At 43.6% G+C, this 144179-nt stretch overlaps 2 protein-coding genes across 5 annotated transcripts in view; one reads left to right on the plus strand and one right to left on the minus strand.

The window, feature by feature from the left end:
- The first annotated feature begins 10766 nt into the window (after positions 1 to 10766).
- Positions 10767 to 98930, plus strand: LOC147417605 (uncharacterized). Of its 2 annotated transcripts, none has more exons than XM_086507011.1 (11): positions 10767 to 10946; positions 51773 to 51837; positions 52272 to 52340; positions 52419 to 52565; positions 95471 to 95597; positions 95680 to 95726; positions 97018 to 97095; positions 97284 to 97388; positions 97529 to 97666; positions 98063 to 98172; positions 98260 to 98930. In XM_086507011.1, exons 2-11 carry the CDS (start codon positions 51784 to 51786, stop codon positions 98345 to 98347), a joined length of 963 nt encoding a protein of 320 aa, XP_086363137.1. In that variant the 5' UTR covers positions 10767 to 10946; positions 51773 to 51783; the 3' UTR covers positions 98348 to 98930. The 2 variants fall into 2 exon arrangements, with proteins under 2 accessions (XP_086363137.1, XP_086363138.1); XM_086507012.1 differs by lacking the exon at positions 10767 to 10946 and adding an exon at positions 11088 to 11108.
- Positions 98931 to 123621: 24691 nt separating this feature from the next.
- The window catches only part of EMB3012 (embryo defective 3012), a 244472-nt gene continuing 223914 nt past the window's right edge, over positions 123622 to 144179 (minus strand). For 2 of the 3 annotated variants that reach the window (XM_086507191.1, XM_086507190.1), the window contains 7 exons: positions 125248 to 125389; positions 125037 to 125120; positions 124704 to 124950; positions 124567 to 124621; positions 124384 to 124484; positions 124204 to 124267; positions 123622 to 124110 (listed from right to left, as the gene is read on the minus strand). In XM_086507191.1, the coding sequence (XP_086363317.1) occupies positions 123710 to 124110; positions 124204 to 124267; positions 124384 to 124484; positions 124567 to 124621; positions 124704 to 124950; positions 125037 to 125120; positions 125248 to 125389 (1094 nt within the window). In that variant the 3' untranslated portion in view covers positions 123622 to 123709. Of the gene's footprint in view, positions 124111 to 124203; positions 124268 to 124383; positions 124485 to 124566; positions 124622 to 124703; positions 124951 to 125036; positions 125121 to 125247; positions 125390 to 143708; positions 143903 to 144179 lie in introns of those variants that run through there. The other variant, XR_015187309.1, reaches the window with a different exon arrangement.

A 144179-nucleotide genomic window follows, 5' to 3' on the forward strand; every position in this document is an offset into this window, starting at 1 on the left:
GATTTGAATACTACTTTCAAGATGAAAGATTTGGGAATGTTGCATCATTACTTGGGCATAGAGTTTAAGCAGTGTGATGGTGGTATTGCCTTGTGTCAGACAAGTTAGATAGAGACATTGCTATATAAGTTTGGACTTGAGGATTGCAAACCTATTGCCACTCCCATGGAAATAGGTTTGAAATTGAGTCTTCATGGTGCTGGTGATCCTCTCAATGTCACTCTTTAGCAAACTCCTGTTGGCTGCCTTATTTATGTATGAAACACGAGGCCGGATATTCAGTTTGCAGTCTCACAGGTCAGCAAATTCATGCATAGCCGAGGATCTAACCATTGGAAATTTGTCAAGAGGATTTTTTGCTACTTGAGTGAAACTTTGCATCTTGGATTGTTTTATCCCAAGGGGGGATCATTGCCGCCAAACTCACATGCTTTCTCGGACTCAAATTGGATTGGTTGTTTTAACATGCGACTGTCCACAAGTGGTTTTTGTTTCATGCTCAACAGTTCATGTATCTCATGGTTGAGCAAGAAGCAACCTATTGTGGCCACTTCTAGTTGTGAGGCTAAGTACAGGGCAGTCTTCACAACTATCATTGAGTGTGTATGGCTGAGACGCCTTATGACTGATTTGGGTGTTGGATAGGACACTGCCAACACTATCTACACTGACTGTCAGAGTGCATTGGCAGGTGCGAGGAACCAAGTTTTTCATGCTCGCACAAAGCACATTGAGGTGCATTACCACTATGTTAGGGAGAGGCTCTCAGCATGAGAGATTAGTTGGGCTTATGTGCCAACACAAGACAACCTTGCAGATCTTTTCACAAAGGAATTGTCTCGTGAGAAGTTTAAAGATTTCTACAAAGCTTTGGGCTTACTCCCCTTTGTGGAATGATCATGTCCTCAGGGCATGGCACTTCCCTATACTCTACGTGTCAGCTCTTGTTCACCGCATCACTCCCAGGGGGGATTGTTACCATATACATGTGGTATTGATGTATGTGAACACACTTAGGACCGTTGGGGCATTTTTTCCCTCAGTAGGAGGTTTTTCCCCCCGTGCATTGTATATATGCCCATCACTCTATGGCTAAACTATCTTTCAATTGCACACTAAGTAATACACTCTCTGCTTTATGCCTTGAGTTTCCTTTGTCTTCTCCAAGCTGTGTGTGTTTTCTTGCAACCCTAATTCTAACAGATAGCACAGGTGTTTTACCCATTACGCTCCAACTATCCCAATTGTAGTTAACCACATACAACAGGAGGGTGCCCAGTCTTGTAACATCCCTCCCTCCAGGGATAGCAAATGTCCTCAGTTGCTCAATAGAGAATCAAATGAATCGTGAGTGATGAAATGTGTGGAGAAGGTTTGGGAAGTTTCAAAAAAAAGTTCAGGCATCCATTTAGCATCTTCTTTAGGGTGGCCTTTGAAAGTCAAAAGATAACGATTATTAACCATGTCAGTGCGCGTAGTGGTGGTTTCATGATCAATTATTTGTTTAGGGACAAGTCGCTCTTCTTGATCTACAAGTGTGGGTGGTTCTTCATATATATGATGTGTAGGTAATGTGAAATGCATTGTGAATGTGCCAATGAGATTCAAGATGGAATGCAGAAGTGAAATCAAGTGTAGTGCCAAGATTTTCAAAAATTATAGTCCAAAAAGCACTATAAAATTTTGAATCTCTATCAGATATGTTCACTTTTGGCAAACCATGATGAGAAAAAAAATCTTTTGAAGAGAGAAGTGCAACTTGATGTGCAGTGAGAGTTTTCTTGCATGGCATGAAATTTGCTTGTTAAAAAAAACGACTAATAACAGTCTCATGTCATACTTGTGAAAAGTGAGTGGAAAACCAGTAACAAAGTCCATAGAAATGTGCTCCTAAGTTCTAGAATAGGGAGAGGGTGTACCAAACCTAATTTCTTACATGTTGCTGCTTTAATCAAGATGGTTTATGAAGCTTTTCAATGAGCAAAACTCAAAACGGTTTTGTGACACACAACTTCTGTTTGAAGTAAAGGAAATTTTATTGTATAGTGTATTAAGAAAAGGTGTGCACTGAATTTTCAAGCATATGCAACCAAGTGGTTTTAAAGTCATCGTCTTGTGCATAAGTATTAGGCATAGTATCAAACAAAGTTCCCATAATAATCGATAAATTGTTAAGATAGGGTCTTCGACTCAAAGCATTAGCCACAATGTTTTCTTTAGGAGGTAGGTATTAAATGTTGGACTGAAAAGTTTAAATGAAGGCAGCCCACTTAATATGCCTATCATCTATAAAGGGTTGAAATAACAAGTACTTGATACTTTGATGATCAGTTTTAATTATTAAGTCAGCACCCATTAAATAGTGTTTCTAAATTTTCAAAGCATGCACTACAACAGTCAACTCTTTGTCATATGTAGTAAATTTAGATTTGGATGGTTTAAATTTATGACTTTCAAATGCAAGTGGATGGTTATCTTGCATAAGAACTGCACCGATACCTTTTCCATTGGCATCAGTGACTACCACAAAGAATGGTCGATCAAAATCAGGCAATTGTAACATAGGTACATTGGTCAAAGAATTCTTAAGTGCAGTGAGTGAGCTTTCTTGTAGATGAATCCATACATATGGGGTGTTTTTCTTTAACAGGAGAGTCAAATAGTGTGATTCGTAGGCAAAATTACAAACAAACTTCTTGTAATAACTGCATAGACCAATGAAAGATTGTAGCTCATGCAAATTTTTGGGTCTAGGACACGATTGTATCATGCATTCCCTTACCCAATACAATATGTCCCAAATATTCTATTTCAGATTGGAAAAATTAACTCTTTTCATGATTCAAGTATAGATGGTTTTGAGAAAGAAGGTCAAAGACATGTGTTAAATGCTCCTTATGTTCTTGCTCAGATTTACAAAATACCAGAATATCATTAAAACATACAATGAAAAATTCTTGATGGTCAATGAAAATTTGATTCATCATGCGAGTGAAGGTAGCTGGTGCATTTGTCAAGCCAAATGGCATGACAAGAAGTTCATAGTGCCCCGTTTATGTTTTGAATGCAGTTTTGTAGACATCTTGCTCAAAGATTTTAACTTGGTGATACCTTGATTTAAGGTCGATTTTGCTAAAGATGTTTGCCCCTTTGAGTTTGTCCAGAAGATCGTCCACTCTAGGAATAGGAAATCTATTCTTAATGGTGAGCTTGTTTAGAGCCCTATAATCAATGCACATACAAAAAGTTCCATTTTTTTTCTTGACAAAAAGTACGAGAGCTTTGTATGGTGAACTACTAGGTCTTAGAAGGCATCGATCAAGTAAGTCTGTGATTTGGTTTAGTATTTCCTTGTGTGCGGTGGGGTTTACATGGTATGGTGTTGTGCAGGGAGGCTCACTGCCCAAGATAATTTCAATTTTATGGTCTTCAGGACGTGAAGGTGATATTCCAAGAGGCAAATCATGCATGAAACAATGTTTAAATTGCGAGAGAAATTCATAGTGTGAAGAGTCTTGAGAAGTGTCGTTTTAAGTAGAAAGTTGGTTTACAAGCACTAGATAGGTTTTCCCTTGCTTTCGAATTGCTCGTTTGGCCTGAGTGTGTGAGAAAGTAGTGGAAATTTTTGGTGTTCTAGGATTGCTTGGATGGAGTGGGTTTTGTTTTCATGGGTGAGTTAAAGTGTGTGTTTTGTAATTGATCGGTGGGTTAAATTCATGTCAAAAAGGCATCCCCAAAATCATGTCAATCAAATGTACATGTATGAGAGAATTTACCAATACAAACTTCAACAGTGACTTGAGTTTTACAGTTAAAACGTTGATTCTTAAAAACAATTTTCACTTTGTGAGGTGAAGAGAGTTGTGAAAGAGATAGTTGTGCCAATCGTGTAAAGATGCAATCATGGCTACTACCATCATCTAAAAGAATTGTGATATCTTCACCTTTAACTATGCCTTTCACTTTGAGAAGAGTGTGTGGGTATATAGGAATGAGGACTCCATGAAGCCCTCATCTCCAAAGGCCGCATCAAATTGCTAGATGAAGGCCAATACTTTGCCAGTGGCATAAAAGGTACCATCATAGGTGAGAAAAGAGATACTCTTTCCTCCCTCTTCAAACTTCTTAAGCTTTTGTGACCTTTGCCATGCACGGTATGATTTGCGATGTCCTCCCCTCTTGTATTCTCTAGGAGAACAGCCATAGATTTCGTCGGAAGAGGATGAAGGTGAAGAAGAACGATAAGAGGGTGACCTCTTTCTTGCCATTTTCTTCCTTTGTTTCCTCTCTTCTCTTTCGGAGTGACGAGGAGAAGGACTGTGGGTTGAATGTTTCCTCTTTGGAGGAGTTGGCGATCGTTTAGATCGCCGTCTTTGTGGAGCCACATCTTCAAAGGAATTTAATGTTTCATTACTTTCTTGCTCTTTGTATTCCTCCTCTCGTATGGAGAGAGTCTTTTTTTAGGGGTCTCTTCAAGAGGCCTCCTAAGCTCTCTCTCCTCTTTGAGAGGAAGGGAAATTCCATACGCACAAAGTTGTTGAGTAACTTCGGCTTGCAAAGTAGGGTTGCCCATAGCTTGCTGCAACCTAGTAACAAGATAATTGACAAACATGGGGGCATCGTCATTAGCATCTTCATGTGCACAATCAAAGCTATCAATGTGCATTCTACTCTCTTGGTTATTGTCAGCTATATTAACAGAATTTGAGTACTTACTTAGTGTATGCTTTGGCAATTCAAAACCTTAGTTGTTACTCCTCTTAGCCTTTGAAAATCGGCACATAAGTATCTACACCCACGGCTCGAATTGGTTAATTATAGAGAGTAGTGAAGTGGGTCTAATGTTGCAAAGTTACCGAGGGATAGCTCCTTTTATACTTTTTATGGCTCAATAATGGTAAAGTCGTAGACAAGTCTAAAAAGACTCCATTATTAAGACCAAAGCTCCCAAGGTGTGTACCATATCCCACATAGTGAACTCAACAAAAACGATAATAGATCCCAGTCTCACTTAGCCTAATATACTTAACAAAATCAACCATTAATAGGCTACTTAAGGACCTCTCTTCTTAAGCAAGAAAAGAGAAACCAAATGCTCTGATACCAATGTAATGGAAATGGCCTATGAACTTTGAGATAGCGAATTAGGAAATTAGATAAAACACTTTTGTGAGATTACTTTGTGAGCATAGAAAGTGAACTTAACATAAACATAGTATTTAGTTAGCTTGCCATGAACAATACTTTTGCAAGAGAGAGAGTTTAGAGAACATGACAACAGTCGAGGACCGGATTTATGTGGAGCCGGGGTGCCCCCTCCAATAGGCATTTGTATTATAATTTCTCCCATCAAAAGAGACTTGGTACAATACAATCTTTGTGTTCCTTGTGACCCAGGTGATGCAATGAAGATGGAAAGCTTCATGCATCATGAGCATAACATAAAATTTTCAAAAAGCATTAACTATCCTAAGCCTCAGTCCCAAGGCCTCAAACACCTTCGAAGGTGGAGAGAGCTAGCACGGAATGAGGGTAGGGAAGATAAAGAAGAAACATTCTGTAGGAGAAAGAAGTAGTTCCTCACTTATCATCACTCTTCTTGCTAGCATACACAATAGCATAGTATTGAAGATGGAGAAGATGGCAAACTTAAGCATTGAAGCATGGCTCTTGGTTGGATTTGCATTCCATAGCCAAGAGTGTTGGTGTATGCTCTCAACTTCTCTACTAGCTTGGAGAAGGAGATGGAGCTCTTGCACTTTGCACTTCACACAATGAGAGTGTGTGTGGGAGAGTATACCCCCAAGCTAGTTCCCCCCCCCCCCCCCCCCCCCCCCCCCCCCCCCCCCCCCCCCCCCCCTTGTAGCTCAAACTTGAAGCTCAATGGACCCCTGCAAGACTGGCCAATCACATGCAGGATGCATTACAAGCAACAAGGGTAGTCTTGGGACAAGTGTCCCCCTTTCCCCTTTGAGAGAGAGGACTTGATAAATGCTAAAACAAATAATTAAATTAACTAATTTATCATTGGACCCCTTGGGAGACTAACCAATAGGCTTTAGGCACACCATGTGGGCAGCATGAGGAGGAACTTGACAAGTGTCTTATATGCTTTCTTTGTACCAAGCTTGCCTTGTGCGAGTGTGTGTGTGTTCTCTCTCATCCCCCTAGCTTTAGGGCTCACCCGCTCTCTTGTAGGGATGGGATTTGACTTTTGCACACCTTACCCTCAAGCACCTTAGTTAGAAAGCACCTCAAGCACCTTAGTCATCAAGCATGACAAGCATCTCAAGCATCTTAGTCATCAAGCACCTCAAACTTGGGCCGGGTTCCAACCTCAAGCTCAGCCCTAACTTACCTAAGGTCAAAGGAATTTCTAACACTAACCTTTGGAGGTCTTCAATGAAGCTAATCCTAAGGTCTTTTAAGCTCCATTGGGTAGCCTTGCTTTTTGATAGACAGTTTCTCATTTGGACCCCTTTACCATTGGCCCCATGGTGAGATAGATATGTAAGCACATGTCTATATTCTAACCCTTGTTCCTATTTATTCTCCCACATTAAATGATCAGTTTAATATGAGAAAATCATTTAGGTTGGTTAGATATTAGATTTTATGACATCAAATGCCCTCGCTTTGCATCCGAAGAAACAACACAGAGCTTCCTGGCCCTGTCCTTGTTGTAAATATCCCACAATCAATGCATTCAAAGAAATGTCATACTGGACATCCCTTGACTAACAATACCAACGTGAGTTCTTTAGCCCATGTCTTCCAAATTGCCATATGTCTTCAAGATGCAAACATAGGTAATTGCATTTTTAGAGACGTGCTCGCTTCACATCAGCTGAAAATAAATCTCTGGTCCTGTCCTTGTTGAGCATATCCCACTATCAATGCATTCCAAGAGACGAGATTCCGAACAGAAAACTCCTCAAGCATACCACATATAGAATACATGTCGATCAAGGCAAGGCCAAGCACACAACCCCTGTGTAATTCAAGATGTAAGCATAGCCGTCAAGACCAAAGCATAAGTGCTTTCATTCAGAGAGACACTCTCACTTTGCATCTGCTCAAAACAGGCCATAGCTTCTTAGTCATGTCTTGTTCCCAATCAGTGCGTTCCAAGAGTTGACATCTTGTACAAGAAGCTTCTTAAAAAATTTTTGTGCCCTCTAAAGTACACCATATTTTGCATACCTGCCAACCAAGGCAATGCCAAGCACAACTTCTTCTTTCAACAAACGATACCATCGTGAATTTTGTTGCACATATCAACGTCTTACATAATGCCCATATCAACGAGGGGCAGGTCCTCTAAAGCTTTCATTTATTGTCGCCCTTCTGAGGCTCCTGGCTATTCGATTTTGTTGGAGGCCAATGTGTGAAATCATCCCAAACGGCAACATGTGGGTCTTGCACGGGGCACAAGCCTTCAAGGTGCAACCATAGGCAATTACATTCGGCGAAAGAAATTTGATACGCATGTAGTTAAAACAACATAAAGCTTCCTTCCCACAACCATGTTGGGGGTATGCAACAATCGACGCATTCCAAAAGATACATTTTGAAAAAAAAACATATCAAGAACTTTATGTGCGTTTGTAACGGCACCACATTTGATATACATATTTCCCAAAGCATTGCCAAGCACATCATGTTCCTCCAACAGCCCTTGATCTCATCGTGCATTCTCTTACCCGTGTGATGGTCGTAAGGCCACATGTCTTCAAGGTGCAAGCATATGTGATTGTATATGGCAAAATGACCGCTTTGCATTCGGTTGAAAAAGACCAAAGCTGCCTTCCCACAGCCATGCTGGGCATATCATGCAATTGACCTGTTCCTTTTGAAGAGACATCTCATCAAGAACTCTATATGCTTTCATGAGGGCACCACATTTGATATACATATTCATGAAAGCATTGCCACATTGCAAACATAGCATGTTTGTCCCATTACATCAAGTATCTTGTCATCCATGTAAGGGTTTTGCATACGGCATGCCTTCAAGCATATGTGATTGCATTTGGAAAAAATTCTTTCCTTTCCATTAGGTTAAAAATAGCTCAAAGCTTCCTTCCCACCACAACCCTGTTCGACATATCCTGCAATTGATGCATTCTCATCAACAACTTTATGTGCTTTAAGGGTTTTGCATAAGGCCGCATGCCTTCAAGCTTCAAGCATAGGTGATTGCATTTGGCCAAATTATTTCCTTTCCATTAGGTTAAAAATAGAGCAAAGCTTCCTTCCCACAGCCATGTTCGGCATATCTTGCAATTGATGCGTTCTCATCAACAACTTTACGTGCTTTTGTATGGGCACCTCATTTTGATATACATATCGACCAAAGCATTGGGCTTGTTCTCCAGCAACCCCTGATCTCAATATGAATTTTGTGTCATAATAACTAATATCTAATTCTCCTAAATGATTTTCTCATGTTAAACTGATCATTTAATATGGGGAAGTACCACTGGAGAAAAAGCTAGAATATTGGTTAGGCTAGCAGACCGCTCATAGTAGGGATCCAAAGGAGAGAAAATAGGGATCCAAAGGGGGGGCCATCTGCAAAAGAGCAATGTGCATCAATGGGCTTCAAAGACCCTAAGGTTCAGTCCATTAAGACTTCCAAAATGCTAAGGTTCCAAAATTCAAAGGCTATGTCCAATGGTCAAGCTTAGGGTAAATTGAATGCTGTGGGAAGACTCAAAAGTCTTCCCACATCCCTATCCTCAAGGGGGCGAGCCCTTCTAGTAGGGGATGAGAGAGAAACACGCACACACACACACACACTCTTGCAATCTCCCTTTACACAAAGGACATAGTGGACACATGTCAGCTCCCTAGCCCATTTGCCCCCAAGGTGCATTCAAATCTTATTGGATGGCCATAGAGGTGGACCAATGAGAATTAGGCTAGAGTAAATCTAGTTTAATTCATTTAAAAACACTTGATAAAAGAACCAATAGAAATTAAGATCTCTAGAAAACTATTGGACAGTCTCCCAAGGGGTCCAATGAGCATTCATCAGCCCAATGGCTTGCCTGATTCCTATTGGCCAGAAGACTAAGGGGTCCAATGAGAGTTTAATTGCATTATTTAAATACCTAAAGCTCTCAGAAAAGGGGAAAGGGGGACACATGTCACAAGGCTATCATTTATGCTTCTTAATTGTCATTGGCTAAGCTTTGCAGGGGCCAATAGGATACCAACATGAGTAAAAAGCAAGAGGGGTCGACCAAGAGAGAGAGGGGGGACTGATTTTGGCAAGGCATTATCTCACACACACACACACACACACACACACACACACACACACACACACTCACACAAGCTCATGTGTGAAGTAAAGAAGACTATCTCTCCTTCTCAAGCTTTAATGGAAAGTTCATCATCTACTCCAAGCTTGTGAGAAGGGAGGCCTACACCAACAACTCTTCGCTTTGTGATGCAAATCCAACGAAGAGCCAAGCTCCAATGCATGCTCATCTCCTTTATCATGCTAATTATTAAGCTATGCTAAGCTATTATGAGTGATTATGTGAGGAGACATACTTCTTTCTCGTAAGAATACTCCTTCTTCCCTCGATCTACTCTCATACCCCGCTAGCTCTCATCATCTTCGAAGGTGTGTGAGGTCTTGGGTCTGAGACCGTGAGGGAATTGATGTTGTGTTTTCAAGTGTAAGCTTGGTGCTTGAATCTTCCATCTTCATTGCACCAACAAGTTATTGAAGGAACACAAAGTATGTGTTGTAAAATGTCTCCCTTGATGGGAAACCTATAATACAAAGCCTTTTGGAGTGGGGACCGTCTCCATGTAAATCTGGTCCTTAACTGTTGTCAATAGCCTAATTTCTCTCTCTTTTTGAAGTATTGTTCATGCCTATCTAACTAGGTGTTATTGCTTTTGTTGCTCTCTCCATTCAAGCACTCTTGCTATGCTCATTAGGAATCTATTCTAATGAAATGCTCACTATGTCTATGTTATTTTCCGCTACACACAAGTTACTAGACCATTAAATGTTCAATTTTGTCACCCATGTGAGGGTGTTGCATAAGGCGACATGCCTTCAAAATGCAAGCATAGGTGATTGCATTTGGGGAAAGGCCTTTCCTTCACATATGGTGAAAATAGCCCTAGAGCTTTCTTCCCACAATATGCTGGGTGTATCTTGCAAATGATGCATTTCCAAGCACAACATGTTTCTCTAGCAGCCCCGTTCTCATCCCGCAAATTATGCCATATCAACCAAAGAACCACCAAGCATGACATCTATCTCCACCAACAGCCCCTGACTAGCAATCTCATCGTAACTTCTCTTACCCATGTCAACGCGTTGAATAAGGCCACAATTACATTTGCAGAGAGGCCTTTCCTTTGCATCCGATGTGCTTCCTGGCGAGAGCCATGCTGAGCTTATCTCGCACTCATCAATGTACTCCTTCTCTCTGCACTTATGTCCTCTGCTGCCTTGCAAGCTATCTATGGCGATACAACTTCTCCCTTTTCGGTTTCTGTAGGATGATGAAGTAGCAACCTGCACGTAGACATCTAAAGAAGTCATCTCGGGGCCTTTTGCAACATACAATGTTGCTTTTTGTTGTTGAAAAGAGTGTGCAGGATAATAATTTTTAAACTCAAGCGCCACTTGGTGGCTTGTGGGTTCAAATTGCTGAAAAAGAGCTTTGGCCCACCAAGTACAAAAAGAAAGTTCTCACCCTATTCAAGTTTGCAAATTCAAACAGCGTCGTCACCTGAGTATATACTCGGTAGATAGTACATGAATTCATCCCCACGATGTGGGTGCTCTAGGCCTAATACTTCTAATCAAACTCTCAGACGAGCACTCGGCTGTAAAACTATATTTCAGTAATTCTACACTCAGCTATAGGCTAGGTTGTGCTATTTCGATTTCAACCAGCAGGGCCTGTCAGGCGAGTGTTAACTTTATTGCGTTCTTCTATGGGTTGTTTTGATGCTAAGAAGTACATTGTTCTGCATTGGTGGATCGATGCAACCCCTATGTTTAAGGATCTGACCACTAGCCATCAGCAAAGAACTCCAGGCCTCATTGCCTGCCGTCAGCTTGCATTAGTGTAATGTCTGACTTCATACTTTGTCGTGCCATTGCTGCCTAATTAGAAGCGCAAGGGAGACGGTCGCAAGAGGGAGGGAGACATAATCAATCAAGCAATGTAGACTTGATTAGCGGAAAGACATGTTAGGTCCGAGTAGCAAGTCCCCAAAACAAACGATGGTCCGCTTTAAAGGGATCACACAGCCTTTTCCTCAACAACAGTTGAGGGCTCACTCTAGCTCTTTTGGATTGATACCCCATCATGGAGCTGAGAGGGGGTGTTAGAGTTTGTCATTTCCCATTTGTACGAAGTGTCACCGATTGCTGACGAGACAGGGAGTTGGTATGCTGAATGAACTGGTCTGGACTAATAGTTTGACGTTGAAGTGTTACAAAATTCTATGCAAAGTCGAAATTAACACACTATCTTTAAAAGTTCTACACATCTGTTGTTTTTCTTAACTTAGAGATAAGTGACTTGAGTAGTTGCTTTCTAAAGCAACCCATAATTTTCAGTAACAGCCTTTGTACCTGTTCATGGAGTGACAACAATAGAGACGTAATGTCAGGGGTCTATTTGAGGAGAAGTCTGCCCCTCTTTTCAAATTTGCGTAGGTGGTTACAAGTGTTTTGAAGGTGTTTGCAGATTCGAGGTCTCTACAGAATAACCAGCTGGTTCAATGTTTTAAGAAACTAGGTGATTGCTCTTATGTGGGCAAATCTATCGAGACTTCTACAACAACTACAAGCACCACGAAGAATGTGTAGGAAACAATGAGATGGAAATACGAAGAGGTGGAAGTTGAAGAAGAGGTTGAGGTGGAAGTTTTGTCAGAAGTAGCAGCCGAAGATGGACAGATATGGTTGAAAACTGCAGCAACATCTCATATCCGATGGTGGACAGCAGCAACCTTCGAATGTGGAACCTCCGAGAGCCACCCTATCGCGGTGATCTCCCATAACACGGCAAGGGTGAGTCACCTAGGGTAGGAGAGGGCACAAAAGGAGAGGGATTTGCACAAAAACGCAAGGGATGTAGAGAGAGAATGGACGATCTAGGAAAATATGGCACAGAGAGAAAAAACGCTAGAAATGCTAGAGAGAGAAAGATGTTGGAGAGAAATTGGAGAGAGAGAGAGAGAGACCCAACATGCTGGCTAACTCTGTTGATGTAACAAACTTGGACACCCCAAGTCAAGATTCTACCGCGACACATCAGAGATTCACTTCAAAACAGTTCACAAAGACGACATGGCCCGGTGTAGTTCTGTGCCAAGAGGTATTGGCCCCAAAGATTGGCGCCCCTTTCGGTATTTGTTTTTATATTAATCTGTGTGCAAAGTACAAGAGAGTCTGCGGGTACTCACTCTCAGACTCTGCGTCCAGACGCTCTGAGAAGTGAGTCCCAAAGGACTTATTTATTCTTACAAGGGATGCCCAAAAGCAGAGCCCCAAAATCTTGTAAGTTTCAAAAGCAAAGTTCCCAAAAGCAACGGATCTTCCAAAAGTTGCTAAAACAAAGCCAGCATAATTTTCGGAAATCCGTACATGTTGCCACGTCAGCAAGTGAGCACATTTTGCGGAAATCTGCCACGTCAGTAGCCAGCGCAAATTTTGGGTGTCCGTACACCTTGCAATGTCAGCCTATCGGCGCATTTCACGGGACTCTACCACGTCAGGAGGGTGTGTGTGGGCTTGCCACGTCACCAGTTTGTGACATACCCCCCTCTTGAAAGAATTGTAATCGCCCTCGATTACGCCTGCAAAACAGACAGAGGCCATAAATTGTCTTAATAGACACTGACTGTTAGTACCGATGCACTAGACACGAGACATCTAGCACTTGTACAAGACGACAGTCACATTAGCGGACATAAAAGGACATCACTTGATATCACAAGACATCACATGACAAATCACATAGACATTCATTCCAAATCTTAGACCATGACCATCGGCAACGTATTTAGTAATCGCATCTAGATCCATTCTGGACCTCACAGATGCCGGATTAACTAATCCTTATTGCAATCATGTCTATAGAGATTAATGAGATTGAAATGCTGCAGTCATTTCGTCTTTCATTTCCTGCACTCAAACAAGTCAAGTACAAATCAATCAATTTCATTTTCGGGAATTCCAGTTATAAAGTCATACAACAGAATAGTACTCAGCCCTTTAGTGTCCTTGAAACCCGAAGGGGACATGAGTGACTATTCAAAATCGGGGTAATCCATTGACAAAGGAGCGGAGTGACTCCCCTCTTGTGCAAACCTGCTGCACTAGATTCGCCCTCGTTGAAGTTGGGGTTCTATCGGTGTCACAAACTGATGACGTGGCAATGCCCACGTACATGGACACACACTGCTAACATGGAGAGGTCCGGATTATGTACCAACAGGTTGACACGTGGTATTGTACGGACTTTCAGATTTTACGGTGCAGATTGCGTTGAGAGTGGTGACGTGACATTTTTGTACGGATTTGCGTAAAAAGCGCTGGCTGATTTTTATGGCAGCTTTTGGGCCTATTGCTTTTGAGTTAAAAGCTTTTTAAGTTAATGATTTTGGGGCTCTGCTTTTGGGCATCCCTTGTACCAATAGATAAGTTGGTTGGGCCTCACTTCTCAAAGCATCTGGATGCAGAGTTTGAGAGTGAGCACCCGCCAACTCTCTCGTACTTTGAATACAGATTAATATAAAAAGAAATACCGAAAGGGGCACCGGTTTTTGGGGCCAGTACCTCTGGGCACGGAACTAAGCCGGGCCGTGTCAACTTTGTGAGCTGTTGTGTTGCGGTAGAATCTTGACTTCGGGTGTCCAAGTTTGTCACAGTGGTATCTGAGCGCGGTCGATTTCTCTTCTACCGGGAGATCTGATCCTTTTCTCACGGCACTTATGGATTCTAACAAGAATCAATTGACTTCTTCTGCATCTGCGAATGCGGAGGAGATCACGAAGAAGATTCTCATGAGCAAACAGAGGAAGAGTATGGCCCACCTTGGCCTACTTAGTTCGAGATTGGAGAGATGGAACGTCGACAATTGGTTGAGGAGGCAACAAAGCAGATGATTATAATTGCGAAGGATCCGAAATTTGCAGATTTTTTGTCTTAGCAATCCATCGCAGAAGTACACTGGCAGATTGCTATAGAACCACCCATCAAACTGGCAATCAAGAAACCTCCTTCTCTGAGGACGTTTACAGAGCAAGAATTACAAGAGGTGGTTTAGACACAGATTAGCCGTCTTTTGGACACAAACAACAAATCCAAAAAGCACGATAAAAAGCACAAGAAAGGGACTGATTTCCCGGGTTATTTTGGTCGTCAATCTTCTTTTGCATCGGCGAGAAAGCAGAAGAAGCGTGTACGATTTGAAGGACTACCCAGTTCTTCTTCTTCTTCTTGTTCTGGCAATTCTTCTAGCTCTTCTGACTTAAGTGAAGAAGATTGAAAAGGCAAAAAGCGAAGCAAAAAGCAAAGCTTCGGAAAGGGCAAGAAAAAGGCAAAGAAGCCTAGATTTTGCCCAATTTTTGGCACTGAAAAGGCAAAAAGCGAAGCAAAAAGCAAAGCTTCGGAAAGGGCAAGAAAAAGGCAAAGAAGCCTAGATTTCGCCCAATTTCTGACAGTTCTACAGAGGAGTCATCCTCAGACAATTCAGACTCCGATGATCACATGTTTTATGCAAAGGAGAAGCATTTTTACAAAGCCAACCAATATGACTTCCTCGAAGATAAGAGCAAGAAAGTAAAAGAATTCAGAGAAGTTGGACAATCAATTAAGTGTGATTCTTTTTGTGGATTCCGAGATGCTACGAGGGCTTTGGCCTTCATACAGTAGTTTGACATAGCTTTCTCTGGAGGGCATTACTCAGAGCACTCCAAGATTAGGAGGGCTACATCTTTCTTCAAGGGAAATGCTCGAACATGGTTGTCCACCCTTCTTTTGAGGAAGGAAGCTCCAGTTAAATGGTTGAAATTCAAAAGGCTTTTTATTTCTTCTTGGCTTCCGGGAGTACGAACGAGATATACGAACTGCTTGGAATCATCTTCGGATGACCAAGGGAGATTCTCCGTACGCTTATTGCGAGAGATTTTGGAACTCTTTTCTACGTGCCTCTTCATTAAAGAAGGTCTCGTCTAAAGAACAGATTAAGCGGTTTTGTTCCAGACTTCCTACAGAGATCCGAGATTACTGCCTGGAACAAAAGTCAAATTCTATTCAAGAATTGATGGGTCATGCGAAACGGGGTTTTGCGATACATTCGGGCATTTTGACTTACCCCACTGATGAGATCTTAACTCAGAGAACCCAACAGACTTCTAACAATGAAAGTAGAAAGAGAAAGAGTTCCCAAGAAAAGAAAGACAAGGATACACGACCCCGGCTCACTCCTCGAGAGAGGGCCAATTACATAAAAGAAGCAAGGTGGTATTGTATGTACTGTACGCTGCGTATATGTACGTACTGTATGTTGTTTGGTACAGGAAAAAGTTTTATGTACGTGAAAATACGTACTCTTGTAAAAAAAACGGCAAAGTACTAAGTTTCTAGGACATTTCTAGTACTAAACCTGCTGTTTCTCTGCAGTGCACCTTGGTTACACACATCTACAAATTGTGGCTAAAAAACTGCTCACAAAGTTTGGGCAAAACCCTCAGCTACGCAATAGAGTCGGCCAATTCTTAAAAAAAAAAACTGCAACGTACGGACCGTTCCGTACGGTACGGATCCGTACACAACGTCCGTATGGTACGGATACGTTCTGTACATACGTTTTGATCCTACCTTGCAAAGAAGGGAAGTGTTTTGGATGCGGGGAACATGGGCACGTCTCCGCGAAGTGCTCTAAAAAGGCACAACAAGGACAGAATGAAGAGAGGCCAGAGAGTTCGAGAGCAGTTGAGGAACATGGCAGAAAAGGCAAGATGAAAGCAGGATTGGTTCTAGATTGCATGTGTACTGACCCAAGCACGATTGATGAAAGTACATAACTTTGCCGAGCTTGGGGCAAAGTGAAAGATCAAGAAGCCCTGATTTTCATTGATGAAGGAGCCAAGGCCAACTTCATTTCACCTGAATTGGCGGCGCCGCTCGAGATTACACGCGATCGGATGGGACCACAAGAAGAGGCAATTCTCGCGGCACTCGGACGGGACATAGCCATTACACTTGTCATTGGCAAACTTCGGTTGCATTGTCAGGGGTATTTGGGGCACGAGGACTTTTACATAACACAACACACACGCCCCTGGCTGGCAGCAGATTGGGCTTCCTGAAATTAAGGGTCGAATATTGATGTGGCACTGCCTGCTGTACGGACGCCCGACTGATGACGTGGCTTGATGTAGGGACGTCCGCGTTTTGCGGCAGCAGCTGTATGGAAAAAAAAGCAGCGCCAGCTTTTTGGGCTACTGCTTTATTCTACGCAAGAGGAAGAAAGAGAGAGCTTTACTTTTTTTAAAAGCTCTGCTTTATTTACTGAAGAGAGAGCTTGTGAGAGACAGAGAGCTTTTGCTTTTTTTTTAAAGGCTTATGATTTTGAAGCTTCCGGGCTCTGCTCTTAGCATCCCTTGTAAATCTATATAATAGTGGTTTGGGCTCTCACTTCTCAGAGCATCTGGATGCAGAGTCTGACTGTGAGTCCCGACCACTCACTTGTACTTTGAGTTGCAGATTAATACAAAAAGAAATACCGAAAGGGTCGCGAGTCTTTGGGGCCAATATCTCTAGGCACGGAACTCCGCCGGGCCAGTGTCGTATCAATTGTGAACTGTGAACTGAAGTGAATTCTTGTGGTGTCGCGGTAGAATCTCGACTTGGAGTGTCCAAGTCTGTTACAGTGGTATCAGAGCACGGTCGATTTCTCTTCTTCCGGGAAATCCGATCCTTTTTACGCGGCACTTATGGCTTCAGACAGAGATCAGTTGACTTTCTCTACATCCGGAGATGCGGGAAGAGATCACGAAGAGGATTCACACGAGGAGTATGACCCGCCTTAGCCTACTGAGGCGGACCTCGAAGAGATGGAGTGTCGACGATTGATCGACAATGCAACAAAGATGATGCTAAATTTTGTGAAGGACCCGAAATTTGCGAAATTTATGAGCCAGACCTCCTTCGACGAGGTGCACTCACATTGGCGTCAAACCACAGAACCACCCCTCAAACCGGCACCGAAGAAACCTCCTACTCCCAGGATGTTTACAGAGCAAGAATTAGAAGAGGTGGTTGATGCACGAATTTCTCAGCTTTTTGACGTGTAGAATAAAGCAGAAAAGCACGACAAAAAGCAGAAGAAAGGAATTGACTTCCTGGGTTATTTGGTTCAGTCTACTTTTGCATCGGCAAGAAAGCAGAAGAAGCGTATCTCCGTGAAGTGCCCTAACCAGGCACTGAATGAACAGGATGAAGAAAGGCCAGAAAGTTCCAAAGCAGCTGAGGGACGTGGCAGAAAAGGCAGATTAAAAAAGAAAAGAAGAAAAAAAAGAACTGGTACCACATTGCATGGGGCCCGAACCGAATCAAATGAATGAAAGTACAAACTTTGCCGTTTTTAGGGCAAAGGGAAAGATCAGGAAGCTCTTTTGAAGGAGCCAAGGCCAACTTCTTTTCACTTGAATTGGCGGCTCGATTTGGAATTACGCCCGACAGGCTAAGGCCATAGGAGGAGGTAGTTCTAGCGGCACCCGGACGGGATGTTGCCATTACACCAATCATTGGCAAACTTCGTTTGCAATGACAGGGGTGTTTAGGGCACGAGGATTTCTGCGTAATTTTCTTGGGAGGTTGTGACGTCCTACTTGAAATCCCTTGGTACCACAAGAACAATACCGTGGTTGACTACCGGGCCGAGAAAGCGACTTTGACAAAAGAAGGGCTCAGAGATTGTACTTGATGAACTTTAGTTTCTTTACTCACTTTTTTGGAGAGAATTGAACGATGAATGAAGGCCGAAAATGTTTTGACCTGAACAAAGAACACAAAGATTTTCTCCACACTCATGCCGATTGCTTTTCAGAGGGCCTGCCAGGCGAGTTGCCACCAGCTCGGCTTAAGGATCATACCATTGATCTGATACTTGGAATCACACCACCGAACCGGCCACCTTACCGTATGAGCTGAGCCCAGAGATACACCTGTTTGGGACACATTGTCTCAGCAGCAGGAGTGCAGATGGACCTAGCCAAGATAGACATTATCCGTGATTGGCGCGATTTGAAGAATGTCCATGAAGTTAGAAGCTTCTTGGGCTTGTGTTCGTACTACAAGCGGTTCATCAGAAAGTTTGCAGAGGTTGCTTCCCCTTTGCATATCTTGACACAGAAAGGAGTCCCTTTCTCGTGGGGACCCACAGAGGTGACTGCCTTTCAGAAATTGAAAGAGAAATTGACTACAGGACCAGTTTTGACTTTGCCGGACTTGCAAAAGTCATTTGAAGTATATTGTGATGCTTGTGGTCGTAGTCTGGGTGTGGTCTTAATGCAAGAAGGCCATGTCACTGCCTACGAGAGCCGATTGTTCTCAAGGCCGGAATTGACAACACAGATTTATGAGAAATAGCTTTTGGTGGTTATCCATGCTCTTACTCAGTGGCGACATTACCTACTCGGAGCAGATTCTTCTGTCTTTATAGACCATCAGAGTTTACGCTACTTCTTGTCACAGAAGCAGCCATCGGAAAAGCAGATGCGGTGGGCGAACATCTTGTCACAGTTTCACTTCCAGATTGTCCATGTTCAGGGACAGGCGAATTTGGTGGCAGATACTTTGTCTCGGAAACCGTTGGTTCTGGCTATTTCTGCGATACATCATAGGAGCTTCGAGGATATGGTCGACCAGTATGCCACAGATACAGATTTTGCTGACATTTTTCACACGGATACGGGATGGGGAGATTGTAGCAGGATATTCCATTCGGGATGGCTACTTGAGGAAAACCATGTTGTGTGTTACACAACCGTTGAGGAAAAATGTTATGACCGAATGCCACTGTCCACCTTTTATGGGTCACCGCGGCATTACTACCACCTTGAGAGGGGTAGAGAAATACTTCTTTGGCCGAGACTCAAGAAGGATGTGGACGAGTTTGTGCACAGTTGCTTGGTATGCTAGAAGGTCAAGTTTGACAGGCATAAAGCACAGGAATTGTTAGAGCCTTTGCCCATATCTACCCGCCCCTGGGAAAGTATTGCAATGGATTTCATTTTTGATCGCCCGAGAACATAGAGTGGTCACGATGGTATCTGGACCGTTATTGACAGATTTAGCAAGCAAGCTCATTTCATTCCAGTGAAGAAAACAGTCAAGCCGGATCACTTAGCGAGACTGTTTGTGCCATGTGGCCCAGATCTTCAGATTACATGGCATGCCCGAGACGATGGTCTCCGACAGGGACCCCAGATTCACGAGTTTGTTTTGGAAGGCTAGTTGGGAGAACATTGGCACGCGGTTGCAGTTCTCATCATCTTTTCACCCGCAGACTGACGGGTAATCTGAGATTGCCAATTCAGTGGTTTTAGATTTATTGAAGTCTTACATCTCGGATCAGAAGACTCAATGGGAAAAGTATTTACCTTTGGTGGAATTTGCCTACAACAACATGATACACTCTTTGACGGGGAAGGCGCCATTTGAAATTATTGAAGGTGCTGTGAAGGTTCCACCCTTCCTAAGCATGAAAGATAAGATTTTTGAAGCCGATGAGTACATGCGCGACTTGGGACACGGCTTTTGCCTAGGTCCACCAGGCTTTGCAGAAATCTCAAGAAAGACAGAAAAAGGCAGTAGATCGCCATCATCGCGATTTGAAATTGAAGGAGAACGATTGGGTGCTCTTACAGTTTGGGAAGGCACGCTCGAGAAAGAAAAAGGAAAAGGAGCCGTGAAACCGGCCTATTCAATCCAAAAAGGGCGGTAGACTTTAAACTTAAACCTTATTTGCTTTCACCCATTTAATTTGTCGTCCACTTTACCTGTACTTTCAAGACACAACAAAGGGGAGAGGGATACAGGCTGCTAGATTGCACCTGTATGAGTAGACCGACACCAGATTGGCCCCTAACTTAGGCGCCCCTTTCGGTATTTCTTTATTGTTCAAAAGAGGGAATAAACGCTGTGGTTCCCTACAAGCTGCCCCGCACAAACTTGGCTGAATTTCAACTGTTCCGGCCCGATTTCGGCAGCATAACTGTACTAGGACCCTTCACAGTCAGTATTCCCACGCATTGATTGACTTTCCCGACGCATACGGGCACTTTGCAAAACCTGGCGAGAATCTGCAGCACGCTGAATTCTCTGTTTTCAGCCCCGAAAATGCGCCAGATCACCTGTACAGCGGCCCCCTCGCGTCCCCGAACCTCCTGGGGTAATTAGGGACCGTTTAGGGCCAAAACCCTAAACCTGCAAAAATACACAGCAGGCTGTAATTTACTGTTTCGGGCTCCGTTTCGCGTGCCGGTCCCATCCGTAGCAAGTCCTCGAGCTCCCGCACTTGTAGGGCTACTTGCCCTTTGAATCGGACGAGATTTCTGGTGTGAAACCTCTCCGAATTCACCTGTACCTGCGGGGAATTAGCCGCTAGCTAATCCAGTACCTGTGCAAGAGGCTCTTGCCTTGGCAATCGCGCATGAACCCACACAACTGTACATTGGTCAAATGAAAAGCCCACTAGAGGGGCATAACATACTGCCATAGGGGGGAGAGAGGGCAGTGCGTAGCGTGTAGGGCATCACTCCTGGCACCGCACTGTACATAGGAGGGAAAGCAAGCACTCCATAGCTCTTAACCTGTGACAAAATCTGAAAATGAGCCTCTCCCAACTTAAAATTCAGCGCCACCTTCTCTTGCATGAGGAAAGTGCACGAGAATGTGCCACTTGGCGCATTTACAAGCATTTTCCCGTTTCGGGGTTGCCGCCTAAAAATCTCCCAACCGGTTGTCCAGTTGACTTCACGGCAGAGTAAGAAAATGTTCTCCTTGTCATTCCGGAGGTAATGACGCAAACACATTTTCAGGTCCCAAAATAGCAGTTCCCTAAATTTTAGGAGATGCTGCCATTGTATCTTTCTAGGTCATCTGACCCCCTTTGTACATTGTAGCCACACCCAGAATTGAAATGTAGCCTCTGTAGCAAAGGATTCCACTCTGGCTAGTCAGTGACCCCACTTTGGCTAACCATAGTCCTTGTTCAACCTTAGTGCTCTCTTGCCCTCAGGCCTGGACTCCCTCTGGACAGTTCCACACTAGCTATGCAATGCAGGGCAGTTAGATTTCCCGAGGGGTGTTTCCAAAAAGTGAAAGTAAATAAATAGTAAGAAAGAAATCAACAAAAAGGATAGATAGTAGTCACACGTTGGTGACAAGTCGCTTTCTTGAAAGCTTAGCATGTGATAGTGTGGACCTTTCCAGATTTTTCAACAAGATAAATGATGCCTCCTTTGGACTGAAGCTGCCCGATACTTGAAGGATTCACAATGTTGTTCATGTGAGTCTCTTGAAGCCTTTTGAAGGCGATGTGCCCGATGATAAGCAACCCAAAATGGAAGAAAACGAGAAGACCCTTGTTCCAGATCAGATTTTGGCACATAAAGAAAGAAAGACCAAGGGTAAAGCGAAGAGGTGGTTCTTGGTTAAATTCAAGAACTATCCTGCATTGGATGCGAAGTGGATGGAGGAAGAGGACATAGCAGATACTCCTCAGATTGTGAATCTTTACCTTGAAACTTTTGGTTTAACATAGTCTATTCCAAATGGAACCCCGAATTCAGCTTGGCCGGATATCTTGTACAATGGGTATGCACAAGAGGGGAGTTACTCCGCTCCTTTGTCAACAGATGCCTCGATTTTTGATACTAGAGTCACCGATGTCTCTTTGAGCTTCAGGGATACTGAGAGCTGACAATATTCTGTTGTATGACTTTATGAACTGGAATTCCGGAACATGATACTGACTTGTTCTTGACTTGTCTAAGTGCAGGAACTCCTAGACGAAATGACTGCAGCATTTCGGTCTGAATGATCTCGATAGACATGGTTGCAATACGGATTAGTCAATCGGGCATCTACAAGGTCCTGAGTGGATCCAGATGCGATTGCTAATTGCATTGCCGATAAATCATGTCACAAACTGGTGACGTGGCTGTTGGTTGCTGGCTAGTACACACACACACACTCCTTCAAGCATGGACAGTCCCACGCAGTACGACATAATTGATGACATGGCTGTTGTGTACGGACAGGCCCGCAAAAAGCGACACATTTTGCGGAAAGTTGACGTGGCAGCAGCGTACGGTAAAGCATGGCGTGGGCTTTTTTTAAAAAAATCTACCAAGAGAGAGAGCTTTTTGGCTACGTAAAGTTTGAGCCTTGCTTTAATATCATAAGAAGGTTTGTGAGAGGCAAATTGAAAGGGTTTTATTTTTGGCCAGCTTTTGGAATAGCTTTTGGGGCTCTGCTTTTGGCATCCCTTGTAACCTCTTTATAAGAGTCTCTGGGCTCTCACTTCTCAGAGCATCTGGACGCAGAGTCTGAGAGTGAGTCCTGAAGGCTCGCTTGTACTTTGAGTTGCAGATTAATATAAAAAGAAATATCGAAAGGGGCGCCAGTCTTTGGGGCCCATATCTCTAGGCACGGAACTCCGCCGGGCCAGTGTCGAATCAATTGTGAACTGTGAAATGTTTTGAAGTATTTATTTGTGGTGTTGCGGTAGATTCTCGACTTGGAGTGTCCAAGTTTGTTACAGTGGTCTCAGAGCACGGCAAATTTCTCTTCTACGGAAAATCTGATTCCTTTTTTTTTCCCGCGGCACCTATGGCTTCAGGTAGAGATCAGTCGACTTCCTCTGCATCCGGAGATGCGGGAAGAGACCACAACGAAGATTCACGCGAGGAGTATGGCCCGCCTTGGCCTACTCAGGCGGAGCTCCAAGAGATGGAGCGTCAACGATTGATCGGCAACAAAGATGATGCTCAATTCTGCGAAGGACCCTAAATTTGCAAAGTATATGAGCGGAGACCTCTTTCGATGAGGTGCATACATAGTGGCAGCAGACCACAGAGCCACCCCTCAAATCGGCTCTCAAGAAACCTCCTATGCTCAGGATGTACATAGAGCAAGAATTAGAAAAGATGGTTGATGCACGAATTGCACAGCTTTTTGACGCACAGAACAAAGCTAAAAAGCACGACAAAAAGCAGAAGAAAGGCACTGACTTCCCGGGTTATTTGGGTCGTCAGTCTACTTTTGAAAAGGTAAGAAAGCAGAAGAAGCGTGTTCAATTCGAAGGTGTACCCAGTTCTTCTTCTACTTCTTCTTCTAGCTCCTCTGACTCGAGTGAAGAAGACAAAAAAGGCAAAAAGCGAAGCAAAAAGCAATGCTTTGGAAAGGGCACGAAGAAGGCAAAGAAGTCTAAATCTCACACCCTAGTTGACAATTCTACAGAGGACTCGTCTTTGGACAGTTCGGACTCTGATGACAGCAGCTTTTATGCAAAGAAGAAGAAATTTTATAAAGCCAACCAGTATGACTTTCTCGAAGATAAAAGCAAGAAAGTCTGAGAGTTTAAGGAAGGTGGACAGTCAATTAAATTTGACACGTTTTCTGGCTATAGAGATGCTTCGAAGGCTTTGTCTTTTATACAGCAGTTTGACATTGCTTTCTCTGGAGGGCGTTACTCAGAGCACTCTAAGATTCGGAGAGCTGCCTCTTACTTTAAGGGGAATGCTCGAACTTAGTGGCCCACGCTTCTATTAAACAAGACAGTGCCAGTTAAATGGCTGAAATTCAAGAGGCTTTTGATTTCTTCTTGGCTGACTCGAGAGTATGAACGCGACATACGAACTGCTTGGAACCATCTTTGGATGACCAAGAAAGATACAGTGGATGCTTATTGCAAGAGATTCTGGAGCTCTTTTCTATCCGCCTCTTCATTTAAGAAGATGTCGTTCAAGGAACAGATTGAGCGGTTCACCTCGGGTCTTCCTAGAGAGATCCGAGATCACTGTTTAGAACAAACGTCAGCTTCCATTCAGGAGTTGATGTGTCATGCGAATTGGGGTTTTGCCATTCACTCTGGGAGTTTGACCTATCCCACAGATGAGATCATGACGCAAAGAGCCGAACAGACTTCGACAAATGAAAGAGAAAGAGGAAGAGCAATCCGGAAAAGAAAGAAAAGGATGCACGACCCAAGCTTACTCCTCAAGAGAGGGCTTGCTTCATCAAGGAGGGGAAGTGCTTTGGATGCGGGGAAACTGGGCATATCTCCGCGAAGTGCCCTAAGAAGGCACAGAAAGAACATAACGACAAGGACGACGAAAGGTTTGAGAGTTCGAGAGCAGCTGAGCACCATCGAAAAGAAGGCAAGATGAAAATAGGACTAGTTCCAGATTGCGTGGGTATTGATCCTAGCACGATAGACGAGAGTACAGAACTTTGCCGAGCTTGGGGCAAAGTGAAAGACCAAGAAGCCTTGATCTTATTTAATGGAGGAGCCAAGGCCAACTTCATTTCACCGGAATTGGCGGCGCGGCTGGAGGTCACTCCCGATTGGATGGGACCACTTGCAGAGGCAGTTCCAGCGGCACCCGGCAGGGACGTAGCCATTACGCCTGTCATTGGCAAACTTTGGTTGCATTGCCAGGGGTATTTGGGACGTGAGGACGTTAACATAATGCCTTTGGAAGGTTGTCATGTTCACTTGGGAATTCCCTGGTACGACATGAACAACGCCGTGGTTGACTATCGGGCGAGGAAAGCGACATTGACCACAGAGAAGGGCAAAACCATTGTACTCGATGTAAAACTTAAGGGCGAGTCTGTCCCTATTGTATCGGCTTCGGCCATTTCAAAATTAATGAAATCCAGTTTGTTTGTTTACTCGATCTTTTTCAAAGAGTTGAGTGATAAGGATAGGACAAATATGTCTGAACTTGATAAGGAATGCCAAGATTTTCTCCACGCTCATGCCGATTGTTTTTCAGAGGGCCTACCAGGCGAGTTACCACCTGCTCGTCTTGAAGATCATACCATTGATCTGATATCTGGAAGCACACCACCGAACCGGCCACCTTATCGTGTGAGCCGAGCCCAGAACGAAGAGATTATGAACCAAGTGAAAGACCTCTTGGAAAAGGGTCTTGTCCAGCCTAGTACTTCCCTGTACTGCTCTCCTGTGTTGTTGGTTTTGAAGAAAGATGGATCTTGGAGAATGTGCATCGATTATAGAGCTCTCAACAAAATCACCATCAAGAACAGATTTCCGATTCCTAGAATCGATGATATACTTGACTGACTTCAAGGATCCTCGTGCTTTAGCAGGATTGACTTCAAAAGTGGATATCATCAGATCCGAATCGCGTCGGGAGACGTCTACAAGACAACCTTTCGGACGACTTTTGTGTTATTTGAGTTTTTGGTGATGCCTTTTGGCCTAACCAATGCTCTTGCGACATTTAACCGGATGATGGACATGATTTTTCGAGAGTACAGACTATTTGTTGGCACTTTCTTTGACGACATCATTGTTTTCTCCAAGGATGAGGCAGAACATAGAGATCATCTGCTTCAAGTCTTTCAGGCATTACGAGATCACAAGTTGGTGATTATTGCAAAGAAAAGTGAATTTTTCCTCCCAGAGATACACTTTTTGGGACACATTGTGTCAACAGCAGCAGGAGTGTAGATGGATGCGGCCAAGATAGAGACTATCCGTGATTGGCCCGATTTGAAGATTGTCCATGAAGTTAGAAGCTTCTTGGGATTGTGTTCGTACTACAGGCAGTTCATTAGAAAGTTTGCAGAGGTTGCTTCCGCTTTGCATATGTTGACACATAAAGGAGTCCCTTTCTCATGGGGACCCACAGAGGTGACTGCCTTTCAGACACTGAAAGAAAAATTGACTACGGGACCATTTTTGACTTTGCCGGACTTGCAGAAGTCATTTGAAGTATATTGTGATGCTAGTGGTCGTAGTCTGGGTGCAATCTTAATGCAAGAAGGCCATGTCATTGCTTACGAGAGCCGATTGTTCTCAAGGTCGGAATTGGCAGCACAGATTTATGAGAAGGAGCTTTTGGCGGTTATCCATGCTCTTACTCAGTGGCGACACTACCTACTCGGAGCGGATTTTACTGTCTTTACAGACCATCAGAGTTTACGCTATTTCTTGTCACAAAGCAGCTATCGAAAAAGCAGATGTAGTGGGCGAACACCTTGTCACAATTTCACTTCCAGATTGTCCATGTTCAGGGACAGAAGAATTTGGTGGCATATGACATTTTCACACGGATACAGGATGGGGAGACAGTAGCGGGATATTCCATTCGGGATGGCTACTTGATGAAGAAGACCATGTTGTGCGTTACACAGCCGTTGAGGGAAAAGATTATGACTGAATACCACTATCCGCCTTTTACGGGTCACCGCGGCATTGCTACCACCTTGAAAGGGGTAGAGAGATACTTCTTTTGGCAGAGACTCAAGAAGGATGTGGACGAGTTTGTGCGCAGTTGCTTGGTATGCCAGAAGGTCAAGTTTGACAGGCATAAAGCACAGGGATTGTTAGAGCCTTTGCCCATACCCACCCACCCCTGGGAAAGTATTGCAATGGATTTCATTTTTGATCTCACGAGAACACAGAGTGGACACGATGGTATCTGGATTGTTATTGACAGATTTAGCAAGCAAGCTCATTTCATTCCAGTGAAGAAAACAGTCAAGCGGGATCACTTAGCGAGTTTGTTTTGGAAGGCAATTTGGGAGAACATTGGCACGCGGTTGCAGTTCTCGTCATCTTTCCACCAGCAGACTGACGGGCAATCTGAGATTGCCAATTCAATGGTTTTAGATTTATTGAAGTCTTACATCTCGGATGAGAAGATTCAATGGGAAAACTATCTACATTTGGTGGAATTTGCCTACAACAATACGATACACTCTTCGACGGGGAAGGCGCCATTTGAGATTATCGAAGGTGCTGTGAAGGTTCCACCCTTCGTCACAAACTGATGACGTGGCTGTTGGCTGCTTCCAGATTACACACACACACTCCTTCAAGCATGGACAATTCCGTGCAGTACGACAGAATTGATGACGTGTCTGCTGTGTACGGACAGGCCCGCAAAAAGAGGCGCATTTTGCGGAAAGCTGAGGTGGCAGCAGCGTACGGAAAAGCATGGCGTGGGTTGTTTTTTTTTTAAAATCTACGCAGAGAGAGAGCTTTTTCGCTACGTAAAGTTTGAGCCTTGCTTCAATATCAGAAGGTTTGTGAGAGGCAAATTGAAAGGGCTTTATTTTTGGCCAGCTTTTGGAATAGGTTTTGGGGCTCTGCTTTCGGCATCCCTTGTAACCTCTTTATAAGAGTCTCTGCGTTCTCACTTCTCAGAGCATTTGGACGTAGAGTTTGAGAGTGAGTCCCGAAGGCTCGCTTGTACTTTTGAGTTGCAGATTAATATAAAAAGAAATATGGAGAGGGGCGCCAGTCTCTGGGGCCGATATCTCTAGGCACGGAACTGTGCCGGGCTAATGTCGAATCAATAGTGAACTGTGAACTGTTTTAAAGTAATTATTTGTGGTGTCGCGGTAGATTCTCGACTTGGAGTGTCCAAGTCTGTTACAGTGGTATCAGATCACGGCAGATTTTTCTTCTACGGGAAACCTGATTCCTTTTTTCTTTTCCGCGGCACTTATGGCTTGAGGCAGAGATCAGTCGACTTCCTCTGCATCCGAAGATGCGGAAAGAGACCACAACGAAGATTCACGCGAGGAGTATGGTCCGCCTCGGCCTACTCGGGTGTGCTCGAAGAGATCGAGCGTCAACGATTGATCGGCGACGCAACAAAGATGATGCTCAATTTTGCGAAGGACCCTAAATTTGCGAAGTATATGAGTGAGACCTCTTTCGATGAGGTGCATACACAGTGGCAGCAGACCACAAAGCCACCCCTCAAATCGACTCTCAAGAAACCTCCTACGCCCAGGATGTACACAGAGCAAGAATTAGAAGAGGTGGTTGATGCACGACTTGCACAGCTTTTTGATGCTGAGAAAAAAGCTAAAAAGCACGACAAAAAGCAGAAGAAAGGCGTTGACTTCCCGGGTTATTTGGGTTGTTAGTCTACTTTTGAAAAGGCAAGAAAGAAGAAGAAGCGTGTTTAATTTGAAGGAGTACCCAGTTCTTCTTCTTCTTCTTCTTTTGCTTCGAGTTCTTCTAGCTCCTTTGACTCGAGCGAAGAAGACAAAAAAGGCATAAGTGAAGCAAAAAGCAACGCTTTGGAAAGGGCAAGAAAAAGGCAAAGAAGTCTAAATCTCGCCCCGTGGTTGACAATTCTACAGAGGACTCGTCTTGAGACAGTTCGGACTCTGATGACAGCAGCTTTTATGCAAAGAAGAAGAATTTTTATAAAGCCAACCAATATGACTTTTTGGAAGACAAAAGCAAGAAAGTCCGAGAGTTTAAGGAAGGTGGACAATCAATTAAATTTGACACGTTTTCTGGCTATAGAGATGCTTCGAAGGCTTTGTCTTTTATACAGCAGTTTGACATTGATTTCTCTGGGGGGCGTTACTCAGAGCACTCTAAGATTCGGAGAGCTGCCTCTTACTTTAAGGGGAATGCTCGAACTTGGTGGCCCACGCTTCTATTAAACAAGACAGCGCCAGTTAAATGGCTGAAATTCAAGAGGCTTTTGATTTCTTCTTGGCTGACTCGAGAGTATAAACGCGACATACGAACTGCTTGGAACCATCTTTGGATGACCAAGAAAGATACAGTGGACGCTTATTGCAAGAGATTGTGGAGCTCTTTTCTATCCGCCTCTTCATTTAAGAAGATGTCGTTCAAGGAACAGATTGAGCGGTTTACCTTGGGTCTTCCTAGAGAGATCCGAGATCATTGCTTAGAACAAACGTCAGCTTCCATTCAGGAGTTGATGTGTCATGCGAATTGGGGTTTTGCCATTTACTCTGGGAGTTTGACCTATCCCACAGATGAGATCATGACGCAAAGAGCCAAACAGACTTCGACAAATGAAAGAGAAAGAGGAAGAGCAATCCGGAAAAGAAAGAAAAGGATGAACGACCCAAGCTTACTCCTCAAGAGAGGGCTTGCTTCATCAAGGAGGGGAAGTGCTTTGGATGCGGGGAAACTGGGCATATCTCCGCGAAGTGCCCTAAGAAGGCACAGAAAGAACATAACGACAAGGACGACGAAAGGTTTGAGAGTTCGAGAGCAGCTGAGCACCATCGAAAAGAAGGCAAGATGAAAATAGGACTAGTTCCAGATTGCGTGGGTATTGATCCTAGCACGATAGACGAGAGTACAGAACTTTGCCGAGCTTGGGGCAAAGTGAAAGACCAAGAAGCCTTGATCTTATTTAATGGAGGAGCCAAGGCCAACTTCATTTCACCGGAATTGGCGGCGCGGCTGGAGGTCACTCCCGATTGGATGGGACCACTTGCAGAGGCAGTTCCAGCGGCACCCGGCAGGGACGTAGCCATTACGCCTGTCATTGGCAAACTTTGGTTGCATTGCCAGGGGTATTTGGGACGTGAGGACGTTAACATAATGCCTTTGGAAGGTTGTCATGTTCACTTGGGAATTCCCTGGTACGACATGAACAACGCCGTGGTTGACTATCGGGCGAGGAAAGCGACATTGACCACAGAGAAGGGCAAAACCATTGTACTCGATGTAAAACTTAAGGGCGAGTCTGTCCCTATTGTATCGGCTTCGGCCATTTCAAAATTAATGAAATCCAGTTTGTTTGTTTACTCGATCTTTTTCAAAGAGTTGAGTGATAAGGATAGGACAAATATGTCTGAACTTGATAAGGAATGCCAAGATTTTCTCCACGCTCATGCCGATTGTTTTTCAGAGGGCCTACCAGGCGAGTTACCACCTGCTCGTCTTGAAGATCATACCATTGATCTGATATCTGGAAGCACACCACCGAACCGGCCACCTTATCGTGTGAGCCGAGCCCAGAACGAAGAGATTATGAACCAAGTGAAAGACCTCTTGGAAAAGGGTCTTGTCCAGCCTAGTACTTCCCTGTACTGCTCTCCTGTGTTGTTGGTTTTGAAGAAAGATGGATCTTGGAGAATGTGCATCGATTATAGAGCTCTCAACAAAATCACCATCAAGAACAGATTTCCGATTCCTAGAATCGATGATATACTTGACTGACTTCAAGGATCCTCGTGCTTTAGCAGGATTGACTTCAAAAGTGGATATCATCAGATCCGAATCGCGTCGGGAGACGTCTACAAGACAACCTTTCGGACGACTTTTGTGTTATTTGAGTTTTTGGTGATGCCTTTTGGCCTAACCAATGCTCTTGCGACATTTAACCGGATGATGGACAGGATTTTTCGAGAGGACAGACTATTTGTTGGCACTTTCTTTGACGACATCATTGTTTTCTCCAAGGATGAGGCAGAACATAGAGATCATCTGCTTCAAGTCTTTCAGGCATTACGAGATCACAAGTTGGTGATTATTGCAAAGAAAAGTGAATTTTTCCTCCCAGAGATACACTTTTTGGGACACATTGTGTCAACAGCAGCAGGAGTGTAGATGGATGCGGCCAAGATAGAGACTATCCGTGATTGGCCCGATTTGAAGATTGTCCATGAAGTTAGAAGCTTCTTGGGATTGTGTTCGTACTACAGGCAGTTCATTCGAAAGTTTGCAGAGGTTGCTTCCGCTTTGCATATGTTGACACATAAAGGAGTCCCTTTCTCATGGGGACCCACAGAGGTGACTGCCTTTCAGACACTGAAAGAAAAATTGACTACGGGACCATTTTTGACTTTGCCGGACTTGCAGAAGTCATTTGAAGTATATTGTGATGCTAGTGGTCGTAGTCTGGGTGCAGTCTTAATGCAAGAAGGCCATGTCATTGCTTACGAGAGCCGCTTGTTCTCAAGGTCGGAATTGGCAGCACAGATTTATGAGAAGGAGCTTTTGGCGGTTATCCATGCTCTTACTCAGTGGCGACACTACCTACTCGGAGCGGATTTTACTGTCTTTACAGACCATCAGAGTTTACGCTATTTCTTGTCACAAAGCAGCTATCGAAAAAGCAGATGTAGTGGGCGAGCACCTTGTCACAATTTCACTTCCAGATTGTCCATGTTCAGGGACAGAAGAATTTGGTGGCATATGACATTTTCACACGGATACAGGATGGGGAGACAGTAGCGGGATATTCCATTCGGGATGGCTACTTGATGAAGAAGACCATGTTGTGCGTTACACAGCCGTTGAGGGAAAAGATTATGACTGAATACCACTATCTGCCTTTTACGGGTCACCGCGGCATTGCTACCACCTTGAAAGGGGTAGAGAGATACTTCTTTTGGCAGAGACTCAAGAAGGATGTGGACGAGTTTGTGCGCAGTTGCTTGGTATGCCAGAAGGTCAAGTTTGACAGGCATAAAGCACAGGGATTGTTAGAGCCTTTGCCCATACCCACCCACCCCTGGGAAAGTATTGCAATGGATTTCATTTTTGATCTCACGAGAACACAGAGTGGACACGATGGTATCTGGATTGTTATTGACAGATTTAGCAAGCAAGCTCATTTCATTCCAGTGAAGAATTTGGTGGCATATGACATTTTCACATGGATACAGGATGGGGAGACAGTAGCGGGATATTCCATTCGGGATGGCTACTTGATGAAGAAAACCATGTTGTGTGTTACACAGCCGTTGAGGGAAAGGTTATGATTGAATGCCACTGTCCGCCTTTTATGGGTCACCGCGGCATTGCTGTCACGAGTCTGTGGCAAGTTTACTTGTTGATTTCTTTTTGGGGGAATTTTATTTGACTTGTTTTAATGCACCCTTGGAAATGCCAATACCCGAGTTGCATGGTGTGAGGCGGATAGTGAGAGTCTAGGCTGGACGGCCAGTGAGCACTGAAGTTGGGCAAATGGACCAAGGTTAGCCACGGTGGGGCTACGAGTGTTAATCACCTGATGGCTGGCCGACATTGCATTTTTCGATGTGGTTCTAGTGGTGATTGATGGTCAGACGACCCGTGTGTGTGCCATGGAAGCATCTCCTAAAATTTAGGGAACTGCTATTTATGGACCAGAAAAAGTGCTCGCGTCATTAGCTCTGGAATGTCAAGGGGAACATTTTATTACTTTGCTGCGAAGTCAATTGGGTAACCGGTCGGGAGATTTTTAGGCGGCAATCCCGAAACGGAAAAATGCGTGTATTTATGCCAAGTGGTACATTTCTCTGCACTTTCCTCATGCAAGAGAAGGTAGCGCTGAATTTATAGCTTGGAGGCTCATTTTTGAAGTCTCTGTCACAGGTTAAGAGCTATGGAGTGCTTCCTTTCCCTCTTATGTACAGTGCGGTGCCAGGAGTGATGCATTGCACGGTACGCACTGCTCTCTCTCTCCCCTACGAGCAGTTATGTTATTCCCCTCAAGTGGGCTTCTCATTTGACCAATGTACAATTGTGTGGGTTCATGCGCGATTGCCGAGGCAAGAGCCTCTTGCACAGGTACTGGATTAGCTAGTGGCTAATCCCCCGTAGATACAGGTGAATTCGGAGAGGTTTCGCGTGAGAAATCTCGTCCGATTCAAAGGGCAAGTAGCCCTATAGGTGCGGGAGCTCGATGAGTTGCTGCGGATGCGACCGGCACGCGAAACGGAGCCCGAAACAGCGAATTACAGCCTGCTGTGTATTTTTGCAGGTTTAGGGTTTCGACCCTAAACGGTCCCTAATACCCCCAGGAGGTTCGGGGACGCAAAGGGACCGTTGTAGAGGTGATCTGGCACATTTTCGGGGCAGAAAACAGAGAAATTCAGCGTGTTGCAGATTCTCGCTAGGTTTTGCAAAGTGACCGTACGTGTCGGGAAAGTCATCTATTGCGTGGAGATTCTGACTGTGAAGTGACCTGGTACAACTATGTTGCCGAAATCGGGTCAGAACAGATGGAATTCAGCCCAGATTGTGCGGGGCAGCTTGTAGGAAATCACAGGTTTTATTCCCTCTTAAAAAGAATAAAGAAATACCGAAAGGGGCGCCAACCTTTGGGGCCTACAGGTGTCGCTGTCTGCTTGGGAGCATTTTAGCCTCCGGGCCGTGCTTTTGTTTTGAAGTGTAATCCCATTCCTAGTTACAGATTCCTTTTAAGTCATTCCTTTGTGTCGTAAAGTCAAGTGTTAAAGAATCGGGTGAAAGCTAACGTCTACCGCCCTACGGGCCGGTTTCATGGTTCCGTCGCTCGGACAAGATCACGTTTTCTTTAAGAAGTGAGCCTTGGTTGGTTTGCGGCGAAGACACAAAGCACAAGAACTTGGAATTACACTATGGCTGACAGGACAGACAATGCTAGAGAAGAGGGTTCCTCTTCCTAGGGTAGACAGGCTATTCCTTTACAGCATGAAGTTGGCGAGAGTTCACGACCGCCACTGTCTACGCCTTTTGTTTCTGTGAATGCACAGCGAGAACAGGTTCAAGGGTTCATGACTGAGCACTTTGAAGAGGATGCATTCAGGACACAATTAGTTGCTGCTGTGAATGTCTTCACTCAGTTGGTGTAGAATCCCAGGTTTATGGATTATCTGCAAGCACCATTAAAGTCACAGTAGGCAAGGGAATGCCCTCAGCGTACAGAGCCCATTGAGGCTCAAGCCCAGGGAGCAGGATAGGGAGTGTTCACATGTTGCAGAGTCACGTCAGGCTCCTAGACAGGTCCCTCTTGTCCATGAACAGGTGGCGAGGATCCCTACTTCATAGGTTTTGCCAGTTCAGGCTGCCACCTTTCAGGGTCAAAATGTTGCATTGAATGGACAGGGAACCTGGCAATGCGTCAGGTTTTTCCACCACCCACGGTACATCCTTGGTATTTCGGGGGTGGATCCGTGTTCCAAAGTATGGCTGGTTATGCGCCTGGAAACCAACAGTACATGCCTGGAACAATGTTTGGGGGTATACATGGCATGACGCCAAACCCCCTGTATGGTAACATTGGCATGCAGCAAGGCTTTCAGAGCAATCAGGGCCAATTGGGGGGTGCCACAGGTCAATTTTGGCATGGCTGGTTTTTCTGGACAGCAGCCAGATATGGCACCTTTGATGCAGAATCTCAATGACCAAGGGGCATAGACGGTCCCTACTACAGTGCCCATGCTACAGACGCTTCCCTGTGACAATTTGGGGCCAATAGAGAAGCCAAAACCATACAAAGAAGGAGGTGCAGCTGTGAAGTTCAGCACCTTTAGTGGCTTCGAGGATAAAGCAAAGGCTCTTACTTTCCTCCAGCAGTTTGATACAGCTTATGCAGGAGGGAATTTTACAGAAGCCTCTAAAGTCAGGAAAGCTGCCACTTTCTTAAAGGACAATGCGCTCACATGGTGGACGACATTGTTAATGCAAGGACAGGCACCCGCCACTTGGGTTTACTTCAAGAAAATGTTTGCATCTGCTTGGCTGTCAGATGAATTTGAAGCCGACGTCATGACAAATTGGCACCAGCTTACTTCGGCTACATGCAAGAGCTTGCTGGAGTACAATAGGAGGTTTTGTAAAGCGTTAATCTCAGTGACCTCCTACAGATTTGTGCCATTGACAGAGCAGATAGAGAAGTACTGTTGTGGGTTGCCTAAAGGGCTTCGAGGTTATCGTACCAAGAACAGAGTGGCTACCCTCACTAAGCTTATGGAAGTTGCTAACATTGGTCTTTCCTTGTTGAAAGAAGAAGACAGTGGGTTTCCGAGCAACGAGAAAGGAGGGCAGCAAAAGAAAAATTCAGCAAAGCAGCCCTTTACGAGAGCGGCTCCTGAAGCATCCCAGGGGCCAGCTAAGCTCAATAAAGGCAAAGGTTCAGCCGAGACTTCTAGAGCGCAAGCAAGGAAGCAGAAAAGGAAGCCTTTTATGCGTAAGACGCCCGAGGAAAAGAAGGTCTTGATGGCTGAAAACAAGTGCTTTATATGCGAGCAGACTGGTCAATTTGCAACCAATTGTCCACAAAAGAAAAGGCCAGCTGACTCAGATGACAAAGAGGACAGGAAAGGAAAGAAGCCTATGCCCTCGGCAGGTTTAGTGCCAGACATGTTGGGCGACAGGCCTAGTACAGATGCCAGTGAGTTATGCAGAGCGTGGGGTAAAGTTAGAGACCAGATGGCACTTATCTTTTTTGATCCAAGTGCCAAAGCGAACTTTATCACTCCAGAATTAGCTATGAAGCTGCGCATTAGAGCTGAAGAGATGGGGTATACCGCAGAGGCAGGATTGGCATGTCCTGGCCACTCAGAGTGCGTTACTCCCATCATTGGAAAGCTGCGTCTGCATATTCAGTCGTATGTGGACACAGAAGAGTTCATCATGCCGCTGGAAGGATGTGATGTCTTGTTGAGGATCCCGTGGATGATTCGAGTGCATGGAGTCTTGGATGCCTACAACAAAAAGATCACTGTACAACTTAAGGGCAAAACTCACATCTTGGATGTAAAGCTCAAAGAGAGTCAGTCCCTATTGTATCTGCTTCTGCTATCACTTCTGTAATAAAGAATCATCTTTCTGCGTACTTGGTTTTTGCACGTGATGTTTCAGATAGTTGCTAGTCAAATTTATTTGTGTTAGATAAAGACAGGTTAGCATTTTTGCAAAAGTTTAATGACAGTTTTTTTGATTCATTACCGTCTCAACTGCCGCCGGAGAGGCCCGAGGATCGTGCGATTGATTTGGTGCCAGGTTGTAGCCCACCAAATAGGCCACCGTATAGGGTTAGTGAGGCGCATCGGAAAGAGATTATGAGCCAAGTGGAGGAGCTCTTAGAGAAAGGGCTGATTCGGCCTAGCTCGTCACCCTGCTCTCCAGTGCTCTTAGTACAGAAAAAGGATGGCTTGTGGTGCATGTGTATTGACTACCGTGCGTTAAATAAGAATACCATCAAGAATAGGTTTCCTATTCCAAGGATTGATGATATTCTTGACCGCCTAGAGGGTGCGGCGATTTTCAGCAGGATCGACCTTAAAAGTGGGTACCATCAGATTCGAATTAGGCCCGAGGATGTGCATAAGACTGCGTTTAGAACGAAATTTGGTCTCTACGAATTCTTGGTGATGCCATTTGGTCTTACGAATGCTCCTGCTACGTTCAATAGGATGATGGATACAATCTTCCATCCATATCAGAACTTTGTTGGCACATTCTTTGATGACATGATAGTCTACTCGAAGAATGAAGAGGATCACTTGACCATTGTGTTCGAAGAGTTGCGCAGGAACAGATTGCTCATCAATGGCAAGAAAAGCAAGTTCTTCTTGGAAGAGATCCACTTTCTCGGACACATTGTGTCAAAGGATGGTGTTCGAATGGATCCTGCGAAGGTGGAAGCAATCAAGACATGGCCAGCTTTAAGGACTGTGCACGATGTCCCTAGCTTCTTAGGGCTATGTTCTTACTACAGAAGATTCATTCACAACTTTGCAGAGATTGCTTCACCTTTACGTGCTTTGCAAAAGAAAGAGGTCACTTTCAGATGGACCCAGAAAGAGATTTCAGCTTTTAATCTCTTAAAGGAAAAGATGACTTCAGATCCAGTCATTGTTTTGCCAGATCTCAGGAAGTCATTTGTGATCCAATGTGATGCTTGTGGCAGTAGCATTGGTGCAATGTTAATGCAAGATGGCAGGGTAGTAGCCTATGAGAGCAGAATCTTGCAAGGGCCAGAGATGACCATGCAGGTCTATGAAAAAGAGTTACTGGCTGTGATTCATGCGCTCTTAAGTTGGAAACACTATCTGCTAGGTGCTGATTTTGTTGTCCAAACGGATCATCAGACCTTGCGATACTTTCTGACACAGTCAAAGCTATCGGAAAAGCATATGCGATGGGCAAACATTCTCTCCATGTTTCACTTCCAGATTGTGCATGTGGAAGGCAAGAAGAATGTTGTGGCTGATGTGTTATCAAGAAATCCACAAATTTCAGCCGTGTCAATTCCTTATCATCATGAGTTTGATGACATGAAGGAACAGTATGCGAGTAACGAAGATTTTGCAACGATCTTCAAACAGTTACAGGAAGGACAACGTCATGAGCACTACCTCCTCAGAGATGGTTTTATGATGATGCATGGCAGACTCTGTGTCACTGGGCCATTGCGACATAAGGTCATGGTAGAGAGTCATGTCCCACCGTATGCAGGGTGGCCTACCTTGAGGAGAGATGTGGATGCCTTTGTGCGAGCATGCGTGATTTGCCAAAAGGTCAAGTTTGACAGGCAAAAGGCACCAGGACTGTTACAGCCATTGCCGATTCCAGATAAACCATGGGAAAGCATAGCTATGGATTTTATCTTTGATCTTCCTAGAACACATATAGGAAATGATGGAATCTGGACCATTATTTGCCGATTCAGCAAACAAGCTCATTTCATTCCTGTTAGGAAGAAGATAAAACCAGATCAGATGGCATGTCTCTTTATGTGCAATATCTTTAAGTACCATGGTATGCCACAATCGATTGTCAGTGACCGTGACCCACGGATGACAAGTCTATTGTGGAGCGGCATATTTGAGAATATGGACACTATGCTTAAGTTCTCATCGTTGTTTCATCCACGGACAGATGGGCAGTCAAAAGAGGCAAATTCTACTGTCTTGGATCTGCTTAAGTGCTATGTGTCCGAGCACAAGGCGAAGTGGGAGCAGTATTGGCCGTTGGTTGAATATGCGTACAGTAACACAGTGCATTCTTCAACAGGCAAAGCACCTTTTGAAATTGTCGAAGGTCATGTGAAAGTTCCTCCCATTTTGCATACCAAGGAAAAGATCTTTCAGGCAGACCAATATGTACAGAATATAGATGAAATGTACCAGAAGATAAAGCATGCCCTTGAAAGGACACAGGCAAAGCAAAAGAAAGTTGCGGATCTCCACCGTCGTGAATTGCTGTTTTCACTTGGTGATTGGGTACCGCTCCGGTTTGAAAAGGCACGCTTAAAGAAGCGAAAATGTAAAGAAAGTCTCTTTACAAAGCTTAGTATGCGTTACTATGGGCCTTTTCAAGTAACAGAGAAGATCAGTGACGTCAGTTATAGGCTGAAATTGCGTGAGAACTGGAAGATTCACAATGCCTTTCACGTGAGTCTTCTCAGACCATTTATTGGTGATGTGCCAGAGGATATGCCAGTTGAAGAGCAGCCAGAAGTTGAAGAGCTTGATGAAATTTTGGTCCCAGAACAGATCATGGCACACAAGGAAAGAAAAGTCAAAGGCAAGGTTACAAGACGATACTTGGTGAAGTTCAAGAACTATCCACCTATGGATGCAAAGTGGATGGAAGAGAGCGGACTGTTAAGAGTCACCAAATGTATTGCAGCTTTACCTTGAAGCCTTTGGTTTACCACGTAGCAAAGGTCAAAAGGAAAGAGACCTGCGCTAGAGGGGGGTGATTCAAGAGCTAGCATTTCTCATGTATCTATAGATTTAATGCAATAGAAGTGTACCCTGCTTGGCAATTGCTCTTGGGGAATAAAAGTTTTGTCCAAAAGTCTGTTCAGTGCTATAGAAGTAAGTATGTCTTGTCAGTTGTCAAGAGTACAGTAATTGCTTCTAATGAGTACATGTTGACGCATTTGTAAACTGCTAGTTTACTGTTTATTATGCTTGAAGGGATTCGAAGTGTACTAAAAGTTATGGACTCTATTAAAGCCAGTGGCACAGTGTGAAAGCTATCCACTATGTCAATGGAACAGTCTCACAGGTAGACCATACATGAGTTAACAAGTTGTAAATACACAAGAGTGTTAACTATGAGCATGTATGTCTCGTACCATGTTAACCAGGTGTGTACACACGAAAAGGTTGACAGCCGTGATACGATGTCCACGAAGGGCTGTACACACTAATGGATTGATATTCATGCAGACGAGGACGTTCGCGATTTCAAGAGGGGGGGGTATGTCACGAGTCTGTGGCAACTTTACTTGTTGATTTCTTTTTGGGGGAATTTTATTTGACTTGTTTTAAAGCACCCCTTTGGAAATGCCAATGCTCGAGTTGCATGGTGTGAGGCGGATAGTGAGAGTCTAGGCCGGATGGCCAGTGAGCACTGAAGTTGGGCAAATGGACTAAGGTTAGCCACGGTGGGGCTACGAGTGTAAATCACTTGATAGCTGGCCGACATTGCATTTTTCGATGTGGTTCTAGTGGTGATTGATGGTCAAACGACCCGTGTGAGTGCCATGGAAGCATCTCCTAAAATTTAGGGAACTCCTAATTTTGGACCAGAAAAAGTGCTCGCGTCATTGAAGTCAACTGGGCAACTGGTCGGGAGATTTTTAGGCGGCAATCCCGAAACGAAAAAATGCGTGTATTTGTGCCAAGTGGTACATTTCTCTGCACTTTCCTCATGCAAGAGAAGGTAGCGCTGAATTTAAAGCTGGGAGGCTCATTTTTGAAGTCTCTGTCACAGGTTAAGAGCTATGGAGTGCTTCCTTTCCCTCTTATGTACAGTGCGGTGCCAGGAGTGATGCCCTGCACGCTACGCACTGCTCTCTCTCCCCCCTACGAGCAGTTATGTTATGCCCCTCAAGTGGGCTTCTCATTTGACCAATGTACAGTTGTGTGGGTTCATACGCGATTGCCGAGGCAAGAGCCTCTTGCATAGGTACTGGATTAGCTAGTGGCTAATCCCCCGCAGGTACATGTGAATTCGGAGAGGTTTCGCGTGAGAAATCTCGTCCGATTCAAAGGGCAAGTAGCCCTACAGGTGCGGGAGCTCGAGGACTTGCTACAAATGCGACCGGCACGCAAAACGGAGCCCGAAACAGGGAATTACAGCCTGCTCTGTTTTTTTGCAGGTTTAGGATTTCGGCCCTAAATGGTCCCTAATACCCCCAGGAGGTTCAGGGACGCAAAGGGACCGCTGTAGAGGTGATCTGGCGCATTTTTGGGGCAAGAATTCAGCGTGCTGCAGATTCTCGCCAGGTTTTGCAAAGTGACCGTATGCGTCGGGAAAGTCATCTATTGCGTGGAGATACGGGCTGTGAAGTGACCTAGTACAGTTATGCTACCGAAATCGGGCCAGAATAGATGGAATTGAGCCCAGATTGTGCGGGGCAGCTTGTAGGAATAAAGAATAAAGAAATACCGAAAGGGGCGCCAACCTTTGGAGCCTACAAGTGTCGCTGTCTGCTTGGGAGCATTCTAGCTTCTGGGCCGTGCTTTTGTTTTGAAGTGTAATCCCATTCCAAGTTACAGATTCCTTTTAAGTCATTGCTTTGTGTCGTAAAGTCAAGTGTTAAAGAATCGGGTGAAAGCTAACGTCTACCGCCCTACGGGCCGTTTTCAATTGCTACCACCTTGAAAGGGGTAGAGAGATACTTCTTTTGGCCGAGATTCAAGAAGGATGTGGACGAGTTTGTGCGCAGTTGCTTGGTATGCCAGAAGGTCAAGTTTGACAGGCATAAAGCACATGGATTGTTAGAGCCTTTGACCATACCCACCCGCCCTTGGGAAAGTATTGCAATGGATTTCATTTTTGATCACCCGAGAACACAGAGTGGTCACGATGGTATCTGGATTGTTATTGACATATTTAGCATTTCATTCCAGTGAAGAAAACTGTCAAGCCGGATCACTTAGCGAGACTGTTTGTGGCCCAGATCTTAGAGCACATGGCATGCTCGAGACGATTGTCTCCGACAGGTACCCCAGATTCACGAGTTTGTTTTGGAAGGCAATTTGGGAGAACATTGGCACGCGGTTGCAGTTCTTGTCATCTTTCCACCCGCAGACAGACGGGCAATCTGAGATTTCCAATTAAGTGGTTTTAGATTTATTGAAGTCTTACATCTCGGACAAAAGACTTAATGGGAAATGTATTTACCTTTGGTGGAATTTCCCTACGACAACACAATATACTCTTCGACGGGGAAGGCGCCATTTGAGATTATTGAAGGTGCTGTGAAGGTTCCACCTCTTGCGATGAGGTGCATGTAGAGTGGCGGCACACCACAGAGCCACCCCTCAAATCGTCTCTCAAGAAACCTCCTACGCCCAGGATGTACACAAAGCAAGAATTGGAAGAGGTGGTTGATGCACGAATTGCACAGCTTTTTGACGCGTAGACCAAAGCTAAAAAGCACGACAAAAAGCAGAAGAAAGGCACTGATTTCCCGGGTTCTTTGTGTCGTCAGTGTATTTTTGAAAGGCAAGAAAGCACAAGAAGCGTGTTCAATTTGAAGGAGTCCCTAGTTCTTCTTCTTCTTCTTCGAGTTCTTCTAGCTCCTCTGACTCGAGCGAAGAAGACAAAAAAGGCAAAAATGGAAGCAAAAAGCAATGCTTTGGAAAGGGCAAGAAAAAGGCAAAGAAGTCTAAATCTCGCCCTGTGGTTGAGAGTTCTACAGAGGACTTGTCTTTAGACAGTTCGGACTCTGATGACAACAGCTTTTATGCAAAGAAGAAGAATTTTTATAAAGCCAACCAATATGACTTTCTGGAAGACAAAAGCAAGAAAGTTCGAGAGTTTAAGGAAGGTGGACAGTCAATTAAATTTGACACGTTTTCTGGCTATAGAGATGCTTCAAAAGCTTTGTCTTTCATACAACAGTTTGACATAGCTTTCTCTGGAGGGCGTTACTCAGAGCACTCTAAGATTCGGAGACCTGCCTCTTACTCTAAGGGGAATGCTCGAACTTGGTGGTCCACACTTCTATTAAACAAGACAGCGCTAGTTAAATGGCTGAAATTCAAGAGGCTTTTTATTTCTTCTTGGTTGACTCGAGAGTATGAATGCGACATACGAACTTCGGTTGGGGCAAACGGAAGGACCAAGAAGCCCTGATCTTCTTTGATGGAGGTGCCGTGTTGTGCATTACACAACCGTTGAGGGAAAAGGTTATGACTGAATGCCTCTGTCCGCCTTTTACGGGTCACCGCGGCATTGCTACCACCTTGAGAGGGGTAGAGAGATACTTCTTTTGGCCGAGACTCAAGAAGGATGTGGACGAGTTTGTGCGCAGTTGCTTGGTATGCTAGAAGGTCAAGTTTGACAGGCATAAAGCACAGGGATTGTTAGAGCCTTTTGCCCATATCCAGCCGCCCCTGGGAAAGTATTGCAATGGATTTCATTTTCGATCACCTGAGAACATAGTGGTCACGATGGTATCTGGACTATTATTGACAGATTTAGCGAGCAAGCTCATTTCATTCCAGTGAAGAAAACAGTAAAGCCGGATCACTTAGTGAGACTGTTTGTGGCCCAGATCTTTAGAGTACGTGGCATGCCCGAGACGATTGTCTCCGACAGGGACCCCAGATTCACGAATTTATTTGGGAAGGCAATTTGGGAGAACATTGGCATGCGGTTACAGTTCTCGTCATCTTTCCACCCGCAGACTGACGGGCAATCTGAGATTGCCAATTCAGTGGTTTTAGATTTATTGAAGTCTTACATCTCGGAGCAAAAGACTCAATAGGAAATGTATCTACCTTTGGTGGAATTTGCCTACGACAACACGATACACTCTTCGACGGGGAAGGCGCCATTTGAGATTATTAAAGGTGCTGTGAAGGTTCCACCCTTCGTCACAAACTGGTGACGTGGCTGCTGGCTGGCGTCCAGTACACACACACACACACACACACACACACACTCTCCAAGCATGGACAGTCCCGCGCAGTACGGCAGAATTGATGACGTGGCTGCTGTGTACGGACAGGCCAGTAAAAGCCGGCTCAATCTGTGGAAAGCTCGCATGGCAGTAGCGTACGGAAAAGCATGGCGTGGGCTGTTTTTTTTTTAAAAATCTACGCAGAGAGAGTGCTTTTTCGCTACTTAAAGTTTGAGCCTTGCTTTAATATCATAAGAAGGTTTGTGAGAGGCAAGTTGAAAGGGCTTTATTTTTGGCCAGCTTTTTTAATAGCTTTTGGGGCTCTGTTTTTGGCATCCCTTGTAACCTTTTTATTAGAGTCTCTGGGCTCTCGCTTCTCAGAGCATCTGGACGCAGAGTCTAAGAGTGAGTCCCGAAGGCTTGCTTGTACTTTGAGTTGCAGATTAATATAAATAGAAATACCGAAAGGGGCGCCAGTCTTTGGGGCCAATATCTCTAGGCACGGAACTCCGCCGGGCTAATGTCGAATCAATTGTGAACTCTGAACTGTTTTGAAGTATTTATTTGTGGTGTTGCGGTAGATTCTCGACTTGGAGTGTCCAAGTCTGTTACAAATCATGGTCTGAGATCCGAATGAATGTTGAATGTGATTTGTCATGTGATGTCTTGTGATGTGACTGTCGACTGGTACATGTGCTTGATGTGTGTTCCTAGTGCGTCGGTACTAACAGTCAGTATCTGCTAAGACAGTTTATGGCTTCTGTCTGTTTTGCTAGCGTAATCGACGGTGATTACAATGCTTTCAAGAGGGGGGTATGTCACAAATTGGTGATGTGGCTGCTGGTTGCACAGTACACACACAACACACCCGTCCCCGACTGGCAACAGACTGGGCTTCTGGAAATTAAGAGCCGAATGCTGACGTGGCACTGCGTGCTGTACGGATGCCCAATTGATGACGCGGCCTGCTGTATGGACGCCTGCGTTTTGCGGCGGATTTTGCGATAGCAGCTGTACGGGAAAAAAGCAGCGCCAGCTTTTTGGTTTACTGCTTTATTCTACGCAAGAGGAAGAAAGAGAGAGAGAGCTTTACGTTTTTAAAAGCTTTGCTTTATTTACTCAAGAGAGCTTGTGAGAGACAGAGAGCTTTTGCTTTATTTTGAAGGCTTTTGATCTTGAAGCTTTTGGGCTCTGCTTTGAGCATCCCTTGTAAATCTATATAATAGTGATTTGGGCTCTTAGTTCTTAGAGCATCTGGACGTAGAGTCTGAGAGTGAGTCCCGGCCACTCTCTGGTACTTTGAGTTGTAGATTAATACAAAAAGAAATACGAAAAGGGGCGCCAGTCTTTGGGGCCAATATCTCTAGGCACGGAACTCTGCCGGGCCAGTGTCGAATCAATTGTGAACTGTGAACTGTTTTGAAGTGATTTCTTGTGGTGTCGTGGTAGAATCTCGACTTGGAGTGTCCAAGTCTGTTACACTTGGTACTATAAGAACAACGCCGTGGTTGATTATCGGGCGAAGAAAGCGTAATTGACAAATGAAAAGGGTTGAAAAATTGTACTTGATGTGAAATTGAAGGGCTTGTTGTATCGACTTCAGCTGTTTCCAAATTAATGAAAACCAGTCTGTTTGTTTACTCGATCTATTTGAAAGAGTTAAATGATGAACACAGGACGAATATGTCTGAACTTGATAAAGAATGCCAAGATTTTCTCCACACTCAAGCCGATTGCTTTTCTGAGGGCTTGCCAGGCGAGCTGCCACCATCTCGTCCTGAGGATCATACCATTGATTTGATACCTGGAACCACACCACCGAACTAGCCACCTTACCGTGTGAGCCGGGCCCAGAATGAAGAGATTATGAACCAAGTGAAAGACCTCTTGGAAAAGGGTCTTATCCAGCCGAGTACTTCACCCTACTACTCTCCGGTGTTGTCGGTTTTAAAGAAAGACGGATCTTGGAGAATGTGCATTGATTATAGAGCTTCAATAAAATCACCATCAAGAACAGATTTCCGATTCCGAGGATCGATGATATTCTTGACCGATTATAGGGATCCTCTCGTTTCAGCAGGATCGATTTGAAACGCAGATATCATCATCTCCGAATCGCGCCAGGAGATGCCTATAAGGCAGCTTTTTGGACCAGCTTCGGTGTATATGAATTTTTGGTGATGCCTTTTGGCCTTACCAATGCTCCAACGACTTTCAAAGCGAATGATGGATAGGATTTTCAGGGAGTATGGATCTTTTGTTGGCAGTTTCTTTGCTGACATTATAGTCGTCTCCAAGGATGAGGCAGAACATAGACACCATCTACTACTGGTCTTTCAGGCATTGCGAGATCACAAGTTGGTAATTAATGCCAAGAAGAGTGAATTTTTCTTACCGGAGATACACTTTTTGGGACACATCGTCTCAGTAGCAGGAGTACAAATGGACCCGGCCAAGATTGAGACTACATGTGATTGGCACGATTTGAAGAATGTTCATGAAGTTAGAAGCTTCTTGGGCTTATGTTCTTACTACCGACTGTTCATTAGAAAGTTTGCAGAGGTCGCTTCCCCTTTGCATATTTTGACCAAAAAAGGAGTCGCTTTCTCGTGGGGACCCACAGAGGTGACTGCCTTTCAGACTTTGAAAGGAAAATTGACTACAAGGCCAGTTTTGACTTTATCGGATTTGCAAAAGTCATCCGAAGTATATTGTGATGCTTGTGGTCGAAGTGTGGGTGCGGTCTTAATGCAAGAAGGCCATGTCATTACCTACGAGAGCCATAAGACTGCCTTTCGCACAACCTTTGGACTTAAATGAATTTTTGGTAATGCCTTTCGGCTTAACCAATGCTCCTGCCACATTTAATCGAATGATTGATCGAATTTTTAGCCCACACCGAGCTTTTACAGGAGTATTCTTTGATGACATGCTCGTCTTTTCGAAGACCGAGGAAGAACATCGGAAGCACTTGAACATAGTGTGTTCAAGAATTGCAAAAACATGAGTTGCATGTGAATGCAACGAAAAGTGAGTTCTTTCTCATTGGGATACTCCATCTCGGCCATATACTCTCACACAACCAATTGAGTATGGATCCTGCAAAGATCTAGGTGATACAAGATTGGCCAACTCTAGCTACAGTATATGATGTACGTAGCTTTTTGGCGTTGTGTTCCTATGCTTAGGGATTCTGGGAACGGAATTAGGAACGGTCTGTAGGGCTTCACGCTCTAGGTACAGACGGAAACAGAATTGAGAGCTCGTCTCTCAGGAATTTCCCGCATGGGAAGGTATTGACCATCGAGTCTGAGATTTAGAACGGAGGGGTTACTCCGGGTCTTGCGCTTGTCAAAAGATTCTCCCTAAGAAAGACTCTCTTTAAGGGGGGTGGACCAGCCCATCTTCTGGTCCCAAATACTTTCGATCTTCTCCCTCATCGCTTTTGAGTTGGACGCTTATTTATTTTCAGCTTGTTGATTATTCGTGTGCGCCCCCGTTTGTGACACGCTACTAATTAGCTCTAATCAGTTGATCAGGGAAGTGGCCATATAGACGTACCCAAATCCAAGGAGAGGGATAATTAGGTTTGAGCTTAATTATCATACTCCTAAAGAGATATGAGTCAGTTTAGTGCTTAAAGAGAGATTACTAAATCGAACATAGAGATCTTAACCGGTGTAATTAGGACATGCTAATTACGCAATAGCTCTGATACCACATGTAGGGCCTAAGGTGGATAGACCAATGAGGCATTCATCATAATAGGAGATTCATAACAACCAGGAGTAAGTAGATTAGAGATAGTGTACTCAATACAATATAATTGAACTTGCTTGATTGATTATAGTAGAAGAGAGCATTACAAGCTGTGGATAATGGCCATTTATAGGCTCAATGGGGAGACGTGCAATCAATGATTGGATGGATATGCATTACAATTGGAAATGGCAAGGGTCATGTGAGCTACCACAAGTAGCATGTGGTTATCAAGTGTGTAGCATGTGCTTAGGGAATGAGTAGCATGTCTGAGGCTTATAGGTTCCATAGGGAAAATGTGACTATGCACATAAATGGTGCATGTGCCATGCTTGGCTTAAGGGTTTGTTCTCACCATGAGTGTAAGCTACATGCTTACCTCAATATAGACACCCCTGAGAGATCAACGTGATCTGGGTGTAATGCCTAATATTGCTAAACGGGAATATGAAGATTTTTGATTAAGATGAGATGATTGCATAAAACTCTGATCGTTGAACTGTATGTTGTGATGCATGCTAGAGAATATGCTGTTTGGTGAGGATGGTCATTGGCATGTATGCATGAAGGCTTTTTTTGCTAAAGAATTGGATTGGATTTTGTATGTGAAACCGCAGGTGATTACTCTTCCTCTTGGAGGGGGGTGTGTGTGGGGGGTGGGTATGTCACAAAAGGGATGACGTGGCAACTTCACTGAAGAGAGGGACGAAAGATCGCGTGTGATGATACAGTATGGTCAGATTTGTGATTTGTGTTGCAATTTGCGGGCTATTGACGTGGTAGAGCCTACCTAATTTAGGGGCTGCTTTTGGGTGCTATTTTTGTATTTGTTGCTTTTCAGCCAGTGACCTTTAAATATGAGCTGAAGAGAGGGCTCCTCCTAGCAGTTGCACCTTCTGAAGATCAATATCAAGGATATACCAAAAGGGGCGCCATGGTTTTGGGGCCAAAGCATCTGGGAGTGGAACTCTGCCACTTTGTGTCTATTTTGTGGAATCTCTCTCTCTCTCTCTCTCTCTCTCTCTCTCTCTCTCTCTCTGTCTCTCACAATTTCAATTGTGTTTTAAGTGTTAAAGTCTGTTCTAGTTTTGTTCTTTCAGTTGGCATGTGTTGCCCTCTACGGTTACAGAAAGGTTTGAGGATGATTCTTGTACATTATGGCTTTATGGCATGAGAGATGCATTGGGTCTACATGAATGCTTTGTTTTCCATAATGGGCTTACTTTTTTGTCCTATATTAATGCCTTGTGCAAAGCCTGTGCCCCTTTGCTCCCTGTGAGACCAACCGGTTTGCAATAACCAAAAAGAGTTTTTTCAAGCGCTTGACAGCATGTGGCATTTGCCTCCTCAACTTTTGACATCTGTTGTTTAGATGTTGAGAGCTAAGGAGGGCTTATAAAGGTTCTCAACTTGATTTTCTGGTTTTGCTCATTGACGTGGATTGTCCCTTGGTTGTGGGATGGCCACCCATGGGCAGTGCATTGCTTCTTAGTGTCTTTGATTGGCCCGACTTCCCATTTTCCTTTTATGATGTCATGGCTGATGGTATGTCGTAGGGGTAGCTTTTGAACTTAACAATCTTAAGTCATTTTGTCTATATTAGCCTCATGTCCTTTTCCCTCACATGCAGGGTTAGCTGGATCTCTCACAGAGCTGTTTCGCTCAAGAACCATTGTTGTATTATGGTGCTTTCTTTTCGGGTTCCTATTGTTGCCTCTGTCTCCGTTCTCTGTGCTCCTTCATCTCCCCTCTCTCTAATGTGCAACGCTTCTCCATGTAAATTTGAGCATGTTGTCTTTGCCCCAGTTAGCATGCTTTTGAACTGTGAGCGGACACTATGACATATGCAGTCCAACTGTCACAACTTGGTGACGTGACATGGTCCCAAGAGGGGTTAGAACAAATAAAACCTAACTATGAACAATCCAGCCAAAGAGAAAAAACCCAAAAAATGATGCTGACATGGCACTATACGGCCATCTCGCAAAACACAGAACTGTATGGATGGCTTGCAAACTGCGGAGGCAACTTTTGAGGGCCAACTTTTGGCTCTGGAAGATCTTGGGGGCCAAGCTGCCTTCAAATATGAGCATTGCGGGCTCTTTCTTGGCATTTCTCGCGTGTGTGGAAGTAGAAGAAGAGTCTTTGGGTAGTTGTACCGTTGTGAAGCATTATAAAAGGAATACAAAAAGGGGCACGAGGGTTTTGGGGCCAGTCATTTGAGAGTGGAACTCCCCCACTACGTGTATCATTTTGCTCTCTCTCTCTCTCTCTCTCTCTCTCTCTCTCTCTCTCTTTCTGAAGTGCTAAAAGTGTGTTCTTTTCAATTGGCATGTGGTGCCCTCCCGTTGCAGTGGTATTAGAGCTTCAGGCGTCTGCTCTTTTGACAAGCACACCAATCCTCCTCGGAACAGACAGAACAAGATGGCGCTTCTTGATTTCATCGAGTATATGCAGTTCCTCCTCGATGAACTCTGCGACATACTCTTGAGGAATCCTCAACAGAATCTACCTATTATGTAGAACTTATAGCAGTTTCTAAACTACATATTGCCTCTCTTCTCAAGAACCTCCACAATCTTCTACTCGGATTGGGTATGGTTGCACCATCTGATTTTTACCCGATGCTACCTCCTTTGCCACCGCCATTGCCATACCTTCCCACCACCTGGGTTTAACGGTTGGAGCCCATATGCCTACCCCTATTATCCACCTTCGGGACTTGCACCAAATCAGCCCAAGGACTTCAAGGATGGTAGATCTACTGTAAAAATTTTCACTTTTTCGGGAGTGAAAGATTGGGAGAAAGCATTGCAGTTCCATTAGCTATTCGACAATATTTATGCACTGGGGAACTACATAGAAGAATCCAAAATCTATGGAGCAGCCCTTTTCTCAAAGACAATGCTATGTAGTGGTGGAGCTCTATAGCCACAAAGCCTCACACTCCAAGGACTTGGCAAGCTTTCAAGAACATTTTTGTCTGAAGTTGCATGACCTCCTAGTTTGAAGTGCAGTTTCTGGCAAAATGGGGTAACTTGAAAATGCTGCCCACGGAAACTATGGAAGACTACAATCAGAAGTTTTTAGATATCTACCTCTCAATGTCTTTCTCCAAGTTGATAACCTTGGAGGACCGGTGTGAGCGCGACACCATAAAATTGCCATCACCACTGTTTGTCCAAACAAGTGTTGCCAAACAAGTCTCGACGATCTAAGAGCTCATGGACCATGTTGTGGTTGGCTACAAATTCATGAAGGGAAGACTGAACTTTATAACTAACGACCAAATGGCAACTACTTAGAATCCTCGACCACAACACACAAATTCTTGATATTATCATGACACCTAGACTCCACCTGCATGACCTCACTTGACTACTCGCCAATGAGAAAATCTGGAACAAGAAGGAAGGTGCTTCAAATGTTTTGAGATGGGCCACAATTCATACATCTGCCCCCACAGAGGCGATAAACCTGTAGAGCAAATCTCCTGCCAAGAAACCCGAATCTCTATAGGACTAGTTCCAGATATTTATGGCATTTTTGTACTTGATGCTTCCAACGAGTTATGTAGAGCCTATGGTAAGATTCGTGCACAAAGATCTTAACTTCTCGATCTAAGAGCCACCGAAACCACCCAAAGTTCCTAAAGAAGATGGACTTTGAGTACGACCAGTTTGCTTGAGTCATTGAGACTGAGCTAGCTACAGGAAATACCAATACAATTGTCCCACTTATTGGTGCCCTCCTTGTCACCATTCAAGGGTACCATGGCAAGGCAGATTTTCACATTAGGAAGTTAGGGCGGCATTGCGATGCTCTTTTGGGCATGCCTTGGTAAGACAAAAATGATGCTATCATTTAGATCGGCAACAAAACCATCACTTTGAGTTAGGATGGCAAGCCCGTCGTCCTTCGAGTTTGGCTGACAGAAACCAACCCCAAATGGTTTTAGTTTTTTAGATGCTTTTTTTTTGAAACAATGTTTTATGATTCTTTGGAATAGAATAAATCTATTTAAACTTGTCTTGGTGCTGATTAAATTTATTTAACTCTGTTTTGAATGCTGGTTTCAATGCTATTTGAAAACCTCTAGATGACGGAGACTATGGTTTAGGGAGCGTCTAGTTGTGCTTGGGACCTCTAAATGATGCAGACTGCAGTCTAGGGAGCTTTTAGTTCTAGATGAAAACCTCTGAACGACGCATGCTGCGGTCTAGTGAGCGTTTAGTTGTATGTGGAACCCTCAGAATGACAGATTCTGGTTTCGGGAGCGTTTGGTTGTAGTTGGATGTCTTTATGTTATATGTTTGCACATGTGAATTTTGTGTTATTTGTAAAGCATATGAATCTGGTGCATAAGTAGTTCCAAATTGGATGAGATTGCTTGGGTATGTGATCTTAGTGTATCGACAACCCTTGAAAGGACCAACGCAGTCTAGGTGTGATGGCTAATATTGCTACGCTTGCATATTAAGAGCTCATATGTGGATGAGATGATTGGATGAAAATTTGATTGTGGAACTGTATGGTGCAATGCATGCTAGAGAATAAGTTGTCTGGTAATGATGGGCATTGACATGTATGTATAAAGGCAGTGTTTGCTAAAGAATCGGAGAATGTGTTTTCTGGTAATGATGGGCATTGGCATGTATGCATAAAGGCTGTGTCTGCTAAAGAATCGGATTGAGTTTTGCAAGTCTAATCGCGTCACAATTACTCTTCTTTCAAGAGGGGGGTATTTCACAAGTTGGTGAGGTGGCATGACCCCAAAGGGGGTTAGAACATTAAACCTAACTATGGACAACCCGGCTGAAGATGAAAAACCCTAAAAACAGGTCCGCAAAATGCGGAACAGTATGGATGGCCCGCAAATCACCAAGGAAGCTTTTGAGTGCAAGCTTTTGGCTCTGGAGGGCCAGGCTTTTCATATGAGTTGCTTTTCGAGGCCAAGGGCCTTCAAATATGAGTCTTGGGGGTTCACTTTGGCAATTCTCACGTGTGCGGAAGCAGAGGAAGAGTCCCCCGGCAATTGTACCTTTGTGAAGCAATATAAAAGAAATATCGAAAGGGTGCTAGTGTTTTGGGGCGAATGATTTGAGAGTGGAACTCTGCCACTCCGTGTCTACTGTGTGGATCCTCTCTCTCTCTCTCTCCAGTTGTTTTGAGGTGCTAAAAGTCTGTTCCAGTCTTCTTTTCATTGTGCACGTGTGGCCCTCCCCTTACACCAACATTCAATGCAATGGAAAATATTGACTATGGTCTTCAAACTCTTTTTTGTCAATAATCTTGACATGACGAGTCTTCCATTTGATGAGTTTATTTACAGGCTAATTGGAGATGATGTCAGTTGAAAGCTTGAAGATGGAGAGGGATGCTGCCATTAGATCAAGGGTAAGAAGCTTTTCTACTTTGTTTGAATTTGATTACTTTATGCTGACATTGTGACATATCTTTGAAAGTTTAGTTATGATTTTGGATCTTGCCCTGTTTGGTGGGTTGTAAACATCAAAACACTGTGTAAAGCAGACCTGTAACCTTTGAACCTTGCCAGAAGGAGAACACCAGGAAGTTTTTCTAGTCATTCTGGCTTTCACAGGAGCTGCCATTTGAGTTTCACAGCAACAAGGAAATCCTGCTTCAAAGTCTATACCCCTTATAAGATCCTTCACAGACCTTGTGTTCACCTGAAATTTCCATTACTAAGGGGGGAAAATGTAATTAGCATTTTCTAAGGGGGTTTGTTAGCAACCTTTAAAAGTTTTCCCTCTGAATGTGGCATTGTTATTGTCTGCAAGCTAATTGGTCTTTTACTGGTAACTTTACAGGATGATTATGCTGCACAGGTGCGAGTCATGAGGAAGCGACTTCAAGAAGCTGAGGAGGAGCAATATAAGGTGCTTAGAGATGATGCTCCTTCTAGTATGTTAGTTGCTAGAGGAGATTACTGAAGTAGTTCGCTCTGTGCACTGCAGGCAGAAGAGGATACTGCTTCATTACGTGCAGAACTCGAGCTTTTACAGCGTAAAGAGGAAGATCGAAGATTGGTTGCATCATCTGCAACCTCTGACCAATATTATCTCCTTCAGCAAGAGGTGGAAACATTAAAAGTTGAGCTGCAGGTACAGGAAGTTTGTGCTTTTGCGGATTGATGTACATTTTGCTTACAGGTGTTCATACATGAAATCAATAAATGAAGAAAGACCATGTTAGTGCCTCAAAGAGGCCAATTTATGGGTTCTTGAGACTGTGCCTGACAAAACAAGAAAGGCTGTATTAACGTCTCAAAGAGGCCAATGAGATGAAAACAACGCATACAATCAAAACATGTCTCTTATCCAAGGTAAATAGAGAAATCAACCCAAAGCAAAAAGGCTTTAACCGCCTGTCTAACAGTACATCCATTCTCCCCAAATAAACAGTATGTCATCAAAAACACTCTTAGGGTCTCTGTCTTATGGGAAGATGTATCTTTGCATCATTGAAATGCCTTGGCATCTTCCTCTGGTGGCACTCAATGAATGCTCTGATCTGCCGTTTCGGTCTCTTCCTAGGTGGGCGTGGGCGTCTCATCCTGCTGAACGCCACTGCTCTATCGAGCATGACACCTCTAGAAGATGAAGCCTCTTTATGCTGTGTCCCTGCTGCTGATGGTGAAGCTAGCTTGGTGTTAGCAGTCCAGCTCATACCTGGGCGTGTGGCCATGGAGAAGTTGTTGATCGTGCTCTGGCTGGATGGGGTCTAGGCAACTAGTTGGGAATCCCTCAACACATTACCCTATCAAATATGCGAGCCAATGATATTGCAAGTATCTCACAAGCATGTGCAAAATGTCCCGCTACCGATATCGTGCGTTTTCCCATTCTTTAATTGCCATATAGCGTGTTTCACCTTCTTTGAAGAAACTGCAATGTGTTGGTCTAGAGACTGAAAGAGGGGACAGAGACTCTTGATTTTGAGCTTGTGGTAATTTGTATCGGTGCTTGGCTCTCCTGATTCCTCATCCATGTCCTCTGCCTATCTGGTTGCAATGACAATTTTGTCACACACACAGAGAGAGAGAGAGAGAGAGAGAGAGAGAGAGAGAGAGAGAGAGAGAGAGCATTATTGTCCACGGAGGTCAGATATGACCAATGGGTCTGGAAACAAAAACATTACAATGCAACTTTCTAAGTGAAGGCATTAGATACATATCAGTTAAGGACTGAGGGTCCATCAAGAGGGCGGAAAAAAGTAGCAAAATCTAGGTGGGGTCGGGTAAGGGGATAGCCCCTTTGGGAGTTTGAAACTCCTGGATGATGGCCTTACCTCCTCGATATACTACCCGTTTACCTTGTTTTCGTGCTTTTTGAGTTCTTGTTTCTTCATCTTGAGTTGATTCATGGTCAACTCCTCATCAGTCCAAACCTTTGTTCCCTTGAGGAGGTGGGATTGGCGCAACAACCTCACTTGCTCCTCTTTTTCCTTGAAAATGAGAAGGCAATGCTCAGGTGGAACTTGCCTATGGGTGTCATTGATCCAAGAAATGGCTTTGGGCTTGATGTTGTTGTTTGAAGAATATTGTCGAGCTTGATAATTGCTTCTTCGAGGGTGTCGTCGGTGGTGCACCATGGTGAGGGAAGCCCACCAATCCGGACCTTGGAGGAGCTCTCTTCCTGAAGTCTCTGTTCTCGAAGCTCCGTTGTCACACAGGTCTGCACTTCTTTAATGGTTGCAGAGTGAGCTTGGATGACTTTGGCTTCAACTTCTTTGGCTTTGTAAGTGGCAAGATTGACCATAGAGTCGAAACGTGCCTCAAGCTTGCTAAGGCGCTCTTTGAGGTTGCGATTCTCTTAAGCTGATCAACAACTCTTTGAAGCTCTCCGATTCAATTGCTTTTACTCGGCGCTGCTACAATGGCTGCAAAACTTGGTCGACTCCTCGCAGTAACCTTTGGGGTATTCATGATGAGACCCTAGTGTAATCCAATGAGACCCCACTGTAAACCAGTGTGACCCCACTGTAAACCAGGCCTTAACAAAGCCTTAGTTTGGCGGTTAAGGTTCGTGAGGGTGCCTCGTTAGGCTCGCACAATTTTTTCACAGCTTCGTACAGGGCTGTGATTTCAGGGCTAGGCAGCGCGAGATCCGTGAGTTCAAGGGCTAAGCTGCAGGAGATTCAGGGGCTCGGCTTTGCCTCGAGATCGAGGCTATGGTGATAGGCCTAATGCCTCCCCACGGGGCTGCCTCTTGCCCAAGGGGAGACTCAGCGTTAAGGGGTTGAGGTTGAGCAGGGAGAAACCCTATGGTATATATATATATATATATATATATATATATAGAGAGAGAGAGAGAGAGAGAGAGAGAGAGAGAGAGAGAGAGAGAGAGAGAGAGAGAGAGAGAGAGAGAGAGAGAGAGAGAGAGAGAGAGAGAGAGAGGCCCATGTGACAAAGGTAATACATCCATCTTACACTCCTGTTCATCGTGTAAGGAAAATAAACACAGTAGCTCAGAGCTTTAGTTTACAATGGTACTTCTGGCTTTTATGACTCATAAAAGCGAAGTTTTACTAAAGGAAATAATCCATGAATCTACACCATGAATGAGAAGGAGAGATATATCTCTCTACTTTGAGGGTAGGAGAGTCTTGAATTCTGTAATAAGTGCCTTTCCTCCTCTATATACTGGCCATTTGCCTTCTTTCCTTGCTTCCCGCACTTTCGCTAATTCACTGGTCCGGTTTTATAGTTGCAAAGGGGTGAAATTTCAAAGTACTTGTTCATAAAGTCATAAAGTAGAATACTGTCAGCACATCAGTATCCTTGAAATCCAAAGGGAAATCAATGACTTTATTCCATCTGGGTAATTTGTGACAAAGGAGCGGAGTGACTCCCCTCTTGTGCAGTCTCGTGTGCACCAAATTCAACCCTGCTGGGTCCTCCTCCTCCATCCACTTCGCATCCAATGCCGGATAGTTCTTGAATTTCACTAAGAACCGCCGTATCACTTTACCTTTCACTTTCCTTTCCTTGTGAGCCAGTATCTGTTCAGGAACGAGTATCTCCTCACTCTCTTCTACTTCAGGCTACTCCTCTGGCTCCTTGTCGACTGGCACCTCACCCTGAAAAGGTTTCAAGAGGCTCACATGAAAAGCATTGTGAATCTTCCAAGTATCTGGCAACTTCAGTCTGAAGGATACATCATTTATCTGCTCTTGAATCTGGAAAAGGCCATAATATCGCATACTTAGCTTTGGGAAAAGCCGCTCCTTTCCCTTTCTTTTCCTCAGGCGTGTCTTCTCAAATTGTAAGAGCACCCAATCCTCTTTCTTCAACTGCAAGTTGCGTCGATGTTTATCAACTGCCTTCTTATGCCGTGCTTGAGACTTCTCAAGAGCCTCGCGAACCTCAGTGTCAAAATCTCTCGTATACTAATCTGCTTCAAAGATCTTATCTTTGGTGCTTAGAAATGGAGAAACCTTTGTCAGGTGTAGCGGAAGTGTTTGAGGATTAGCTCGGATCTAGTACTCCGCACAAACAAAAGGGACACTTTACTTCACTTGAAAGAATTGAATTGAATGAAGAGAGAGAGAGAGAGAGAGAGAGAGAGAGAGAGAGAGAGAGAGAGAGAGAGAGAGAGAGAGAGAGAGAGAGAGAAAAGAGACAACACCGAATGTCGGCTCCCAAACCCTCAAGGGCCCCTTGCTCTGTTGCTATAGCAAGTACTTTCTTTATTCTTGCACAATGCTCATACAATGATGCTAAATGCTGAGATGTTAACGCTAACGGGTACCGATGGCACTGATGTTGGGTATTGGTATTGATGCTACGATACTGTGTACTATTGGGTACTGCGAGGTATTGATGCCAATGATGCTGGGTACTGGTATTGATGCTACCGATATTGTGTATTACTCGGTACTGCGGGGTACGGAGGTTGAAACCGGCCCGTGGGGTGGTAGGCGTTGGCTTTCACCCAAAATTCTTTACTTTAGACACACACACAGAGCACTTTGCAAAAAGAACCTGCGACGGGAATTAACACTTGAATACACACACGGCTCGGAAGCTAGAATGCCCCGAGCAGACGCCGACAACCTGTAGGCCCCAAAATTGGCGCCCCTTTCGGTATTTCTTTATTCTTTGAGAGGGTAAATTACAAACTAGAGTCCTGCGAATCCTTTACCTGTATCCCACTAGATACTATCTGATTTGGCCAAATTTCGGCAGCATAACAGCCCCAAAACTTGCGCGAAACCAATTCCCCTGCTAGAACTCACTTCCATTGGCATATACCCTCTGATTCCAGCCCAAAAACAGTAAATTCAGCTCGCTGTATTTACTGGTTTTTGCCCTGCTTTCAGCCCCAAACAGTCCCCTACCTGTCCTTTGCCAGTGGGGCACGATTCCCAAGGGTTCTGGCGTCCGTATGGCTAAAACACAGTCAATTTTCAGTGCATACACAGTGCTGAATTTGCACCTGTACGGTGAGGTTATGACCCTCACCGGTGCTTGCTTTGGAGTAGTAACTAGCTACCCCTGTTCCTGCTCAAGGAGGCTCTTGCCTCAACACAAAAGCATGAACCCACACAGCTGTACATCAGTCAAATGAAGAGCCCTCTTGTGGGGCATCACATAACTACATGTAGGGGAGAGAGAGAGCAGTGTAGCGTGCAGGGCATCACTCCTAGCACCCCATTGTACATGAGAGGGAAAGAAAGCACTCCATAGCTCTTAAACTGTGACAAAAACCAAAAAAAGGCCTCTCCCAGCATAAAATTCAGCGCCCATTTTTCTGTAAGAGGCAAGTGCATGAAAATTTGCCACTTGCCGCATTTACAAGCATTTTCCTATTTCGGGTTTGCCGCTTAAAAATCTCTCGACTGGTTGCCCCGTTGACTTCGTGGCAGAGTTGTAAAATGTTCCCCTAGTCATACCGGAGGTAATGACACGAACACATTTCACGGCCCAAAATAGCAGTTCCCTAAATTTTAGGAAATGATTCCGTTGGGCTCCCACTGGTCATTTGACCATCTATCCTCATTGGGACCGCATCCAAAAGTGCAATGTGGCCCAACTGTCGGATACTTTCTGATGGTAGTCCCACCTTGACTTTGTGCCTTTATTGAGTTCACTTCCTAGTGTCCACCAACTTGCTAAGTGCGACGGGGGGACCTATATGATCTTGCTCTGAGCCTAGACATCCTCTTACTATACGAATTCCAATGCCGACCACTTCCCATCTGCGGGTGAAACTACCGTTCACATTGGCCATACAATGTCCGACGTGAATGCCGGAATCTACTAGCGATGTCGATGGCTAAGGATCTGCTACCAATGACGAGGCTAGGGCTGAAATTTGTTGGCGCTTCAAGTTGAAAACCTTGGCTGTCTTGGGCTGAAAACGCTGATCATGCTGGCTGAAAACGCTGGTCATCAAGGGCTGGTCATGCTGAGAAAACATTGGGCTTCTACTGGCTTCTGCGGCACTACTTGGTGCTACTGCCAATTCCCTTCGTCTTCTGCCTTCTATAAGCGCCCATAGAGCTCCTTATATGGGTGGATTAGGCTGGGTCGAGCAGGGACAAGGGCAGCCCGACGACCTTGCAAGAAATAGGCTGAAAATTTACTTATTAAAAATAGCATGCTAAGAGGTGGTCACACGCGGCAAATTACCTACATGCTGAAATGCTGTCCGTGCAAGAGAGGGTATGCAACTATGATCGGCCTGGACATGCACCTCCTGCTATAGGCTCACAAAGTGCCAGGCTCAGTCCTAAGCTAATGACTCATGCTAGACTGTAGCAGAAGCATGTCCACGTAGCACAAGAGAAGTGCGCACGTGACAACCTTCCTAGCACCCTCGATTACTTCAAATGGTGCCTTCCCCGTCGATGAATGAACCGTGTTGTTCTAGGCAAACTCCAACAAGGGTAAATACTTTTCCCATTGAGTCTTTTGATTTGAAATGTAGACTTCAAGAAATCCAAAACTATTGAATTTCCTACTTCAGACTGCCCGTCTATCTGTGGGTGGAATGAGGACGAGAACTGCAACCACGTGCCAATGTTCTCCCAGATTGCCCTCTAAAACAAACTCGTGAATGGGGGTCTTTGTTTGAGACTATGGACTCAGACAAGCCATGTAGCCGAAAAATCTGTGAAACAAACAGTCTCACCAAATGATCTGGCTTGACCGTCTTCTTTACCGGAATGAAGTGGGCCTGCTTGCTAAATCCTGTCCAAATGCCATCATGCCCGCTTTGGGTCTTGGGAAGATAAAAATGAAATCCATAGCAATGCTTTCCTAGGGGCGGGAGGGTATGGGGAAAGGTTGTAGAAGTCTTGGTGCCTTATGTTTGTCAAACTTGACCTTTTGGTATACTAAGCAATTGGGAACAAACTCGTCCACATCCTTTTTGAGCCTTGGCCAATAAAAGTAACGCTCCACACTCTTTAAGGTGGTATCTATGCCGCGATGGCCCAAAAAAGGTGGACAATGGCAGTGTGTCAAAACCTTTTCTCTCAAAGGTTGTGTAACAACATCATTTTCCGCATCAAATAGCCGTCCCGTATGGAATAGATTGCAACTATCTCTCCACTCTGCATCTGGTGAAAGATGTCTGCAAAGTCGGGATCTGTGACGTACTGATCTACCATATCCTCGAATCTTCAATGATGTATCACGGAAATAGCCAAAACTAAGGGCTTTCGTGACAATCTAGAAGTGGAACTGTGACAAGATGTTAGCCCACCATATCTGCTTTTCCAAGAGCTGCTTTTGCGACTAGTAGTAGTGTAATGTCACATGCACATCTAACCCTATATGTACGTGGACAAGCTACTTCATGTCTAGGGTTCAGTTCAGCTTAGGAAGTGTCCTGGCACCTTTGTGAGTCTATTCGCAGGCCGTGCATGTCCAGTCACTTAGAGTAGTTGCATATCCTTTGGTTGCGCACAGCATGATCATCAACATTACCATCAGATTCCATGAGGAGCATTTTACAGTGCACATACCTATTTTCCCTATTTCAGTTATTTTTCACTTATTATTAATAAGCGACTTTGTTGGGAAACTGGGTAGGGCAAATTGGCCAAGCTAATATATAAGGAAACCTGGCGCTAGCACTTTCTGCTAGAAGAGGCAGCAGGGACCCAGTGTCTGGCAATGCACCTTCTCAGCAAGACCCCCGGCGGAACAACTTGGCGTTTTCAGCCATCAAGAAAGGCCAGCGTTTTGCAGCCATTGCAGATCAGCCTCAGCGTTTTGCAGTTGCAGATCAGCCGGTGTTAGCAGATTCACAGCAGATCCCCTAGCGTTTTTGCAAGAGACAGCAGATCGCCCTAGCGTTTTTGCATTTGCAGATTACCATAAGCGTTTGCAGGTTCCCGGCGACAAGTACCCCATTAGCATCAGCGTTTTGCATTTTCAGCAGTCAGACTCCGTACCGCACCCCCAAAATCTCGCAGATCTCACCTTCCCGCAGCAGATCCTCGCCGCACGGTCAGATCAGCCAGCGTTTGCAGATTCAGCCTGCTATTCGCAGATTTCAGCATCTGCGTTTTCAGCGCGTCGTCTTCGCGTCGTCATCGTTGTCGTCACCAACATAGAGTCAGAATTCAGTAGATACAAGAGTTGCAGATTTCAGCCCCTAGCGTTTTTCTGTTTTCAGCCCGTCTCGTCGTCGCCATCATCGTCGTCGACATCGTCGGCAAGACCATTGCATTAAGACCATTGTAGAGATTTGTGCAATCAATAGCAAAGACTTCTCTCGCCATCGAGAGAAGGGCCCTTGGAGGAGGGTTTGACAACATTCTGGTGTCGTATTTCTTTTCTCTTTACCTCTCAGTCTCAGCACCTTCATTCATAGTGTTTATCCACTTTGTTTGTGATCATTTGCACTCTCTCACTAAAGAAACGGAAGGCTCTCCCTTCCGTAAGTAAAAGGAACCTTGAGCACAGTTCGGAGCACTCATCTTGAGCAAAGTTCAACATTCACTTCCGCGTACCTTACATTGATATCAGAGCTTTGAAAGTGTTCTATATCACTCAAGGAAAGAACCACAAGAATTTTTTCGCTTGTTGCGGTGGCACGTAACCCAAGTCCTCTTGGGCGTGTCGATTCCTATTCGTGTTTTAAAGAGTGACAGGAAACCCAAGAAAGAAGGACTTATCCGGCCTCCCCTAGTTCCTCTTTTCACTCATTGAGAGCGGACCGTGCACTTAGTGGCCGGCCAATCGACGTGAGGTGGGAAAAAGCAACCTTGGTGTGAGCGCAAGGCCGCCAAGGGGTGCGCCCGCAGGGAAGAGTAGAGCTCGGGTAAGAGAAGATCCTTCTCTAACACAGATTGCAAGCTAAAGACAAACCTCAAGAACCTCAAGAACTCAAGGACTCAAGAACCCCAAAAGCCAAGAACCACAAGAACTCAAGAACCCAAGTTCCTCGTGAACTTAAGAACCCAAGATCTCAGTGTTTGGTCATCACCCGAAGCGGAATGGATACTTTGCATGAAGGTGATGAGCATGGAGGTGGTGAAGAAGAATTTTCCCCGCCAGGAGGTTTTTCTGACCCTCCCCCTTCCCCATCTACGCCACGGTTTGCACCAAATCCTATGGAGGTGTTAGGTGCAGCGGAATGATTGTTTGCACTTTGCTCAAGATGAGTGCTCCGAATTGTGCTCAAGGTTCCTTTTGTTCTTATGGAAGGTAAAGCCTTCCGCTCTTAATGACAGAATGCTATGATCACAAACAAAGTGAATGGACACTGTGTGTGCAAGTGTATGAGACTGAGATATAGAGAGAGAAGAGAGATACGACACCAGAGACGTTGTAAAACCCTCCTCCGAAGGCCCCACTCTCGTCGGCGAGAGTGGTCTACTTATGATTGCACAAAGTGGTACAATGACGATGCAATGGACTGATGCAACCTGGGACTATGTCGATGACGACGACGGTGATGACGACGACTTTAGGACTGAAATCTGTGGTCTTCTATCTGTTGAAATCTGCAAATCTTGGGGCTGTTTTGGGTGGCTGAAAATGACTGTTTTGGCTGCGTTTTTGAGGGCTGAAAATGGGGATACTTTGCATGAGGTTAGGGCTGAATCTACTGCTGTCCATGAAGGCTGAAAACGCTGACCATCTGCTGCGGAATGGGCTGAAAACCAAAAGCGCTGGCAGATCTGGAAACGCTAGCAAAAACGTTGGGGCTGCTGTAGCGTTAGTAAAAACGCTGGTCTGTCCGGGAATGATGGCGACATTGCAATGCTGAAAACGCCATGGAACTGTAGGCGATGAGAGGAATCTGAAAACGCTAGGGCTTGGAGAGAGAATCGCCAAGGCTTGTGGGTGCTGATGGGATCTTGATGGTTCCTGCTGAGAAGGTGCCTGTTGAGCGGGGAGCTCCTGCTGCCTCTTCTGCCATTGAGTGCTAACTTGGGTTTGCTTATATATTAACTTAGCAAAATTGCCCTACCTACTTTTGTTGGAAAGTCACTTAAAAATAATAAGTGAAAAATGTCAAAAATAGGAAAAAAAGGCTAAAATCACTGGAAATTTCCCTAACTTATTCTAATGGATTCTGATGGGAATACTGATGATCATGCTGTGTGCAACCAGAGGATATGCAACTATGCTAAGTGACTGGGCATGCACGGTCTACGAATAGACTCACAAAAGTGCCAAATCACTTCTAATCTAGACTTGACTGGACTGACTGAACCCTGATCATGCTGTAGCTTGTCCACGGACACATAGAGTTGGATGTGTCACGTGACATCATTCTTTCTTGGTACTTACGCTCGATGGCGGCGATTCTTTCTTCGCTTTCTAACTTCCTGTCCATCATCCTCTTGTCGAAAGCCTCCATAGGAGTTAGTGCAATCCTTGTCGTAGATGGAAAAGGGGGAGGGTCGGAAAAACTTCGTGGTGGGGAAAATTCTTCTTCGCCTCTCTCATGCTCATCACCTCCAAGCGAAGTATCCATTCCGCTTCGAGTGATGACCATTTTGAACTCGTGGGTTCTTGTGGTTCTTGGGGTCTTGGGTTCTTAAGTTCACGAGGAACTTGGGTTCTTGCGGGTCTTGAGATGCTTGAGGTTCTTGAGGTTTTCTTTCGCTTGCAAACCGTGTTTGAGAAGGATATTCTCTTCACCCGAGTTCTACTCCTTTCCACGGGCGCACCCCTTGCGGCCTTGCACTCACACCAAGGTTGCTTTTTCCCACCTCACGTCGAGTGGCCGGCCGCTAAGTGCACGGTCCGCTCTCAATGAGTGAAAAGAGACACAAGGGGAGGTTGGAAAAGCCCTTCTTTCTTGGGATTCCTGTCACTCTTCAAAAACACCATTAGGAATCGACACGCCCAAGCGAACTTGGGTTCGTGCGACCGCAACGAGCAAAAAAAATCCTTGTGATTCTTGTGGTTCTTTCCTTGAGTGATACAGAACACTGCCAAAGCTCTGATACCAATGTAAGGTTGCAGCGGAATGATTGTTTGTGCTTGCTCAAGATGAGTGCTCCGAACTGTGCTCAAGGTTCCTTTTGTTCTTATGAAAGGTAGAGCCTTCCGTTCTTAATGAGAGAATGCTATGATCACAAACAAAGTGAATGGACACTGTGTGTGCAAGTGTATGAGACTCAGATATAGAGAGAGAAGAGAGATACGACACCAGAGACGTTGTAAAACCCTCCTCCGAAGGCCCCACTCTCGTCGACGAGAGTGGTCTACTTATGATTGCACAAAGTGGTACAATGACGATGCAATGGACTCGTCCAACCTGGGACTATGTCGGTGATGACGACGACGACTTTAGGGCTGAAATCTGTGGTCTTCTATCTGCTGAAATCTGCAAATCTTGGGGCTGTTTTGGGTGGCTGAAAATGACTGTTTTGGCTGCCTTTTTGAGGGCTGAAAATGGGGATACTCTGTATGAGGTTAGGGCTGAATCTACTGCTGTCCATGAAGGCTGAAAACGCTGACCATCTGCTGCGGAATGGGCTGAAAACCAAAAGCACTGGCAGATCTGGAAACGCTAGCAAAAACGCTGGGGCTGCTGTAGCGTTAGTAAAAACGTTGGTCTGTCCGGGAATGATGGCGACATTGCAATGCTGAAAACGCCATGGAACTGTTGGCGATGAGAGGAATCTGAAAACGCTAGGGCCTGGAGAGGGAATCGCCAATGCTTGTGGGTGTTGATGGGATCTTGATGGTTCCTGTTGAGAAGGTGCCTGTTGAGTGGGGAGCTCCTGCTGCCTCTTCTGCCATTGAGTGCTAACTTGGGTTTGCTTATATATTAACTTAGCAAAATTGCCCTACCTACTTTTGTTGGAAAGTCACTTAAAAATAATAAGTGAAAAATGTCAAAAATAGGAAAAATAGGCTAAAATCACTGAAAAGTTCCCCTAACTGATTCTAATGGATTCTGATGGGAATACTGATGATCATGCTGTGTGCAACCAGAGGATATGCAACTATGCTAAGTGACTGGGCATGCACGGTCTACGAATAGACTCACAAAAGTGCCAGATCACTTCTAATCTAGACTTGACTGGACTGACTGAACCCTGATCATGCTGTAGCTTGTCCACGGATACATAGGGTTGGATGTGTCACGTGACAGGAGGCTTTGGTCAAGGCGATGATGGATATGATGTTACAACCGTTGCGCCACTTTGATCACGAGCGCGAGCAAGCGTGCTTGGCGGCCGAAGAAAGAAGGGTAGCCATGGAGCATGAGCGTGAGCAAGGACGCATGGCGGCCGAAGAAAGACGAGCGACCTTGGAATTACAACGTGAGGGGCAGAGAGACCAACGCATGCAAGAGTTGGTCCTACAAGTTCTCACCTCGAAGTCCGAGCCACTCAAGGACGTGGGCGAATCATAAGGTAGTCAAGAAGCGGATTCTAACAACCCCGTCACAAAGAAGTTGACATTTAGTAAGTATGACGGTAAGATGGATGCTAATGTTATTCATGCTTGGTTGCATCAATTTAATGCTTATTTTGCGACAACTAAGAAGATAGGGAATCAATTTAATGCTTATTTTGCGACAACTAAGTATGACGGTAAGATGGATGCTAATGTTATTCATGCTTGGTTGCATCAATTTAATGCTTATTTTGACGGTAGCCATGTATCTTGCTGATGATACCATTAATTGGTATCAAGGGTGGCAAGAGGAGCAATTGGCCGCGCACCTAGAGGAAGCCGAGGTAGGCGTGCCCCTCTCTTTCAGTTGGGCCGACTCCCAAGACAAGCTCAAGGCGCAGTTCTTGCCACCTTAGTACCTAGCACGGTTAAAGGAAGATTGGCGCAATCTCAAGCAAAATGATACTCCAATCATGTCTTTTTCTAACCGTGTTTTGCAGCTTGGCACCCAATTAAGCAAATTGGATGTGAAGCGCAAAGAGGCTTTCATTTTCGGGTTGGACGACTATATCAGGTTTGATGTGGAAGTCTTCGATCCCGTCGATCTTAACAAGGCGGTAGCGATTGTTCTCGCACAAGAGATGAAGCACAATAAGGGAAAGCCGAAGGAGAACAAGACTTCTCAAAGTATCTCTCAAACTCCTCAGAACCCGTAGAATGGTAACTTTTCTAATTAATCTTCCTCTGGTCTCTCAGAAAAGAACACTCACAATGAATCTAAGGGTATAGTTAACACAATTGCTAAACCTAAGCTCACCCCAGGTGAAAAAGCAACACAAGGAATTTTAGGAGGATACATCACGTCAAAAGAACAAAGCATTTATTCTAAGGAAGGTTGATGTTATCATTGTCACATCAAGGGTCGCATAAAAAGAACATGTCCTAAGATTGAATTTAGCGAATCTAAAGAACCACAGAACCCACATTCTCTGTTAATGCCATAAATGAGAACACGAGTGTGACCCAAGTTTCTCATGATCCTCCCATTGATGAGTCTCTCATTAAGTGTTATGGTCATGTGAAGGGTCAGCGTTTGTCATATTTAAGTGACTCTCTTGTCGAAAGAGCCCGCTTGGAGGTTAGCAAGACATCTCCTTTCGAGGTGTCGAGCTTCGCTCTTGGTATGGACTCTCTCATTACACGAGAGTGCCTTGATGTGTTATTCATGGTTCAGTAAGTATCCTTCCGTAGAAAATTTGTAGTATCTCCTCTTTCAGGATGTGATATGCTTTTAGGCATTCGATGGTTTCGTGAGCATAACCCTCTCATTGATTGGGCAGCCAATACTTTCACTTTCAATGCCAAAAGTGACTCTTCCATTGTCATTCATGGGGAGCAAGTTGTTCATTCTTCATCTCACATTTCTAATGCTTGAAAAGAATCAGGACAAGGAGACTCTCTCAGTCTTGTCTTCTCCAAAGCACGACACACATGATTTGCATGATAATGATAAGCATGATGAATTGCATGATAATGGTAAGCATGATGATTTGCATGATAAGGATGTGATTGTTCACAAGGATGATGGTTTAGTTGATACTTTGTCTAGTGAAGCTAACTTCATTGCAGATTCGATCAATCACGAAGAACCGATCTTGGCTCTCGAGTCGAGGTCCCAAGAACCTCCACAGGAAGTATTATGTGTTCGAATGATTAGTTAGCACGCATTGTTTGAGTGTTTCATTCGTGATGTTTTCCTGTATTTTAGTCACCGTCCTTATGTGATCCCTTTTCACAGGCATGCCATATTGCAAGATGAACACGATTCACTTATGAATGAGTACGGATGTATGCCGATCACTCATGAAAAGGTGAAATGTTTGCATTCAAGGAATTCACATTCCATGTCTCTTCCTTGGCATGGCACAATATCCGAAAGAGGACAAGAAGGATTGAGTATCACGCATCGGCATTTCATTGTGATTTTCCACAGTTGATTCATTTAGATCAGAAAGTCAAGATTCGACCCCATTGTTTGCGTGTGTTTGATGAACGGTTTGGCACTCCTTCTATATGTTCATCTACATTGCATGCACAGTCGTTAAAGAAGACTAGAATTTTTCCAGTCACTTTACATGGATTGGGTATGTTCATGTTTTTGTGTTGAAAGTGGTTTCACAAATTTTCATCCTCGGAGATTCTTGAAGAAAGTAGACGCATGACTATAGACGAAGTTGAAGCATTGAAGGAGCCACAGATGACTTTGTGTCGCTTTCGGTGCGTCCCAAAGAAGCAAGCGTTGCAGACCTTTATGAAGTTCAAGTATCGCATGACCCACGCATCAAAGTGGGCAGGCAAAGAGTCATTTCTAGGATTCCAGACGCTGTTGGCAATCTCCCTCGACGCCATACAGTCCGGTACGAGTACCTCACTTTAAAAAGGAGGGGATGTCACGTGCACGTCTAATCCTATGTGTATGTGAACAAGCTACTTTATGGCTAGGCCCTAGGGTTCAATTTAACTTAGAAGTGTTCTGGCACCTTTGTGAGTCTGTTCGTAGGCCGTGCATGTCCAAGCACTTAGAGTAGTTGCATATCCTCTGGTTGCACACAGCATGATCATCAGCATTACCATCAGATTCCATCAGTAGCATTTTATAGTGCACAGACCTATTTTCCCTATTTTAGCCATTTTTCACTTATTATTAATAAGTGAATTTGTTGGGAAACTGGGTAGGGCAAATTGGCCAAGCTAATATATAAGGAAACCTAGCGCTAGCACTTTCTGGTAGAAGGGGTAGCAGGGACCCAGTGTCTGGCAGTGCACCTTCTCAGCAAGACCCCCGGCGGAACAACTTGGCGTTTTCAGCCATCAAGAAAGGCCAATGTTTTTCAGCCATTGCAGATCAGCCCTAGCGTTTTGCAGTTGCAGATCAGCCGGCGTTAGCAGATTCACAGCAGATCCCCTAGCGTTTTTGCAACAGAGAGCAGATTAGCCTAACGTTTTTGCATTTGCAGATTACCGTCAGTGTTTGCAGATTCCCGGAACCAAGTACCCCATTAGCATCAGCGTTTTGCATTTTCAGCAGTCAGACTCCGTACCGCAGTCCCCAAACCTTGCAGATCTCACCTTCTCGCAGCAGATCCTCGCCGCACGGTCAAATCAGCCAGCGTTTGCAGATTCAGCCCACTATTCGCAGATTTCAGCATCTGCGTTTTTGTCCCATGGTCGTCGCGTCGTCATTGTCGTCGTCACCGACATTGAGTCAGAATTCAGCAGATACAAGATTTGCAGATTTCAGTCCCTAGCGTTTTCAGTTTTCAGCCCGTCTCGTCGTCACCATCATCGTCGTCGATATCGTCGGCAAGACCATTGCATTTAAACCATTGTAGAGATTTGTGCAATCAATAGCAAAGACTTCTCTCGCCATCGAGAGAGAGGTCCTTGGAGGAGGGTTTGACAACATTCTGGTGTCGTATTTCTTCTCTCTCTATCTCTCAGTCTCAGCACCTTCATTCACAGTGTTTATCTACTTTGTTTGTGATCATTTGCACTCTCTCACTAAAGGAACGGACGGCTCTCCCTTCCGTAAGTAAAAGAAACCTTGAGCACAGTTCGGAGCACTTATCTTGAGCAAAGTTCAACATTCACTTCCGCTGCACCTTACATGTAAACTCTGATGATCTATGAAGACGGTAAAATGAGCTCTGAGTAGAGAGTGTCGCCACTGCGTAAGAGCATGGGTAATTGCCAATAGCTCTTTCTCGTAAATTTGTGCTACCAACTTAGGATGTGAAACATCCTGCTCTTGTAAGCAATGACATGGCCTTCTTTCATGAAAACTGCTCCCTGATTGCGACCACAAGCATCACAACAAACTTCGAATGGCTTTTGCAAGTCTGGCAAGGCTTACCCTTGTCCCTTTTCTTTGAGGGTCTGAAAAGCGGTAATCTCTTTTGTTCCCCAAGTGAAAGGAATCCCTTTTTGAGTGAGTATATGCAAAGGAGAAGCTATCTCTGCAAATTTTCAAATGAACCGTCGATAATATGAACACAAGTCAAAAAGCTTCGAACTTCATGAACATTCTTTAAATCAAGCCAATCACGAATAGTCTCAATTTTGGCCGGGTCCATCTTTACCCCTTCTGCTGAGACGATGTGTTCCAAGAAGTGAAAAATTCGCTCTTTTTCGCATTTATAACCAATTTATGCTTCCGCAGTGCGTGGAAGACTTGCAACAGGTGGTGTCGGTCTTCTGCTTCATTCTTGGAGAAGACGATGATGTCGTCAAAGAAAGTGCCCACAAACGATCGAAACTCTTTGAAAATCCTATCCAACATTTGGTTGAATGTTGCTGGAGCATTCGTAAGGCCAAATGGAATAACCAAATATTTATACAAACCAAAAGTTGTCCTTAAAGCTATCTTGTAGACGTCTTCAGTAGCAATTCGGATTTGATGATATCAACTCTTCATATCAATTCTGCTAAAACAAGAGGACCCTTGAAGTATGTTGAATATATCATCGATCCTTGGAATAGGGAATCTGTTCTTGATGGTGATTTTATTGAGAGCTCTATAGTCAGTCCACATTCTCCACGATCCATCTTTCTTTAATGGGTGAACAGAAAGGCGAAGTGCTAGGTTGGATGAGACCCTTTTCAAGAAGTTCTTTCACCTGGTTCATTATTTCTTTATTTCGGGCTCAGCTAACTCGATAAGGTGGTCGGTTCGTGGTGTACTATCGGGAATCAAATCAATCGTGTGATCCTCAGGACGAGAAGGTGGTAACTCGCCTGGTAGGCCTTTAGAGAAACAGTCAGCCTGAGCGTGTAAAAATTCTTGTCGTTCCTTTTCTAAATCAGACATATTTGACCTTTGTTCATCATTCAGTTCTTTCAAGAAGATCAAGAAGACTGTATTTCATCAATGTGGAACTGGCAGAAGCCGATACAAGTGGGACGGACTCGCCCTTCAGCTTTACATCAAGTACAATTTCTCGACCCTTCTCATTCTTGAAAGTCGCTTTCCTGGCCCTATAATCGACCACTACACTATTCTTGTGGAACCAAGGGATTCCTAGGAGAAGGTCACACCCTTCCAAAGGCATGATGTAAAAGTCTTCGTGCCCTAAATACCCTTGACAATGCAAACAAAGTTTGCGAATGACAGGTCCGTGTGGCCCCATTTGCTCGGACGTAATTCTAAGTTGAGGCGCCAATTCAGTAAAATAAAGTTGTCTTGGCTCCTCCGTCAAAGAAGATGAGGGCTTCTTGATCTCGCACTTTGTCCCATGCACGGCAAGTTCACACCCTTCTAAAGGCATGATGTAAAAGTCTTTGTGCCCTAAATACCCTTGACAATGCAAACGAAGTTTGCCAATGACAGGTGCGTGTGGCCCCATTTGCTCGGGCGTAATTCCAAGTCAAGGCGCCAATTCAGTGAAATAAAGTTTACCTTGGCTCCTCCGACAAAGAAGATGAGGGCTTCTTGATCTCGCACTTTGCCCCATGCACGACAAAGTTCAGTGCTTTCATCCATTTGATCTGGGTCGGTCCCCACACAATCAGGTACCAGTCCTGCTTTCGTCTTTCCCATTCTTCCGCGTTCTTCGACTGCTCTGGAACTCTTTGGCCTATCTTCTGATTGTCCATTGGGTGCCTTTTTGGGGCACTGTACGGATATATGTCCTTGTTCTCATAGTCAAAACACTTCCCCGTTTTGAGGTAGTCGGATTTCTGTTCCTTTGTCAGTTGGGGACGTGTATCTTTCTTTTTCAGAAACTTCCCTTTTCTTGTGTTATCATTTGTAGAATTTTGTCCGGTCCGCGGTGTCAAAAGTTGATCGATTTGATAAGTGAGATTACTCGAATGCATAGCAAACCCTTGCTGAGCATGTTCCATCAGTTGTTGTATGGACTCGGACTTCTGTAGTAAGTAGTAATCTCGGATCTCTTTGGGAAGTCCACAACAAAATCGCTCGATTTGCTGCTTAAAGGTGATCTTTTTATTAGAAGAGACTGGTAGAAAAGCATCCCAAAATCTCTCGCAATAAATATCCAAAGTATCTCCCTTGGTCATCCGAAGATGATTCCAAGTGGTAATCACAATCACGTTCATACTCTTGAGTGAGCCAAGAGGAAATAAAAAGTGGCTTGAACTTTAACCACTTTTTCGGTGCTTCTTTTCGTAATAAAAGAGTGGACCACTATTTGCGTGCATTTCCTTTCAAATAGGATGTTGTCCTCTTGATCTTGGAGTGCTCTGAGTAGCACCCTCAAGAAAAAGCTATGTCAAACTGTTGAATATAAGCGAGGGCCTTGTGAGCATCTCGAAAACATGAAAAGGTATCACATTTTAGTGCCTGTCCACCCTTCTTGATTTCTTTGGTCTTCTTGCTCTTATCCTTGAGAAAGTCGTATTGATTGGCTCTATAAAAGTGCTTCCTCTTTGAATAAAACATCTGGTCATTTGAGTTCGAACTCTCAAAAAAGGATGAATCCTCCTCAGAACTGTGAGAAGATTTTTGAGATCTTCGGTGGCATCCGCTCTTCCTGGTCTTCTTCTTGTTCTTACTGTATCTCTGATTCTTTCTTGGCTTCCTGCTCTTTCGGTCCTCATCACTTGAATCAGAGGAGCTATCTTAACTGTGAGAAGAGGATGAGGATGAATTGGAAACACCCTCAAAACGTACGCGCTTCTTTGGGTTTTGTGCATTTGCAAAAGAAGACGGACAACCCAAATAACCAGGGTAATCTACTCCTCGGTTGCATCTCTTTGAATGCTTCGTGGTCCTCAAAATTTGGTTGACTCATCGCTCTATCACATTGTCAAGTTCATCTTTTGTGTACACCCGCGGGGCAGGTGGTTTCTTCAATGTTGACTTTAATGGTGAGTTGATGGCTGTAGGCCACCAAGTATGCATTTCGTTTATCGGATGCTTGGTCAAAAAATTTTGCATATTAGGGATCCTTCGAATATGAAGCATCTGCTTAGCGCAAGCATCAACCTGCTGTTGACGTTGCATCTCCATTCGTTCATACTTCGTGGGTTGTGGTGGCCCGTACTTTTCTTCCGAATCGTCAGGATCCGGTCGTTGTTTACTTGAATTTTCCGTGCTCTCACCCGACCCTGAATTGTCAGGTGGATTGCTTTGGTCTTTGCGGGATACTTCGATTAAATCCATGTGTGTCGCGACAAAAGGGATTGGATTCTCCGTAGGAGGAAAATCGACTGAGCTCTGATACCACTGTAAGAGACTCGAACAGCCCAAGTCGGGAATTTGGCACGGCACATGAGAGAATTATTTAAAAACACTTCACAAACTTTATTACAATTCAATAGAGTCGACACTGCCTGGTGTAGTTTCGTGTCTAAAGGTATGGTCCCAAAGTCTGGCGCCCCTTTTGGTATTTATTTTTATATTAATGCTCGAGCAAAGTTACAAAGTGCGAGGGTCCTCTCTGCTCAATGCTTGTCAACAAAACTGAGTGGAAGAGTGGCCATAGGTACATATTTAAAGACCCATGGCCTCTCAAAAGCAGTACATGAAAAGCTTCAAACTCAAAATCATCCGATCCCAACAGCTGCAGCGCAAATCGCGGAAATCCGTACGTTGTGACTTGTCAGCAGTTAGCGCATTTTGCGGTGTCCGTACAGCTAGCCACATCAGCCAGCCATGTGATTAGGGTTTCTTCAGTAACCCTAGTGTCCCCTGGGCCCTGTCGATAAGGGGCCCATAAGTTGGAACAACTTATAAAGTCATTTTTCATGTGTAACATGCTAGGGGGTGTTCCGGGTGGTCATGCCACGTCATCACTTTGTGACACCCAAACGTGCAAAATTGCACCACATATAAGAACTTTGCCACATTATTCGTGGTGCAATCAGTCGTTGCCAATACCTTTGCCCACTTGGTGGCATAATTTGCAGCAATGAGTAAACACTTTTAATTGCTAAGTTGAGTAAACCCCATCGTTCAAAAGGTGACCATGCCATTGAAACGTGTAAAGGATGGTTTGGACTACCTACTAGGTTTAGGTGCACAACGCCGACATACATCACAAACCTTCACATGAGCGATTGCATCCCTAAACACATAAGGCCACCATAGTCCACTCTGTAGAACTTTTTGGGCAGTGATGTGACCAAGGTAATGGCCACCAGCGGGACCACTGTGGGCATCCTCTAGAATATGCTCAACTTCATGTGGGGAGACACATCGCCTCAAAACACCATTTGGTCCAGACTTTAGAGTTGGTCTTTGTCACAGAAATGGAAGCGTGTACTTGATACTTTTAAATTAATCAACCTTTTTCATATGAGATTCCACACATAAAGATGAAGAGGAAATGACGCAATAGACGGACACAGCACTAGGGACCATCTTCCCCCCCTTGAAGGAGATTTCTTATTACTTCTGAATAATTACAAGCACATAAAACCGAAACAGCATACACTGCTCGTATTTCAAAGACTATTCTGATGCATAAGAATGCATGAAATTCATAGGCCTATTGGCCGAAATTTTCTTCAGATATCTACTCGCGTAGGGGATGCTTACACGAGTTTGCTTGGCTGAATTCTACTTCTCGAATGCTTCAAAGTGCTGAAATTTTCATGGGTGCCGGTGATGCGCACACAAGCTTCTATGGCTGCACTCTACCTCCGTCGTAGGCTTCACAGCCTCTGCTCGGCCCACACGGACAACAAAGGAAGGAAATAGAGAGAGAGAGAGAGAGAGAGAGAGAGAGAGAGAGAGAGAGAGAGAGAGAGAGAGAGAGAACAGGTTGAGTTGAGAGTGGAAAGAGGAGAGTCTCTACGTGGGTAGAAACAACTGCAGGATGCCTCCAAGAGGTAGCGCTAGCCTTTCCTTATAGTTTGGCAGGAGGATTTGCCATCTAACGCTGCATGAGAGTGGAGAGAGAGTGATAAAAAAATTGCTACACTGGTCTCTAAGTTTTTTTCTACGCTACAAGCTGAGTTTTTAATGTTTAATAATTTTGGCGCGTTCAAACTGGCCAGTCACTTATTTTAATTTGTTTTTTACCTTTTCTCTTAAAACGGACATTAAATCCCAGTTTCTTGGCCAACCTGGGGCATTATTAGCCCAACCGATTTCATATCTCTCCCGAATCAGTCTGTCAGGTCCTGTTGGGTCGTATTTCCATTGTGTTCGGCCGGCCACTTCTTGGGCGGCCACCATAAAAACTATTAAAGTATAAGGTCCTGTCGGGTCATATTTCCATTGTGTTCGGCCGGCCACTTTTTGGGCGGCCACCATAAAAACTATTAAATCATAGATTTTTAAAGCGAATTGGGGACACCATATTATTCATGTGCTTGTTCTGAACTATTCTGCGTTGCGTCCGGCTACTCTTCTACTTATCATACTATCCGGACACGAATAAATTTCTAGATGGCACATTGCACCAAAAAATTTACCCGCTCATAATTTAAATCATTAATTGGTAACAATAAATTCATAAGTTCATAAATTCATTGTGTGTGCACAAAAATCATTTTCATATTATCTCTAGCCGTAGCTAAATTATTACATCCCTCCGGCTTCTAAACAGTAGTTCTCAACTGTAAGGCTTCATGATACTTATGCAAGTAAGTGATTCTAGTGATGAGGACAAAAAGGGCAAGAAACGACGAAAGCACCGGAGACATGGAAAGGACAAGAAGGCTAAGAAAAGCAGATCCCACCAAAGATCTTGGAAATTTTCTGACAGTTTTGAGGACGACTCATCCTCTTCTGAGAGGTCAGACTCTGATGATGAGATGCTTTATTCTAAGAGGAAGCACTTTTATAGAGCCAATCAATACGACTTTCTCAAAGATAAGAGCAAGCACAAAGAATTCAAGGAAGGTGGACAAGCAATAAAATCTGATACCTTTTCAGGCTCCGCTTTTATTCAACAGTTTGACATAGCTTTTTCTGGAGGGCGCTATTCAAAGCACTCCAAGATTAGAAGGGAAACATCCTATTTGAAAGGAAACGCATGGCCATGGTGGTCCACTCTTCTGATATGAAAAGAAGCACCGACAAAGTGGCTAAAGTTTAAGAGACTTTTTATTTCCTCGTGGCTCACTCAGGAGTACGAACGTGATGTGATCACCGCTTGGAATCATCTTCGGATGACCAAGGGAGATACATTGGATCTTTATTGTGAGAGATTCTAGGATGTTTTTCTCCCTGTCTCATCTTTAAAAAAGATCAGTTTTACGTAGCAAATCGAGCAATTTTGCTGTGGACTTTCCAAAGAGATTTGAGATTACTGCTTATTACAGAAATGTGAGTCCATACAACAACTGATGGGACATGCTAAGCAAGAGTTTGCTATGCATTTAGGTAAGTTGACTTATCCATTAGAACAATTTTCGACGAATGATGACAGAAGAAGAGGAAAGAAAGATGCATGTCTCTAACTGACAGAGGAATAGAAAGACGAATACCTCAAAATGGGAAAGTGCTTTGACTGTGGGGAATAAGGACATATCTGCGCGGTGCCCCAAAAAAGCACAAGAATGAGAACGACCGACAAACTGAAATAGAACTGGGCGAGGAGATACTCGCTCCAAAACAAATACTGGATAAGAAAATTGAAAGAGATACTGATGTGATGACAATATTCTGCTTTATGACTTTTTGAATGAATAATTTTGAAATAGGAATTTTCTAAGATGACTCTGATTTATGTATGAAATTAATGTGCTTGGAAGATCGTGTTATTTGTGTACAGATAACAAGTGAAATCGAGAATGAGATCACGACGAATTTGCATATGAATGCAATTGGGAGCAATAACGGCTCAAGAATGAACCCGATTATGATTCAAGACAACAATTATGAATTTTGAAGACGATGATGATTGATGATGGATGATTGAATGAGATGACTGGATACTGTGGTGAGCCATCAAGAGTTCTTAAGGGATGAGATGGCTACATGACTAAATTGAATGATTGAAACACTCTGTTCAGTATGAACCTAGTGTGTGATTGATGAATAGGAATTCCCGGAAATAATTCTGATTTTGAGTACTCACTCATGTGATTGTGTTTGAGTGTTGGATTGAAAGACAAAACGACTGCATCATTTCGGTCTTGAGAATCTATGGACATGATCGCAATAAGAATTAGTTAATCCGACATCAGTGAGGTCTGGTGTGGATCTAGATGCGATTGCTAAATACATTGCCAGGAATCATGGTCCTAGACCTAGATGGATTTTATGTGATATGACTTGAATGTGATGTGACTGTCATCTTAGTACAAGTGCTGGATTTGTGTCTAGTGCGTCGGTACTTAGAATCAGTGTCCATTGAACTGGTTTATGGCTTATGTATGATTTTGCAAGCGTAATCGAGGGCGTTTACAATTCTTTCACGAGAGGGGGTATGTCACAAATTGCTGTTGGAGGTAAACGCCCCACCTTTGTCCGATCGAATTGTCTTCAGCACTTCATTGCTCTCCTTCTTCATAAGAGCATACCAATTCTTGAAGAGGCCAAATGCCTCTTGCTTGTGCTGTAGAAAATATACCCAATTCAAGCGATTGAAATTGTCCACCAACGACATGAAATAGAGAGCTTTGCCAAGGGAAGGAGTCGCATAGGTCCACAAATGTCGGTGTGAACGAACTCCAAAACGGCAATAGCTCGGCGTGTAGCATGCTTCTGAATTGCATCTTGATGTTGCTTCCCACAAATGCAAGTAAGCATTTCCCATTCTTACTCTCAATATCTGGTAAGCCTGTAAGCATCTGCCCACGAAAAGCAAGCTGAAGAGCATCATTGTTCAAATGACTAAATTTGTAATGCCAAAGATCACATGTAGGTATCTTGATTTCTGAAGAAAGAGTTTGGGCTTGTAGAGCCCATTCTCCACTAAGCCCCCTCTGATCTCCTTGTCGGAGTCATGATTCCGAAGACACTGCATCCTCTGTAAAAATCACCTCCATGCCTAGCTTGTACACCTTGTGCCCATACATAAGATGAAATCTCCACTTCAGAGCATAAAGTACCTTGGAAGTATGCATACCCCCTCTGCCATCTTAAATCAACTCCAAAGATTCCTCGCTGTGAATAGGAATTTCAGATTTGTCGCCAATGAAAATAGTAGCGTAGTGTCGCCGCATGTTGGACAAAAGATCCTTCGAAGCTGTCATGTGCTGTGTGGCACCACTATCCAGAATCCAATCACCACCATGGCGGACCACAAGTGCCGTCTCAACCTCCGATGTCCTCGGAGTGTCCTCTTGAGGGTAGAATCTCCAAATTAACAAAGGCTGGTGATCGCACCACCGCCACCGAAGAAGTCAAAGCATCTCCAACTCGCTTTAGACACTTCCACCAATAATGGCCCTTTTCCCCAGAATGATTGCAATGCCGATCCACCTTCAAGGCTTCCTTCTCAGCATCACTCTTCTTTTCTTTGTTGTTGCTTCTTACCATTCTGCTTGTTGTTGTTGGAAAAACCGATCAAGGCTTTGGAGCTTGACTTTTTCCCCGTATTGAACCGCTCCTCCTGATCCAACACCATTGGAACAATCTCGTCCCAAGGAACAATATTCTGCCGACACTAGTACTCAACGAGGCATAGAAATGAGTATACCGAGAAGGTAACTAGGCTGAAAGCTGGATGACCATGTCCTTTGGATTGAGAAGCTTTCCCATATGAAGTATTTCCTACTAAAGCTCCTGCATCTTGTTGATGTGATCCCTCATGGATGAGTTTTTTGCATGCAGGTTCCTCAACTGCACCTCGAAGGCTATCTGCTTCATTGGGCATACTCGATCATATAGGGAAGAAAGCCGATCCCAAATCAACTTCGCGTCCTTCATCAATCGGATGTGATTGATGAGTGATGGTGTACTATTCAGGATTATGAAAGATCGGATTCGAGCATTGACATGCTCTCATAATTTCGCTGTCCGTTGGATCCTTCGGCTTTTGAAAGTTGTTTGTAACAAAGCCTCCAAGCTCATAAGAGTCAAAGACGGCCATCATGGTCGCTTTCCAAATGGCATAGTTGTCGCCATTCAATTGCCGATCCGAGGAAAGGTAGGGACGATAGGTATTTTGATTGGTTGATCACCTACGTCGGAGTAGAACTGGGATCAATCTCCCCACTCCTTGCTGATGGGTGGACTGTGGTTCATCACCACCACCGGTAGCTACCTCAGGTTGCACTTCTTCAAAATGGTCTTCAAAATCGTTACTCCTCTCCATCGTGTGAGAGAAGTTGGGCATGTGATGAGGCTAAGTCGAGGTAGAAGAAGAACAATCTTCAAATTTTCCCACTACAACCGAAATCAGTCCCAAATGAGTGAAAAACACAAAAAAGAACAACAAACCGTCTCTTTTTGTCGTGAAAATTCAGCACCAAAAACTTGCACAAATCACCAATCCGATTTGAGAGCATGCCATGGCTCTGATACAATATCAAACCGCAAGCAAACCTCCTCTCGGGATCAGACAACCAACGGATCTCGGATCCATGGCGATAGATCTCCTCGTACATACGCTCCTGGCACGAACCGCCCACCGTACTGGCACCACCACAACCTGCAAACACAAACGCCGCATGCAGGGTGTCTACACGTAGAGGAGAGGCAGTGCTAGAGAGAGGAAGAGAGATCGGTGGAGAAAAGCGAGAGAGAGAGAGATCGTTAGTGGAGAAAAACGCTAGAGAGAGAGAGTGACCGCACACACTGGAAACACTAGCAAGAGAAAAACTCTAGAGAGAGAGTACGTGTCCAAACACTGGAACTGTGCATTACATAACATGCCCAAAATAAAAGGGAGGGGGCCTGCACATATAGGGAAAATTCAGTTTTGCCCTAGCTACGCCAAAACCCCACGATCCGATAAAAAGGCTAATAAAATGCTAAAAATGTGTAAAACTTACTAAAGTGATCAAGATACACACGTTTTGTAGCACACTTGCAGAAAACTCGAGGCTTTGTAGAAAATTTCATGCCAGCCTACCGGGTGGGCAACACCATGGGTTGCACCGTCGAGAAAAGGTGCGTCTATCTCAGAATTGACCGGGCACGTCCAAAAAACAGCCCCCACTCCCTAATCTACTTTTGGGAGATACTGGTGCCACCATCGGACAAGAATCTGAACTCTAACACTGTGTTCCTGGTTACATGTGTTCGATAGCAATTACTAACTTCTTTAAGATGCACATATACTTGGTGAAGCATAGACTCTATAGAGAAGTTATGATTCTTGAAGGCGAGGTCAAATTCTTTGATGAAGGCAAGCGCCTTTGCAATGTCCATGCCCTTTCCATTGAAGTAAGGAAGTGCTTGCAGGTTTCTTTCTTATTCCTCTCATTCTCCGACTTGTATATCTTCTTCTCCTTTGTACGTAGCTCCGTTGATGAATGATGAGAAGAGGATATTGCATAGGGCTCCAAGAAATTAGCATTTCTGAGGATTCTAGATGGATGATGCCCTTCCTTGATAGATATTCCTTGGCAAACAAAATTCGGTTTCCAAGATCAGAATTGTTAATAAAATCTTCACAATGAGATACCTTTAAATTTGTGATTGCCTTCCTAGCAACCACCAATTGCACAAGATTTGACAGCAAATTCTCCATCTTTTTCATATGTTGAAGAAGCGTCTTTTCAAGCGTTGTCCATCCATCTTTTGTATGGCTATGAGTATGAGATGATGATGGAGTCTTTTCCCTGTGTCAGCTGGTTGATTTCTCATGGTTGCTACTCTTGAAAGAGGATTCTATTTTTGAAGAAGAGAAATCCTTTGAATGACCTTGTAGGCTTGTTGATTTCTCATGGTTGCTACTCTTGAAGGAGGATTCTCTTTTTGAGGAAGAGGAATCCTTTGAACGACTGTTGACCTCGATCTCTCTTTGTGGCTTGGCAGTTTTATGGCAACAAAAGTCTTCAAATCCAAGACCACCTTCAATTACCGTGATGGTAAGGAAGGTAACTCCACTCTGATACCAATGAAACTTGCCCTTGACACACCACATGCTTATTATTGCCAATTAACACTTTGCATAAAAGGTAGATACTAATCTCTGGTTATAGTTTGAGTGAGAGGGACATATGTGTAGAGATGTAGCATAATAGATGCGTAGAGATATGGATAACTTGAAAGATTGAGAGAGACAAATGAGAGAGAGAGAGAGAGAGAGAGAGAGAGAGAGAGAGAGAGAGAGAGAGAGAAGATTGAGAGTGGCACAGTGTTGACCCAAGATGGCCGGGCCCGTTCACAGGAGTATGTTTATTCCTCCCAAATTACTAGTGTATAGGCTGAAAATTCAACATGGAATACTCCTTTTCGATTCTTCTAGCCTTTGACTAGAAGCTTCTAGAACATTCTAAAATCAACGGAAAACTGATAACAAAAACATCCATATGGGAACCAAATGAAAGCTCTTTTTGAGTAGAATACCTAATGTGCAAGCATTTTCAAAACAACACTCAGTGCAAGTCATTATGCATGTTTAACTATGTGTGTGCCTAAGGTAGGTTTTGTCCGTTCCATACACTTGTATCTATCTATATCTCTCATCCAAGAAGGTAAGGAGATATAGTCCTTCATGCTTTTCAAGCATGTCAATGGCCATTCATACTTCCCCACTTAGGGATAGAAGTATGTCTAATCAATCATGGTTCCATAAACACAAGAACACATGTCCAATTATGTAATCTTTCAATCGGAAAGATAACATTTGTAATTTTTCTATGATTCATGGGTTTCAAAGGCTAATGACAGCTTTGATGCGTCTCTGAATAGAAATGATATTGCTCCCTCTGAAGGAATCCTCGAATGCTCCGACATCCAATCGCAATGAGCCATTGTAGTTCCATATCGAGCTAGGTTGGTTCCATAGGTCTTGCACCGTCATGTAGTGCATCTGTCAAGTACTACCACTTTGCCTCTTCTATAGAAGGCGACTTTCTCCTCCTCTCTAGCAGGCAAGATCTCCGGCATGCATTCTTTCATGTGTGCTAGTAGACGCTGTAAGATCATCTACTAAGAAAATCGCTTTTTGCCTTATTGTAGGCCTCTTTTTGAGGAAGTCCTTCCTCTCATCCATTGTGGCGAAATGAATGATTAGAGCACATTCCTTAGAGGTTCTTGCATCACCTCCTCCTTTCTTGTCCACTCTCCATACTCCGGTGTGTTTTAGCTCCATGATTCCCATACGTCCCTTCATTTCCTCTTCCACATTGTTGGTGTCCTTGACACCCATGACTTGTACAAGTAGAGTACGTGCCTTCTTCCTTTGCTCTTCCTCAATTTTGATGTTGAAGATAGAGATGGGAGTGGGGGTTTCAAGTCTACCTTTTTTGGCCACTTGGATCCATTACTTGTTTTTGGGTCTTTTTTAGCATGTTGTCTCTACGGTCTTCTTTGCCTCTTTTCCCTTAGAGAGAGAGAGAAATGAAGTGACGTATTAACGTCTTCAAAAAGGCCAAAGTGACCTACGAGACAAAAGAGTTTACAAATGGTGAATTTGATACAATGTCTGTGTAAAAGACTGAAAATTGAAACTGAACTGAGCTAAAGTGAAATGAAATGAAAGGTTGAAATGCTGGAATCAAGATCCTATCCTATGATATCCAGCATTGGTTGTTGGCGAAGCTCATCAATGTTCTCCTCAGTGAGTACTCTGACTGGGCGTTTCCCATGTCGTGCCAGAACAGTCCAGACCCTCTGATGCAACTTCCATCGATGTCTCGATGGCCCTCGCAGTCGTGGGCGTCTGGATCTGCCAAGCTCAGTGGCCCTGTCAGTCAGTGTACCCTTGGTACAAGTGGACCCTGAAGTCTGCTTTGATGCCTGCTCATCTGACATCACGTATGTAATATGAAGAAATGAGTGATCTCCCTTTGTGAGTCTCCTACTGTGTGGTCTCCTCAAGAGGCTCTCCCTATGTCTGCGTAGCTCTAATAAAAATAGCCCAATCTCTGAATAGGTAGTGGAGACAGGCTTGTATCTCATAGTAGACTGGGCAGTGACATATGCGATGTAACTCTGTATCTGGTTCTATATGGCATAACTGACAAATCCTAGCTTTTGCTGGTACTCCTCTAAATCTATCAGCCTCAATCTCTAATTGATGTGATGATGTGCGCATCTGTCCAATAACACATCGTAATCCATGGGCTAGATGAGTGTCCATGTAGGCGGGTCTGGTCACAAAACCATTCTCTGTAAGCTTAAGGAGATGATCTTTGTAGAAAGCCATCTTCGTGCCAAGCACACGCATAGGCTGTATCCATGTCCTCCTAGTGTCTAACTGAATCAAGTCCTGTCTGATGAGCTGAGTGATCTCGGTCTATGTGAGAGACAAGGAGGGTGCATCCAGCGAATACTAGAAAGGGGGTAATCTATCCATGTCAAAATTATGCAGCTTGAACCAAGCTGTCATCTGTGTATACCAACAAGAGCCGTCTCCCTATGAGGCAAGCTGTAGCACTGATAATGTGTCGTGCTCTCTACAGTGGGTGGTCCTCAGTGCAATGTGCGTGACAATCTTACTCAAGCAAACTAAACAGAAAAGGAAACCATAGACATCAACAGAGCTCACAAAGACACAACAGCAGACCAGAACATATGACTCGACTATCTCAAAGACTAATACAGACTCTGGCGTGGCAACACACTCAGCTCCAGCCCAGGACTCACAGGTACAATGGGGGTGTCGAGGCTCAGATGTGCAGGGATGGTGAAGACGTGCTCTGTGTAAAGACCCACTCGCTCTAGACTACTACGTACAAAATAATCCACTGGCCCAAACGACTACTCATATGTACAACCATAAAGAGCCACCAACGGCTCATAAATGTCCAGTCAGCTAAGTCTATCTCCAAACTGAGTGGTGGTGGTGACCTGGCCACGATGTCCACTAGACCACCGTCGGTACCCTGCCACGTGTCATCCCCCAACCCAGAGGGTCCGTCCAGTGTGAACCAGACCAACTGTGACTAACTGTCCAACTGTCTGCTTGTCCTGTGAAGTGACTGTAGCCCTGCTACAGGTTGCCCGCCACAAGACCGCTCACCGTCTCGGTGAGAGGAAGACCGAAACTGTGAAAGAAAACTACTAGTATGTACAATGGTGAGCTCTTGAATCTGTCATCCAAGAGATAGAGTGGTGGCCACTACTGCATCCGAAGTATCCGCCTCTGGAGGTGGAGCCATCAAATCGATTGTGGGGCCCTGCTGTATGTGAGCTCTCCTGTCAGTAAGTGTGCTTCCTGGGAAATGACCAGCCACCTGCTGCTGGGCAGATGGTAGCACCTGTCCTATAGTGTACCGAGGACGTCGAGTAACACAGCCATGATGATGTGCTCCAGCAACTCCGTCACAAGTCATATTTTGCATCTGAGGCAATGGTGACGACTGAAACCCCTGAGGAGGATACTGTTGTTGTTGATTGTAGTACTGAACGGGAACTGGAGTCTGTGAGTAAAGTCCCATAAACTGCTGAGGACCCGTTGCTGCATGCTGCACTGGTGTACCTGCTTCAGTCCACCTATATCCCATACCCATCATCGTAGGCTGTGTTGCCCTATTTTCATGTAAGAGCAATTCTCTAAATCCTTGTACTTGATTTTGAAGGTCACTAATCACTTGAGACTTTAACTTCAGTGCCTGTTGGAGTGCGAAAATAGTGGCATCCCTATCGACGATGGCGCTCTCAGCATCCTTCAGAGCTCCCTCCATAGCTGCGTAAGTAGCTGTGTGACGCTGGTGTGTGGCTGCTAAACGCTCTGCTCCAAGCTCAATGGTGGCAATGGCTTGCCTAGACTCCTGCAATATATCCTCAGATAGCCGAAAAAATGATGTAGAGTCCGACCCTGTGGAAGTTCCTGTAACAGTGTCAGGGTGAAGAGAGCTGGCAAGTGGTACAGCTGGTGGGACTGGTGTGACAAGTGGCATTGCTCGTGGTGGACTGGGCGCATGCCTCTCTGTTGGAGTAGAGATGGTGGGAGTGGTTGCAGCAGGACTAGGCATAGGAGAAGAAGCAACTACCACTGGGACGTGGGAGCTAGTCACTGTGGTAGGGGTAAAAATAACAGCAGTAGAGAGAGGAACACACACTGTAGAAGCCACAACTGTGACATGCATAGTGTGATCTGCACCACCTGAACTTACCATCGAATCAGTAGTGACCGTATGCGAGGAACGTCGAACAGGTTGCTTCACTCGAAGTTGTTGGCTTTCCGAAACTGGCAAGGATACTAAAGATTCTACTGTGTCCTTCACTACCTTTGCTCTCTTTTTCTTTGGCTTTTCAGGGAGATCCATTGTCCGTTCAATATCTTTCCATTTTCCCTTAGAGCTTTTACGCCGCATCTCCACATTCACATCCATAGGACTAACAGGTATATTAATGACCCAAGCCAACATGGGAGATGTAAAGCATTGGAAGCTAGATTGCACAGATTGCACCTGAGCTCTGAATCTTTTTGCCCGCGGCTGTGTCCGCGACTGTAAAGAGGTAAATAGAATTTGATGAAAGCCACACGGGATGGTGTGGATGAGGCAGTATAGGCCTTCGCAATGCGAGAATATAGTAGGCACGTCACATCTGCCCTTGCCCTTGCCCTTGCTGACTTTAGGATCTCTGACCAAAAAGTAATACTTGAAAATGGCCCAGAGCTTTTTATTCCTTGCATAGTCAGCATGACTCGTACTAAGTAGCTCTTTGCATGCCTCGATTGTCGCATCTTTTGAAAGTTGTGAATAGGTTCGCGTAGCCGGTTTTACTGCAGGAAAGGTTGTCATCCCCAAAGCGTTACCAATGCGTGTAGCAGTCAGTGGGTGTCCTCGGACTTTGGGAAAAAACTTGAGAACTGCATGCACCATATCCATGGGAATATCAAAAGGCAGATCGGTGTCTGCTAATGCTGACAGACCTAGCGTATGTAGCTGGTCTTTTGATAAGACTTCTCGAAGAGACGGATGAGGTTGCTGCAGATGGAAGTTCAAAGTGAACTTGGTTTGGGTCTTGGAAGGAGGAGGCCGAGGAATTTGATGACTTAGTACCTGCATGATGGCTTTCCTCTTCTTTTGGTTTTTTACAGCTTCTTCTTCTTCATCCTCTTCCTCTTCCTCTTTGCTAGAATTCTCTGAGTCGGAAGCAGAGCCTGAGTTGGACGCCTTGTAATTCTCATCACTGTGATCAATGGAGGACACATCGGTGAGGCCATGGTTGGAGGTATCCACATCCTCTTCCTCTGCAAAACTTTGGGATGTCTCAGTTGGCCTCTCTGGAGAGAGAGCTTTCTTCTTCCTAACTTGTTTGCTTGTACCAGCCATCATAAAGCTAGCTACCTGGCTTGGCCAGTGTGCAGGGTGAACTCTGGAACTCCCAGATTCAGAGATGTAGCGCTGTACTTGGAATAAACTATTTTCCAGAAAGCTGTACTTGAAAAAGCTTGATTACACAGGAGGCTGCACTTTTAAAAAAGCGATGATTAAGCAAGAAGCAAGTAGGCGGCACTTTCAAAAAAAAACGATGAGCAGGCGGATGGATGCAGGAAGAGGAGTTCGGGCGAGGGGATTGGTGAGGAGTAGACGGATGCAGGAAGAGGAGGGTGGGCGAGGAGATTAGTGAGGACGAGGGGTTTGGGTAGGGTAAGGGCGAGGGGAGTAAGGCGTGGGGTTGGGGTGGGGTAGGGGCGAGGGGTGTAAGGAGGAGGGTAGGGGCGAGGGTAGAGAGAGTGGGTAGGGCGAGGGTAGAGGGTGGATAGGGGCGAGGGGGTTGAGGTAGGGTAGGGGCGAGGGGAGTAAGGGAGGGTAGGGGCGAGGGTTTAAGAGGAGGGTAGGGGCGAGGGGAGAGGGTGGATAGGGGCGAGGGTAGAGAGAGTGGGTAGGGGCGAGGGGAGTAAGGGAGGGTAGGGGCGAGGGGGTTGAGGTAGGGTAGGGGCGAGGGTAGGGTAGGGGGAGAATAAGAGGGTAGGGGTGAAGGAAGTAATGCGAGGGGGTTAGGGTAGGGTAGGGTCGAGGGGGTGAGAGAGAGTAGGGCGCTGGGGTTGAGTAGATTTTAGGGGCGAGAGGTTGGGTAGAGGGATAGGGTCCAGGGAGAGAGTAAGGGTGCAGATAACCGGGAAGAGGACTCAGTGGGCAGATACAAAGAGAAGGAAGACAAGTCAGATTGGGAGAATTAGATCTGTTGGTTGTTGAAGCTTAGAGAAAAGAAGGCTATTAGGAGATTAAGGGTCGCAAGCAATTTTTACTCGTAGCAAGTTTTGGAGCACAAAAGTACTGAACTCTAATGGCCCCTTCCTACAGCTAGAATACGAGTTGCACTGCTAATGGGCCAAAGGTTTTCTGCTGCTAAGGGGACCAAAAGTTTTCTGACATAAACTCTACCATATTCTTCACATAGACATTATTGAATTGTGAGCCTCATCAAGTCCTTGATTAATATCGTTCACTTTCTCAATCGCCCTCTAAGCAGATTCCACTTGTTCAAACTGAACAAAACCACGACCTTTGGAGACTTCGACTAGAAGTTTAACTGGAAAGACCTTAGTACTTAACGGCAAATAACACTGAGGATAGAAACAATTAGAGGAGTGATTGGACTGTAGAAGTTCACGACAATACCCAATTACCAAGACTTAGTGGAGAAAAGATATCTTAGAGGAAAGGCGGAAACTTACAGACATAGCAGAAACTGAGACAGTAACAGAACACCCATTCTGGTGGAAAGATTGTGGGGAGGAGAGTAGAAACTGAGACAGTAACAGAACACCCGTTCTGATGGAAAGATAGTGGGGAGGAGAGAGATGGGACATAGAACCTACAGATGGCGGAATAGTTGCAGACCCCTTACTCAGAGGAGTAATAGCACTTGATTCTAGAGCCATTTACCAGTGGCAAAGGAACGCCTTCCAAAGAATTGGACAACCCCCTGTGGCAAAATCTCCTGTACCTTGAAGGGCCCTTGCCAGGCTGGGATCAACTTCTTAGCTTTCTTCAGATACTTAGTTTGATAGAGTAGCACCAGCGAGCCTTGCATTAATTTCGGCCTTCGGAGATGGCGATCATGCCACGCTTTGCGACAAGTCTGCTCGGCTTGGAGAGCATGTGAAGCTAATCTCCTGCTTTCTTCTAACATTGAGAGGTGAGAGAGGTTTGCTGAAGCACTCCTAGCTGTGACATGAACGCTTCCCACTCTTGCTGAACCTGAGTTGAACTCATATGGTGCAATTGCCTCTAAGCCAAAAGCTCTAGCTGGAATGGGGTGTAGTTAGTGGTTGCCTTGAAGGAGGTGCGATAAGCCCAAACTGTGCCGAGGATAGCTTGAGCCCAAGAGGTTGGATGCAGATGACAAGCTTTCTTAAGAAGCGCAATTAGCACTTTGTTAGTGCTTTCAACCTGCCCATTTGCTCTAGGATAGTAAGAGCAAGATTTGGGATGAAAAATCTTGTAATTCGTGAGGAGAGTGGAGATCAAGTTGTTGACAAAATGACTACCTCGATCACTGGTGACTTCCAGAGGACACCCAAACGTGCAAAAAATATTTTCATACAAAAATTTTGCGACAGTGGCGGCTGTGCAGTCGATGGTAGCCACCACTTCGGCCCATTTGGTTGCATAATCTGTTGCTACCAAGAGATACTTACGATTGCCTGGTTGAGCAGATGGAGTAACTGGACCAACAAAGTCCAAACCCCATCTCTCAAAGGGCAACCACGCCATAGATACCTGGAGAGGACGATTTGATTGCTTGCTAGGCTTAGGCGCACATCGCTGGCAGACATCACAAATCTTGACATGAGCAATAGCATCTTGAAATATATAGGGCCACCACAAGCCTGTTTGTAAGATTTTTTGTGTCGTGATGTGACATGGATAGTGGCCACCTGTAGGACCACTTTGTGCATCCTCTAGAATGTGGTCTACCTCATGAGGGGAGACGCACCTTCGCAGCACACCATCTGGCCCCGATTTATAGAGCTGTCCACCAATCAAGGAGAAAGGTCTAGACTTCAGCAAGAGTCTTCTGTTTTGCAAGGGAGAAGCATTCTCAAGATATAGGCCAGTAGAAAGCAGATGTAACACATCTCCATACCATTCTGGGGTCGTGTCGACCTTAAAGAGATGACTATCAGGAAAATCATCATCAGCCCTAGTTCCGGGCTCACCTGAGTGTATGTGAGAGAGATGATCGGCCATGACGTGCCGCTTGCCTGGACTAAGGACTACTTCGAAGTCGAGCTCTTGGAATATCAGTAGCCACCTCTAGACTCTTCCTGCAACTTGGGGTTTTTTCAGAAGATAGCGTAGCGCATGATGATCTGTGATGATAGTGAAGTGAACCCCTAACAAGTAATGACGAAACTTTTGTAAAGAATACACCATAGCCAAACCTTTCCTTTTTGTGGTGCTGTAGTTGTGCTCTGCTTTGGTGAGCAGGCGACTTGCATAGTGAACAGGGCGATCCAGGTTGTACTCTTTACTAGGCCGAGTCAGCATAGCCCCCACAGCCAGCTGACTGGCATCCGTATGCACATGAAAAGGAAGAGACCAATCAGGAGCCACTAAAATAGGTGCTTTAGTGAGGCGCTTTTTGAGGTATTCAAATGCTTCTGCCTCAGGTTTTGACCATTTAAAGGGCACTGTAGCACTAGTGAGTCGTGTCAATGGTTGAGCCACCTGTGCATACATTCGTATGAACCTACGATGATATCCTGTGTGGCCTACAAAGCTCTGTACACCTTTCGGGTTGATGGGAGGTGGTAACTTCAAGATTGCCACTATCTTCTCTGGGTTAGGTGCTAAACCTTTGGCAGACACCACATGGCCTAGAAGTGTGCCCTCAGTGACCAAAAAGTGACTTTTGTTAGGATTGAGTTTTAGCCGTGCCTCTCTGCACCTGAGGAAGACAGTAGAGAGCTGAGCGAGGTGTTCCTCTAGATTTTCCATGGGGTTGAACATTGAGCACTTGAGAAGGTCGAAAAATCGTCCATGAAGATGCGAAGATGATCCGTAAGCAGAGGACAAAAGATGAGATATACCGCTCGATTGAAAGAAGATGGAGCGTTTTTCAACCCAAAAGACATTCTAGTGTAGATAAAAATACCCCAAGGAGTCACAAAAGCCGTTTTCAGCTGATCACCTGGATGGATGCCCAACTGATTGTATCCACTAAACCCATCCATGAAACTGTACAAAACATGCCCTGCTACATCTTCGAGCACACGCTCAGTGAAAGGTGTGGGAAAACTATATGGAATAGTTACCTTATTCAGCGCGCGGTAATCTACACACACCCGAATTTTATTGGATTGCTTCTTAGGGGCTATCACCATGGGTGATAACCACTTAGAGTGCTCCACAGGTACAATGATCCTTGCCTCTTGCATTTTTTCGAGCTCTGACTTGACAGCCTCTGCATACTTCGGGTTGAGCTTATAAGCTCGGCCTCTGATAGGCTTAGTGCCTTCAACCAGAGGGATTGTGTGGAGACCCAATTCTGTTGGGATCCCTTTCAAATCCTTGTAGGACCAAGCAAAAACATCCTTAAACGAGTGAATAAAAGAAACTACCTGGTCAAGTAATGCGGGATGCTCCCATAACCAAGCTGCTAAGAGGACATGCTGAGGGTTGTCAGGGTCGCCCAGGTTGACTTTTTTGACAGGGTCAGGAGGTGTAACTGTGGAGGGTACTTAAGAAGTTGACGAATGAGCTGCCTCTTGGAGCTTCGAGACATCATGTGCTGGCGTTTGATCGATTGGAAACTCTGCATACTCTTCTTGTAACCATCCTGGTGGAAGCTCATCGAGGGTAAATCTTCAGACACAGACATAACAGAGTGCTTTTGAGTGAGCGGGACATCCGACCTGGGAGATGTTAGAGGAAGGGAGGAATCATTGGCGAGTTCATGCAGAGGAGATTTTTCCCCCTTCGGTGATGTGTGATAGGTCCCCTGAGGCTGAGGGCTTCCATAGGAGGATCATCTGAAACATGAGAATTTGGGGCTGACCCACGTACTTCTTGGACTGGTCCACTGTGTGCTGTAGGACTACTGTCTAGTGTAGGACTTCTGACATCTGTGTCCGCCTGAGGAGTTGGAAGAGAGAGTGTTACCGGTACATGTGAGTTTTGAATAGAGACCACATAGCATGGCATCGAGGCGGTAGCTTCCAACCACTGCAGCATGTCTTTGTCAGACCCGTTAGGTGGGATGGGCTACTCAGGGTCGGGATTGGATTGTACTGACAATGAGCTGTGATGAACCACTGGATCCATACCTCCTTCGAGCCGAATTGGTTGCATGGGGGAGCCAGGAGTATGTATCCACATGGCGTCGTTGCCCCAATCATGAAGTGCCTTAGTATGCCTCAACCATGGTCTACCAATCAGCAAAGGAAATCCTCCCTCCACCTGAGGAAGACTGACCACCACGAAATCCAAGCTAAATGTGAAGTCTTGTATCATCAGAGGCACCTTCTCTACTATGCGCATAGGGTAGACTGTCCTCTGGTCTGCCAATGTAACAGTGAATGGAGCAGGGCGGGTAGGCTGTAGACCTAAGGCCAACATAGTAAATTCTGGCATCAGATTGATCCCAGATCCACCATCCACTATGACGCCTGAGAATTGATGCCCAAGAATAGATACAGTGAGACGAGGACTTTTGTAGTCGGTGAGGGGAGCAGCTGGATATGAAATCATGTAGGACTCCAAGGGCTGCACAGGTAGGTGCCCGCCACGAGGCCCTACACCAAAGTACAGAGACTGGATGATGGAAAGGGTGTCACTTCTAAAATTTGCATCAAGTCGAAGCATGTCGTACAGTGACACTTGTTGAAAAGTGTTTTTCAAGATAGACTCTGCTGTGGGCTTGTTTCCTTTGATTAGAGCTTGCTTTGGTATCTTAAGCTTCTGCAAGTCCTCTACTGCTTCGATGAAAGCACCATCAATATCTGATAGAAGCGAGGTAGGTTGGCTCTTAACACTACCTGCTGGTTTGTCAGCTACTACTGGAGTTGGAAAGATTTGACCACCAGGGAGGCTGAGGCCAAGAGCAGCTCTTTGGGCCCGTGTGAGCACCCCGCACCCCAACCGGCTCTTCCACTTGCTTCAACCCTTCTTGAGAGTCAACTACAAGAGTGGAAGGCGGTGCCTGTGGAATGGAGCTTACTGTGATGAGGTTAAGCTTTGGAAATGTAAACTCCTGCTGGTTTTGGCTTGTGCTTGCAGATGTAGACGCTCGTTGTTTTGGGCAATCCTTACTATAGTGATCCTTAGCTTCAGGGCAATGTCGGCAAGGAGGGGACTCTTCTGGTAAGGGACATTTGCTCTGATAGTGTCCATACTCCCCGCACCTGTAGCACAAAATTGGCCTATTTGAGGGGAGAGGTGGTCTCGGCCCTTGCTGCATTGGACCGGATGCTGACGTGTAGAAGCTTGGGGAACTGAAGGAGTACTAGCATGATAAAAGCTGGGGGATGTAAAGTTGTTGTGCATACCTTGCATAGGAGGTGTTGTCAGCAGAGGTGGCATCGGGTTCTGATGGCTATATGGTGACACCAGGTTTGATGCAGGCGTAAGCCCTTGTTGGAGAGAAGGACCTAGACTTTGTTGTATCTGCCGTAATCCCTTGATATAATAGCAATCCTTGTCTTCATGCCCAACTTCTCGCAGAAGTGGCAATAAGCTCTAAGGGGACAGTCCTGTGGAGGATGTCCTGGAGAGCGACACGAGCTGCACCATACCATAGCCTTAGTCTCCTGTTGAGACCGAAGCTCTTCTAGCTCTCTCTTGATTTTATCCAAAGCCTCAAGATGCGGGGGTTTCTCCTAGCGAAGAGAGATACTTTTCTCCTCTTGAAGAGCGTGTTGTAGTTTTAGGGCTTCAAGTTCTCTACGTAAAGAAGTCAATGGATCAGCAGGACGTTCCGAAAACACAGAGCGGGTCTCCATGTGAGGGGAGTTGTTGAACAGCTTCCTAGCCCCCTCTATCCTAGTAGCAGCTGCGATGAACTCCTCCAAAGTGGCGTCGGGTTGGAGACTCTCTCGGAGTTTTTGTTGAGAAGTTTTGGGAAGCGCCTTCTCCACCCACTTCTTAACCATGAATTCACCAGGTTGCTGAGGAAGCTTGGCAACCAGAGACTTGGTCTTAGTCATAAGCTCTGCAAAAGTCTCCTCTGGTTGGAGCACCATGTTGGCTAACTCATCCAACACCTTCTCCTGGTAGTCACCGGGCCTGAAAGCGGCACAGAACTGTTGCCTTAAGGCTGCCCAGGTTGCAAAATGGTTCTCTGCAAACTGGCTGTACCATTTGTCTGCTAAGCCATCCAAGGTGGATGGAAAGAGTACCAAATAAGCATCTTCCCTGTTAAGACCACGACCCGTACAGAGAGATACAAACCTCCTTGCATGGTCGTCAACATCTTCTGAAGATAGTCCTTTGAATGTAGGGAACTTGATGTTTACCTTAGCCAAAACGCTAGCCAACGGCTCCGTGTCCCCTTGCTGAGCCTGTTGCTCAATAGACTGCTGTTGCTGTAGCAGAATAGGAGAGAGCTTTACTGAGAAGGTGATCTAGAAGATATGGAACTAGATGAAGGAATGGGTGATATATGTGGAGGTATAGGTGATGAGGTTGATGGACTTCTACTAGGTACCAGAGGTCGTCTTCTGTTATAGTACTTCAGAGGGCTCAGTAGTGCGCTTTGACGCTCGACTGAACGCCTTGTATGTGTCACGCAGTGACCACCAATCCAACCAACCCTTGGGCAAGAAAACCTTGAACTGGTTGAAGACTGGTCTAGACTCTACTAGACCAGGCGTGACTAGACCAGGCTGGACCAAGGACGAGGAGGACTAGACCAGGGTAGAGGATAGGTTGGACTAGGGCGAGAGAACAGTTGGACCAGGTTGGCCAAACTAGGCAAGGTAAGCGAAGCTAGATAGACCCAACTAGCTTCAAGATGCACCTCACAAAGTGAGATTTCAGTTGAGATCCCATCGTGGTCGCCAAAATGGGAGCACTTGTAGCGCTGATAATGTGTTGTGCTCTCTACAGTGGGTGGCCCTCAGTGCAATGTGCGTGACAATCTCACTCAAACAAACTGAACAGAAAAGGAAACCATAGACATCAACAGAGCTCACAAAGACACAACAGCAGACCAAAACATATGACTCGACTATCTCAAAGACTGATACAGACTCTGGCGTGGCAGCACACTCAGCTCCAGCCCGGGACTCACAGGTACAATGGGGGTGTCGAGGCTCAGATGTGCAGGGATGGTGAAGACGTGCTCTGTGTAAAGACCCACTCACTCTAGACCACTATGTACAAGATAATCCACTGGCCCAAACGACTACTCATATGATAAAGAGCCACCAACGGCTCATAAATGTCCAGTCAGCTAAGTCTATCTCCAAAATGAGTGGTGGTGTTGACCTGGCCACGATGTCCACTAGACCACCGTCGGTACCTTGCCACGTGTCACCCCCCAGCCCAGAGGGTCCGTCCAGTGTGAACTAGACCAACTGTGACTAACTGTCCAACTGTCTGCCTGTCCTGTGAAGTGACACTGTAGCCCTGCTACACAAGCTGTCGAGAAGACCTTAAAGCTAGATGGGCATATCTGCTCTGGGGAGATCCCAGATACTGTGTGAAAGAAACGGATTTGGTAAGTGCCTCGATGACCAGCGGGGGAGCAGCGAGCTCTGCACAGATAATCTCATGCGGTACAGAGGCCTTGGCCCTAATCATCCGAGAAATCATAGAGACCGGAGGCTTCTCCATGCACTTCTATCCATCAGTACTGCAGGCCCGGCTCTGGCGGTCCACTGATGGCCCCCATATGTGCACCCCATAAAGCATAGCTGATGTGACCAAAGTGTCGAAAAGCCATAGTTTCGTTCGAGGTTCCTGAAATTGAACCTGTGAACACATCCTCTCCATCTTCCCTAAAGCTGCATATGCTCTTGTTAGCATAGTCTCTGTTGCTATCCTCAAAGAAAACATTGGACCACACCAAGGTAAGTGTATGCATCTGTATATACCACCGTCTCCTGACCATATACAAAGGTAGGTGCAGATCGCCTGACCCATTGTGGTGTGGTGTTGAACACCATAACCTTGGTCTTGCCAAGGCTCACCGATAAGCCGCTATCACTAGCAAATGTGTGCAATGTATCCAAATGTCGCTGCATTCCCTTTGGTGAATCTGAGATCAACACAATATCATTTGCATTTAGTAGCAATGAGATCCAAGTCCCTGCTAAGTGTGCTCCTGTGTCGCCTCCCCTCTCAATGTAATCTGAAACCTCATCCACATAAATACCAAATAAAGTAGAGAGAGAGAGAGAGAGAGAGAGAGAGAGAGAGAGAGAGAGAGAGAGAGAGAGAGAGAGAGAGATGAAATGAAATGTTATATTAACGTCTTCAAAAGGCCAAAGTGACCTATGAGACGAGAAACTTACAATGTGGTGGATCTAATACAAAGTCTGAGTGACAAAATAAAAATACTATAGAATCCTAAGCTGCTAGCCGTTCAAGAAGTGGACTTGGACTACAAGAACCCAGAAATGGATGAATAGTATATCCTAGCGGCTGACTTTAGCTCAATTTGCTGCCACTCATGGGACAAGTGGGATGAGAGGCATTCGTGCCTTGCGTTGGAGCCCTATAAGACGGCCGGCTTTGAACAAACACGTGCATACTTGTTGCATCTCAATAGAAGCACAATTGTGAATAGGAAAGAAGAGAGAGTGCTGGCTCTCGCGAGAGTAGGCGGACTCAAACTGGCTGATAGTTGGAGGTGCAGACACAGTATTTGCTCGCTGTGCTCCCGGTTAGAGGATTGTTCGCTTTCGCATCTGCTGGTGTCTTGTGCGGCGATTGATGATTCTAGAGGGCGTTTGCTAAACCGATTCAACTCCATCTTCAATGATATCGACCCGCCGTTGGACCCTGAAGAAAGGACCGTTATCCTCCTTGGTGGGGAGGCTCGCGGGAAGCGGCTGCCCTTCTGGGTACGCCGTGATTTGCACTCGAGGGATGGAACCGCAGGGCACGTGTCTGTGGCGAAGTTCCTCGGTGAGGTTGTACCCTAGTACTTGGGTGCTCTGCATAGGCAAATTGGGGGATAATGCCCCCCTTCCTATGCTTTTATTTTGAATCCGATCCCTTCCGAGGGAAATGACGTCATTCTCCCCAAGCAAAGCCAAATGAGCTACAAGAGCGTCCAAGTGCCTTTCCCCCTCCGGGGGGGGGGTCAACCTCACCTAAAAGGGGGTTGGGAGGTGCAAAGGGAGACACCGGACGCCACCTGTGAGTCGACGCCCTTCCAAGCGGGTATGGCATTTCCTAGGGGAAAACTGTTGGGTGACAAGGGCAGTTTAGTGAGGTGAGCGATACGTTACCTGGAGGAGGCAACTCCAAAGGGAAGACTGAAGCAAGTCCCGTAGTACTTGGGCCTCTGAACAGAGGTACTTGGTCGCTGTCACGCCCTAACTAGTCAGCGAAATGGGTCTCTTAAGGGTATGGCTCTAAGAGTGTAGATAATTTTGGCCTCTTGTAGTCCAGAGGAAACTAGTGACAAAAGCGTCTGCCCTAGGATTTTGGGTGCATAGTCTGGTCGTTCTTCTTGTGCACTTTTTTGGTGTATGAGGGGAGCGGCCGGGAGTGCCCAACCCGACTCCTAAAACAAACAAACAAAAAAAGCTAAGCAGCTAGCTGGGCTTGTGTGTGTGTGTGTGTGTGTGTGTGAGAGAGAGAGAGAGAGAGAGAGAGAGAGAGAGAGAGAGAGAGAGAGAGAGAGAGAGAGAGAAATGAAATGTTATATTAACGTCTTCAAAAGGCCAAAGTGACCTATGAGACCAGAAAGTTACAATGTGGTGGATCTGATACAAAGTCAGAGTATGACAAAAATGAAATGCCAAATGTCACAATAAAATACTATGGAATCCTAAACTACTAGGTGTGAACTAAGCAGCTAGCTGGGATAGCTAGATCACAAGAGATCCAGCATCGGTCGCTGGCAGATCTCATCAATCTCCTCCATGGTCAATAGAGAGAGAGAGAGAGAGAGAGAGAGAGAGAGAGAGAGAGAGAGAGAGAGAGAGAGAGAGAAAGAAATGTTATATTAACGTCTTCAAAAGGCCAAATTTGACCTATGAGACCAAACTGTGCTTGCTTTTTTTGTTACTTAAGGATTCTCTTAGACGATTGCAAGAAGAGCAACAAACAGTTGCAAATGAACAAGAATGTACTGCAAAGTTGATGGGAGAGCTAGAGCAACTGAGTTCAGCATTGGTTGAAGCCAAAAGCATTCGTGAAGGTTCGCTACAGGTTCTTGGGATTTATGTAGGGGCTCAGCCCAAACTATGGAAAAGCAGTGTAAACTTTGCACCATTTTTCAGGTTATGAAAATTCCATCAACAAAGGCTTAAAAGAAGATTCTCTTAAGGTAATCTGAGTCCTTACTGTTCTCGTTCCTTTGAAAGCTATCACCACATTTAGATTCGTGTAGCAAAAAACTTAACATTATTTTCTTCTGACTGCATTCTTACTGTTAATTACTGATGGGATGGACCATTCCTTTGCTAACTTCTGCTCTTGAACGGTAAACTTCCAAGGGAGAATGGACAGTATACATTGAAGTCCTCAATACGTTTCTTCTCCAGATTGCTGAAATTTGAACAGTCTGGACACATCAGGGCTAGGCTAAGATTTCAAACCCGTATGCACATTGAAAAACACGTAACAAAGTATATCAATTAGCTAAAGAAAACTGCAAGGGCTAAAATTCATTTATGAATGATTGTGCATGGTTGGCTGGCTTTCTATAGAGAAAGCCTCATCGGCAGGGGGCCACTCCGAAGCGGACAGGGTGAGACCTCCATCCAAGTCCGCTGCTGCTCATGAGAATGGAGAAAAATGTGAAGGGAGAAAGTAATAAGCAATCAAGACTAGCAAATGGTTTATCTGTCAGTCGGCACAACAGGCAGATTGTGAATGGGTGAAAAGATGCTAGCTATTCGCTTCTCGCAATCTCTATCAAACGTATTGGCAAGCTCAAGAGGAATTATCACAAGATTCTACTGATGATATCAACCGCTCTATTGATTTTTATGCCTAGTTGGAGGAAATTGGGTGGTGGTTAGCATGTCATGCTGAGAAGTTGGAAGTTACTGGAAGGAAGAAAGAAGGATATATCAATTTCTCTAGAGGGTTAAAATGACCCTTGAGAGAGAACAACTTTGTACTCGTCACAATGATGTCTTATCATTGATGTCATACAACAAAACGCTAATGCCTAAGATGTAAGTTCGAATAGCTAAATGCTACACTGTGAAGCTTTGTGTGTAGCTGACATACTATTGGTATAATCTCTACTCGACGTGATGTGTGCATCAAGGATGCTTGAGTAAGCTAATCATTGTGGTATGCTCCTGTGGTGGGCAATGCAGATTCTTATCTGCTAATGGCAAAGAGGCCATAAGCATGGTCTCAGGATCGTAGATGCCTTGCTCTACAGGATGATGTCACTCTGCTGAGTAATGAAAGTGTGAAGAATCGTTAAGACCTAAGCATTAAGTTCCTTCTGGTTGTCTATTCTATTTATTTTATCTTTTCCATGTCATTCAATATGCAGTCAGCTTATAACAATGTAGCAGTGGCGTCCAAGTCTGTATCCCCATGCCGAAGACTAAAGAAATTTTTTGACTCTGTGATTTGTTTCCGCTCCTTGATGTCAGGAAAAGGACCATCAATTGCGAGAACTCGCATCAATGGTAGAGAGGCTCGAAAGTGGAAGGCAAAAGCTTTTGGCTGAGGTAAAAGATAATAAGAATGAGACATATGTTGACTTCTAATAATTACTGGTGCACTTCTTGAGATACTAGATTGATGTAGTACACATCACATGCAGCTGACGCGCTATGTCTATCTAGAACTGCTGGATCTAGAAATGTGTTCACTGAGCAGCTCATGGCTCTAAAACATCTTCATTGTGTGAAAATAGATAGATGCTCAATCCATCGAGATAGAGAGGCTTTTCATGGAAAATGACAGCCTTGCAGCTCGCTTTAGGGAAGCGTCAACATATACTAGCCATTGGGAGCATCAGGTAATGTCACCTTTTTTTATTTATGTTGATCATGCAACTGATGAAATGCACTATCATCACCACTTGCAGAACACGATAACCCGCGTTTGTGAAATCTGCCCTTTCTAAATAGGATACGTTGCTGTTGATTGAACTTGCAGGTACAAATGTGCTTACAAGAAAACTCCAATTTGCGAGCGGAGTTGAATGACCTTAGAAGGAAATTAGCGACACACTTGGAAAAAAATTGTGAAGACTTATTGGATGTTAGAAAGGTCAATGAGAGCTCCAAACTGCAGGTATGGAATTTTGCATGCAGCAATTGCAACAAATTTATGTTCAGCCATAAAGTGACATCTTTCACCACTCTTTTGCCCATGAAATGCTCGAAGCAATCTATAATATAAGAAAGCATACTTCTATACTTCACATAGTGGTGTACTCGGATACAGTTTCACCTTTTACACTGGTGCTACATGAGATTTTGAAACTCAGCAGGAGATACCAATCTGTGGGTTACTTGTTTCTCTTGAAAGATTGCTGGCGTCACTATCTAGAGAACTTCTGGTCCAAACAGACCAAATTTTGAACTGGAAGTAGTTCAAATAACAATGAAGCTCAGCATAGTAATGCCATCTGTGGGTTACTTTTTTGTCTTAAAGATTGCTGGCCTCACTTTCTAACCGCATTTCCAGGTAGAGCTAACTGTTGTCAAAGGTGAGGCCGATGCCTTGAGAGCTCAAGTTTTGCAGCTAACCAGTGACTTGAATCATGCAGTTCAGCATGCAAGTAGTTTGAACTGGCTGTAAGTACCTTCCACAGTATCTTTTTTTGCTTGCTTTGATTGTCAGGTTAGCATATTATAAGACATTATCTGGCCTTTCTGCTTCAGTTACAAGCCCATCCTTGGAAACATTGAGAAAAGATTACAGCAGCTTAAATATCTTCGGAGTCGCAATCAAGTGGAATTTTTAGTCTGAATTCTTAGAGCACCGAAGGTCAGAATGGTCTTATACATATCGATTCTTTGCACTGAACTCATTGTAGATATTAGCCCTTTGAGGTGATTATTACTTATTCTTTTACCTTGAGAATGTGGCTTCATTTGCTTTCTTGCTGTTAGTTGAGATTCTAAATGGCCCAGGACAGTCACCTTCAAAGAGAAATAGAAGCCATAGAGCCTACAATAGACACGGAGTAAATGGTTGGAATTTTAAGGCTTGATTTCAGAAGGTCCCATATGTAATGGGTGTTGTATTTTTTATGTTGTTTACCAAAAATGCTAACTAACAAGTCTAACTGGGGATATACATGGCTTCATTATCAAGGTTTAAATTGATGACTTGGATCTTAGGCTGCAAGAAGAGGTGCAGTGAATAACCAGTACTGAGTCATATGGTCATTGTAATAGATTAGCATTTTGTAAATTCCATGGGTAGGTTACACCATGCTAAAAAATGATGCAACAAGCTCAATTGGTCTCTGAAGAGGTGCAATGAGAAACATGTTGGCTGTGCATGAGCTGATTTTAAATAAAAAACAGTGTCTGCCTATTATGTCTTATGCTTCTGGCTTCATGTTATGTTTGCCAATGTCTTTTCTATCCTGTAATATAATTGGGCTTCCAATCTACCGAAGAAGGAAAATATCTTTCATCTCACCGTGCATATGTTTGATCTCTTGGTGGTAGAGTTTGTGAAGTATTGAACCCTTGCCCATGATTTCTAAAAGTTGTTCACAATGCCTCCCAAGGTTTGATCTAGAATTTATTAACATGTTGAGGTGATTTGCAATAGCACAAGGTTATGTCTTCAGTCAAGCTTGAAGTAGGACAAGAAGGATATCTCTCTTTTTAATAGTGGGTTAGAGCTCGATCATTCTTAAGCCACAAAATGTGTGAACTTGCTCCTCCTCTAATGAAGGAAAACTGACTTTTAACCCTTGAGTGCCAAAAGGACTTACTTGCATAATGTATTGCTAAGCAAAGGGTAGGAAGTAGATGCAATGGTGAGTATTCTATTAACACGTCTATGATGGCAAACAACAATCTATCGAATAGTATGTACTGTTGAAGGCTGGAATTGAAAGGTAGATTCGAATCTTTAGAAAGAAGAATGCTTGAAGGGCTAGTTTCACTTGTCTCACTTGCAAAATTGTTATCTGAAGAATTGACTTCAAAGCCTCCACAAATAGAGCCTACGACATGTGTCTTGATAGAGCTTATAGGTGTCCTCATATGCCACAAAACTATCTACTATTTGTTGGTCGTCATGATGGACAATGCAACAAAGCTATATTCGTACTGAAGGAGCAATGTCAATACATAGAGAGTTAACAAGCAAGGGCATATATAGGCTGGTTAGGTACTAAAGAACTCTTAAAATACTCTCAAGTCCACAATAGCTAATCTACCATCATTTCAACCCAAATGCAAAAGCCAACATGAAGCAATTTACTTTGGACAAGCAATTTGGGTACCCAGTTTTATCCATATGAGCCACATGAATGAAATTGGGCACGAAGGATAAACATGACCTATCTAGCCATTAGAAATCCAACTTCAGAGAGTGCTCAAGATCTCGATGACTAGTGAAAGTTGGTTCTCCAATTGGGTCCAATATAAGAGAGTTTTGAGAGCCCAAAAATAGAGGCAAATAATCAGTCTCTGCTATGCTATGATCTAACACCAACACTTACAATTCATGTTGATGTTGGAGGGCATGAGCCTCCACTCAAAGATATCGTTATGAAGTGAAGCTACTAGTATGAACATATGCTTTACATAATTATTGAACGAATTTGTCTCTCTAATAAACCCTAAACCCTTTTATTACAAAGAATTATCTCATAATTGGAACAATGTGTGCAAAAGAAGCATTATGGGGTGGGGGGGTTAGTAGAATCCATATTTCTATGAATGCCATAAATTACAAGAGGCTAGAAAGGCCAACAATAATTTAAAGTACTTTTTTTAACACTAACTACTTTCATAGACTATAAGAAGCCAAAAGGGGAATGATTTAAAGACAAGATTTTGATACGGAGCTAATTATTTAAGCATTATGATGTCTTTTTTTGAGGAAATCTATAGTAAGTACCCAAAAAAGAACACACCAACTTAGACTTTTTCAGACAAAGGCATTATCTTGATTCCTCTAGTAATATGTGAAAAAGCCTAGGATGTCTTTTTTATGATACCAAGAGCTTCTTTGGCCTACATACATTGCACATACCCTACTATAAAAGCATTTTGAGAGATGTAACATCTTGGAAATAAGGCTTGCTAATGAATTTTTTGGCTATGAGAAGTGTAATGAACATCACACACACACACATACTAATGGTGTACCCTCTAGGTTTGTGTATTTTTTCCAAGTACTTTATAATTAAAAGCGGATGTGATATTTTAGAGAAGGAAGAGAGAGAGAGAGAGAGAGAGGTTCTCTTTGGGCTGTTCATACCTTGATAATACGCAGTCTTTCAAAGGTCCCCTATCTTTTGTGGGCAAAGAGATCTTACAAAACATGTGCTCCATTGTAAGGTGTATTGCTCTCTTGAAAATAGAAACAACAACAAATAGAAGATTAGTGATCAGTTTGTGGTGCCTTTTGGATTGCATTTATTGAATATCAGTCATACTTGTGGCACAATCTATGCTACAAGTATGGGCATATTGCACACACGACCATTATAGACGAGTGTGTGTGTGTGTGTGTGTGTGTGTGTGTGTGTGTGTGTGTGTGTGTGTGTGTGTGTGTGTGTGTTGGGGGGAGGTTTGGGGGGGGGGGGGGGTGGGGGGGGTGGGTTCTATTATGCCTTATCAATATAATTAATAAAGCACGTCCTACTAGGAGACTGGTAGTGCTAGAAGCCAAGTTTGGGCATCCAATAGCTTATGAAAAGATGAAATGTATTTGTGAGAAATACTTACATGTGATTAAAAAAGTAATTTTGCATCATGCTCGTAGAAAATGCTTCTGTCCACCTCGTAGATAGACACAATGTACATTGGCATGGTTTACCCAAGATTTATTAATATAAAGGAAATTTCAGTTCTTCAAGCCATTGAAGATAGTGAGCTTGGCAATAGAGTGGAACTACTTGCTTGAGAGAGAGAGAGAGAGAGAGAGAGAGAGAGAGAGAGAGAGAGAGAGAGAGAGAGAGAGAGAGAGAGAGTCCAAAGGCTTCATTGAACTTGGAGCCTATCTCGTTTCGTAGGGACCTTTGCTTAATAAATATCACTTGTGATGGCCTTTGCTTTTTCAAATATTAAAGCATTGGCCATTACCATATTGTTGAGCTTGGATTGTAGGATCACGTGAAAGTCATCCATGCCGTTGTCCTACTATGGTTGAGTCAATTTAGCATTGTATGATTAATAATCGTATTGCTAAGGTACATCGATCTTTAGTACCATAGCTTAACTGGCTCAAATTGCCATAGCTTGCCACTGCATTACTCTCCTCTCATTTTCAACATTTTTTAGCTACACGTGAAGGGACGTGGAGGAGGAAGAGAGTGAAGCTTCCTTCCCCGTCACAACTGTAGGAACCGAGGTCCCATCTCAATCTCTCTCTTGAATAACAGGTCTTGAGTTCAATACTCGTCAGATAGGGATAGATCTTTGATTCCTACAATTAAAAGCTTCTTTTCTTCTTCCTCTCTCTCTCTCTCTCTCTCTCTCTCTCTCTCTCTCTCTCTCTCTCTCTCTTATGTGATTGTATATTGGTGGGAGATAGAGATCAAAGCACAACGGCAGAGGGTCAGGGGGAGTAGGAGTCCTATTCAGAGAGGAGTCACAGTCGCTCGGAGAGATGATCGGGCAAGATACATGCGGGTGAGATTGAGAGCTGAGACATGCAAATTCTTGAACATTGCTATATATTACTTTGCCCCCAACACATCAGTGATGCCGCACTTGGAGGACAGTCTCCTTTCTCTGCATTAGACGAGGACATATGGGAGTTTTCCAGAGATGGTGAAATCATTCTCTTGGGGGACTTTAATGCCTGCACTAGAAACCATCATACAATTTTTTATGATACCTCAAGCGAGATACTAAGAGAGCTAGATACCAGTGATATGGAGCTTCACATACCCTCACATGATGAGGACGGGAGGTATTTATGGAAATGGGGGCCTCACATGGGTTGGCCATACCTAATGGCCCACAACAATTTCTCGCAGTAGTTGGGCTTACTTGCTTCCCACATAGGACTATGTCATGGCACAACCGAGCTTTATCCCGTGCATTTAGGATTTCAGAGTAGGACTTAGACCAGTGGGTGTAGGAGTGGATCATGCTCTTTTGGCACTTTTAGTCTCCTTTTAGTAGAATATAACTCAAGTGTCAGAATGACATATACCCGCTATAAATTTACACTAGAGACTTGACCCTGTCTATACAGAGGAGATCTATGGTCCTCTACATATAGGAGCGAGTCCATGACTTTTAGTGGAGGAGCTTAGCACTTTACTGACTGAGACATTGTATGATGCAACAATAGAGGCATACCCACACACTCAGTCCGATCACACTCCGTCCTAGGAGCATGCCTCATAACAATTGGTATGACAAGAAATATAGAGAGATGACATCACAACTTGAGAGGAATCTTCTTCAGGGATCATCGATCACATACAGTCTCGGATAACCTTTCGAAGCCTTGTGTGGCAGAACAAGTGAGCGTTCATAGCTGAGATGGAGCGAGGCTTGTACCAATTGTTATTGAGCAAAGATTCAAGAGAGGCATGGCGTCTCTTTCATGAGCACTCCCCTCCCCCAGTGATTACTTCCCCTGATGTATGGGATCAATATGCAACATCCTTATATATGGTCCTTGGACACACACCCCTTCCAGATCCTCTTGAGCCATGCCCATCTACGAGTACCTTCTTTACCACTGAGATGGTAAAGACGACCATTCACAGGACGAGGACCAGGAGGACATATGATCATGATGGTCTAGTAGTAGAGCACTTTATACATGCTAGAGATATGTTGGCAGAGGTTCTTGCAGTTATGTTCAATCGGGTCATGTGTGAGGGTCTACCTAAGACTTGGAGACTTTCTACTATTGTGCCCATCTTCAAGGCAGGTGATCCTATGGAGCTTAGAAATTACCATACTATTATGATTGGGCACACATTGGCACGGTTGTATGCATCTATCCTTGAGCAATAGTTGAGCAGATGGGCAGAGAGTGAGGGCGTATAGGCAGCAGGACATGCCGCTTTTATGAGAGGCTTCTCCACTCTTGACTATATTTCTACACGTTAGAGCCATCATCGAGGAGGGTAGGGCACATGGGAGAGGGATTTATTGTAGCTTTGTGGATTTTCAAAAATCATTTGACATGGTGCCCAGAGCCAGATTGATGTACATGTAGATTGCAAGAAATGGGAGTGCCCAATGAATTGATTTGGGGGATCATGGCTCTATACAAATCAGTGGTGGGACACTACGCACTTCTGAGGGGATATTTGATTCAGTGCACTCCAATATTGGAGTGAAACAATTTTGTCCATTGTCCCCTAATCTATTTTGTATGTTTGTAGATGAGGTTTCTGTTTACATTCACAAGAAGGTGACAGAGGTGTTCAACTAGCAACGATGTGGATAGCTGGCAGGGACATGGATTCCAATGTTGTTATAGCTAAATATATTATGTTGATATTTGACTCATCAAAGGGTATGCAATGACATTTGGATGCATTACATAGCTTGGCAGAGAATAGTGGATTGTCTGTAACACCACACCGCAGTGGACCGGGAGATCAACACCTACAATTACTTATGGTCAGGAGACTGTGGAGTACACATATGCATACACTTATCTTGGGGTAGCCTTCATTGGGCCAATGTTTTCTTTGAAGAGAGCATCAAAGACTAGACTGAACCAAGCATATGCACCTTGGGAGGATTGGAGAGGATGTGCTCATAGGTTCAATTCCAGGAACCCCAAACAAGCTCTGGCTCTGTGATACCTTAGTAGCTCCAACTATGCTCTATGGGATTCAGGTTTGGGTCTGTAGGTCAGGATGGGTGGAGAGGTATTGGGAGGTCCTTGTTATCTATGTTCTCTTGGCCAATTAGAGCCAAGGCCTCCGTGCTACATGAGATCATTAGAGCGGAGTTAGCAACCCCCCCCCCCCCCCCCCCCCAAATCGAGATAGAGGCCTTACCAGACCAGTCTCCTTTATGCACAACTTATGGGATATTACCAGAGATAGATATGCCAAATTGGTCCTTGAGTCCTCCAAACAGTTAGCTTTACAAGGGGAGACATCATGCTGGTATGCACATTATGTCTTCATGGTTCTAGATACATGGCTTCAACATGGACAACCTACCCATCTTCCATTACTCCCTTGATGCACCATCACTGTCTCTTACACCTATGGAGATTACTAGACTCATGAGTTGCCAAAAACCACACCCAATTGGACACTAGGAGGACATGGATAGAGCCGACACTAGAGTTGGATACGAAGATGGATTTCTATAAAGAGCATCTTCTCCAACTCATAGGGGATGGGTTTGTGATTCGACCCAAATGTATGGATACACGTCTATCTCATGGGTTACGGTGTGCCATTGGTTAGATACAGACACCTTCCCACCATCTTGAGATTGAGAGGATACTAGCAGCCAGCATGATATGCCGCCTATGCCATACAGAGCCAAAGACGAAGATGCATTATATATGTCAGTGCATAGTGTATTACAAGATAAAAAATCGTTTCCACTGTCTATTCAAAGACGGCTTTGGACCCTTGTCTAGAGTCATGAGCTATTTGAATTAGAGATGCCTTGGATTGTATCTACTTGAGTTACACAAACACAAAGATAGTTTACTGAAGAGATCTGAAGAGAGACAATCCCAGAGACAAATTACCAATTTTTTCACGCCAAACACTAGAAAAATAGAGGAGCAGCCACCACTACAAACCTCAACTCATACTCACACTCATGGTACTCTCACTGACTGAGCATGGAGCAAGGGAGATCGAGATGCCCACGACTAAGGAGAGGAGCTTCACAACATCGACGGAGACTGCAGTAGAGGATTCGAGCCATACTATCCTGACATCCAGAGTACAAATGAGGATAGAATCATGAGCCTTAATAGCACCCTCTTGTACCCGACACCCATCAATGATCAAACATACCCCACACATCCAGCTAGTAGCACTCCTAGATTCATTTTAGCATCTCTTTTTTGTACCCATACATGGTATCAGACACCAGTTCGTAATGGTTCGGTCTCGTAGGTCGTTTTGGCCTCTTGAAGACAATATATCAAATTATTTTATTCTCTCTCTCTCTCTCTCTCTCTCTCTCTCTCTCTCTCTCTCTCTCTCTCTCTCTCTCTCTCTCTCTCTCTCTCTCTCTCTCTCTCTCTCTCTCTCTCTCTCTCTCTCTCTCTCTCTCTCTCTCTCTCTCTCTCTGTGCCACGCGTGTCGAAAAAAAAACATACTCCCAAACTTCTTTGCAAAGATGATTTGAAGTTACCAACAATGCTTTAGAACGGTTCTTCGTTGGTGCAAGGACTCTATTGCTATATTGAGCACTGTGTGCTTGAAGCTACTAAACGCTTGTGTGTATAATAAGCTACAATTGATTACATGTGGACATGCTTAAAAGAAATCTTCATATTTCCATGTAAAAAGGAGTCTCAATTTGTAGTGATGTACACAACAAAGCCTTTACATTAGGCTAGTCATAAAAAGTTACAAACTCATAGGGGAGGCATTGATGAGTGTCCTCTCTCTCTCTCTCTCTCTCTCTCTCTAATCATCTCACATCCCTTTTTATACAGATATGTACTTGCATAATGGGAAATAAATTCTTTTCATTTCATAAATAGAGCTACATGAAAAATCCTTAACACCTAGCAGTCTCATAAGAAGTTACAAACATAAATAAGAGGAATTTATAGTGTTAGGATTAGAGTGGATTAGCGAGAGTAGCCTCATGGTTGGTGTGTGTGTGTGTGTGTGTGTGTGTGTGTAAGAGAGAGAGAGAGAGAGAGAGAGAGAGAGAGAGAGAGAGAGAGAGAGAGAGAGAGAGTAGACTTCAAACAAACACTTGATAATGCATTATAAAAAGAGATCACAAAGCCTTCCTTTATAGGCATCACCCACATGCTTCTCACCTCATAGAAGGACCTTAATTACACACCCTTCTTGCTTCCAGAATGACTCATTGATATACTAGCATGATGCTCACGGTCTTTAGAAGAAAGAGGTTCTTAGGCAACTTGTGATATGTTCACCAACAAAGTATAGAACCTGGTAGAGGCCAAAGAGGCAAGCCATCATTAGCACTTGTGCAAGGGATGCATTCTGGGGAAGATGCAGCAAACCATTACCCAAGGATGGTTCAATCTACACCTCAAAAAAGATATCTCTCATTCACAATGATCTATGTGGACTAATCTAGCCCACTGACATTGGCGGAGACCTTTAACTTGTAACATTTACTGATGTGTGCACTAAAGATTCATGGGTCTTTTTCGCTTGAAAACCATAAACAAAGTCACAGGTGTGTGCACTAAAGATTCATGGGTCTTTTTCGCTTGAAAACCATAAACAAAGTCACAAGTGTATTTAAACTCTTTGTAGGAAGAGTTGAACCTCTGATTACTATTAAATCCCTAGATATAGATTTTAGGAGGGGAGGGGCAATATCCGGGAGACTTTGCAACAATATCTCAATGAAAATAGCATCATACACCAATTTACCACACTTTATATGCCACAAAAAAATTGGATCATCATGGCAATGGTCGGATGCATGCTTAAGAAAAAAGATATCACCAATTGTTGTGGTTCGAAGTTATCTCTTGCACCATTTGGATTCCCAATCATTGTCTAAATAAGCTTCTCAAAACCATCAAACCTTATGAAGTATGATTTGGATCCACATCAATAATTAACCACTTCAAAATATTTGGATGCTTAGCGTATGCCCATGTACCCAAAGAGCTTAGAGAAAAGCCAGGTAATAAATCCATCAAATGTATCTTTGTAGGGTATATTGAAACCTCAGAAGCCTATAGATTGTACAATCCTATCACATAAAAGATCCTTGAGAGTAGGGATGTAATGTTAGAATAGAACCATACATATCAAGGTAAAGATAACCAAGAAGAAACCCTTTTTGAATCTTCCCCATTTGACATCATATATATGAGCGCCTTTCAATGATATAGTACAATAGGAGCAACAAGTAATAAATCAACCAAATTGTTTCATAAGAACCATTAGGGAAAACAAGTTGGGCCAACCCCTTTCATCCTTCATGAGATCAAGGCATCCCCATGCTCAAGCCAACATAGTGCTCACCCTTCTTAGTGACACCATAAATGAAGCTGAACCACAATACCGTCAACAATCTCTTCAAGATCCAAAATGAAATCAATCAAAGTAAAAGCTTTGATTGAGAAAGGGGAAGGTTATTAGCTATGAATACCAAGGGAGAGATGACTTTTTTCTTAGCTTTCCACAATTCTTCCATGTGAGCTCTCTTGCTATTTGAAATGGTTAAAAATGACTTCGGGCTAAGTTCTCCTCATTAAGGATGAAAATAGAAGGAGGTAAAAAGAGAGGGACAACTTCTTTGGCAAATTCTTCCTGCGAAGAGATATAAACATTTGTTTAGTAGGTCTATCCATCTTGTGGTCCATCATTCTTTGAAGAGAATATTGGTGTGATTAAGCAATAGATCTTTTTCACTCTCTGTTTGGCTATGACTTCAGTAATTTGGCTTGGCAGCTTTTGAATTGAGGGGTAAATTTTAGTGTTAAAATCTCATCATAGATCCATTCCCACATTAGCTTTTCTATATTAGTGACTTACTTTCTTACCGGATAAGATATGCATGAGTATCTTGAATGGCTATGGATGAGGCCTTAGGAGGGTTTTGATGTGTTAAGTGCGAGTTTTGTCACACCTTTAACATGGGTTTACCCCATGTCATCAATCTATGTGTCAAGCCATGTAAGCAAATCACGTGATACTCCATGTGTGTGTTGAGGTCAAGCCTAGCATACACTTTCTATCAAGCATAATCTAGAGTTCTTTTAAATTCTACATTTGTCTCTCTTTGATCTCTCTCTCTCTCTCTCTCTCTCTCTCTCTCTCTCTCTCTTTCTCTCTCTCTCTCTCTCTCTCTCTCTCTCTCTCTCACACACACACACACACACACACACACACACACACACACACACACACACACACACACACACACATCCCATGAATGCTACACCCTTGCACCCTCCTTGATCCATCATGTGGTATCAAAGCTTAGGTCAGGGTGCAATTAAGTCTAATCACTGTCTCTCTTTATACTAATCTCTTGCTTACCATAGTAGTGGGATAATTGCCATTGAGACACTAGCCTCATTGTGAGCTTCTAATAAGCTCACAAAATGAGTAAACGCCTTCTAGTCTCTTGATTGGGCATCACTCAATCTCTTTCTCTCTTATTTTTAGTGTGCATAGTTTACTTCACCTCAGTTTGCCTCCAATAATCTCTCAATAACTCCCTTAATTACGCTCTTAATTGAGTCATTGCTTGGATCATAATTGATTCACAATATTCAAGTAATGGATACTTGGGTGGATTAACCAATTAAGCCAATAGCTAGGCAAAATTAAATCTATATTTTATAATGGTGCTACTAAGAATATCATGATTCAACGAAGTCTACTGATTGAAATTGCAAATCTTTTACCATATACACACAATTTGTTTTGGTTCCTTGGAAAGCTGATTTTACTTTATAATTCGAGGAACTCATATTTTTCAAACTTTTGTGCAACACATGTAGAAATGAAATGATGTGTGCTCCCATCATCATATAATATCTTAAAAGCATCATCATCAATTTTAAATTGTATACGCAAAAGATTATGTAGCTGAGAAATAGGGATACCTGTGTGATCTTGGTAGTTTGATTTACCTTGAAGTTCTTGATTTTTATCTTTCAAAGTGTTGACAATGTTGATATCTATGTTTAAAAGTGTTGAGAGGTAGGGGTACTCGTGTGATCTTGGTAGTTTGAGATGTAGAGATACCAGTGTGATCTTGGTAGTTTGAGTTACCTTGAGGTTCTTGATTTCTATCTTCAAAAGTGTTGGCAATGTTGATATGCTGTGCACTTGATGGTCATAATCTTCTTCAATTCCCTCAATAAAGTGTAAGGAAAGTATTGACTTTCTTTCAGAACACTTGTTAGATGTATGTCCATCTTATGACAAGTGTAGTAAACAACTATCTTGACATTGATTTTTCCTTTATTCTTGTTTCTGTTATTGTTGTTGTTGTGACCATGTGTAGATTTGTTTTGCGACTTCAAGAAAGGAAAAGATAAGGTTTAAAAGCATTACTTGAACCATCTTTATTTGCCTTCCTTTGTCCAAACCATTTTGATTGAAATTGCTTGATTGTAGTCAATATTGATTGTAATGTTGCATCCATCGTTGTCCATTGGTGTCATTGATCCTTGGTTGAGCTGTAACTAGTAGGATTTGTAGGTTGTGGTGGTGGAAGAGAATAATAAGTCTTTTTGATTGGTTATCCTTTTGAAGTTGGATCTTTACCTTTCGCAACTTCAGGATCATGGGCTAAAGAAATAGCTCTTTCCAATATATGTGGACGAAATTTGTTGACCTCAATGCACAAATTATACTCCATGCTGACAATATATTTTCGTTTGAAAAGAGAGCGAGAAACGTTTTCTACATTTTGAATAGCAAGTAGAATTTACCAAAATTTATATGTGTATTGTGTAACAGTTTTCCATGTCTTAAATTGAAGAGTATCTTATGCATGTCTAACTTTCTCTTTGTATTGAGAAGAGAGAAAGTACTTCATTACTATTCTTTGAAATTTCTTTTAAGTTCATGGTCGTTCCGTCATTTGGTTTATTGCACACTTGATTTTGTCTCGTTCACCAAAGAGAAGCATACATGCATCCTTTCTTCCATCATACTTTATAAAAGTAAATTCCTTTTGAGAGATCTTGTTTTGTCTTGGGAATCCAAATTATACTTAATCACTTTGATAAGCCGCTTGTATTCATTATCATCTTCACGATTGCGCTTGTGGGAACACTACTTTTGTAGCTCTCAAGATTTTCTTGAAGGAGAGTATATGCAATGTGTTCCTTTTCAATCTCTTCAAATTTTGATCTATAACAAGAGAATCTTGCGTGGTCATAGTTGGTTGACTCAAGCAAAAGAAAAGTTAAAATAAAGATGTAAATCTAAAATATGTGCAATAGTTAAATAGTTAAATTGCAAAAAAAAGAAAAAGAGCATAAGAAAACAAATAATATTGAACGAGCGAAAAAAATTCCAAGAAGACCTCCAGTGAATATACAAAGCCTTTGAACAATCCAAAATGACAGATAGAAGCAGTTGAGAGAACATCTTCTTGTTCCATTGATGATTGTAGGCACTTTGATTGACATTGAGGTTGATTTTTCAACACTTTGTGATTGTTCCTCGAGACTGTAAGGGATATATGAATTGTCTTTGTTGCTTTTCTTCAATTTCTTGCATCGTTTTCTTCAAAATAGGTTGCTCATAGTTGTGATTGAAAATTGTGAGATAAGGAAGCTTATTGTTCTTGCATCTTTGTCAAAGAGAGAGCCTTCCAAAAGAGATATTCCTGAGAGTCTTCATGCCAAAATTTATTTGTTTTTCTCACAAGAAGTACTCTTCTTTGCTTCTACACACTATCTGGAGCATTTTTAAAGCTCTGACCACTATTGGGTTCATGAAATCTTTCGAACACTTTCAACACAATTTTGATTGATTCAATCAAAATAAATTCAACAAAACAATCAATTGAATTATCATAACACATAAACAGAGAAAGATACCAACCATCTCAATCAAGATGATTGAGTATTTACCTTTCGTATTTTTATTCATCTCATGGAACATGAATTACAATATTATAAATATATGAAAGATAAGATAGCAACAGCTACACAATTGAGAGAGTGTATACCATGATTAAGAGAGAAAATTAGCATAAAAGAGGTAAAAAGTGTATCTTTTGCACTTTTGCTCTGATTGTAAGGCTAAGGGCAACCCAGGGGGTCACGGACCTAGGCCAAGGGCCTAGACACCTTAGATGTGGACCGGAGATCTGTACTAGGCTAGGGCTAAGAGTCACATAGCCTATATAGGGTGGTAGGGAGGTGGATCACTCAAGCCAGTCTCCTAGGTCTTTACACTGGTAGTAGAGCTCAGGGAAGAGGGAAGCTATGGAGGAGGGAGGAGGAAATCATTTCACGGCTCATGCATGGCTATGCATGTTTCTCTCTCTCTCTCTCTCTCTCTCTCTCTCTCTCTCTCTCTCTCTCTCTCTCTCTCTCTCTCTACGAGCTTGGGCCATGAAGGAGCTCGTGAATCTTTGGCAGAAAGAAGTTGTGAGCAAGAAGCAAGGGAATCCTGAGGTCGGCCGTGTGCAGGGTCACTACCACAAACCGTCTATGGGCACTCAAAAACCCACACAAGAATGACTTCCTATGCGCACGCGCACACGCGCGCGCGCACACACACACACACACACACACACACACACACACACACACACACACACACACACACACACACACACACACACACACACACACAGAGTGTGGATTTTGAACTTGCATGGATGGTGTCGGTTTCAAGCTTGTTGAGTGCACAAGGACAAGGGGGAGACATTTCGTCTTTGTGGAGAGTGCTAACGAGCACCATATACCTCCCTCTCTCCCACATAAGCCTGTGCCGTCTGCAGATAATGCCATCACCAATTTTTTGGGGAGTTTTTGATTCACACGCAGGCGGTCGTTTGAAGTCGGGGGATCTTTTTAACCCTAGAATCCCAAGTGGGGGGCATGCCCACCCCAGGCATGCCTCCATACATAGGTTTGTGAAGAGTTTGCTAAAATTTAGATGCACTTGACAATTTGGAGGTAGCGATGGTCGACTTTGGCAAGCAATTTTTTTTTCCATCCACCATTATTTATTTGGGAAGTGCTTGGTGAAGAATCTTGACACTCGCAGCGGTGAGCCAAAGATTACATACATGATCAACGTCAGTAGCATGGAAAATTCAAAGCGGCAGATTCAGAAAGGGGTGGGTTGTCAGCTTGAGACGGATCTCTCAAAGTTTCACACCTTCAACATGAATCAAAATTGGCAAAGGCAAGGCCAAAATTGACAAAGGTGTCGAGGTTTGAAGGAAGGCCGCATGTATTGGCACGGTCTGCAAGAAACATTATGTCGTAGTTCAAGAGTGCAATAAAAGAGCTCCATAAAATTGAACAAATCTATGCAAATAAATCTCTTGATCCATTACGCATGGCAAGGTGGATTATGGAACACCAAGCAAGGACGCATGGTTTATATGCTAGCCATGGCTTTCTATGGACTGCCTAATTTATTAGATAAGCGAGTTAAATTTAAGTTTTAACTTGTTGAATCTTGCAAAAATTTCCACAATCTAAAAGACAAGCATAATTGGAGCACCGTTGGACAATCTAAAGGTAGCATATGGGTGTATTGGCATTGCATGAGTCATCAGCTTAGAGTACAACTCCGTATGAGCAAGGTACTTGTTTAGATTATGGAATACGATTCCGTATGATGCTACCCACAATGTCTATGGAGTATGACTCAGTATGAAGTTGCCAACAAGAAAGGCTTGTGTAGTCAAAGAGGTTTGAACTTAACGACGATAGCACGACTATATCTACAAGGCGTTTTTGACATTTCCAAGTTTGGTCATGTCTCTTTAACTTAGTTTGCGTACATGCATGACATATCATTATGCATAGTTTAAGGAGAAAGGCTCCATGCAAGGATACACGAGAACTTGATATGAATTATGGTTCTGCAGTATGTTTGATGTTTGCAAAATTTGGTTTCTACATGCCATGATGCATTGTTATTTTTCAATTTGCAAAACCTTTAAGGAAAGCATGAATTGCATTGAGTTACAACAAGACTGTCGGTCAATTGGGCCATGGACCTCATTGAGATCAATCTCTCTTTTGATATGTCCCCTTTGTGCTATCAAGCAAAGGAGAAAAGCAAGGCTTCCAAGAGCACGGCTCTGTATCTATGTATATGCATTCGATGCATAATCACTCAAAAGCAATTACAGCTTGCCAGAGTGCATGCAAAATACATACACGAAGTACATTGAAAGCACAATCATGCCACATGATGCTCCGACTTCTAATACTAGGGGCGGTGGTTACAAAAATCCGTAAGTACCTTAATTTAAGTTTTAAATTTGAATTTATTTCATTTTGTAGGATTTTCTACAATGCCAACTTGACAAGAAAATGTTACTTCGGTCAAGCAGATTTTGCAGTTTGATGATATTTAATAGCTAAGCTTCATGAGCTATCTCTCGTACTATTATGCAATCTCAAGATTCTCAATAAGTTGCATGATTTGGCAAGGCCGTTCCTCTAGAAAATATCGACATTATCGATTCTCTTTTGCTTTGATAATAGTGTGTCACTCAGAGCACCTATTAGCTAAGAGCAAAGATTTCGTTCTTCTCATCTCCTAGATGAACTTATGCGAAGTAAGGATTCACTTTCAGGCATATTGATTAGAAGTTTCCAAAGTTTGAAATATGATGGTAGCATACGAACTTGGAAAATCTTTGGCAACATGTCTACCTACTTATTATTGAAGGTCGGTATGAACCAAGCCCCCAGGGCATACAAGGTACATTCGACAACTCTAAATTTCTTAGCATACATGGATATGGGCAACAAGGTCACACATTTTCAAGTTCTACTTGTACTTCTATCTTTCAAATTTTCATTTGAATAAGATTTATGTGCTGTCCAAAGCAAAGCGCTTTGACAAACTTATAGTGAAGCAAGGATTCTATTTCGTACCAAAGTACTATCCATTGACTTAGGATCAAGGATAATGGCACACACATTTGGCACTTAGAGGATATAAGCTCACAATTATGGTTTGCAATCACCAACTGTGATGTATCCATGCCAGTACACATCGTGCAAGACACATATGGCATCTACTCATATTATGGAGACCGTCATTGAAGCCAATGGCTTATCACATTATTTTTCTGCTATGCATGCGTGGCATGCCAATATTGTGGACTCATTCTACTAAAGCATGGTTTATGCTTCCAGCATAACATCACCTACTCTGTTCAAAACGAGTTGATAGAGGCTATTATAGTTACTTGTGATGGTTGAATATGACTATAGCGGCATGCAATTTCTGTGCACAAGGTGTTGGCATTACAGATGATGCTGTATGTGGATATCAAGTAGGGATGGCCTTGCTATCAAGCAAATAATTCATGGGACGACATGAATAGACTTAGAGAGCCTCAACATAGGTGATCTCTTATTTGAACACCCAAGAAACTTTAGTATGACTACCTTGTTTGGGGTGTTGACAATTTTTTTTTTCTTTTCATGGAGAGAGATGATTTCTTGAAGATCCAATTGTGAATAAGGTTCCAACTTGAGAAGAGTTGTTGCTTAGTTCTAGCACTGATTATGTCTTTAGGAGTGGTATTTCAAGGGTATGATCCAACTAATACACAATCATTCCATCGTGTTCGAGGGTCACAGTTTGATCCCATCATACTTGTATTTTCAACGAAATAAGGTCGCGATCTACCACCAAGTAGTGAAAAAATTCAACTTCACAAGTTGATTCCAATCACTTTTACATATGATATACTATGATGGTTGCTGTCAACTACTAGTTTACACGCATAGTCTAACCAAGGGGTTCGACAAGGTAGATTCTAACCAAAGGGTTTGGATTGCAAAGGCAACACCCACGGTTACCAATTTATAATGCTTGATTTTCACTAATTTTTCAAATAGTGTTACTAGGCCTTTGCAGACCAATGATTTGGTCATGTGCATTTGACTATGGGTAATTGCACTCGATGTTCAACCTTCACGTATGCATATGATTTTGTTTATTCCATTTTTGAATATGATTTTCTTGCATTTGCTAAGTAGGATGTGCCATCTTGAATGCTTTTATCCATTTTTCTCTTCAGAAACATGACAAGGTCATGTAGGAGCACAGTATTCTGGGCTGTAGTGTCCGAAAAACATTATGTAGTTATGGACCTGCCTGCATGGTTTTCGTTTGGCACATGTTATCACAAGAGGAACAACATGGTCTAGGAACTCACCGAGTTCGGTTTAGCCAAGTGTGGAGCAATGTTTACGAGGGTCCCTCTTACTCTGTCACTGAGTGTTTATAGTTAACTCTACACAGAAGTACCTCTCATACTTAATAGATGTCATTTTTTCAGACATCCTCATATGAGACATATTCCGCATGTGGAGAATATGAGTCTCTGGGACCGACACTGACGCCTGTTATTTCAATTATTTGTCGCGAGAGAGTCCCTAGGTGCTGGTCACATCCATTTGTTAGACCATTTTGAGCACATTGTATCATAAATAATTTCAATGGCAAAAAGTTGTCAGATACTTTGTAAGACTTGTTACGTTTACAAGTATTATGAACAACTTAGCGGGATGATTGTTTATACACGTAGCAAAGTTATGTTCAGTTAATGAAGTAGTTCATTTGGTACCTAGATGTGATGGATTTTCACATTCTATTATTTTCCAAATATGTTGGCACAATTTTCACGTAAAAAGTATTTAGTTCTTTTCTTGTGAGCCATGTTATGCATTGGCAAGTGCTATTATGGATATGCAGGTTCCGATTTGTTCTTTGCTAAATGTATGCACACTAGGTGTTATCGTTCCTATTGTTTAGCAAAGACTGATTTGGAGCGGCATGCACATTCATGACATTTGTAGCTTTTAAAGCATTTTGTACGCTATGCACACTATCTCTATGACATTAATTGTAGATATATCAATCACCAATAGAGGTCATGGCTCGGTTTGGGTGTTTGTAGATCATATCACTACAGTTAACCAAGACAGTTGTTCCTGAAAAAATATTGATTAATCAGTAATAATGCAAGGAATTGTGATCCCTGTTTACCAGTCATTTTGGATGACTGTCTGTAAACGATGGGGAAATACACCTCAATATCGTCAGTTATCCAAAGAGGATAGACAGTTTACAAGTGTTAATCTTGTGCTAAAGGATATGCTAAGTGCGTACGTTGCACAAAGCAACCCAACTAGAAAGATTATCTCTTTACTTGGAGCCTTGCTTACCATGAGACAAAGCAGGTTGTGACTAAGTTTAACCTCTTCCTGTTTAAATCAGAGATTCTCAACCTTGAACACTAGTTACGGTGGGGTTGTTTATTGATGAAGATTGATAACGTCAAGAAACTATACTTTGCTGATGAGTTACGTCAGCCAGTTACTCTCATGGAAAGTGAAAAGAGATACTCTTTTGGGTACATCTTAGTTGTGATAACTCGTTTAGCATATTCAAATGAGTTCTAAATGGAGTCTATATGCTATGTTGGTTATGGGCCGGTTGCACAAGACGATGGCCAAGGGACAACAATGTGGAAAATCAAGATGTCCTTCTTGATTTCACTGAACCTCCTACTGAATTGTACTCTAGCCAAAAGGACAGCTAGATCCATGAGGGATACCATTTTCGAAAATATTAGTGTTCTTTATGACGCTATCACCACTTTTGTTTTCGAGGACGAAAACATTTCTCTGAGGGGGGACTAATGTAAAGCCAAGGGCAACTCAAGGGGTTAGGGACCTAAGCCAAGGGCTTGGATGGCGTAGATGTGGATTTGGGATCCGTACTAAGCTAGGGCTAAGAGCCACAAAGCCTATATATAGGGTGGTAGAGAGCTGGATCTCTCAAACCAGTCTCCCGGGTCTTTACACTGATGGAGATTTTGATGGCTCCGTTGGCTTCAAAAGGGAGGTAAAATATCAAGTCTCTTGGTTAGGATGCTCGAAGCGCTCGTTTTTCTCATGAAGAGCCAAGAAGCTGATTCTTGCTGAAAAAGTGTGGTGGGTGCGAAGACACGAATTTGGGATTTCCTTTCTCTCTTCATGCATGCATCCAAAAATAGTAGATAAAGGAGAGTTCTATTTCCATTGCTTCTTTTAAATAGTTTTTGAGAATAAAACATAAGCAAAATTGATAAATGTCCAAAAGTAGTAATAGTGATAACACATTTTATTAATTTGCTCCTCTAGTTTAAAGATATTTTCTTCTAGCTTGGGAGTGGGGTCTCTTTCTACCATATGTGTGGGCTGGATGGATTTGCCCATTTCCAAGTCATTTGAGTCCCCCCAATCAATGAGAGTAGCCACCAATGCAAATTGATTTTGAGTTTTTTCCTTCTTTGGGTCAAGCTTTCTAGGGGGAGAGGCATTATAAGCAGGGGACAAGTTTTAATGACCTTAGTCCCCCTCCGAGAAATTGGTGTTTGGAGGAGGAAGAGGGTGAAGGAAAGGAAGGGGGAGAGAAGGGGGCCCTCTTTAGCTGGGTACTTTATAGGTCACTCATGAACAAAGTGCCGAGAGACTCCACATAGAAAACAAGCCTAAGACAGGTATTTGTATTCCACCCTTTTTTTAAATCATGCCCCATCATCACTTACAATGTCAATGGACCTTGGAAGCTTAGAAAATTCCATACCTTTCGCATACTTGAATATGCTGATCTCTACTAGCACTTATGGGTGGCAAGCAGGGTTATTGTCACATCTAGCTTTAGCTCCTAATACTTTGCCTAAAGTGGATACTGTGGATTTTAGATGCTTGTGATAATGAAACATAATACTCAGGAACTCTACCTAGGTTGGGTAGTTTATTAAATAAGAGACCTCATTATGGAAGGCCACAATGTGGAACCTAGTTATTTCATTCTCACAGTTTTTGTGTCTTGTGGTTGTGTCTAGAATGATCATAATAGGATATGTTTGCATGTCTTTAATGGTTTTTGGGTGTCAATATGAAGGTGAAGTATCAAGCTATATTAAGAGACAAGTTATATAGTGCAGAATATGGGCATGGGCAAGTAAACACGGAGGATAGGACAGTAGAATGCAAAAAATCCCATTTTTTGTATCTAATTCTACACATAGTTTAAGAATTTCTGTGACTATATCAACCATAATATCTAAGACTACGAACCCATTTAAGCTCATGGGAAAAATAGGTTTATAGTACCATGGAGGTAACCGTGAAAGTATGTTGTTTTCGGTAATATATAACACTCCCTTGGCTTTGGAAGCTTGTCATGACCAAGAATCAAGAGATAGGCATGTTACTTATTTTTCAAAATTGGAATGGGTTCTTATCTTGAAGCTCATGTAAGGATTTTCTAAAATTCACACATATACTATGAGTTTTGAGCTTTTTTTTGGCAAAAACCTGAATTGCTAGTTTTATGTCCTGACAGGTTACCAAACTAGTGTTAACTTAAATTTTCACACAAAATTACCTAGGCCCATCATTCCTTTGGAAATGTTTCTAAAATGCAATGATCAATGTCATTTGATCATAGTTTGATGTCATTTAAATGTCAACATTAACTCTAAAATCCCAACCTATATTGAAATAATCACATTGGTTTCTTTACATAGTTCATTACAACATTTATCTCAAAAAACAACAAACTAAACTTCTAAGTTCGACCAAATTTGGTCAACAAGTAGCTTCTCCATGTTTACCATTGAAACAACTTGAGCTAGACCTAACGGTCACCTTTTGTCATATATCTATTACTCCCTTTGTAATATACTCTCTCTACAACCTTTCAAAATAAATCCTACAAACACAACTCTCATCTACTTTTGCATTACATTTTCTTAGCAGGACACCGTGATTCTTCACCTTGTTTAAGTGTCCAGTGAGTGTCAATATGAGTCAAAATGGTCCTTTCAAGATGAAAAGTGTAAATTGACTAGAAAGTTTAATCTTATGTGGACTCTAAGATGATCAAAGAAGCCGAAGGGAGTCAAGACGAGTAAGTGTCTCACACCAAGATTGATTTAGTTCTTGTAATCTCAGCTCCTTTATAGTGCAAGCTTAGTGCAACACGAAGAAATATGAAAGCAAGTAAATAAACTTTTGAAGAAAGGTCATGTTAGGCATAGGCCTTCTCCGTATTGTTTGCCACTACTACTTGTTTAGAAAAAGGATAACACTTTTGAACTATCAATCTTTAAATGAACTCACGATTAAGAATAAGTTCCCAATCCCTTGGATTTGCCATATCTTCGATAGATTATAGAGAACAAGACTTTTCAACCATAAAGATCTTACAAATGACTATGGGTAGTTACACACTATTAAGAAGATGCTCACAAGGCATCCAAAAAATTTCGGATTACATGAGCTTTTAGTGGCACCTTTTGACCTTACTATTGGTTTGGCAACCTTTGATAAAATAATGGAACAAAGATTTTTACCATATAAAAAATTCAAAGGGGTCGCAAAGGGGTCATCTTTAATGACATCCTAGTTTTTTCTTAAAGGGAGGAAGGCCATCAAGATCACTTTTAGGTTGTTTTTGAAGAACTTCAAAAATAGAAGCTTTAGTTAAACTTTAAGAAGAGTGCTCTTTTTCTCTCTCAAATTCATTTCGTTTATTCTCTCTCACAATCAAGTGAGAATGGATCCAACAAAAATATAAGTCTCAACCCACTATAGGTCGGATGTTTTTTTTTCATACTTCCTACTATAGCCTATCAAAATTTTTGCTCTTATAGATGCTCTTGTACATGATGTAACATCTCTCCTCTTCTTGCTTCTTTTGCACTTCTTTTTGTGCCTTTCCCTTCTCTTCCGCTCGCTTCGCTTCTCTTGCTTCTGGTTTTGGGTCACCCGCGTATGATCTTCCTAACTTCCTGTTTCATGCATGGGGAAAACTTCCGTGGTGTGAGTTGATTGAATTCTTGGGTTGCACATTGTGGCAGTGGTGGCACCGTCTGTGCATTTAGAAGAGGGCCCCCATATTCTCCTTTGGTGGCCCTTGTTTCCTCCTCCGCTCTTCTTTCTACTTGAGCTCCTCTTGACTCCTCAATCCTTCTCTGTTCCTCTCTCTCTCTCTCTCTCTCTCTCTCTACACACACACACACACACACACACACACACACACACACACACACACACACACACACACACACACACACACACACACACACACACATGGGACTCTTCTTTTGTTTGAAGTATAGAAAAGAGGGTTGGGGAGGGGGGTTAATCCAACTTCGTCGCTCTCAAGGGAAAAGTAAGAAACAAGTAGAAAAACATTGTCAAAAGCTAGATTTGGCTTTAAGACAATACATCCTCCTCAAGGTTGATAAAGGAAGATTATAGAAACAAGCCACTAGCAAAGGGAAAATAAATGAAACTTTCCAACAGTTACTATGGCCCACTTATCATCAAGAGAAACTTAATGAAGTGATTTTAAGATTAGATTGTCCTTAGCTATGAAAGATGCATAGTGCTTTCCATGGAAGCTTGCTATGATAGTACCTCCTAAAAAACCGATAATACAAGGAATCCCAGAGGTACATGAAATAGAAGAAATGCTTCTATCAAAGCATCAAAATTGTTAAATCTCGTAGGATTCATAAAAAGGGTTTAGATAAGTTTTAGAATTACTCCCATCATGATGCTTAGTGGATGACAGTGCCAAGATTGCAAGATTATGAAAAACTCCTACAAGCTCTACAACTCAATAACTATATAGAAGCTTAAGAGATATAACTAAGTTTACTAATACTATATACTCTATGGATTTTAAATAATATGATAATGATTGTTCACATATGAATAATTTTGGATCCAATAAAGTTTTACAATCGTGTTTGGTGCATCAATTGGAAATTTTCAACATATGGCAATAGAGCAATCTATGAATAGTCAAACGGTTTTAGTGCACTAAGAATTAGAACATAGATAACAATGGAATCCTTGGGCCACAAATTAAGTTATTTAAGTGATTTTTATTAACTTTTGAAGTTGTCCAATCCAAAAAATGGACAACTGGACATCTCTATAATAAAGGTTCTTCAATGCAAACTAACATTGTGCAACTAGGAGATACATATACATATACATATATATATATACATATATATATATACATATATATCATGCACATAGAGGAATGGGCAATGGCAAGAAAAAAATTCACTCAAAATTCTTATTTTTGGAGCTTCAGGTAAGAAATTGCAACCAAAAGTTCTCCAATTAGTCCAAACAAATCAAGTTTATTTAGTACTATGATATAGAGGACTGAGATTTATAGACCCTTGTTTTTGTCTTCCCTTGGTCTATGTGCTTGAAAATTATTTTCAAGATTGAGTACTCAAATGATAACCAATCCATCTTTTGATCCCCACTATAAGGAAGTGGCATTACATAATTGTGCTTAAACTAAAGTTATGCTTCCTTTTCAATGTTAACTTGGTCATTTAACAAGAACAATTTATAATTCCCATTTAGTTGCTCATCATTCTCGGGACAAAACATAAAATAAAGCTACGAGCAATTTCTAGACTTTTTTGAGAAACAAAAGATACACTAAATGACATTTTACCAAGCGTACTTAAATAAAACAATATGTTTTTGATGCTTTCAATTTCAAGGCTATGGCTAAAAACTAGACATGAAAGTATGTAGAGGTCACATGAAGGGGTAAATATTTCAATGAATTTAGTAATTGTTTAAAAAGGGATAGAATTCAAAGGAAATTTCATGCAAGTATACTTCATAGCAAAATGGTGTTGTTGAGTTGAAGAATAAGCATATTGTTGAAGTTGCACTAGCATTGATGAATGAGAAGCAAGATCTACAACATTCTACATTATGAATAGAACTCCCCCCTCTCGTGCATAATATGATGCTGAAGTGAAATGCTATTAGCAAAAAAACTGATTTATCACACCTCAAGCTATTTGTATATATTTAAATGAGTTGAGAGAGAGAGAGAGAGAAATGAAATGAAATGAAATGTTATATTAACGTCTTCAAAAGAGAGAGAGAGAGAGAGAGAGAGAGAGAGAGAGAGAGAGGCGATCTTATATGATGGTCACATTTCTCACCAAAAGGGGAGTAGGCCCTCTAAGGACAATCTTGAGAGGGTGGCTAGGGTTTTGGCATGTGCTACAACATACTTGTGCCTTGAACTCTTGTGATTTGAGCTGTTCCATCTCCTTCTCGAGCTGCTCCACTGCCTCTTACAGAGGGGACCTACCTCATTGCAAGAAGATAATGAGGATTTCCCCCTTGGGAAGCACGCACTATCTTAAGCACCATAAGCTCATTGCATAAAAAACCAAGGAATCAAAGGCATCCTCCAAAAGGATAGTGGCTGGTTAAACTTGAGAAGGATCTTTGAAGAGTCTCCTAGCCCTATCTATTCTAGAGGCTACAACAATAAATTTACGTAGAGTAGAGTGGTTTGAGATTCACTGAGCTTTTGTTGAGATGCCTTAGGGAGAGCTTTCTTACATAGTCTCTTGGTTACTAGGGTAGAATGGTCGATAAGGCCTTAGCTTTGGTCATCAAGTCTAGGAAGGTCTCACCAGCTTGTAAGACAAGGTTGTCTAGTTCATCTTCAACTCTTTCAGGATGATCCCCAAGTTGGCGAAAGACCGTGCAGAAAACATGCTTTACCTCAATCTAGCCTGCAAAGTGGTTATGAGTGAGTTCCACAAGTACACAAGGCTGGCCAATGTGGATGGAAACAACAAAGTAGGAGTCTTGTGAGTCCAAATCCCCACCTCTACATAAGGATACAAATCTCATAACATAATCATCTGCGTCCTTGGTTGAGAGTCCATCGAACGTTGGAAACTTGATATTGACTCTTGCCGAACTGTTGGTCCTCATCCATTCTTTCGAGCTCTAGTTACTTTGGAGAAAAGATGTGGTGACCGAATGAGAGTGATGAATGTGAAGGGGGAGACCCAAGTTATAAAATTGGGACAAAGATGCAAAGGCTTGCGGAGGTGGAGGGCTAAGGAGAGTTGGCGCCTGATAGGATAATGATTTAGAGGACTCTGAAGGAGTCATAGATGAGCATTAGCCTAGACCTGCTATATTAAAACACCAACATAAACAATCAACTTGCATGGAGATTTGTCTTGCCTGTGGAGTTGTCCTGCTTGGACGGTTGGATGAGGTTGACAAGTCACTAGTCAACCAGGCCAAACAAGATCTTTACCTAAAAGAAATCATGCCCATAAAATATCCTTGAGAAAATGAGAAACTATGAAGCAACTAGCCGTACAGCCAAGAAAAAATCATCTATGTATTATTTTTTACACCAATCCAGTGAAGAAGATACAACACCGTGCAAGTTCCAGCTCATGAACTTCCTCAGTATGTCCGAGACGGATCAAACCGCCGAACTCCCTCACGCCTAAAATAAGGGGTATTGTCTATGGTCTTGCTTATGTAATCTGTGTATGGTTGGGGAGGACTTCTACTTAATGATACAGACTGTGGGCTCTCAAAATTGCTTGAATACAGATTCCTTACTGGGCTCATGGGGCTCCCATTCGAAGCTCGTCCTGGTGGTGACAGCCCATTGGTGTCATCATCAGTTGTTGGGTGCTCTTGATGTCGGCGACGCGGCAGATCCAAGAGGCGAGCACATGCCAAAAATGGAAGCAAGCCCAAGACAGCTATCACAATGGCTGCAGTGACCATTTTCTGTAGCAATGCTCCATTGTCCTGCTCTTTCACATTATATGCCACCTGTACTTCCTCTGTTTGACCTGGTAAGTACCAATGATGACTTCACTACCTTAGAGATGCGATACAAACAACAGGAAGCTTCTAAAGGAGTTGAAACTGAGATCTGAACACACCATTAGTGGGAAGATGGAATACAATAGTGCTTGAAAAAGGCTGTTCTCTATCCACGATCCAAATCTGAGCACAGGTAAGACGACCCTCAGCAAATTGTTGGAAACAACACCCGGACAAACAGTAATCAAGCACAGCAAGTGCTATGTGCCAGCACACCATGTTAACCATGCTCAACTTACCTTGTAGACAGCATGACCACCAAAACCATAAGCTTCCCGCTCACTACTAATTCTCTTCACTTGTAAGGCATCTGTGTTGGTCCAAGATACTTGCACTCCGCCTACATCAGGCACATCTTTTTATCAGCTTGACCAAAAGCATAACATATTTTAGAGATGCTGTGTAATAAAGATAAGACCAACCTGCACTTCCAACCACAGTCAGTTTTGTCTTGTTGGTTGTTGGATTAAATCGAATCTGCACAACAAAAAGTAGGAAAAAGCGATCAAAGTGTTGTAGCAAATAGAATTGCTAAACCAACGAGCACATGAGATCATACCTTTGATGACTTGTCTTGTATCTGGAAACCTCCAGAAAAAGTGGCCAGTGCAGACCCAACCTCTGGCAATCCAATTACTTCTACAATAATTTTTATTGTGGCACAGCCTTTAGAGTCTCCAACCATCAGACGTGACCCAGCTTCCTCACCAAGCCCTTGCAAAGTCAAGAAGAGCCTCTCAGGAGAATGAGGGAAGAAAGCACAATAAGTTTTCTCGTCCTCTGGATCGCGCCATGGTGAACAAAGTCTGTCAGAGCCAAGAAAACGTTGAATGAGCCTGAACGACAGTTGACATTCAATAAAGTTGTGTATCAACAAAATCAAGGCCCTGACCCAAGGTATGGTGGATCAACCCGACAGCTGTAAGAAACCCTTTGTCCTGTAGCAACAAGTCCCACATCCTGACCTCGAGGATCACTACAGAAACAGATTGCAACATGAATTTATTAGCTTTTACAAATACATTCAAAAGGTTTGTTAATAGAAGTCTGGAACCCTTCTCAGTTAGAGAAGTCAAGGCAGGGCCCTAATTTATACCACCCACCTAAACTTAACAGGAAATAAATATCCCTTTTCTGGAACCCCGACATTTGTCAGCAGATCTTTGGGAGCCTTCACAGAGATGGCAGATATTTCAATGACTTTTGCTGGTGTGTAGGCTGTCAGGTGAGAACTGTTGAAGCCCACTGCATGAAAGAGCATTTCAGAGCATGTAAGTGGTACAAAAGACACCAGTTGCTGGCTTGCCTATACAGATTTGTTCTTGATCATGTTTCAGAATATACTACAAAAAACATTAGCAACTCGGAAACATCAGCAACTGAGTTCAACAGGCAAGGAACTAATTAGTTATATGTAATTTGATGTTCTATTCTATTTAAGATTGCTATGGTGTTTCCAAGGACTTCAATTAGCACTACCATCTCTAAGTTCTAGCCTGATTTCAGGACTCTGGGACAATAAAACAAATTAGAGATTTGGCAGGACCTCTGTTGGGGGCCAGCCAAGTTTACAGGCCTTTCTGATAGTTAAGTTTGAAAACAGGCCCCAATAATCTAGACCAGACTTTGGTTGGAAGCTAGACAAGACAGTTGAAGTGGCAGATTGTGGCTTCAGAGGGTTCCTTGTTGGCCTCTTGGAGGAGGTTGCAGTGTATCTTGAGATATGAGTAAGTTGCTCATTATGCAAGAGACATCTGCCTTTCCGTCAACTCTCCAAACCACGTTGACCAGTTTTTGTTTAGAACAAAAAACGTCTCGTACGAAATAGAGGTAAAATGAAAGAGCATACAAGCATCAATTCAGAGCTACACGAACAGGAGCAACTGTGGTAACCCATACTTCTGTTTAGGTTGCCCATTTCTTATCTTCCTAAAGATCAGCCGTGTAAATCAGTTCCTAATGAAGCTCTCCCCCCTCTGCCTCCCTGATATATCAGCTCGTCCCACTCTGCTCTGAAAGAATCTAGGATATTCCTCCAACTGTCTGCAAAATTACTCAGGAAGTACTGATCTCGCTTGTCTGAAAATTTGAAAATCGATGTGTCTTGCACTAGATACACTGCTGAGATGCTCAACAATACAGCCTAAGTACTCAAATTTTTTTAAGGCTTGTGTCCATTACCAACATCCTATATAGTGCATACCCTCGGAAGTCTCATAAAAGAGATGTAGGGCATGCCCTGTCCAGTTGATAACAACCCACTTTTTAACTCCTGTATACCCTTACATTATACTCTCTCAGGTCTCAATTTGCAATGTGCGGTCTCAGATGCCCAAATGGATTGCTTTGGATCTCAAGGATATTGTATGACAACCTAGTGACAATGCATGGCTCCCTGCATGCGGAGGAAGAAACCAGGGCATATGACACAGAGCAGAGGGAGAGCACTCTCGCAAGACCGATAATGTGACAGCTGTACAGACACCGGCAAAATCTGTGTCAACCTTTCTTTTTTTACAGCTGTATCTATAAGCTGTACAGATGCCCAAACCAAACGTGCAGTTGCCTGAGAAAAACAAAGCATATTCCCAAATGTGTCAACCACATCATCCACCGTGCGTATGCCTCGACAAGTAATGAAGTATGCCTGGCATGGCGACCAGTCAACAAGAGTAAGAGAGAATGCCCTACTCCAGTGAATGCTTTCCAAGCGTAGCGAATTCCCATCTGGTTTCTATCTGCCATGCCATGAAGATGAGCTGTAACGGCTCTCCAAGCAAGAAGTAAACTAGAGGTAACCGAGCAACCAGGAATATGAGCAACCATCTTGCCAAACACAATCTCCCAGAGGGGGGTCTGCAAGTTCATTGCCGCCAGATTTACATGCTTTTTTGGACTCACAGTGGGCTAGTTGCTTTGACATGCAAGTGTCCACAAGTGGTTTGTGTTTCATGCTTAATAGTTCATGCATATCATGGTTGAGCAAGAAGCAACCTACTATGTACACTTCCAGAGGTTGAGTATAGGGTAGCCTTCACAGCTATGGTTGAGTGTGATTGGCTCAGAAGCCTTATGGTGGCTGATTTGGGTGTTAAACAGGACACTACCAACATCATTTGTGACTGACAATCAGAGTGCATTGGCAGTTGCGAGGAACCCAGTTTTTCATGCTCGCACAAAGCACATTGAGGTGCATTACCACTATGTCGGAAAGACTCTCAGCAGGAGAGATCAACTTGGCTTAATCAACCAAATTTTGGAGCTCTTGATAAAACATATTTGGCATCCTCAACATCCCCATGCAACTGAAGCATGTATTGCTTGCCATAATCTTGAATAACACATTGCACGCACATGATGAAACGATACCGAGCAATATCACGATCAAGACGCATTTGGGCGACCAAAAAGGGAATAACATCACGAATCATCTCGCGAAAAGCCTCATGTCAAAGATAGGCATTATTGATGTGTAATGGACGTTTCCTAGAGAGAGGCACGTCACATTGCAATCGCTCAAAGTGCAAGGTCATCAAAACAGGGGCATGATCAAACAACATAAGGTGTGGTCTATGGCGCGTGCACACAGACGCACAATAGTACTCATGAAACATTTGAAACTTTTTAGCACTATAGTAAATTTAACTATTTTTAAGTTTTTGACATAGATAACATTTGATAGGCTCTTTGGCACCTATAACACGTATTATTGCGCACACAAACACACAATAGTACTCATTAAACATTTGGAACCTTTTAGGACAATAGTAAATCTAATTATTTTTTAGTTTTTGACATGGATAACATCTGATAGGCTCTTTGGCACCTGTAACACATATCCAAGGCTAACAAAATCCTTGCTTAAAGATGTTTGGTGTGCTATAGTCCGAAACTGAAGATGAAGATCTTGTTCAGATATACACTCACTTTGTGTCTTAATGTATAGGATAATTGGAATGATTCTAATACAGAAAAGTTTTTTTGCAAATACTGTCTTATTGTCTACAGCCAACTATCTTTTGAACATGGTGTTCTTTTGTGTTTAAGTAATCTAATTGAAATAGAAACACACACATGAGCTAAACACAAGGTCCTCCCGCGCAACTGAGTGGGCCGGGACAACTCTGGAGTACTTTGTCTTTGGTCTTTAAACAAACCCACTATCAATAATTCTTACAAAGGTTGATACGTGTTAGGCAGATTGGACAAAGAACCTAGATGGGTTCCTATTCACTGTTGTCGTAGTCTCTTGACTTGTTTCAAGATATAGGAACTACCAATTTCACTTTTATTTTTTAAAATATTGGCTAAACTTGATGTCTTTTTTCCGCGAAAGACTACATTTATACGAACAGCCTATTGGAGTACAATGTTCATGGAAACATGCTCTAATATTGGCTTACAAAGCCTGAAAACTCCTACTGCAATACAATGCTCATAGAAACATTGTCTGATACTGACACGCAAGGCCTTAAACCTTCAATTAGAGCACAATGATAACAAAACCCTTGTTTGTTCTAATACAGGTTTTGGAGAAACTAAGCGACACTCACACTAAAGTTGTTTTTACAAATAGCCACTAGCTTGACATCAAGGTTTACTTACATACTCATCGCACCAATGAGATAGTGGACTTGACACCAGTAAACCGCATCCAAAGCTAACAAAATATGTTGTTTTGATTATATGGATGCAGGTGAGAGTCCTATCCTTGCTTGAAGATGTTTAGTTGCAATTCAACCTTGAAGATCAAGACCTTATTTAGCTACAAAGCAGGTTTTGCATCATGAATAGATGTGCCGATAGTTGAGATCTCGCTTGCCTTATGTAATCCATGGAGGTTTGCAATTGTTTCTTTGAGAAGTGGGCCACTTTGCGCTCCTCCGTTTGCGTCCACCTTCTCTTCCCCTTGCCCTGCTCGTTCTTGCAGCCCTACTTTGTCCATAAGCCGTCTAACTTGCTTTCGCTCGTCCGCTGTCTTCTCACACTTGCTCGCTACACTTTTTGATGTTGTTGCATTGGTATCCGTGCTCACTTTTGCAGTCTTGCCGTTCCTCACCATTTCAGCCCTCACCTTGTTTGAGCCTGGGTGTTGAGTGGCACATAGCCTTGAACCCCATTCGTAGATTTCAGTCCGCAACTCATTATCCCCTTTTTTTTTCCTTGCAGCCAAATAAGCTTCCGTTTTTTTTTTCCGAGAAAAAGATCCTTCTATTAGTTAATGAAACTACGCATAGGGCTACAACAATCATGATGAGGAGCATATGTACAATGAGGCTAAATCAGGAGATGGGAGGAGGGAAAAGCCACACAGGTGGACAATAGTGCCATCTGAGCACACCCTGGACCATGGTGATAAAAGGCCCAGGACGCCAGAGTCGAAGAAAGGCCTCTCTGCGCTCCCGCATGCGGTCGGAGCTGCCCTGGAGTCTCTCAAACTGTCCTCTGAGAGTATAGATCAGCTCTAGCCAAAGATCCCGAACAGTCTCTGCTGGTGGTACAGGGTGAGCCTCAAAGATGCGAAAGCAGCAGGCCCGCCAGATGAACCAGAGTGTCAAGCCGCAGGTGAGCTCCCAACAGTCCTCTCTCTCACTGCACCACTCCTGTGGAGTAAGGTCTGTAGCAGGCTGGAGTGTAGGTCGACCCCCCTGCATCACTATCATGGTGGAGGATAGCTCAAACTGGAATGCCGGGCCAGTGAGAGTGGGCCAATCAGTTGCCCCCCGAGTGTACTGCAGAGCTGTGGAGAGAGGTGGCATCAGCCAAAGAACACGAAGCCAAACCTGTTGTGCCAACGGACAGTCCCAAAGACAGTGCACCTGACTCTCCACAAGATGGTCACAAGCTGCATATGCGGCCAAGAGACCACTATGTACAAGCCAGCTCCCAACTGCTGTAGCTCGGTGTGCAACCACCCACTGGAACAAAGTGACCCACCTCGACTGTCGGGAATCCGACAACCTCTCCCAAAAAGCTGCCAATTGCAGATTCACTATTTGAAGCTGCTTTCGCCTTCAACTTGAAGGTGTGTATCCTCTTCTTCATGGGATGTCCATTGGGATCGGATTTTCACTAGAGACACTCAGCTCCATTCACATTTAGTGGCCACATTAGAGGCATGTTGTTTGGTACGTGAAGAGGTAGGAGAAAGGCTGCCATTAAGATAGCTTTTGGCCTTCCTCAAAGCATGTTTTTTGGATAAGGCTAAGGAACAAAGGCCCCTTAGCTGCAGTAGAGCTTATTGTTATTTGTATAGATGGAGGCTATCCCTTTCCCTTGTCATCCTCTCGGTGTTGTCTTTCTCTTTTCGTTTTCCTGCTTGTTTTTCTGTGTGTATGGCTTGTTTGCATGGTTTATTTGTGATGTGTGCTTGTGTGCGGGATTTGTGTGTGTGTTGCTATTTTAAATATATTACTTAGACACAAAAGAACACCATGTTCAAAAGACAGTTGGCTTTAAACAATAGGATAAGAATAATCAAAGTCCTCATCACAATGAGGAGACTCACTCTCCTACTCACTCCCAATAGTGCCTCCAAGAGGTCTGCCTAGGGGTTGCTTTGTCTCACAACCTATTTGTCAACAAGGATGGGCTGTACCGGCCCCTGTCAACATGTCTATCTCTATCGTTGTGTCTGCTGATCAACACTCTTCTACTGCTAAGCACTCTCTTGCTACTGATATGACCCCTTTGTTCTCTATTATGCTATCGTGAAGGATTCCGTTGTTGTGTAGAACTCCCTTGGGTCGGCTGTGGGCATAAGCGCCGTCTCCTTTTGCAACCAGCCTGTCTTTGTTGTGGAAGCTCTAGAAAAGCAATTTTTCCAAGAAAGCTCAAAACCTGCCATCTGTCCTCAAAAGCATATAAAGTTAAATCCTGATACCACAGATGCAAGAAAATCAAGTTGTCCCCAAGAGTAAGAGAAGGGAGACTAACGACCCTCATATGCTGTCTCTTACTCAAGTTGTCCCCAGAAGGGAGACTGACGACCCTCCAGGCAAACTCTTGTGGTTAGAAGATAGCAATGAAAGTAACTCTCCCCAAGAGGATAATGTCCTCCACCAAGCCTTCGTCCGAAAATGTCTCTACAAGAGGACTCAACACGGTCACGAGTGACGAATCTTGTGCTCTAGATCCTTTGAGATGACAAATAACGATATCATAATACTCAAGAGAGTAGTGAGGGATAAAATTGCAAAAGATCTATCATCCTCCTTCCCTGAACTTTCCCAATCCAACCTCGGCCCTCCCTAAAAAGCCCTACAATGGACAAGTATAATTGTGTGTGCGTGTGAGTGAGTGAGCATGTGCGCGTGCGATAACACGGCTGAAAATGCTGAATGGGTGAAAGCGGTATGTATGAATGTGGGTGACAAAAGGGTGATTGCGGGCTAAGCCTAAAGGTGATGCCAACCCAGCCTCAGAGTATGACGCTGCTTGTGGACTATGGAGCTAGGCTTTAACGCATGTAGCAAGTTCTTCAGCTTGGCAGAAGGCCCACAACAGTGAATTGACTGCAACACGATACAATACGGAAGCAATTTACGACTAGCATTACAAAAAGCATGCATGAGCTGCTTTCTTGTGATAGTATTAAAAGAGTGTGAGGTCATTATTAAAAGCAAGCATGAGGCTCTTGACCGTGCAATTTTGGGTCAAGGGCAATGGCCTAGATCATGCCAAGTGGCCCCTCCTAGGATCAAGAAACTACAAAAGCACATTAGATTTACCAATCGTATGAAGGTTGCATATCAAGGTCATGCTTTACTAAGCGAGCAATATGTGGAAACCGCGAATGAAGAAACCGCAAACAGAAGAGCGTGTAGCATCTCTCTCTCTCTCTCTCTCTCTCTCTCTCTCTCTCTCTCTCTCTCACACACACACACACACACACACACACACGTGTGAAATGAAAGGAAATGTTATTTTTACGTCTTGAAAAGAACAAAATGCACTACGAGACCAAGAGCGGGATGAGATTTATCTTTGTTGTGGGAGAAGATGGTCTCCATAAAATGCCATCTTCGTCCCCAACTCATGTGACAAAGATAACCAAGTCGTCCAAGTATCCAACTGAATGAGATTGTAAACTCGTGAACTTCCCTTGTTTAGAGAGAAAGATGAGCATAGTGTGTAACTCTCCAACCAACTTTTGCTTATGTAAAAAAAATTCTTGCTCTTGTAGGACAATCAATGTGAATCGGCCCTTGAGGCTCTCATCGTCACTCAACATTCCCATTAGCCCTGTGCCCCATGCTTGCTATTTTTACTCCCATAAGGCTGGATTCCTAGCTACTTGGCACAATTCGTGGCTAATCTTGGCACCTTTGTCCTTGTGCTGCAGTCACGCTTGACATGCCTTAGCCATCTAGCCTCCTTAATGATCATTCACCCCTTAACCTAAATTATTGTTCTCAATGATCACTTGGAAGGGTGTAGTTAAAAAAGAACAATTGTCTAGTATGCAAAACTCATGTCAAACTAGACAAGTTTGGTTGGAATTAGTTATGATCAACTTTGAACTTACCATTTCTAAATTGATATCTTGTCCAAACTTGGACCTCATATTGCCCCTTGCCATGTCAACAAACTATATAGCTACATCGAGGACACTAACAAACTAGTAATCAATCTAACAACCCTATCAGAGATCATAAATTCTTGTATATATATATATATAGTTTTTTGAATGATTGTAATGGTCCCGATATCTGGAGTAGGACAATCAATGTGAATCGGCCCTTGAGGCTCTCATCGTCACTCAACATTCCCATTAGCCCTGTGCCCCATGCTTGCTATTTTCACTCCCATAAGGCTGGATTCCTAGCTACTTGGCACAATTCGTGGCTAATCTTGGCACCTTTGTCCTTGTGCTGCAGTCACGCTTGACATGCCTTAGCCATCTAGCCTCCTTAATGATCATTCACCCCTTAACCTAAATGATCACTTGGAAGGGTGTAGTTAAAAAAGAACAATTGTCTAGTATGCAAAACTCATGTCAAACTAGACAAGTTTGGTTGGAATTAGTTATGATCAACTTTGAACTTACCATTTCTAAATTGATATCTTGTCCAAACTTGGACCTCATATTGCCCCTTGCCATGTCAACAAACTATATAGCTACATCGAGGACACTAACAAACTAGTAATCAATCTAACAACCCTATCAGAGATCATAAATTCTTGTATATATATATATATATATAGTTTTTTGAATGATTGTAATGGTCCCGATATCTGGAGTACTTGTTGGTCTATGACTCTCTATGGAGTGAAAAGTCTATTACTATTTTCTCCACCCCTAAAGAGATGCATTGTCCTCAATGATAGCTGAAGCTCACTCCTGTTCACATATAAAGATACTCGACAAATGTGTCCCATACCACACTGTAAAGAAATCCCCACTAGAAATAATCTCCGCTATCAAAGATCTTGATCTGCTTGACCAAAACTAGAAAAATAATAATCCAATGGAAATTCCTATTCAGCTACATAGATACTCGACAAATGTGTCCTATACGAAACTACAAAGAAATCCATGCAATGAAGTGAACTCCTTTTTCAATAATTTGGTCTACGCGACCAAAAAAAAGATATGGTGTCATCATGAGAATCATAGTAACCTATTTTACTGTATTGAACTCATATTCATTTACTTTCCTTTAGACAACTCGTCTACTGTGGTTTAGATAAAGAGTCAAAATGAAGTTGCTCTAGCACCTTCATAAAATATATATCAACATGCCGGGACCACCACTTAATAGATTCTCCCAAAGTTTTACTCTAGAACTTGCCTTGTCCTTGGTTATCGTTGCCCGTGCACTTCCTTGGCTAACCTTCATAGGAGAACTCTATTAAACAAAATTAACACAATTTCACTATTTACTTTTCTATGCACATGTATCTTTACTCGTGACCTCTTGTCCCACAGGAGAGTGTAATGAATGAGCCAATATGACATTGCTCATACACACTTTTACTAAGAAAGTTGTTCGGAATATCTTGCACTAGACTCTATCTTGAGCCTAGGAATTTGTGGAACTTTTCAAAAGAAACCACAACTTTCAACCATATGATATGCTTGCTACTTACTAGAATGGTATAAACTATTGCCGATATATCATGAGTCAACTTGAATTAAAAGTAGGCTTTGGATATCTAAAGATATATTAAGAGAAATTTGCCCTGCTACTATTACCATGCCATGTACTTTACACACTCCTTGCATGTATGGTGTCTACAAACAACCCAACAATATTCATGTAACCTTGACTAGTCAATTACGAGGGACCAATGCTCATGGGTGGCCAACTATGTTGCCTCTAGCACCCTAATTCTAAGAACTAAACCAAGGGACTAACGTTCACGTGGGTGGCAAAAATAGGAGCCTTCTACATGAGTAACTACCGAGGAACTAACACCTAATGGCCCATGCACAAGCCACTCTTGACTAGAACCTTGTTACTCATGTTCTTTGCTTTGTTGCTTCATAAAGGTTACCCAATGATCTAAGGACTACCAACATTAAGTTCTTCCATGGGTACTCGAGCCACAAATGCCACATTCAATTAATATACTAGCTTGCAAATGATCTTGATGAAGATCTGCTAGCCGTCGTCTTATTAGTTTTTTTTTGTTTGAAATCTATTTGCGAGTACTACTGAGGAATGGTCTACTCCTCATAGACTCACACTCACTTAAACTACTATCTTTTCCCTAGGCCCTTGTCACTCTACTATGCCTCGCCAATTAGCTAAGCACTTGAGAAACCCTTGCCCATAAGGCCTTCTTGCTTTCTGATGCTCAACTACTTGGCCGTATCTCCGTAACAAATGTGTACAAAGAACCATTATATGCAACTAGATAATTCATCATTCTTCTCTTGCTACGGAGGATGGGCATCCTACCCCTGAAATAGATTAGAGTATAAGAGTACTCTATACATATGTAGTTCCACTTGCACGATTAACCCAATTTTGCCCATACTTGGAAAATACATAGGATTCCCGAAAAGAAACCAAGAAGAAACAAGGATTGTTTGTTTTTCTTTTACTGCTCTTATTTTCTTTCCTTTGCAAGCTTACTTGGTGCATGCCTATGCAAACAATACTTGTGCATTACGATAAAGCCAAATGCTCTACTTTTATTTGCTAGAGCTCAAATTTGATGAAAAATTTTCACTCGGGTCCAATTATAAGTGCAGATCCATACCTTGCTCCAAGCTCGACTCCTCACCGAAGTGGGCAAGATCATTGATGTACACATTCTCAAGAGCGGCTATTATCAGATAGATTTTGAGTCTCCAAAGATGGCAACCAAAGTGATCTCGATGAGCCCGCTAGGCCTTCGGGCGGCTTGAGCTTACCTCAAACAGTGGCACCACGGCTTCGACCCGATTACAGATGTGCTTGAGGAGGAGGCAGATCTCCCTATCTCAGTTGTTCCAGGACTAAGGCACGAGTATCATCCCTACTTTACAGGATTGGCTCCATGATTGGGACGGTCTTGGAGAACCCGCGCACTTCAACATCAATTGTGGCCAAGGCCGCAGGGCTACCCACGTGCGGGTTCTTGTTTGGGACACACATACACTCCTCGCATCCTCGAGCATTGTGAGTGGCTAAGCTGGACAACTTGATTAAGAAGGATGCCCCAATGAGGGTACAATTCAAAATTTGAGGAGCCACAAAAAGTCGAGCTGCTGCCTCCTTCATCTAAGGGGATATCTTGATGAGGAATTTTCAGCCCTGGTTGCACCACGTCATCCCTTTTTTATCAAAGGCCGGCACCGAAACTTTTTGAATTTCATGCTAAGACAAGGTTCAGCTTGAGTTTTCTAAAACCTGCACTGAAATGAGGCCCCGATGAATATAGGAACCACCATATAGAAAGAAGAGTCTTGTCCATAGAGAAAAACAAAGATGTCAAAGTCGTTCAAATAAAAAACGCCTTACAAAAACGTTATTTTTGATATAGTTAGGACCGACTTTTGTGAAAACTTGAAAAGAGCATAATATCTATCAAAAGTTTCTGAAGGTTTCGAAAGTTTTATAAAATTATGAAACTTGTTTCATTGCAGCACGGAATCCTGAGTAGTCACTCTGTAAAAAGTATTGATGTACCTCTGTATGGAACCTATATGTGTAGATCCTTTGCTCCTTGGGGTAGTCTCTTTGAGTCTGCGGATCTCTAGCAGGAAGACCTAGGCACCTCCGATCATAGTAATCCATGACGCTGGGATTAGTGGCCAAAGTCCTCTCTGAATAAGCAATGAAAACGCTCGCCGAATTATAGTATGTTGTGCATTGGAAGATATAATGCTCCTCTATCTTTGGCCCTCTCTAGCAAACCTGGCATAATCTCTCTTTTGAGGGTATATACCTTTGTATCACCCAGTCTCTATCTCCAACTTGTGAGATAAGGTGCGCAGATGACCAATAACACATCTAAAGCCATCAGATAGGTGGGTGCCCATATACCTACGACATGAGATAAACCCATTATCTATCGGGTGGAGAAGATGGTCTCGATAAAAAGCTATCTTTGTCCCCAACTCATGTGACGGAGACAACCAAGCCCTCCTAGTATCCAGTTAAATGAGATCATGTCTACTAATCTTGCTAATCTCTGAGTGAGGGATGGTGCATCCAAGGAATACTGAAAAGGGGGCAACCTGTCCATACTAAATCCATGTAACTCCAAGATAATATCTGTGCAAACCAACATGTAGTATCACCCTCATTGGCCAACTCTCAAGATGACTCAAGCGCTAGTCGTACATATCTGTTGTGTGGCAGCTCCCATGTGCTATGAATGAAAGACATTGATCTAGCCAGAGCCTCCACTACAATATGTGGTGGACTTATCTCAGCTCCGATAATCTCATGTGGAATTCAGGCTTTCCACCTTATCTACCTCAAGATCATGGATACAAGTGGCCTCTCCATGGACCTCCATCCATCATATGTGCGCCCTGAACTACTATGATGATCCAAGCTAGACCCCCATATCTGCACTCCATAAAGCATGGTAAGAGTCACCAAAAGTGTCAAATAGCTACAGCTTAGTGCGTGGCTCCTGAAATTGCAACCGTGGCTCCTAATGTTGCACTCACCTTTGTAGCACCTCTCATGGACCAAGTAGGTCCACTAAACATAACACCGGGAAATGTATTGGAGTCTACATACTCCATTTATCCCTTGTCCATATGTAAAAACAGGTGTTGACTGCGACCCATTGTGCAATAGTATTGGATACGATCACCTTGGTTTTGCCAAGGTTCATGGAGAGCCCGCTATCGTGTGCATAAGCATGTAACACATTTAGATGTCTCTGCATACCCCCTAGAGAGTCTGAAATAGGCACATTTAGATGTCCCTACATACCCCCTGGGGAGTTTGAACTAAGCACAATATCATTGACATAAAGCAAAAGTGATATCCATGTATCTTACAACTATGCCCCTCTATCCCTTGCGGTCTCAATATAGTGAGAAATCTCATCAATATACAATCCAAACTATATTGGAGAAAGTGGGCATCCCTGCTTCACCCCAAGAGCATAGTCAACAAGCTCTGTAAGACCCTTTGATGTCCATACTCTCCCCATAACTGTCTCATAGAGTACAATGATACCCCATATAAGCTCTTGTGGGACTCCCAAATCATGTACTCTCCATATCACTTTGACTCTGGGGATTGTTTCAAAGGCTTTGTGGAAATCCACAAAACTACAATAAAGTCCCCTCCCATGTGCTCTACCCTCCTCAACGATCGCTTCAAGCGTGAAGATATGATCAAGTGTGGAGAAGCCCCTCCTCAATCCAGCCTACCATTAAACTCGTACATCATCTCTTTGTGCCCATCTGCTCAACTCATACTCAGGTTTGGCCAATCATGTAAGAGAGAGAGAGAGAGAGAGAGAGAGAGAGAGAGAGAGAGAGAGAGAGAGAGAGAGAGAGAGAGAGAGAGAGAGAGAGAGAGAGAGAGAGAGAGAGAGAGAGAGAGAGAGAGAAATGAAATGAAATGTTATATTAACGTCTTCAAAAGGCCAAAGTGACCTGTGAGACCAGAAAGTTACAATGCGGTGTATCTGATACAAAGTCACATTAACAAAATAAATTAAACTAGGATAACAAAATATAAATACTGCGGGATCCTAAACTAAGCAGTACAATGTGAAGACAATATGGGAGGGGAGTAGAGATCCATCTTCATCTGCACTCTGGACGACGCAAGAGTATGGCTCGAATCCTTTGCTGTAGCCTCCTTCGAAATTGTGTAGCTCCTCTTCTCCATTGGGGTCGTCTAGATCTCCCTAGCTCCAATGCAAGGTCTATGAGAATGCCAGTAGTGCAGGTAGACCTCTCCACAATTGGCTGTTCCTCTGTCTGTTCTTCTAGGTGTACAATATCTAGTGTAAAGAAATCTGTGATCTGTCTCTGGGGTTCTCTCTCTTCTGCTATCCTCATTAAAGTTTCTCTATGCCTCTCTAACTCAAGTAGATATAGCCCAAGACATCTTTGATCCTCATAACTCATGACCCTAGAGAGAGGCCCAAAACCTTCTCTGAATAGACAATGAAAACGGCCTCGTATCTATGGTACATTGTGCAATGACATATGTAATGTACTTCTGTCTCTGGCTCTAGATGGCATAAGCGGCATATCCTGCTATCTGCTGGTGTCCCTCTAAATCTGCCGTCTCAATCTCGAGCTGATGCGAGGACGTGCGTATTTGGCCAATGGCACAACGCAAACCATGAGAAAGATGCGTGTCCATATAGCTAGGTCGAATCACAAACCCATCCCCCGTGAGGTGGAGAAGATGCTCTCTATAAAAAGCCATCTTTGTGCCCAACTCCTGTAACGGCTCTATCCATGTCCTCCTTGTGTCCAGCTCGATCAGATCCTGACGAATAAGTCTATTAATCTCTATCCGTGTCAGAGACCTCAGGGGTGCCTGTAGACAGTATTGAAAAGGAGGCAACCTGTCCATGGTGAAACAATGTGTCTGAAACCATGATGCCATCTGTGCATACCAGCATGATGTATCCCCATTAAGAGCTAATTGTCTAGAGGACTCTAGAGCCACCCTGGCATATCTGTCTCTGGTAGTATCCCACAGACTGTGTACAAAGGAGACTAATCTGGTAAGCGCCTCAATCTCCATAGGGGGGACAACTAATTCCGCTCGAATGATATCATGCGGTACGGAAGCCTTGGCTCTAATCAACCGAGAGATCATAGATACCAGGGGCTTCTCCATACGCCTCCAGCCATCCTGGCCTATAGAAGGTCCCCAAACTTGCACACCATATAACATAGGAGAGGCAACCAAAGAATCAAAGAGCCATAACTTTGTCCTGGGCTCATGGAACTGAACCTGCGAACACATCCCTCTCCATTCCTCCCAGAGCCGCACCAACTCTAGTTAGTCTAGTCTCTGTTGCTCTTCTCAAAGAAAATCTGGGCCCAATAAAGACTACCCCAGGTAGGTGTATGCATATACTCCACAATCTCCTGACCATATTTGAAAGTAGGTATTGATCTCCTGACCCATTGTGGTGTGGTGTTAAACACCATAACCTTGGTTTTACCTAGGTTTACGCACAGTCCACTATCCTCTGCAAAACTGCGTAGTGCATCCAAATGTCGTTGCATACCTTCTGTTGAGTCGGATATCAACACAATATCATCAGCATATAGCAACAATGAGATCCACGTTCCTTCCTGAAACCGGTTGCTTCAGGAAATCGTTGTAAGCCGTTAAGTATGGTTAATCCATGTGTAGTCGTCATTTCCATGAGGTATCTCCCATACTCTGTCCGCTCTTTGTCATCTAAGCATCTGTCAAGTCCCAACTCACTCACATCCAGCTCTCTAAGCATCTCATTTGAAGTGTCGCAGAAGACTGTCTGTGAGTTGCCCGTTCGGGCATTGAAGTCCCCTAGCAGAATGATATCACCATCCCTAGAAAACTCCCATATGTCATCATCTAGAATAGAGAAAGGCGACTGCCCTTTGGATGTAGCATACACTGATATACTGGGAGGAAAGTAACATATAGCAATATATAGGAATCGACCTGTGTCAGCTCTCAGTCTCACCCACATATATCTAGCATGATCATCTCTTCGTACAATATGCAGTAATGGTTGTAGTTCCTCTCTGAATAGCACTGCTATTCCTCCTGAACCTCTACTCCCATGCTCAGATCTCGCATCTGTCCTGTGAGCTGTCTCCCATCTGTATCCCATCACCTGGCAAGGGGCCTGATGAGTCTCTGAGAAGAATACAATCTCCTTGTCTTTGAAACTGTCCTCAAATGCACCCACGTCCAACCTCATAGACCCATTACAATTCCAGGTAGCTATCTTCAATGTGGTCCCATACGTCTCGCACCGTCATGCAGTGCGCCGCTCTAAAATCACAACCCGTCCATCTTTGTAAAAGGCTATCTTTCCCTTCTCCCTTGCCGCTGAAATCTCTGGCATTACCTCTCTCATATGTGCGAGCTGTGAGAGAGTCAGGTCATCATTGAGGAAAATACCTATCTTTTTGAGAGTATGCCTCTTTTTCAAGAATTCCTTCTTCTCTTCCAACGAGGGGAAGCGTAGTATGAGAGCTCTCCCCTTTGAAGACTCTCCCGTGCCATCAATTTTCTTACCAACCCTCCACACCTTTGTGTGCAAAGGCTTCTCCATACCCATCATGGATGTAAGGCTTGTGACCTCTTTCTCCACATTGTTTATGTCCTTGAGACCGGTCACTCTCACATGTAGTGCTTGCGTCCGCCTTCTTTGTTCCTCTTCGAGGGTCATGTTGATAAGCGTCGGTGTACAAGGGGTTTTTTGACCTTTCCCTTTCTTGGCGACCTCAATCCATTTTTCGGCCTCGTCCGCCTTTTTCTGTGTCCTTGTTATCATCTCCACCCATGAAGTTTTCTTTGCCACACTCAATTTCTCTTTCTCTGTGATCATCCTTACTTGTTCCTTGATCTCCTTGATTTCATCTATTACCGAGGGCTGAAATTCGCCTTCCTCTAGTCCACTGCTTACTCTATCAACAAGCTCCTTTTTAAGGGCTGAGACTTCTTTTTTGAGTGTCCGTATCTCGGCGTTTAGGTTCGCCTGTTTGAGGGCTGAGACTTCTTCTTTGAGTGTTTGTATTTCTGCGTTAAGGCTCTCTTTCTCCTTCTTCCATTGTGCGCCTTCATTGAAGACTATCTGTAGGAGGTTGGCCTTCTCCTTCCACCATCCTTCCATCTCTGTTTTCCACTCCTTCATTTCCCTCTCCATCTGCGCCATCCGCTTGTTCGTGAGCATGAAGGTTGCCTTTGCACGCGACTTGCAAACAGGCGAGACATGGACGGCTTCCGTGTCCTGTGCAGGGTCAATTGCAAGGGAGATTGCTTCCATGTTTTGTTGTTCAAGAGATGTATTGGGCTCACTTACCATTTCGCAAAAGACATACACCAGATGGGGTCCCAGACCCTCCTCCAAGGGCCCCCCACTCCGTTGCCGGAATGGTATTTACTTTCGGTTGCACAACACTATTGCAATATGCTGATGCAACACTGGGCCAACCTACAGATGCTGATGCAACAATTCTTTGCGAAGGAAACGCTAGGAAATCCGCGTTGAACACTGTGGTATTGCTGTGCTGCAAAGCAGGAATTATGGGAAGGCTGAAGACTGTTATAACTGCTGGAGCAACGTAGATGCTGTGTGGACCGCTCGCGATGGACCAGCTGCAGGGAAGGGCTGACCACGACCACCTCCTAAAGGCCTGCGATGGCACTCGGGGCTGTGGGCTGTGCGCTAAGCCTACTGTATTGCCTGCACAACGTTTGCAGTGCTGCTCACGGTGAGAGAGAGAGAGAGAGACGAAGAGCTCATACCTGGTCGCTACAATCCGTGTGCCCTCCCCGTGGGGCTGGTGGTGTTGGGCGGCAGTGTTACTGGTCGCTGCAGTCCTGCTCGCGCTGAGATAGACCCGCCACTGCCTTGCTGCACCTGAGCGCGAGCTTACCACAGCAGCAAGAGAGGGGGGGGGGGGGGGGGCGGGGGGATTGCGAGGCGGCGGAGCTGCACCTTACACGCTGCCACTGCCTTGCTTCAGCCTCGCGCCAAACCTGCCCCTCCACAGAGCTTGAGAGAGAGAGAGAGAGAGAGAGAGAGAGAGAGAGAGAGAGAGAGAGAGAGAGAGAGAGAGAGAAACTGTGTGCGCTGCTGAACCTGAGAGAGAGCGACCTAGTCCTGTTGCGTGAGTCCTCTCCTGCCCGCAAGCTGTCACGTGAGTCTCCAACCCCCTGTCTGCCGCGCGAGTCTCCTGCCCACAGTCTGCCGTGCGAACCTTAATCCGAGAGAGAGAGCATCTGCTACTGCGATGGCGAGTTTCAGGAGAGCGATAATAACTCCTACTGTCCCGTTTGCTTCGGCTGTGGCGATGGCTACCTGCCTTGCTTTCGTTAATAGAAGGAGACCCATAGAAAATATTACAAGCAGTAAATCAGAAACAGTCAAAGTAGAGCGCATAATGACTGAAGGGGAGCTCATCTAACTCAAAGGCAACCTGAAGGGGCTGACAAGGAGAAGTTTTGAAGAAGGATACATACTCCACTTTAATGTGCTGGAGATGCATAATTAGGGTGCTCCCAACGGGCAAATTTCTGCGTTCCGGAAGATTGGCCTCCTCGTGTTGTGTTCGTTGTGGTGCAGGTATTAAGAATATTCCACATTTATTGTGGTATTGTTCTCGTACGCAACAATTTGTGGATTGCATCTCTACAGCTCTTCGCAGTGTTTTCTTGGGATACATTTTGGTAGATTTTTCTGGCTATTTGGAGTTCTTCCGCCATTACTTCCACCGTATGCATACTTCTTTGGCTACGTTAGGTTCTGGGTGCTGTGGACAATGTGGAGAGCACGTAATTTCCACACAAACACTTTTTTTTTTTTGTGATGTTCGAATGAATTACAAATGGGAAACCTCAAGGCGAGAAAAACCCATAGAAAGTATTACAAACTGTAACTCAGAAACAATCAAAGTAGAGCTGGTAATGGCTACCAGGGAGCTCATCCAAGTCATAGGCAACTTGAAGAAACTGTCTAAGACATATCTTGAAGAAAGAAACATATTCTACTTGAATCTGCTGAAAATGAGGGAATTCCGTGCTCTCCACACTGTTCATAGTACCCAGAATCTAACCGAGTTGAAAAAGTATGCATACGACCAAAGCAAAGGCGGAAGCACTCCAAAGATCCAGAAAAATTTACCAAATTGTGAGCCAAGGAAACGCGAGTGAAGAGCTAAAGAGATGCTATCCACAAATTGTCACGTACGAGAACAAGATGACAATAGATGTGGAATATTCTCAATGGTTGCACCACAGCAAATGCATTACGAAGAGGCCAATCTCCTAGAGCGTAATAATTTGCCAGTGGGGAGAACCCCAACAATACATCTCCACATAAACAAACGCTCCTTGAGAGGTAGCTTAGCATGCCACACTTTCATAACTTTACTCCGCCACCAAGTAACACTCTTATTCATATTCCATACCTTGCTATAGTGTTCTTGGATCCAGGAAGAAGACTGCAAATGATTGTACACTTTCTTTGCAAGTATTGAACCAGTTGAAGAAAAATTCGATTGTCTTCAACTGGCGACGGGATGGGAGTTATAGAGTCGACCAACTCCCTAATGGTATCTCACATGCGCCTCTAGTGTAACCCAAGTCCAGAGGTAAGAGCAACCTGTTTGAACGAGAGCACCCGTCCTTCAACGTTCTCTCTCTCTCTCTCTCTCTCTCTCTCTCTCTCACACACACACACACACAGATGAAATGCTATATTAGCGTCTTCTATAGGCCAAAATGACCAATGAGACAAGGTTTGGATAAAAAGAAAGAAACTAACTAAGCAAAAACACTACTAGAGTTGGAAAAGCTACCCAAGAGCCTGAGGGGTACATATACAAAAGGTGGGTGTTTATCTCAGAGAAGAGATACAAAATGGTGTGTATCTCAGAGAA

Source organism: Adiantum capillus-veneris, chromosome 30, assembly GCF_014529385.1.
Source record: "Adiantum capillus-veneris isolate H3 chromosome 30, ASM1452938v2, whole genome shotgun sequence".
Taxonomy (NCBI): domain Eukaryota; kingdom Viridiplantae; phylum Streptophyta; class Polypodiopsida; order Polypodiales; family Pteridaceae; genus Adiantum; species Adiantum capillus-veneris.

What these genes read in the sequence shown, in the direction of transcription:
- LOC147417605 (XM_086507011.1), top strand. Translation starts at nt 51,784, where the DNA reads ATGATGTCAGTTGAAAGCTTGAAGATGGAGAGGGATGCTGCCATTAGA. An exon ending in CTGAGGAGGAGCAATATAAG is followed by an intron (nt 52,341 to 52,418) that starts GTGCTTAGAGAT and finishes TGTGCACTGCAG; the next exon opens with GCAGAAGAGGATACTGCTTC. An exon ending in CATTAAAAGTTGAGCTGCAG is followed by an intron (nt 52,566 to 95,470) that starts GTACAGGAAGTT and finishes TTGTTACTTAAG; the next exon opens with GATTCTCTTAGACGATTGCA.